This window comes from Pollachius pollachius, assembly GCF_949987615.1.
Source record: "Pollachius pollachius genome assembly, chromosome: 1".
Classification (NCBI taxonomy): domain Eukaryota; kingdom Metazoa; phylum Chordata; class Actinopteri; order Gadiformes; family Gadidae; genus Pollachius; species Pollachius pollachius.
In genome coordinates, this window is record NC_136934.1 from 29,095,534 (window position 1) to 29,239,712 (window position 144,179).

The 144,179-nt window shown below is 45.2% G+C and overlaps 5 protein-coding genes across 5 annotated transcripts; 1 reads left to right on the top strand and 4 right to left on the bottom strand.

The window, feature by feature from the left end:
- Positions 1-23,824: 23,824 nt before the first annotated feature.
- Positions 23,825-25,438, bottom strand: LOC307071038 (serum amyloid P-component-like). The gene is made up of 5 exons (XM_079729900.1): positions 25,377-25,438; positions 25,154-25,208; positions 24,814-24,916; positions 24,305-24,599; positions 23,825-24,186 (listed from the first exon to the last, which is right to left on the bottom strand). Exons 2-5 carry the CDS (start codon positions 25,206-25,208, stop codon positions 23,917-23,919), a joined length of 723 nt encoding a protein of 240 aa, XP_079586026.1. The 5' UTR covers positions 25,377-25,438; the 3' UTR covers positions 23,825-23,916.
- A 1,000-nt stretch (positions 25,439-26,438) lies between these two features.
- Positions 26,439-34,562, bottom strand: steap4 (STEAP family member 4; the record flags this gene model as incomplete). Its single annotated transcript, XM_079739146.1, is given in 13 exon segments — positions 26,439-27,368; positions 30,343-30,507; positions 30,596-30,638; positions 30,863-30,973; positions 31,672-31,766; positions 31,877-32,155; positions 32,995-33,082; positions 33,189-33,259; positions 33,348-33,455; positions 34,058-34,269; positions 34,272-34,278; positions 34,481-34,519; positions 34,521-34,562. Coding segments are annotated over 13 exon segments (1,518 nt in total). The 3' UTR covers positions 26,439-27,110.
- Positions 34,563-54,330: 19,768 nt separating this feature from the next.
- On the top strand, positions 54,331-63,323 carry glipr2l (GLI pathogenesis-related 2, like). Its single transcript, XM_079754725.1, has 5 exons — positions 54,331-54,765; positions 58,921-59,029; positions 60,542-60,645; positions 61,704-61,781; positions 62,746-63,323. Exons 1-5 carry the CDS (start codon positions 54,753-54,755, stop codon positions 62,919-62,921), a joined length of 480 nt encoding a protein of 159 aa, XP_079610851.1. The 5' UTR covers positions 54,331-54,752; the 3' UTR covers positions 62,922-63,323.
- Positions 63,324-63,910: 587 nt separating this feature from the next.
- Positions 63,911-75,952, bottom strand: nacad (NAC alpha domain containing; the record flags this gene model as incomplete). The annotated part of the gene is made up of 12 exons (XM_079748722.1): positions 63,911-63,925; positions 64,306-64,428; positions 64,524-64,661; positions 65,158-65,304; positions 65,412-65,480; positions 65,596-65,684; positions 66,490-66,732; positions 68,841-69,765; positions 70,609-71,156; positions 71,559-72,534; positions 72,712-73,082; positions 75,868-75,952. 12 exons carry the CDS (start codon positions 75,950-75,952, stop codon positions 63,911-63,913), a joined length of 3,729 nt encoding a protein of 1,242 aa, XP_079604848.1.
- A 2,207-nt stretch (positions 75,953-78,159) lies between these two features.
- On the bottom strand, positions 78,160-88,249 carry tbrg4 (transforming growth factor beta regulator 4). The gene is made up of 11 exons (XM_079749432.1): positions 88,145-88,249; positions 87,094-87,601; positions 86,656-86,976; positions 86,167-86,341; positions 85,827-85,984; positions 85,598-85,708; positions 85,334-85,478; positions 84,005-84,253; positions 83,734-83,845; positions 83,506-83,620; positions 78,160-78,706 (listed from the first exon to the last, which is right to left on the bottom strand). The coding sequence occupies exons 2-11, from the start codon at positions 87,517-87,519 to the stop codon at positions 78,605-78,607; spliced, it is 1,914 nt and encodes a 637-aa protein (XP_079605558.1). The 5' UTR covers positions 87,520-87,601; positions 88,145-88,249; the 3' UTR covers positions 78,160-78,604.
- Between the last annotated feature and the right edge of the window lie 55,930 nt (positions 88,250-144,179).

Sequence of the window (144,179 nt, forward strand, 5' to 3'; positions counted from 1 at the left end):
GTTTGCTTCAAACGACAGGTGTATTAGCCTTTAGTTGGTTTCACAGTCAAACTGAAAATTACTTACCTCTATGTGTTTCCTTAGATTCGATGGTGAATTCTTGAATGAGGAAATTGTATGCTTCTGAGGCAGACACAGAAGGCACTTAAAAATGAAAGAGTCATTCTTCTTTTCCACGATTTCAAATAATTTGCTTAAATATGGGTGCTCAATTTCATCCGGCGCTTCCATTATTGTGTGTTACATGGCAAATTCGAAGCCTAAACAGAGACGAGGAAGATGGGAGGAACCTGCCCAAACTCGCGCAGAGAGACACACGTGAAAGGATTTTCCCCTACGAAATGTAGTTGAGTAAAAGTATAAAGTCTCACAAAATAATGATACTCAAGTAAATGTAGCCCATGCTATTTCACAGTATCTGGTAATATATGAATGTATATATATTATGTGTATATATGAATATATAGATTATAATAATATATATAATAGTGTGTATGGTGTATATCTATAGTGTATATATATCTTTCCCAGTATATATTCCCGACGGCCCCTAATTGAAACGGTTCACTGGAGATCGTGTTTTGTTGACGCTCCCTAAAAGAGGCAAAAACATGCGACAGGTGGTCGCGTCATCGCAGCGCAACAGAATCGGCGAACGCGGGAGAAGTGGTTCTCTGCTGGACGTGTAAGAGAGAGACCGAGAGATAAGAGAGGAGAAAATAGACTTGGAAGATTGAACATAGACTTGAAAGATTGAACATAGACTTGAAGAGCGAACATAGACTTGAAGATTGAACATAGACTGGAAAAGTGAACATAGAGACTTGAAAGATTTGACGATACTTAGAACAAGAGGACTTCGCATTGGAGGTAAACACTGGAAAGAGGACCACTCACTACGTGCATGAGAGAGGAAGAGTCCTTACTGTTTTTTGTACACCCCGTGTTCTGAGAGAGCCCGGATCCACGCTGAAGCAGCCTGTCATCGACTGGCCCTGCTCAAGAACGTTTGGCCATAGCGGTAGGAACAGTACGCCCCCTTTCATTGAATTGAGTGCACTCAAAGACTTGCTGGGTACCCATTTTATTTAGTTTGTTATTTTTCTTGTGGACCTCTTTTCGATTCAGCGTTTTGAGTTCAGTGTTTTAGGTTCAGTGTTGTTATTATTATTGTGTGAATAATCTTTGATTGATTCTGATTGATCGTTAGATAAAAGGTCAAACGTACCTCACTGTGTCTATGTGTTATTCCTTTTATCAGAGTTCTTTAAAGCATACAAGCCAGTCTCCTTACAACCTGGAATTGATGCACCACTGCATTGTGTTATATTACCTTTAACAATACAGTTGGTTGCATAAAGTGGCGAGCTAGCCAGGAGACTGGTTATATACTCTGATCAGAGGAATTCATATTATTCTTATATATTCACCGCTACAATATTTTGCATGATAGAGAACCTAAGATCAAAATTGAATATTGTAGGTACATGGTGACATAGTGAAATGCATAAGAGTCCCTGATGAAGTAGGTAAACCTAATGGGAGGGTTCTGGTACAGTACAGAGATGAAAGATCAGTAGCTTGTATGGATCCAGACTTCGTAGGCACAACGTTTAGTCCTGATGATTCTAATGCATCATGGCACGTCACCGCCATACAAGAAGAGATGGCTCAGAAACCTGAGGAACAAAGTAACCTAGACAAACTAAAGTTTGCTGCGGCGGTTGCAGGCCTAAGCAAGACCCGTCTGATCCAGGGTGGTGATACAGCAAGTGATGAGGACACAAATAACAATGTGCCTGAGATGCCTCAGAGGCCGTCATCTCTTGATGAGAGCCTCATCAATCCCCCCAGTGTCCAGAGAGTAGTTGTCGAGCATGTAATAAAAACGGAATCTGGGTCCTCGTATGTCAGCAAAATCCGTACCTTCTCGGGAAGAACGCCAAAGCCCAATGGAGAAGTTGATTATGAGACATGGCACACTCAAGTAGAACTGTTATTAAGTGACCCTTCCAGCCCAGATACCCAGAAGGTCAGAAAGATTTTAGAGAGCTTATTGAGCCCAGCTAGTGACCTAGTCAAAAGCCTTGGCATCGACTCCCCGCCTGCACTGTACCTCACCCAGCTTGACGCAGCTTTTGGGGTAGTAGCAGATGGAGAAGAGCTGTATGCAGCATTCCTGGGCGCAAATCAGAACGCTGGGGAGAAATCCTCTGACTATTTAAATCGCCTACACCTGATGCTTGACAAAGCTATTACCGGGGGAGGACTGTCCATTGAAAGTTCACACAAGCAACTCATCAGACAATTCTGTAGGGGTTGCTGGGATCAGACAATGCTCATCGAGCTCCAGCTTGAGCACAAGAAGACTAACCCCCCATCCTTCCCTGAGCTGTTGCTACTCCTCAGAAAGCAGGAAGACAGACGGTTGACAAAACTGAACAGAATGAAGAAGCACCAAAGCTATGTCTATGCCAGCATCGAAGCCCAACGAACCACAACATGTAGAGAACCTCGATGAAAATGCTGTTAGGGGGAACTGTATGGTCTCAAATGTGACAAACCGCAGGATTGGCATGAACACTTCCAACATGCCCCGAGCCTGGTTCTGTTTTAAATGTGGAGAAGATGGCCACATTGCCGTCCTATGTTTAAACGAGCCATACCCTGCTGCTATACACCAGAAGAACCTTGAGCTCAGGGAAAGACGCGACCAATGGAGGATGCAGCATCAGGGCCAGCCCGAGTTCTCGTTAAACCTGTAAGGGCTTCTGCTGTGGGACGTTCGGAAGCCGTGTACCCCCCTTTATCTAGTCCCATTTCAACCAACCTGTAAGCAAATGTAGTGAGGGCTGAACAATATGCCCAGAATGGCTCACCCCTCGACTATAGACCCTTACCCCATGGACTTGTAGGGCCACGTTGCAGCACGACAGCCCTTGTTGAAGGCAACCAGTGTAAATGAATTTTTGACACCGGGTCGCAGGTTACTACGATCTCAGAGACCCTTTATTCAGACCATCTCTCATCCTTCCCTGTTGAACCTATTAACGCACTGCTTGAGATTTTGGGTGCTGGGGGCCAGCGTGTCTCTTACATAGGTTACACCCAAGTCCTTATATCACTCCCAAAGAGTGTTACTGGCATAGAAGATGCCAGTAACACTCTGGTCCCTGGTTCTCATTGTACCTGACTGTGACTTTAACGGTGAGATTCCCTTACTGGTTGGGACCAATGTACTTGACAGATTGTACCAGAACGGAGTTAAACGAGAAGGGCTGAAATTCCTACAGGGGCGTGAACTCAGTGACGAATGTCTCATGCTATTCCAGTACATTGCTCAGACTCACAGTGAAGAGGAGGAAGCAAGGCCAGTGAAGTTGCTTGGACGTTACCCAGTCGTCATTCCAGCTGGACAAAGAGTGTGTGTACTAGGAGGTGTCAAGATAAGGACATCCCCACCTCTCATGTCATATGCAATGGTGCCTCCTGCAAACCCTCCTCTGCCAGGTGGCATCTTCCTGGTACTAACACTACTGGACGTTCCCTATCAGTCCTTCAGCAAAGTCCCTGTCCTTATTCGCAATATGAATTCACACAACATCACATTGCATCCAAACCGTGTCATAGCAGAGATGATGATGGCTCAGTGTGTGATGCCCGTGAAACCCCATGACACTCCTATATCCTGTGGCCTCCAGACAGTGGATACAGAAGCCCCCCCAAGTAACAAAATGTGCAGCCTGGAAGATTCTCCCATTCCAGCAGAGTGGAAGAAATGCATCACAGACAAGTTGAATACCATACCTGAGGTATTCGCAGTTGATGACTTAACCCATGGTCGCACCTCTGCAGTCAAACACAGGATAAGACTTCAGGATGAAACCCCCTTCAAGGAGAGGCCCCGGCCGATTCACCCATGTGATAGTTAGCCAGCATCTTTGAGAGCTATTGGAGGCAGGGATCATAAGGGAATCAGAGAGCCCGTTTGCTTCCCCTATAGTAGTGGTGAAGAAGAAAAACGGGAAGATCAGACTGTGTGTGGACTATCGGACACTGAACATGCGTACCATCAAGGACGCGTACGCTCTTCCCAATATCGAAGAAACCTTCCCGGCCCTTAGTGGAGCTAAATGGTTCTCCGTTATGGATCTCAAGTCAGGTTATTATCAAGTTGAACTTGCTGAAGAAGACAAACACAAGACCGCATTCACATGCCCGCTGGGTTTTTGGGAATTTAACCGCATGCCACAGGGCGTTACCAATGCACCCTCCACATTCCAGCGGTTAATGGAGAGATGTGTGGGAGACCTGCACCTGAACGAAGTCTTGGTCTTCCTAGACGATCTGATTGTCTTCTCAGACACCTTGGAGGAGCAAGAAAACAGGTTGATGAAGGTGCTGAACAGACACAAGGACAACGGGCTGAAGTTGTCCCCAGACAAATGTCGTTTCTTCCAGTCCTCCGTGAGGTATCTGGGCCACATTGTAGATGCTTGTGACGTCCACACTGACCCTCAGAAGATATCAGCCTTAAAAGACTGGCCCAGGCCCACCAATCGTAAAGAGCTCAAGTGCTTCTTAGGCTTTGCAAGGTACTACAGGCGCTTCGTACAAGGCTATTCGGAAATAGCATAGCAGTTGAATGGCCTCACTGCCGGCTATGTGGCTACAAGGAAAAGGGGAAAGGACTATAAGACGCAAAAACCTCACACTTCGGTGAGCCCTAGCCAGCCTTTCGGAAGTGAATGGACACAGGACTGTGAAATCGCTTTCAGAACACTCATAGACAGGTTGACCTCAGCACCTGTACTGGCTTTCGCCAACCCTAACCTCCATTACGTTCTCCACACAGACGCCTGTGGAGAAGGCCTTGGTGCAGCCATTTACCAAGAGCATGAAGGGACACTTAGGGCCATAGCCTATGCTAGCCGAGGGCTATCGAAAAGTGAATGCAACTACCCGACGCACAAGCTTGAATACTTAGCACTGAAGTGGGCTGTGTGTGAGAAGTTCCATGATTATCTGTATGGTACAGAATTCACAGTCCTTACTGACAACAATCCTCTCACCTATATGTTGACCTCTGCAAAACTCGATGCAGCAGGTAACCGCTGGTTAGCAGCTCTGTCAACGCACCGTTGTATCGGCAAGTACAGATACGCTAAAAAGTTACTTAAGTACAATAACAAATTACTTGTACTTCGTTACTGTCCACCACTGCACAATGCAGCTTGTTGTCAATCTGTTCACAACATATTTCTTTACAGCTGAATGAGATCAGAAATCAAAAGACAGCACAGACATGAGCTGGAGACCAACGGGGACTGGAACCACCTCGACCAAGACCACAGACCCATCCACCGGAAGCGAGAGAGGAATGGCGATTTTTTAACTGTGGCCAGACAGGACACCTCGCTCGCCAGTGCCCGGAGAACAGGGACGTGTCTATGCCCTTGGCCTTCAAAGGTGAAGGACGACCAGGACCATGCCTCCTCACCACCTGTTGTGCGCATCAGGAGGCTGGAGCCCCGAACCTCCCGGCTCGGGTTGGCGACCAGGACACTCAGGCCCTCATTTACACGGGGAGTGTCGTCACCCTCCTGCGGCCTGACCTAGCCTTCGGAAGGTCGGGGGAGCCCATGGAGGTCGACTGCATACATGGGGACACCCGCACTTATGCCACGTGCCATGTGGTCGTGCGGACCTCCCGAGGGGCCTTCACAGTAAGGGCCGGGATCGTACCAAATCTCCCAGTGCCTTCTACTGATTGGGAGAGACTGCCCCATCTTCCACTGGCTGTGGAACACAGAACCAGGACCCAGACCGCCCCGACCGCAGCCGAGGTGATGCAGACAACCGGTCCAACACGCCTTCAGAGCCCGGGTGCCCCACTTCTCCCCAGCAGTGACATCTGGAGAGGGAGATTTCACCGGGAGAGACGGCCCCATACCACCAGGCACACCAGCCCGCCCGACCGGCAAGACTCCCCGCCTGGACCCATCATGGACCCCCGACACCATGACAGCGTCGGAACAGTCTGCCATTCTAGGGGAGGCGGAGAGTTCCCCCCTCACGGAGCTCTCAGACTTTCCCCCAACCGGGAGGGGGTCAGACCAGCCCGGACAGTTCGCCACTGCCCAACTGCAGGACGACACCCTGAAAAATGCCTGGAGCCACGTCCTCTCCCATGACAGTCAGGCCAGGGACTCCGTCAGTACCCTACCTCACCCACATTTCTGCACCAGGACAGGCCTTCTTTATAGGGTAGCAGAGAGGGGGGGGGAGTTATAACAGAACAGTTGGTGGTGCCTCGGCCGTATATCAGTAAGGTCCTCTTCATGGCCCGCACGCACGTCCTAGGGGCCCACCTAGGCATAGACAAAACTAGGGATCGGATCCTGACAGATTCTACTGGCCCGGGATAAAAAAGGATGTTACTGCCAGGCGTGTCCGGAGTGTCAGCGCACTGCCCCTCGACCCTCGACCCGAAGTCCGTTGATCCCATTCTAGAGGTACCCTTTGACCGGCTGGCACTAGACATTGTTGGGCCTCTCCCCAAGACCAGCCGGGGCCATCGATATATATTAGTCATGGTGGACTATGCCACCCGCTACCAGGAAGCCCTGCCCCTCCGCGCCGCAACCACTAAGGCAGTAGCCCGGGAGCCCTTTTAGTCGGGTTGGGATAGCACAGGAGATTTTAACAGACCAGGGGTCATGTTTTATGTCACGAGTGTTAAAGGAACTTCTTAGTCTCCTACAGGTGAAGCAGCTGAGGACTTCGGTATATCAACCCCAGATGGACGGGCTTGTTGAAAGGTTCAACAAAACCCTTAAAGGGGACATATCATACCACCAGGTGTGAGTGTGATTAGCCATTACAAGCAGGTTTGAAAATGTGCAGCATTGTGACATCACAGGTGGGCGTGTCCATCTAGATGTGTGCTGGATAGATCAGTCTACCAGCCTACCCAGTAGACTAGCAAACACTGCTCATCTATCCGTCACACATCTAGGCAGGCACAATGCACGTGCACTGATTGCACATGACCGGAGCCTTCTACAAAGCCAACCTACTGCTAAAGCTACCGATCTAGGTCAAGCATTTTGGGGGAGTGGCTTCAGAGGGAGGCCTTGATGGTTTGAATGCAGCTTTCTCCAAATGGCCTCTCCAAGATTCTACCAACCAGAAAAGGTGGCCGGATCAGCCATGTATTTCATTAAAAGTAAACATTCATTTGAAGAAAAAAGTTTACATTTTATACTCACATTTTATAAAAGGACTAGTCAAGCTGTGTAAATACAGAAAATATATAGGGGGCCTCTTTTTTTGGGGGCCCCTACCTCTCTAAATGGTTTGCACAGTAGAGGCATCAAGGAACCGAATAGCTTTGATGATGATATTTTTCCGTAGAGCAGGATATATTTTTGATGGTCCCCCGGCCGACCGTTTTTGATGCTTCCCGGCCAAACGATGCGGTGGCCCATCAGAACTTGCCCTGGTATGGCCGATGGCCAGTAAACCCCTGCAGTGCAGCATCAAGCAGGATCGTGAGGTTGTCCAAGGATCACCAGAGAGGAGCCTTCCTCTGGGATGGATGGCAGATGAGTTCCTTGCACAAAAATTGTGTGTGAGAAGAAAATTACGTTTACAGGCTGTATGCAACAGCTCTCGCTCATGCTGGCCTCTCCTTCCTACTGCAACACAAAGCAGACACATGAATACACACTCCATGGACAGGGCTGATTGCAAGCAGGTGCCTGAAATCAGACCCAATCAACCCAGCAGATCCATAGTGCTCCAAACATGACAGTAAACCGTACGTCCCCCCACATACCCCCATCGCCCGACACAGGTCGGGGACACATCCGGCCACCAGCATACTCCCTTAGACGGGAGAGGAAGTCCGCCACGGTCATATGCGCCCCCGGTCTGTGCACGACCCAAAAGTTGAAGGGCTGCAACGCGCCGCACCACAGTCCATGAAGGAAGTCAATGTGAGGTGTGGCGTTGCATTGACATCTTTCATGCGGTGGAGCCACTGGAGGGTGGAGTGGTCGGAGTAGAGGGTGAACAAGTGAACAAGTAGGTAGTAGCGGAGGGCGCCGACCACCCGCCTGATGGCGAGACACTGCTTCTCAACCATGCTGTACCGGCACTCAGGATCTGACAAATTGCAGCTCAGGTATATTACTGGCCGGTTGGCCCCCTACAAACTGCTGGGTCAGGACCACGCCCAACACCCTGTCTGACAGGTATGTCTGCGGGGAGAAAGGGAGATCAAATTTAGGAGCACACAGGAACGCTTCCCCGCAGAGGACTGTTTTAATATCCTCAAATTTCACATGGCCCCAACCACTGGACTGGATCTCGGGAACTGTTACGGGTGAGGTCGGTCGAGGGGCTGGCTAGCTCCGAGAAGCGCGGCACAAATGCCGGTAGTACCCCGCCAGCCCCAGGAACCGCCTCACCTCCTTCTTGGTCCTGGCAAAAGCACAAGGACCTTGTCCCCTGGAGAGAGATCGCGTAATCTAGTTCCTCTGTCAAACCCCGAATCTCATGGGCTCGGTGCAAATGCTCACGTGACAATACCCCTAGTGAGTGTATCTTTGCATGCAAGCCCATGATGTACTGTATATCATTTTTGCTGTCGCTGGACCCCTCCTCCTAGTTTTCTTTAATGAGGTCCAGGACGCCTCTGGGCTTGCGCCAATATAGCAACTAAAATAGGGAAAAACCCAGTGGAAGTCTGGGGCACTTCCTGCACTGCAAACAGCAGATGGTCTAGCCATTGATGCCAATTTCGAGCATCCTCGTGTATGAATTTACGGATCATTGACTTCAAGGTCCGGTTGAAACGCTCACACAAGCCGTCTGTGGCTGGTTGATAGACGCTCGTGCGGATGGCCTTGATGTTCAACAACCCATGAAGTTCCCTAAGCGTGCGCGACATGAAATTGGTGCCCTGGTCAGTGAGAATCTCTTTTGGGATTCCCAACTCCGATATGACATGAAACAATGCCTGCGCAACACCCTCTGGGAGATGTTGCGTGAATGAATTGCTTCCGGCTATCGGGTTGCGTAGTCAATCAGGGCTAACACAAATCAATATGCCTGTGTGGAACGTTCGAATGGCCCGATAATGTCCATGCCAATGCGGTCAAAGAGTGCTTCTACCAGGGGGAGGGGCCCCAAGGGAGCCCTGGGGACGGCCTGGGGATTTACCAACTGACATTCAGGACAGGAGGCGCACCACCTACGCATCTCCGCCCAAATCCCCGGCCAATAGAGCTGAGCCATTATCCGGTCAAGTGTTTTATCGTACTCCAAATGCACAAGGTTATAATGCGCCGCCTGGAAAATCATTTCCCGGCGGCTCCTGGGCACCAGCAATTGGGTGACATCCTCCTCACTCTGAGTGTCACAACACACACGATAAAGCCTATCCCTAACCATCACAAGGTGTGGGTAAGCGAGCACTGCGTCTGGCTGCACCTGGGTACCATCAATCGCCATCCCTTGGTTGTAGGCTGAACGTAGGGTAGCGTCCCGAGACTGCTCGGTGGGAAATCCCCCACCGATGGGAACCTCGGCGCTGGGACCTCGGGTTTAGGATCCATCGCCACCCCCGGCCCTCGAGCAGCGTCAGACACCCCCGCATCGGCACAGAACACAGCACACGACTTACATGTCCCTATCTGTCGTGTACGTACCCTCGTAGTCACAACCCTGTTGAACCCCAGTCTGCCCATTCTTACTCTAAAATCAGGGGATGCATAAGGCTCGGACTAACAGCCGCCTTGACTCTGTGTTTTACCCCCATAACCAGGGGCGTCGCTAGCCATTGAAAAAATTTGGAGACACATTTCCCCCGAGAAAATTACAAAATCGGGCTAATGAACATTCAATTGTAAAGTAGTTTGAGAAGTAAAGGAAATACTAATCGTGATGTCTGACTCACGTCAGGGCATTCCTACTGAGTAGGTACATTTTTACGATAAGGATAGGAAAGTGCACCACATACACCAGCAGCCAAAATGAGACATGAGAAGAATAGCCTAATACCGTAATACTTAAATTTAAAGCAGAGTCCCAATTATAAGCTGAGGGTGTAGCTACACGTTCAGAAGAATCTCAATTCGTTCAGCCGGTCTCAATTAGACGCCGGATCTGTTTTTTCTAGAAGTTGGCTATAACGCATCAATAAATTATAAACTATTAAGAAGTGCGAGTGAACGTTCAAATGACATGGCACCACTGAGAAAAAAGTACAACCTGAAATTAAAGCTGTCAGTTTTCAAATTTGCACAGATCCTGTTAGACCAGGTTGGATGTAGGCCTAATCGGGAAACCGGGCAGGTCTATCCTGCTGTCGGCTCCCAGACCGTAGTCGAGGAGCACTGGACGTTCCCTCCAGGGCCGATGTTCTCTCGGGGGTAAAACCCTTCACTTTGACTGGCAGTGGCTCTGCTGTTTATAGGTCGGAATATGGTCGGAATGAAGCGGCCACCGATTCTTGACACTAGACACGCTACTTGCTCACTCTCCTCGCTCATACACTCACTCGCTGACGTCACTCACACACGCTCTGCCATTCTCGCGCACACACCTACGCTACTCTCGTAACACTGCTATCCTACATGTCTATCTTTTTATTTTGTGCTTGTGTGTTTCCAGCAACTATTTTCTTCATGAATGACTTAAACCCATTGGTGAAACACAACACTGCCAATGTGGCAGTTCCATGTGCAACGTGGATTTCTAAAGGTTACAGTGGCGGCGACTAACGTCAGGAGCTGAACCATCACTATGGTAGAGCTAAGAAGGTTCTACGAGTGCTTAAGACCAATCTTGTCAATGAACGACGTGCGTAAGAGATTCGTAGCAAAGAATGTTTCAGGAAACACGCGAGATGTTAAGGTAGAACTTAAAGTAAAGGTTACGAATGATGTAGCATTAAGAAGGCTCTAAGAAGGTTTCGGGAAACCAGGCCCTGCAGGTTTGCAAACCTGCAGCCACATCTTTACTGACGGCGCGGCTGCGATGAGACGCGTGAAGGGACTGTTTGGACACGTAAAAGGTAAATTCCGACATTAAATGGATGCATTGTATTATTCATCATGGAGCACTGGCTAGCAAGAGAATGAGCCCTGATTTAAGTGATGTTATGGATGATGCTGTGAAGATGATCAATTTCATCCAATCCCGGCCATTGCATCACAGACTGTTCTAAACTCTTTGTCATGAGAATGGCGCAGAGCACGAACTAGTGATGGATGGTTTATAGCGGTGAATTATGGAATGCCGGTTCTCAGCTCCTCGTTCTCAAGTGATCGTGCAAACGGTCCACACAACACAGTAGTTATGTGTACTTTTAGACAACACAACAGTGGCTAATGTGGATATTCACCTTGAGCAGAGCCATAATCACTCTGAGCAACAGACAACAAGCCAAGAAAGAGTGACTGACCGAGAAGTGAACGAGAAGTCAGCTGCGACCCTTACAACTTTCTATGCATTCCTGTCTCTCATTGGCTAAAATTCGTCTCTGTCCCTCTTCACCACTCACCATGAACGAACGAGAGACGAACGAGAGAGAAGTGAAACGTGGAATCAAGTAAGTTTGTCCTTGTTAAAGAGTCGTTCCTTCGAACTGATTCGGTCGCAAACTACCCATCACTAGTACGAAGTTTTTGTGTTTTTGAAGGAGCATCTGCATCCTCTTGCTGTGGAGTTTAAGGATGCCAAGTGGGTGGCGCGCCTGGCATATCTACCTGATGTGTTTACCAAACTTAATGAGTTCAACCTATCACTTCAGGGGAAGGAGTCACATAACCTGAAAATGTATGACAAAGTTAAGGATTCACAAAAAAGCTCAAACTATGGAAGAGGGAGGGAGACGTGAGCTGTTTCCCACTACTCGATGCCCATCTTACCACCACTGATGTTGCCAGGAGTCCAGTGGTCAAACTGGACTTCTGAGTTTGGACAATATGTCCAAACTCTGCACTGATTTCAGCCATTATTTTCAGGACATTGAACAAAAGTCAGACTGGATTGGGTGAGGAACCCATTCATTGTGAGAGAGAGCAGCAGCAACCTTCCTGCAAGGCTGCAGGAGGCCGATGTTTTTTTTGGAAGGAAAACAAACAAACAAATGAATACGCACACAGCTGATACAACAGATAGGGATACACGAAACAAAACACAATCATTTGGGTTATATTCTTACTTCATGAATTCTTTAATACTAAAAGTATGCAATTTAATAATTTTAAAACATGTGGAACTCAACGGAAATGGGGACCACAGATCTGTTTGATAAAGAAACAAATAAATGTTACCTAATTGAATCATATTAATACATTTTGTACAAAATCAGTAAATCAGAGTAAAGTCAATGTTTGAAGGGAGCCTGATTTATTTATCTGTGTTAGTTTCAGGGTACTCACTCAGGGTTTGTCAATCAAACCTGTTTGAAGAAAAAAACTTCTGTAGAGTAGAGTTGTTCTCTGGCTCTGGACCAGTGTCCTGCACTGCTGTGTTTTTCGGACATGCATTACTTGGACATTGCTATTATCTGAAAAAAAAAATTCTGTACGATCTCTCAGACCATATTAATACAACTCAGCAGTAAATCTATAACAATAATTGCATCCAAATACATTTTGAATTTCTGGATGACGTAAACTGCTTCTCCAGCGCTGTGGAGAGAAGAAGGGTCTACAAGAGGATGTAGACAACATGAAAGCAATGCATGGAAAGCAAGTTTAAGATAGAAACGCAGCGCGGAAAATACAAAACATAACAACTGGGATGAGACACAACGATGTTAGGAAGTTAGTCGTGCTAGTGTTAGTGGTTCTAGTTATTAGTTTATCACCCTTTCTTTATAATTGTTTTTTCCACAAATGAGGGGGGCCTATTTCCTCAGGTATTTCAGTGCCATACTTACCTGCTGGCACTGTTTGCATCCGTAAAGTTCTCTGGAGGGATTATTACCCTCAATGAGAGTCGTATTTTAGAGAGTAGAGTCAAAACAAAGGAATCTCCGATGGTACAGGACATCTACTCATAGGAAACTCAAAGCGTTGCAGTCCAAGGTTGTGATAACCCTGCCAACACCCGTGCATAGGTCACATTAAGAAGAGAGCTGAGTATTTGTTTTAGTGCTAACTACGGTCAAAGGTGCGGGTCAGAATTGCTTATCTTTCCAAGGGACATACACTACCCGTATTTGGGGTCCAAAACTGGTTGCCTGTATGTGGGGTCCCAAACTGGTTTATTACTACTAAGTGAATAGATTTTACTTGAGAGCCAATTGCCCAACCCCCCTCTTTTCAATGTACCCAGTTCTCTGGAGGGATTATTACCCTTAATGAGAGTTGTACTTTAGCGAGTAGAGGCAATACAAAGGAGTCTCTGATGGTACAGGACATCTACTCATAGGAAACTCAAAACGTCGCCGTCCAAGGTCGTGATAAAACTCTGCCAACACCTGTGGATACGTCACATAAAGGAGAGAGCTGAGTCTGCCAGTGCATAATCCTGCTAATGATCCACAAGGCACAAGCTTTCCATTCACAGTAATAAGCAGTCTACTACCGGCCAATCATTGATGCATACGTAGTACAGATCATTGATTCGTAGAGATGATTCTTGGATATTTCAGCATAAAATATCAGACGGAGCCTCTGCCTAAATAAGAATTTAAATGAAACCTCATGCTTTTAGATCGCTCTTCCCGAGGGCGCCATCATCACCCTTATATTAAATAAACCACTTGTTTACATTCATCATACCTAGTGACTAGTGCAATTATGACACTACCCCCCTCCTTTTAATGTACAAAGTTCTCTGGAGGGATTATGACCCTTAATGAGAGTCCTATTTTAGCGAGTAGAGTCAATACAAAAGAATCTCCAATGGTACAGGACATCTACTCATAGGAAACTCAAAACGTTGCAGTCCAAGGGTGTCATTAACCTCTGCCAACACCCGTGCATACGTCACATTAAGAAGAGAGCTGAGTATTTGTTTTTGTACTAACTACGTTCAAAGGTACGGGTCAGTTACTATTCGCATGTGTTCATCTATATTCCAAATTCCGGATCCCGTCAGAGGGTCAGAATGGCAAGATAGAAATTTTGAAAAAAACATAACTTACCAATCTGATGATCTCATATTGGGATCCTGCCGTCAACGCCATTTGATGAAGGGAAACTTATTTATATTTTAGAACACGTTTGCCAGCAAAATATTTGATTTAATATAAGAGCATGATCATGGGAAAGTACAAGCAGAAAAGTTAGCAAGGATACATTCAGTGAGGCAATGGGCCCTATCTTGCATCCGGCGCAATTGACTTAATCACTGGCACATGTGTCGTTGCTAGTTTGCAACTGGCGCAGAGCGTTCTTTTCCCTCCTGCGCCACGCGTCGGTAAATTAGGGAATGATCTTGCGCCCCAAGGGGCAGTTCGGCGAAAGGAGGAGGTGTGTTCTGGCGCAATTGTTTCCTGGTGCTATTTTGCAGTTTCAGAAACCACAGAAGCCACAAACCAGGAAATACCTGGTTTAAAGTCAGTGGCGTGTTGATCAGGTGCTATTTTAAGGGCGCATGCATAATGTTGCTTGTGCACCTCGCGCATACACTTTGCTTCTCTAATCTACCTAGCCACACATTCTCTGTAAATTATTTGGGAAAGAACAGCTGATACAGCGGTAATAAGTTGTACTTTTAAATCAATGCATCTGCAAACACCGTACAGCAAACATATTTTCTTGACACAGACATTGTGTACATGCCCATAACTTTTAGGATTGATGAGTATTTGATCGTGAGAAAACATTGTTTTACCGCGAGTGAATGTTAAAAAGAATGAATGAATGCGGGCGCACGTGTGTGTATGTATAAAATAATTAATGAATGTGGGCGCGTGTGTGCGTCCATCTGTTTGAACACACGCAAACTAAACACGTAACGCATAATACAGTCCATGGCAATGTATATTAACGGGGGGACACATATATTATGTGCATACGCATATTAGGAACAAATATCAACTTGACTCAAAATATCAACTCGTCAGATTCAAATGCGCTCTTAAAGGGGATGGGAGCTGGCAGTCTCATTGGTTTGTTGCACGTTACGCCCGAACCACACCTATGGGTAATTAGGCTACTTCAGATCAACCCTTTTTAGATTTGCGCCGGGCGCAAGAGTCATTTTTTGCACCGGTAAACTAGCGACATCGCCATAGAACCACCCACAAAGCTACTTGCGCTTGTCTTTTGCGCTTGGCACTTGCGTTTCAGACTGTTAAAATAGGGCCCAATGGGTGATTAAGATTCTTATAGAGAAACGTTTGCATTCTGGGTAGGGAATACACAGGTAAGTGGGAGTGACCATAGTGGAGAGTTTAGCATTGGCGGGAAATGCCAAGTTAACTGCAATACACTATGGGAGAAGTGGACATGTCTGCAAGTCTGCAAGCATGGTTAAAGGAATCTACATAACAAAAAGTCAGTTGATTGGCCTGGCCTTGGTGTCAGACATAGTGGCTCCAGTGGGAATGCAAATGTGAACTTTCTTAACCTTTCTCAGTTAGAGAGAGGAAGGGATGTATCTTAAAATACAGGGAGAATGTATACAGTTCCTTTTATGGGAAAAGTAATTATATTCTTAGTAGTTAGTTTAGTAATTATATTCTGAGTTCAGGAGAAGCAGTGGAGAAAGGTCAGACCTAAATCCTTCAAAACCAAATGAAGGATGAAGATAACAAAGCCCTGGGCATGGGATACCAGTGGGAGGAAGACAAGCTGTATATGTTGGCCTCAATCAACTTTTCAAAAAGGAAAAGTATGATAAGGGTAGGCAAGGATCTTCTCAAAGGCAAGGCAAGGCAACTTTATTTATATAGCACTTTTCATACACAAGGCAGACTCAAAGTGCTTCACATATAAACATTGTCATACAATAAAATGAATTCAAAATGAATTAATGGAAAAGAAAACATATGCAAAAAATATATAATAGAAAATAAAGGCAAAGTTAGAAAATAAAGGTACATTTTTTTATTTATTTTTTTATAAAACCAATGTATTTAAGATTAAGCAGAAAGCTAAAGCAAACAAAAGTCTTCAGTCTTGTTTTAAAAGTGGTCAGAGTTGGGGCAAGTCTCTCAGGGAGTTCATTCCAGCAATTTGTTGCACAGTAACTAAATCCTGCTTTCCCTTGTTTCGTGTTTACTCTGGGGATAATTAAGAGATTGGTCTTAGAAGATCTTAGTTGTCTAGAAGGCTTATGTAGTGGAATCATATCAGTTAAATATTTTGGCCCTAAACCATGTAGGGGTTTATAGGTTAGCAACATGATTTTAAAATCAATTCTCTGACCTACAGGAAGCCAATGTAACAATTTAAGAATTGGTGTAATATGTTCAAACTTGTTGGTCTTTGTTAGAACTCTAGCAGCAGCATTCTTAACAAGCTGAAGTTTCCTTTGAGGTTTTTTTGGGAGACCTGTAAGGAGACCATTGCAGTAATCAAGCTTACTAGTGATAAAGGCATGTACAAGTTTTTGTAAGAGGAAGTGAGACCTGAGACGCCTAACCCGCTGACTAGAGCCAAGTAGCTGGATTTTACTACCAAGTTGGCTTAGTAACATCTGCCAAACAGAAAGGAGGCATCATTGTCAGGAAAGCATTCCAGGAGATGGGGTGGGAAACTGACCCGAGAAACCTGGGATAAACCACTCTCGGAGGGCCTCAGAGAAGAAGCCATTCAGCTGTTGCGATGGTTTCATCTAGGTGACAGTCAAACAGTCCTGGGGGCCATTCAAAGAGAAAGCTATGGGTATCAGAGCTTCTTCGCAAATAGAGTCGGCGAGATCCAGAAGGCTGGGCAAGTGGAAGACTGGTGGTCGATACCTGGAGATCTAAACATTGCTGATATCATCCAAAAAGGGGGCACTCCTGAAAATCTGAGGGAGGATTCCACATGGCAGAATGGACGGGGGTTCTTGAAGTTGCCAGTGGGGGAAGGGCCAAAGAGGTTGCAGCACTTGCCAGGCAGAGTGTAAACAACCTTGAGAGAAAAGCATTCTCCACACCATTGACCAGAGCTCAAGCAAGGAGAAGCCGTGGAGAAACCTTACAGACATCACAGCGCAGCCTGAAGGCTGAATGGAAAAGAGAGAAAGAAGGTGAAGAAACCATAGCTAACCCAACTCTCGTCGAAAGGAGGAGACCCGCTAACTGGGTAATAAATAATCTTTTGGATGTGAGAAAGTTCAGTAGCCTGTCCAGACTGGTCAGGATAATTGCCTGGGTGGGGCAAGCTGCCAACAAATGAGGAGCCAGGCCAGAAGACAAGCAAAGTGGGAGGCGAGGTTACTCAAGGAGAAGGCCAAGGAAGTTGTGCTGACAGTGAGAGAGCGTGAAGATGCGCTCAGGGGTCTTTCTCGCCGCTTAGGAAGGTGTCCCTTTCCCAGTCACTACTCTAAGCAGATTAGCAGTATACAGAGATGTGGACTCTGGACTCTTAAGTTTGTGGCGGCAGGATTCAGATGTTCAATGAATACAAGACTGCAGTGCCAGTTTTGCCATATGATGCATGGGTGTCTGCATTGCTGGCACAAGAGGCCCACAATGTAAACCACGAGGGGGTAGGACGAACCCTTCTCAAGGTGATGAGAAAGGCCTGGATGATAAAAGACAGAAGGCCTGACAGGAAAGTAGTAGACAGCTGTGTGGGCTGCAGAAAAAAGCAGAGCATGAAAGTGTCAAGAGATCATGAGTGAGCTTCCACCTGAGTGAACAGGCCCAGCTGCGCCATTTGAGTTTACAACCGTGGACCTGTTCGGCCCTTGCGAGGTGAGAGATGAAGTAAAGAAGAGTCAACAGTCAAACTCATAGTACTGGGGATTGTCTTCTGCTGCATGGCTTCAAGAGCCATACACACGTCCGAAGGATTCCTACTGGCCTATCAGAGATTCACTTTACTGAGGGGCCACCCCAGGAAACTGTGATCAGATCCGGGCACAAACTTTTTGCGGGGGTCAAACCTGCTCTCGAGAAGCTTTACAGATTTTTGAAAGAACTGAACAAGCCTGATCTTGAAAAGGAAGCAGCCAAGCATGGAACAGAATGTTCTTGGAAGATCCACCCTGCAGACTCTACCACCAGGAATGGAGCAGCAGAGGCAGCTGTCTGAATAGTGAAGCAGGCCCACCACAACCTTGATGGAGAGTTTCACATCGGGGGAATTCCAGACATTTGTTGGAAGACTGTGTTGAGTACATCAGTCCAAACTCTCTCTTACTTGGGCGGGCCAGTGCAAGAGGGGAGCCGGGGGATTACCACTTTGAAGGCTACCCTTACAAGAAACTCAAAAGTATTCAAACAAAGGTCAGCAGATTCTGGAAGAAGTGGTGCCAGTTGGTTGGTCCTAATCTGTTTTTGAGAAGCAAGTGCCACACCAGGGAGCGAAATGTTGCAGTAGAGAGAGTTGGTCTGGCTGGCTGACCAAAATGCCCTGAGAGGTCATCACAAGTTGGCCAGAGTAGTCAGTGTCAATGCTGACGGGAAAGGCATTGTGAGAGATGTAAATGTAAGAACCTTTCCCAGCTACCCTTTCCCAGTCATGATGCTCATTCAAAGAAGGGGCCAGACAGTAAATGTACCCAGAAACTCTCCAGTAAGATCCCTGCCACAATTGTTCATAGGGATATCAGACATCTAGTCATCCTACTTCCTGTTGAAGAACAGCCAGGAAGTTGAAGACTGATTTGACCTTCTTGGGTTCAGTAACCAGGAGCTCAAGTGGGAGGTGTAAGAACAGACGTCAAAAGCTAGGAATCAAAACTAATTTAATACATTCAAGTAATTTTGAAATATTCCACCAGAGGGCAGCACTGAGCAGTGGAGGTCACGTGAAGTGACGGCTTTTTAATTGATTCACGCTTCCGGGTGCGCAGAATTTGTTTGAGGTATGTTGAATGGGAGAGAAAAAGGACCAAACAAACTAAACAGGATGCGCATCAATGTAAAGATGACCACATGTGACGGTATTGGGTTGTACATGATTACATCTTATTTTGGTATGTTCGATTATTTTGAATTGTTGGGAGATAAAAGGTGTCAAATGTGATGGAATAATAGTTGCTCATTATTTTGACTATGTTAATACTGTATATTTACTTTATTTTTTCTTCCTATTTGTTTTATTGAAAGGTTTACAACCTTGCAACCTGACGACAACCTTCTGAACTCTCAAGCATTTTTGAAAAACTTGGAAAATTAACAAAATAAGTTGTCAAAGGAAACAAGTTGTGCAATGCGTCCTATGTTATCCTCTATGCCATTTTCGGGTTCAGGCAGACATATTTATTTATTTGTTTATATTACTTGAGCAGGAGGCAGGAGCCAATCCCAGGCAACAATCCCTTTCTCCTCCATGTCGCGGTTCAATCTGGACTTCAGGGAGTAAAAGCCAAAGTTCCTTTCCCCCAATTCCTTCTGAACCATGGCCAAGATAACCCCCACTACGAGTCTCATTGTGGAAGTACCTGAAGTCCGCAAACGGCAACAATCCCTTTCTCCTCCATGTCGCCACTCACAGTCTGCACTTCAGATTGACGTGGAAGTGGAAGAACCAGAGACATCGGAGAACCCGACGCAGTCATTTGAGATTCCTAATATCATCCGGAGGCTGATATTAGCTGTGTGTGCGCCTCCGGATATTATGAATCCGAGCCATTGCATACATCCACTATAAACACTAGCACATGATACCATGGCCCTGAGCTGCTCAGGGCCACCCCCCTATGGAGCCAGTATCCTGCCATAATTCAAACCCAAAAACCCCGGTTTTGAAACACTGAAAAAAGAGATTATAGCCTGAAAAAAAAATTAAAACATCTGCAAACATGATTTTGTGTTCTATTTTATCTTCATCATTAGCACCAACACAACACAAGTTTCAAAAATGTCACACACTGCCAGTGATATGCGCACGATAGTTCCCCGTGCTCATGAGATACTTTCTCGTGCTCACTAGTTACTTTCTCGTGCTCACGAGAAACATTCATTTTTTATTTATTTTCCCCGGTGTCCCTTTACGGTTTCCGTACCCAACCATGGTTCCAGAAAATGGAAAACAAAATCAACCGCGCAGGTCGCTTGTTATTCTTGTCATCGGCAGAGCACTGTCAATCACGCACAGCCCGGTCAACGGCACACGTGATTGGAATGTACGTCAGCAGAGAGCAACCAATAGGTTTAGAGCCAAATGGTCCCGCCCCCAGGAACGCGTTTCTTTTCCTTTTTGCAGATCAACGATTTCAGACCTTTGACTGTCAGGGAGTTTCAAAACGAATGCGCGACAGAACACTGACAATAATCACGTGACTCAAAGCTTGCGCCTGTGTGAAATACAAATGCCATAGTACCAGATTTCAGTAAATAATACATAGAAATAATGTTCACATTTTAAACTTAAACAAATACATTTTTAGTAAACTTATGCAATGAATTTTACATGAAACTACCGTTTTTAAACCGCTATGAGTTGCAGCTCTTATTCAAGTAAAATAATGACAGTTTCTCTCAGTTTTAAATAAATGAACCACTCTTTATACAATGAACACACCATTAGTCTCCTACTACCTCCTTCTGCTTCCAAGGGCGCTAAGTTTGAGCTCAGCCTAATAGCAGCGCGTCTTCCTCACACACACACCTCGCGGTAACAGTCCTTACACGAGAAATACAATGACACACAAACACGGAGCAAACCACAATTAAATAACCTTTGACAAGTTTTAACACAGGATACGACATGTAAATAGTTTGTTTGCATGTTTTACCAACTCTGTAGCATCGTGAGCATGTGGTTTTTGCCGAGATGGGAGCAGGAAGTCTAGCGTCTTCGATAACAGGAAGTAACAAAATAAGTGAGGTGAGAGTGGTGCTCGTCAAATAAAAGTACAAAAAGTAAAGTCGCATAACTTTAACTGAACAACGAAATTAACTGCCATTTACAGGCAACCCTACTTCAGGTGATCAACACTGCGTTAAGGAAATAAACAACAAAAAGTTAAGTCTTGCAGTGTAAGGAAGAGATTGCCAGAAGCATTGCGAGACCAGGTGGATTTTACCGAGCTTGGATTATGGCTGGGTTTGTACAAACGTACGTTTTGGTATTGAATGTCACTTTTGCTTCTTGCGAAAAAGTGTAAAATCTGTTACAAATTCTGACCAATTCTAATTGAATCTCGTTACGCGCTGTTTAACCATTTTGGTCCCTGCTGCTTTTGCCCAATACTGATATAAATTATGGTCAGATCTGGTGGACACAATGTCAGTTTAATAGCCCTCAAGGGTCGTTCTGAACAGCTAGTTTAACGCTGCGATAGATGAAAATGTGGTTTGACTGAATGTAGTTTAACCCTGCAAAATGTAGCACATCTAAATATAATGTTTTAATATTAACAATTCCTTCTAGGGTAAACCTGATGGGATACCTGAAGGAGTCCTCTAACTCTGGCGGTCATGTAACATGCCACATGAGTGCAGTGGCTCCCTGTGGAGCTACAGAAAAATCGTTTTTGGGCATTTCCTAAGATGTTTTTAAAGTTATATATGTTTGGACTTGGACAGTTTGAACATTTAATGGACTGGAATGAATACATGTTTTTATTTTGGGACTGGTGAATGAATAGGTGTATTTTGACACTTTTTTAAGCTGAATTCTTTAATGCAGGGACTGATCTGAATTATTTATTTTAACTTAGTTTTAGAATGAAGCAGATTATTACAGTAGTACAATTAATCAATTCAATATATATAGGGTAAAATATAAAAACTAGAAGAGGGGATTGAATGCAAGGACATACATGATGTGTACATCTTGCTGAGACCATTTGATTGAGAGGCTAAGGGAAGGGAGTTCAGATCCTACACTTTATGTAAATGAAAATTTAGAAAAACAGGTGATGGCCAATTTCATACCACTAGGGGGCACAATAATTGTCATGGACAAACAATTTACAATAGATAACATTGGAACTATGAAAATGAACGAATAACCAAATTCACAGCAAGTTGAAGAGCTGTCTCTCGCTTGACAGTTTCACAGGGAAAGACTGGAACCAGGCGTAAGGCAGCCACTGCTACACCTGGAGATGGGCTTTCACAAACCACTATGATGTTTAATGTAACACTATCGGAAATATCTGCGCTCAGCCAGGACACATGGCCTGCTTCTGTGCATACAGTTGGCCCCGTAGGTCTGCATCTTTGAACTAGTACACCACTGTGGCAGCACAGACACTGGGTATAGTCCAAATAATGTTGGGCCTCAATCACAGAATGTGGACTTAATTTGTCAAGAAAACATTGTGCTTGGAACTGTTTCTCTTCAGTGTATTATGGACGGAGGGTCAAATCTATATTAAAAAAAAGTTCAAATATTTTAGCTAAGTGTGCTGTTGGAAGTCGCCAGTAGCTTTCTGGCTGGGCTTTTAAAGCAGAAAGAGATAACCAGCATATTGTTTGCATCACATGATAAGGACTATGGCAACACCAATGCTTGGGAGCACGTGTAATTGCATGTGTGAAAGCTACCTACAAGGCATTTTTACACTGCCAAGCTGGATTGGCACGCCCGGTATTTACACTGCCTTGCCTGTGTAAAACCGAGGGGGTTAAATCCCCCGTCGTCATGGAGCCGTCTTTCTTGGTTCACTGGAGAAGGCGGGGCTACGCACGGAGAGTAGACCTCTTTTTATTAGAACTACGATTTTTTTTATTTTGCATGCAAGAATGAGTACATCTGAGTGTAGGCTACAAACGCGACTAACTATTTACAAGTGCAAAAACCTCAAAATATTCTTTATTTTGCTGAACACTTGTTTTTTATCCCGACAAAAGTCTTGTAAGGAAATTTCCTGCGTCTTTCTCGTAGATGGCACCATCTTTCCCCGTCTTCCTTAAATGCGACTGCATCATCTTCTCTCCCATGATGATCAGCATCTCACCGATTTCACTGTCTCTCCAGTTAGAACTACTTATGTTGATATTGCTGCGTTGTCTCTGTTGTAGAGGCAACCCACCAACACCTCTAATCGCATTTACATAAAAAAAGAAACCGCCAATATGTGAGGGGTCCAGGAGGGTAAATTGGTGTGCCAACTCAAGCCGGTAATCTACCTTAGTCAGTGTAAACGCGCGGACCATGCCAGGACAAAGGCTTGCATAAGACGGGAATATTTGGCGGTGTAAAAACTTTTACAGAAACAAGATGTGGCAAGGAAAAGCCCTAAGGTATGTTGGCTGTTCACATTATTACGCCTTGCTCAGATCCTGAAATACTGTGTTTTATAAAAGATCACAAAGTCCTTGACAAGTCTTCAAAATGCAGAATATAACACTTTTATCACACCCATGGGTGTACACACCTTTTAAATCCATCAGCCTTTTGGCTTGTCCAGCTTACCTGCTTTTCTGACAGTCCTTGCCTAGATATCTAATATATTTTTACTGGATAAAAAAAACACTGTTTTGGGAAAATCACCCTCAGAACATGGCCTAAAAGCAAGTAAATGCTGTTTTCTAAAAAGGCATTGTTTTAATTCCACCATAACAGTCTCAAAACCAATCAATTGTATAGTTTATGAGGTCTGTATTTTTAGTTTTTCCTAATCAGTGTCAGTTTGTTAACATTTCGTATTTCCATTCCGAACTCTGCAGCCTTGGTGGCTGAACAGTTTAATGTCATGTTTAACAAATGAGGAAGCAGCAAGAAACAGCCAACAGAGCACATTTAGCAGAGGCATTCACACCTTTATTTATATCAATATCATGTCATGAACAATCATTTTACATTGATTGCCGACACGTTTGGTTAATATCCCTCAAGCCTGACAGGACTGACCAAACATATTAGACACCTTCTTTTTAATTAGACATGAACACGCGCCCTGTTTGTTTTCCACAATTATTTTCCCTACAATCTGGTACTCAAGGGCTCTCCAGTTAATCACATTGCCTGGGGAGAAGTTAAGGTCATCCACAAACCGCTGGATCTCACAGGGAGAGAGGACAAAGTCCCACATATGGACATCCGTTGTCATGCCGACAAAGGTCTGTTGAGGGTCAAATCCGCCGCCGTGGGAATCCTGCTCCTGTAGGGAAAGATGAATACAGAAAAAGAAAGTCAATATCAACATGGATTCACTCTCTAATGTATGTAACATCTAAAACATAAAAAAAATGTTTGGACAGGTAATTGATTGCAATTACCTGTCCTAACATGATCAAAGCGTGTCCCGTTATGGTTCCGTCAGAACAGTATCTTCTGGCACTAGGCTTTCCATCGATCCAAATCTGTACCAGGCCATTAGCTCCATCCCAGGACGCACAGACAGACTGCCAGGTGTTCAGCTTGTATTCCTGTCCGAACAAGCTTATGCCTTTATTCCTGATGTTTATCTCTATCTGATCTGAGGCACTCTTCTTAAAGATCAGGAAGGCATTGGCGAAGGTGGGAGTTGCCAGAGAGAACAGGCCGTGGTTTCTGCTGAGGTCTGTGAAGGACCTTAAGAGGAGCACGACAATGGCATCAAATATGATGGATATAATAATGGAAATAAAATGAAACATAAAAAATATATATTCCATAAAATTCTTATCATTATCTCATCATTCTTCTTCTCATTCTTCTTCTTATTATTATTATTATTAGGGGGCCAAGCAAAGTGCAAGGCACCCAATTGTAATTGCTATTATTATAATTATTATTATTATTCTACCTGAGACAGACAGTAATGGCTTTGAATTCTTCTCTTGGTGTGATCAGCTTTACATGGTCCGTTTTAGTCTCCTGTGGAAAGGTGAACATTTTGCCGGTGAGATCTGAAAAGAAAAGCATAAAATCTCGTTCCATACTCAAATTTATTTTTGATACACTTCTTGAGCAACAGAGTAGCAAGTTAGTTTGGAGTTAATGCACAAGATTTAACCCTCACTTCAATTAGCATTTTGTTATTGTACACCGCAAATTCACACACCCGAGGGCCATCCGATGACTAAGTGTTGAAGAATGTCTGCATGTTGGAATAAGGAAGCAGTAAGGTAAAACGATGAGCCTACCTTCAGGTGCTGCAGCACACACGGTCAGCAGCACCACTGTGAGTAGACGCTTCATCTGGTACAAATTAAACACACTAATTAAACTTTTTGGAAATTGAAAATGGTATATTTAATACTATTATGTCCAAGTCAACACTTTGCAAGTAGTTAAAACATTAATCTCAGGAGCCTAACAGGCGTTCAAGTCCCTTGGTTGAATGTGTTGGATATTGTTTGAACGTACCTTGTGTTCTCTGCCAGGGTTTCGGACGTTGTGTAAGACGGCAGAGGAAAAGTTGAAGCTTTTATTTTCACTTCCTGCAACTGCTGATTTTTTTTGTTCAATCACATTTGTCAGCACTTTTGCAGGAATTCTTTCTATTGGGATTTTTTTTACAATTATAGTTTTAAATCTCCAAAAAACGTTATTTGTATTTAATGACTGATCGATTTTTGCTTTATCCCTTCTTTTTAGTAAAAAAAATAAATAAACACAGAAACAAAAGTTGATCACTGCTGCCCATAACCATTGATGTTAGGGCAACATCAAAACATCAACCAAACTAGAATAGTTAGTTAGCAGCAGTCTTCCGCCCTGGATCAGGGCCTGGGTGTCGAAACAGCCTTGGCTCATTCAGTGCTGACTCAGTTCCCTTTCAACCTCATTTATTGAGGAACTTCTTTATGAAAAAAATATGTTTGATCTTTCCAATACTCTTAACTCTTTTGTCCTTTCCTTATCACTTATAATGCTTTTGTGTTACCGTATTAAATTTTTTGCCATAATTTGGTGTCAAGCATTTAGGAAGCATTTTTATCAAGAAAAGTTTTAATATTTTAAAAACAATACTAGTTTTCTTGACAGTAGCCTTAACAGCACAGCATTATCAATTCTGCAGACATGAGCTGTGCTTAGCCAGTGTGCTGGAGTCTCCTGACTGATGTGTTGAGAGCAAGCTGTGATGAAGGAGAAGCCCAGAAGCCCAGTAACTCAGAGGGAACATCTCCACAAGACTGGCCCCACCTCAGCCAGGAGTATGTGCTCTGGAGGCTGGATCACAGCAGAGTGCGGAGCTCCCTCTGCATAGCAAGGAACGCTCCACGGATTGAGCTGAGCTCTAGACAGGCTGAGGGCTAGTTATAGTTCTCCAGCAGGACAGAGAGATCACGAGGGATAAAGAAAGAGATAGATACCACAAGAGAGATAGAGAGAGAGACACAGACAATGAATGACAGAGACAGCAAAAAGTAGAGTGCCTTAAAGTAAGAAAATAAAGATTGTTGAATAGTACTATAAGACACAAACATACAATATTGTTAAATGCAATAATGTTTACTGAAAGGGCAGTACACAGCAGCGAGGAATGGAAACAAAAACAATTATTTGGGATAATGTAGAGTAAGGTTTATTAAAACAGCAGTAAAAAAAATAAGAATACAATAATACATTATGTGGACAACCAAAGGAAGGAAATTAATGTCATAGAAGCATGTATTCACAGTAGGAAGTTAAGTATAACCATGCACATGATGTCCACATTATTTGGACCTCATTGATGGATATTTTACATATGTAGAAGGCAAAACAATCGCTCAATCTCCAATCACTGTAGAGTTCAGACCATTTTCAGAAATTAAAAGTGAAATTACATGGCACTGACAATAAGGTGCTCAAGCAAATGTCTGCCAGTGCCAACATAAAGAGTTAACAATCTGATGATAGAGTTGTGAGTATGTAGGCAGGAAGTAGTACAATGTGGTTGCAGTTAACTGAAGTTAAGAACAACCACAATGCACAGAGAGGGATGGCCAGTTGTTGACTATGACCTCCTCTGATCGTGATCTGTGGGTTACGCAACTGGCACTGATGCTGGAGGAATTGCACACAACCCTGTGTGCGTGTTTCAGAATGTGTGGCAATCCATGTGTGTGCGCTGGCGTGTGTCGCGTTGTAGGGAGGGCTGTATCTGTGCTCCTCCTATGCCATTAGTGGCTTTGCGCCCTCGCCCTCCGGCCCCGTCCTCTCCCAGCCCTGCCGTATGCGGCCCAGGCTCCGGTCCACGCAGGGCAGCATCATCAGCAGCTTGAGGACCAGGACCACGGAGGGCACCACCAGACACAGCATGTAGCCTGGTGGGGTCCACCACTTGTAGGTGGAGGGCTTCAGGAACTTGTTCCAGCCATACAGGTAGGTGTGGAGGGTGCAGAGCAACAACGTGAGGTGGCCCAGCTTGGACTAGGAGACAAGAAAGGAGAAGTGTGATGGGAGACATGCGGCATCACGGACACACACTCCTGTCCCTACAGATAGCACAGAGCTAATGTCTCTGTAGTGGGGCTAAGGTGTGGATGTGTTAGAGTCTGACCTTTAAAGGGAGAGGAGCCAGCAACCTCCTTGCAGGCACGTCAGTCTTACACACACTCGATAATAACCGTAACCGTAAGCATATGTGCAAATATGTGAATGCACACACGCACACACATGCACGCACGCCGTTGCTCCCCCCCCCCCCCCCCCCCCCCCCCCCCCCCACACACACACACACACACACACACACACAACATTTTATGGCCAAGGATAATGTATGCCCTCTGTATTAAATGTGATGAATAACTTAACATTTAAAGTACTGCTCTAATTTGGGCTGGAGTAAAGGGGAGGAGGGCTGATGGAATTAGAGAACGAGCTTGACATGACCCAGTTACATTTATGAATGAGTGCGTCCTCTCAGGAGAAGCTGATTTCATATTCAATTGGCCCAAACAGAAACATTTTTATAAAACAAATCTAGAAAACGACCTTTATAGTTGGAGGGCACTGTGAAATGGAAATTGCCTTTTCATTAATTGAGGTCACCTATTCAGCAAGATATGGCAATATTAATTACTTAATTACTGTTTGTTAGCAATCTATTTTTGTCCAAAACTAGGCTAATGCATGTATCTTCGTCCTAATATTTTGTTTTTTGTTTTTTGGTTTCTAACAACATGTGCACAGTGGCAACCTTTACAAATTGAAACCCTGTAGTTATATTCATATTTCAACATGACTTCATTCTCAAGGATGATAGAGAACTGGCTAACCCTTCACTCAATGGGCTGCATTCAGGACTAAACTTAGGCACACATAATATCATGTGAATTTAAGTGAGTACTTGTTTGAAGTTAAAGGCAATTCATGGGTTTTGGCCCTTGTTTAAATGAGACTAGAGTTTTTGTCTCAACCTCTAGTTGTAATTAACAGGAGTAATTGTTCAATGGAAAGTGTAGTATACTATGCATGCAAATTAATTATCAATTAGCTTTTACTGTTATTGAGGGCTGATAAGTGCATTGACATTTTAAAATGCAAGGCAACAAATAATAATCATCATTGAGATTAAACATCTCTTCCAGTGTCCTGGCCAAGACAGGCAGTAGTAGCCTACAGTCACACATAGCACACACACAAAATATAAGAAAAATAAAACAACCAAAACAGTCCGCAGGGGGGAAGGGGGACATCAACATCACAAGACATTTCGGGAGGCTCAAGGAGAAGAGTAATATTAAGATTGAGCAACAAAGTGTAAAGACATTTTGGGAGGCTCAAGGAGGAAAGTAAAGTATAGTCTTGTGGTGGACTCTATAGACATAATTCCCCATAGCCTACTGTGTTATTGACATGTTTTCATTGTCCTATAGGGACACTGTCTCTGTAAGATCACGTCACTTGTGTGTTGATATGCCGGTCGGTGCGATGTTTGAATTGAATGGTTTTTATATGACAAAATGAACGACCTGCCGTTGCTTGTCGAGGTGAGAAATTGTCTCTTTCCTTATTTTATCGCAATTTATATAGTCTATAGACAGAACGTCTTACCTGGGAGAGTTTGTCGACGGCGGAGCTGTTATGTTTTTAAACATAACGGCTCCGCCGTCGACAAACTACTCCGCCGTTGACAAACTTCTTTGGCGAGTGTCGCTGCGGTTTGTGTGTGTGTTCTTACCTACGCTTGTGCCGATGGCGGAGCCGTTAAACGTCTTACCTGTGTGTGTGTGTGTGTGTGCGCGCATGTGTGTGCTTCCGTGCATGTGTCGCTGCCTTTGTGTTGACGTGTGGTGTGTGCGTGTGCTTGTGTGTGTGTGCGTGCGTGTAGTGTGTGCGCATGTGTGTGCGTTCCGTGTATGTTCGTGCGCATGTGCGTGCTTGCATGTGTGTTCTTACCTGCGTGTGTGCCGATGGCGGAGCCGTTAAACGTCTTACCTGTGTGTGTGTGTGTGTGTGTGTGTGTGTGTGTGTGTGTGTGTGTGTGTGTGTGTGTGCGCGCGCGTGTGTGTGCGCTTCCGTGTATGTGCGCTTCCGTGTATGTGTCGCTGCCTTTGTGTTGACGTGCGGTGTGCGCGCGTGCGCGCGCGCACGTGTGTGTGTAGTGTGTGCGCATGTGTGTGCGTTTCCGTGTATGTTCGTGCGCATGTGCGTGCTTGCGTGTGTGTTCTCACCTACGCGTGTGCCGATGGCGGAGCCGTTAAACGTCTTACCTGTGTGTGTGTGTGTGTGTGTGTATGCGCGCTTCCGTGAATATGTCGCTGCCTTTGTGTTGACCTGCAGTGTGTGCCCGTGCTTGTGTGTGTGTGTGTGTGTGTGCCCATGTGTGTGCGTTTCCGTGTATGTTCGTGCGCATGTGCGTGCTTGTGTGTTTTCTTAACTGCGCTTGTGCCGATGGCGGAGCCATTAAACATCTTACCTGTGTGTGTGTGTGTGTGTGTGCGTTTCCGTGTATGTTTGTGCGCATGTGCATGCTTGCTGTGTATATATGCGTTCGTGCTTGGCACATGCGCACTTGAGTAATTGGTGCGACAGGCCTTCTATTATAGTAGTAAGATAATATCTTTACCGAAATCGTGGGCTTGAAGCAGATGCTGTACGATAATATAGAGAAAAATAAAGACTTTAAAGACACATGACATTTTCTAGGATACCAACTTTCTATTAAAAGTCAACCTATTCCACACGACATTTTCTCTCCAAAAGTTTTCCCCTGGATTACACACGGGCCTACACAGAAACACACAAGAAAATGAGGGAGAAGTTGTCCCCCAGAAGCCTGAGGTTCACCTCAAGAAAAAAAAAAAACACAAACGCACAGGCACACAAACATGCACGCTCACATGTACACACACACACACGCACACCAATATCCATACACAAAAAAAAAAAAAAGCTTTACCTGTACGAAGCTGAACTCCCTCCAGCTGAGTGCATTGCTGACAGAGGGAAGGGAGGTAATTCCCAGCAGAATGTACAGTGCGAATCCCAGAATCCCAATGGAAAAGTAGGAATCAGTATACCAGGCGGAGGTCGTATTGAACACCTCTGTCCTGTTCTCCCGGATCTGACAGAGAAAAAGAGGTGGTAAAAATATATATCAGGTGGCTTATCGGCACCTGTTTAGAAATGCTTCATTGATGCTCTTGCCTCACCTGCAGCACTGTGTGTTCTGTAATTTTGTATCTCACGTAGTATCTGGAGGCCATATGTAAACAAGAATATCATATATTATTTACCATGATATTCCTAAACATTCATAGCTTTATAATGGCCTCACCTAAACTAAAGGTAAACATTGGTCTTACCCAGGGATAGGTATATGTGAAGTTTACGTTTGCTTGATATGTCAACAGTGAACATGGTTATGCATTTTCTCTGGCAGGTGTTTGGAGGCTATAGAGGGAAGCTGTACAGCATACCTTATGGGGATGACCAGAGTATAGAGCACATGCAGGAAGGCAAAGCCCAGCGCCAACAGGCCCAGCTGCTTCCTGCACAGCATCCAGTGGTCCAGCCAATCAGGGAAGCGCCTGCCAGTCAATAGTTGATCATGATCAATTATTAATAAGAAATGTGCATTGCCCGAAACACAATAGCTTCGTTGAAAAATTTAGCATTTAGATTCTGTAATCAAATTGCAAATTGAGAATGGATGTGAAATGGTCAATGAGAGAGGTTTCTTCCCCCTCAACAGAAGGTTGTTATGAGGGTTATAAAGGCAGCCGTTTCCCAAACCAACTCTGGAGGTGTAAACACTTTATAACTGTGGGGGGGGGGGGGGGGGGGGATTATCAACACAAACCCGGTGTCCTCATTGAACCTGTTACAATCACGTCTAGATTTATGAGAGGTATTTTGATCTCTCACAGAGGCGTTAAGCGTTATAACGTGGTGAGCTCAGACGTCCATGGTCATCAACAAGAATAAAGCTATTGGGACTCGGGCTGTATCACATTTTCTAACAAATCTGTAAGTCGTAGAAGATGCAGTAGCCAGCATTAGCCAAAGCAAAGTAAACTTGTACACCTTGATGGCTGCGTTCAAACACGTTTTCTGTGACTTTGTGAGTGTGAGCCCATTGTGCCTTTGTTTAAACAGATTAGTTTTAAAGTGGTTGTAGGGTCTAGATATTTATCTCCTGAACACCAGGAGAATGTGAATGACAGGTCTAAACTAAGCTCACTGTGGCTCAGCTATTGAAGGTTATCTTCAGTTTGTGCTCTCTGACCTGTACTTGGTTCCTCTATACAGCTGAAGGATGGCAGCCATTATGCCTGGCAGGTAGCACAGAGACAACATTATCAGAGATACGATGGGGAACACCTGCATGAACACACAGGTTATAGAATTATAACACATGGAGCTGGAGTAGAAGCAACACATTCGCTACTATGGAGGACCTTCTGGTCCAGATGGCAATGGGATGTTTCTACCTTGTTGGCCAGGGACACCATGATCCTAAAGGAGATATCCTTGTCCTGCTCTACATAGGCATAGATAACGTCTCTGATGAGCACGTAGAAGAAGAAGAAGGCGGTGAGGCCGGTGGCGATGCAGAGAGGTAGCCTCCACTCAGGGAACAGCTGCAGGGGGAATTCCTCCACCTCTCTGGCGGCTGACAGACTGCCTCTGTCCAGGACGCTGAGGCCCAGCCTGGTAGCCAGCTCTCTGACAGCCTGCTTGGCCTCATCACTGTCCCCACACAGGAACACCTGGAGATGGGAGGACACCTACAGACTGCACTTTCAGCCTGCAAGACTCAAGGTGTGACTTATATATGGCTTCCTCACATATGCATACATACTCATTATTATAATTACACGGATGAAGACTAAAGGACGAATTTGACTCCAGAGGATATAGCACACGTTACCACCTGCAGTGCCATGGCTTTCTACAGAAATTACACCTAATTTTAGACTTTGGAGAAAGAGGTAATAGCAGATGAAAAATCTTGTATATTCACATGCATCCTCCGTCACACAGAAACACACACATTCCATGTCACACCCAGACACACAATATTTGGTACATGTACACATACACACTTATACACACACACAGACACGAACATACAGATTGTGTGGTTAAGGTGGTCTTCCCTACCAGGTCAAACTCAAACAGAAAATTCCACACAGGCAGATCTGGTTAGCGGGAGAGGAAAGCTTGGGTTGGAGCTCATAGGGACTGAGGGCTAATCAGTCAAAGACCCATGGCTGATACACTTGAGTAGTGATCGTTGTACAAATCAGCGGGCCTTAATGTGATGGTGTCTACAGTTTAAGACTAAACTAAAGTCTTGTGAGCAGTTGCATTTCAAATCCAGTTTCTTGTCCTGATTATTTTGGTGACATAAAGTCGAAAAAAGATACATTAATAAAATTGTTCTGCTACTGATAATGATACAAGAAACATTGATTCATTCACTTGTCGCATTTTTACTTATTTATCACATATAAACACATATATTTTTACAACTACACCCCACCACACAAACTTCAAAATACAAAAAAAAACACAGACAAGACATACAGACAGACAAACACAGTACCTGTCTGTGAGCATCTGAAGGTCCGTTCTGTAAAGACCAGGCTGAGACTGTATTGAAGGCTTTAACAACAGACGCTGCAGGGATCAGGCTGAAAATAAAGCAACACACACACTCACGCACAAAGCAATCACCATTTTTATTTGCATTCTTTGCATCCGAGAAGTGTGAAGCAGTTGAGTTAATTAGTTTCCCACCTCTGCAGAAACTCAGCGTTGGATTCTGGGTAGAGGCCCTTCTTGCTGTTGTTACTGACGTCCACCAATACCTAATGATCAATGGGAATGGGTGTGCAGGTGATGCATAAATCAGTCAATAGTCATTAGTGAGGTGTAGTAGATTGTGAATGGAAGTACCTTTCCCTGCAGTTGAGGCGCTACTTCTTCCATGAAATCGTAGTGTTCTCTATGAACGCAGACGATAACTACAGCGGCTAGCTGGGCGGCTTCTGTGTGGCTCATAACCTGAAGAAAGACCAGCAGACAAACAGACAGGCATGAGCACCCTCCATCCACACACACACACACACACACACACACACACACACACACACACACAGGCACACACACACACACTAACACACGCATACACACATACACACATAAATATACATACACACACACATAAACAAACACACACAGTGATTGCATAAGAAATTTTATGTATGACAACTTAACTCAATGATTTGTCAAGGACGCTACTCTTCAAACACAGTTCTGTATCACTATTTACTCCAAGGAATATATTTGCACAAATATATATTCATACAGCTCTATCATTAGGACTTTGTACGGAGTTGTTACACATACTGTGACATATTTTCAGCAAAAAGGCAGGTTTTTTTCTCTACTGGCAAAAGTGAACTTTGCTATTTGACCATGTTTTTAATTAACTTCATGTTGAGTACGTGCCAGACTTTTCCTAGAATCCGTAGAGCTGTGAGTCAAAACAAAGCCCAACAGAGAGAGAGAGAGAGAGAGAGAGAGAGAGAGAGAGAGAGAGAGAGAGAGAGAGGACGTTTCTCAAGGACCACCAAAGCGTTGTGTTGCTCTGACCCACTGCGTACCTGAGCCCCCGGGGGCAGGGGGCCACAGCTGTAGGGGCTGCGGCTGCCGTACACCACCCTGTAGCCCGTCTGGAGCAGCCGCTGGCCCAGAGAGCGACCCAGGTCCCCCGTCCCAAAGATACACAACACCTCTCGATCCGAGGGCGGCTCCATGCCCAGAGGACGCAGAGACACGCCTGGTTTCACCTCAGTTGACATGGCGCTATGACATGTGTGTGCGGCTGCATGCCCAGACACAAACACAAACCCACATCACACACAGTGTCACATGCTGGAGAGATATCTTGTGGTGCAAAAAGCAAATACAATAAAAAAAAAACAGCAATCTGTCACTGCGTCACAATAGCTTTGGATCCAACAGTTCAGAGCAAATAGTTCATGTAATCATAAGGTCTTCAGCAGACAAGCAGCAGTCATCCTTACCTCTCCGTTGCCCTGACTGACTGACTGACTGACTGAAGTTTGTTTTATAGCCGACGTTCTGCCCCCACACCATGTAGGACATGGGGCGGTCTTCCGAGGCAAAACCTCCCTGGGAAACTCCAAGGCAAATGGAAGAAGGAAACGGGGGGGGGGGGGGGGGGGGGGGGGGGGGGGGGGGGGCCGGCAGGGAGGGGGGAGGACGATAAAAACATGTGTGTTTTGTTTGTTTTTGTTCTGGAAAGTCCAGCATGAGTTTAGTATTATGTAATAAGGGAATATCTGCCATGCACTGCCAGGACACTGTGTCCTTCTCTCCTTTTCTTTCTCTCTCCCTCGCTCACCCCCTATTCCCATCTTTACACATCAACACACACACACACAGCAACACATACCAAATTTACATAAACAGAGTGCACATGTTAAGATAGTTAAACAGACTTTCCCTACTTTCCATCAGACCCTACTTTGTGGGGAGAGACTTCCAAGAGCCCTTCCTTCCCAATCCTCTGATACCATGCACCCTCTCAGACGTTCTCCTGAGTGGTAGGTGGAGCCCCGCACAGTGGGGCTGCAAATATGTGCGTTCCCTTCGGTCACCGGCAACTCTCTGTTGACCTCGTTGAGGTTGTTACGGTCCAAGGGGTGAGGGGAGGAGGTTCTTTACACACAGGCAGATATCCCCCTGCCTGGGTAGATGCTGGAGGTTGACCATGGAGTGCATGTGGTTCTGGGTCGCTGGGTTTGAGGTTAGAACCAGCACAACAAGATTTCTTGCCACAAATTCAGTGAACTCTGGTGGCCGTTATAGGATGAAGATGACGTGTCATATAATCAAATATATTTGAATAATTTCCAAACTGCTTCATGTTGTTTTTCAGTGTTGACAGAATTATGAACCAGTAAACCGTAAAAGATAGAAGGAAACATAGGGGGCCTATCAAAGCCACAGGACCACCCCTAGCCCAGAAGTGTCCTTTCCATTTTTGATGGGGTGCCACAGTGGGCGACACAGGGGAAGCAGAGGGACCCCAAGCATAAATTACACTGCCTGCATCTGTGAATAAAAGTGTTCTATTGACTGCAGTGTGTCACCGACATAGGGGCCCGCCAGGTGCATTCATGGAGTGTGCAGACAAACCCAGCAATTACAGACTAATCTGAGGTCTGGGTAGCTGGCTCTGACCCCTGGCTCAGCCCTTTCTGTTTTCCCAGAGATCCAGAATAGCTCCTGTGTGAGGAGTTGAGGTCAACCACACACCTTCTATCTGTCCAACACTATAATTGCTTGTGGTGGGGGGGTGTTTGTGTGTGTGTGTGTGTGTGTGTGTGTGTGTGTGTGTGTGTGTGTGTGTGTGTGTGTGTGTGACACATAGATAGTCTGTTGTGTGATAAACAATAGGGTAATAATGCACTCACCACTTCCAAAAGGTTTTCTAATGCCTGTGAAAATGAAAACATCCATCATGGATTCTACAAAGCACAGCTGCATTGCTCAAGATGACCACAGCATTTCATGGCTAGTCAAGTCACTGACCTATGTATTTCTCAGCATCGTCAGACAATCTCGTGAGTTCACATTATGTTTCTCTCTGCTGGTCAGTCTGGCCGCCCATTGAAACCCTTTTCCAAAAGTCACAAAAAGACAGGTCCAAGCAGCCCTTAGGGGAGGAACGCCGCAGTGATCGATGTAAGGCCATAGTCTGCCCAATTAAAGCATTGCCTAAGGAAAGTCGGAGCAATCTACAGCGCAATCAAAACAGTTTTCTCTGAAAAAGAAAATGTTAAAGGAATCAAAGAAATATGCATGGAAGGATGCATTTTCTCAGAAGACAATATGTTTTTGACTTTCTACCAACCGGATTCAGAAAGAGCGAAGAGAGTGTGTCATGGTCTGTCTGTTTCCTTGTCTTGCTTTGGTGTGTTTCCCTGTGTTTACTGTTTTACTTTGGTATCTCTGTCTTGATTCTCCCCCTTTCCTGTCAAGTCCCTCCTGTGTGATTACTGCTCCCTCCCTTAATGTGTTTCAGCTGTTCCTCGTTGCGTGCCCTGTGTTTGGTATTTAAGCCCTTGTCTTTCCTTTTGTTCCTCGTCGGATCATTGTGGTTTGCGGTGAGCTGTGTCCTGTGTGTTACCTGCGTCATCTGTGTTCTAGGTGTTCCTTGCCTTTTTGCATTAATAAATTACCTTTTACCTGAACTGTCTGCAATTGGGTCCTACCTGCCTGTCTGCCACCCGCCATCCGTGACAGCAAGAGCATCACTTGGTTATTTAATCTCATTTGCTGCAGTTTTTTTTGACAACAGAAGGGCCGCCCAGATGGCTTATTCAGCTGGATTGACAGCCAACTTGACTTTCACACAAGGCTGATGCTGGCCTCAAATCATTGACGAATGGCTACGTACGTTTACAATTCAGTAATATAACAAGGATGTGTGATACCTTGTATGATTGAATGTTGAATTGATAGCATGTGCTGCTTAGGTAAAGTAACCTATGCTATTGGACAGTATAACTTTTAAGTTTACCAAATGGATACATAATCTTAGACTAAAACCAACCTTACATAAAATAATAATTTTCGCTTTATTGGTGGTGTCCCTTGTTATAAATTGTTAATCTTTGGAAATAACACTGTGATAATGTGTTTTTGCAGATGGAGAAATGCAATTCATCGATTTCAGATGATCTCATGTTGGCAAGTGAGTCCAAGCTTCTGTCAACGGTCCATGGAATAACACACTGCCTCCAGCAATGGATGCCACAGCCCTTTACCTATTTGCTGCAGGCTCAGTACCAAAGGGCTGGCCCTTGCCCATGATGCTCTCCAAGGACCTCCTTGTGGATGTTCTCTGGATGGGTGGTTGTCTGGTTGACAGAGGCATTGTCATGCAAGAACAGAGATCCTTAGCCCTTTTCCTCTTGACTGCAGGTTTGAAACCAAAGTGCTCATCATCATCATAATGATTTCCTCTAGGGACCTCTTAGTGGATGGTTTCTGGGCGGTTGCCTGGGGGACGGCGGCATCGTAACATTTGACTGTGAAGACCAAAGATCCAGGGTTGGCCTTGGAGCAGCCAGATGGGTGGAAGCCTGGAGGACCTGAAGCCTTGCTGTTGTAGCTCCCATTCATGTCCATCCCATGACCCCGTATCACCTCTTTGTTTCTCCAAACACCAATGGGTTAAAGCCTGTGGTGACTCCAGTTTTGGAGAGCAGGCTGCCCGGGCTCCTAGCAGGCCTGGCAGGCAGCTTATCCTGCGCTGTCCTTTTATATTCCTGAGCAGGCTTTATTTAGTACTGTGATCCTGTGTCAGGTCCCTGACGGATGTTGAAGTGGCATGACCAAGGCCATTGCGTTGCAGGTTCAACTGAGTTGCACTGTCAATTTTCAGGGAGGACTTATACACGATTTGATGTGCCGTCAGGGCGCTGGTTGGTGGCTGAGGAGGCTAACCAGGGCTCATTGCAGCCAGGTTCAAGGGCATGAAATACCCTGAGCCCTGGGCTCGATGGGCTGCAAGGAAAACACAGAACTTGATAGAGTTTGATAGAATAGCCTGAGTGACATTAACACCAATTTGGTACAATCCTTAACATTTTATGTGAGTCATTGAATGTATTGGATGGGATAATAAATGGAAAATTACTAACAGTAAATATTTTAAGATCTCAACAACACCTATATTGACACATAAATAGTCAGTGTTAGTTAGTTAGGAGACTTCTGTCTCTACTTTCGACCTCTGTGTCTTTGACTGATTGTCTTGGTGTCACAGTGTGGCACTCTGCAGCCTCTAGAATGTTACATTGTTTTAGTTGCAATTCACACATTGTGAGTGCTTAGCCTACTGAGTCAAATTAGTACCTATATAAGTACATCTACCAGTAATGGTAACCCTTCCTTTTACAGTCCCCTAACTACTAGGTATTTACCCGGTAAAATACCTAGTAATTAGGGGACTTCACCTTCATTGGTCTCCACCTTGAAAAAAACATGACATCCATTTATTAATGAAGAATATACAGTGTTATCATACTGTGGCATCTTGCTAAACTTTTGAGTCCAAGACAATTACATTTTTTATCATTTCCTATGAACACAAAACATACAGAAATAGTGTTGGCCGACACTCTATCTATTTCCCAAGCAATGTGTTCTAGTGTCCTGCTATGAGTCCTGCTATACCATGAGACAACACTGTCAGAGCTGAGGCCACTGTGTGTGTGTGTGTGTGTGTGTGTGTGTGTGTGTGTGTGTGTGTGTATTGATATCTCAAACACACAATGTTCCTTATGCACTCTTTTCTCCTGTTAACACACCTACAGACACAGACAAACACACACATATACACATTGGCTGGAGTCCTTGACAGAAACCAACCACTGCTCCATTTTGTTCATGACAAAATGAGACTAAAAGAAAAAACAAGCACAACAAATTAAACACCCTATTAATCGCAGAGGAAGAGTGGAAGCAGACGAAAGCATGACGGATGGACACAAGAGAAACGCTGTGAAACATTATTTTTGTGGAGAAAGGGCAACAGCAATCCTTTATTTTCTTGTAAAGTACATACAGTAAATACATTAATGCATCCATACATAAATATATTGTATGGATCTATGCATGTCCATCCATCCATCCATCCATCCATCCATAAATACATGCATACATACATATAATGTACGTATTGTGGTAGCCCGTCTCCCCGAGTGTCAGGTACCCGGTAGGAATCACACGGTAAGCAAGGGTTAAAGCCGCAGTCGGCGTTTATTTCACAAGAATCAATAGTCTGTATCCTCGTGCTAGGGCCTCCGTGAGCCTCTAGATCGCCGACGTGGTGCGGAATCCCTCCGTGTCGCTTCCCCCCGTGTCACTCGCACCCCGAGGTTCAGCGGTCGGGATGCCACACTCCTCCACCGCTTGCTCAGGCCTCTGGTCGTCGGTGAACCCACTCAGGCAGGCATCCCGGCGTGACAGGGCGTCGGCGTTGGCGTTCTTGGCTCCGGCCATCCACTTCAGGGGGGCGTGGTCGGTGACCCGGATGAACTCCCTCCCTAGGAGATAGTACCTGAAGTTTCGGAGGGCCGGGAACCACCGCGTCACTCGTGCGTTGGTGTCCTTGGCTCCGGCCATCCACTTCAGGGGGGCGTGGTCGGTGACCAGGATGAACTCCCTCCCCCCTCCACCGGCTCTGGGCTTGATAGGCACACTCGTGGTCCAATATGATTCGCTGAAGCGGCTTGGCGGTCGACGCCTTCTTAGAGCCGGGGTCCTTGGTCACCTCCTCCATCAGGTCGTCGTCGTCGTCGTCATCATCGACGTCCAGCGTGATGGCGTCTTCGTTGGGGATCGACACGGACAGGTGATCGTCCTCAGCTTCTTTAGAGGAGTCCATTGCTTCGGCCGACGTCTCTGCCGCTTCCGTCTCTACCTTTGCCTCCGGCTCGGTGTCGACGTCGGCCTCTGGATCGGCCTCGAGCTCTGGCTCCGAGTCGGCCTCGAGCAGCACCACAGCCTCTGGCTCCGGTGAAGCCGCGGGCTCAGCCTCCGCCTCAGGCTCCGTCTCTGCCTCGGGCTCCGTCTCCACCACAGGCTGGGGCTCGACCGACGTCTCATCGGCCTGGATTGAGCCCTCTGTCGTGGGCTCGGTGTCAACGCCATCCTTGGTCGGGGGCCGGGCCTCGCCGGAGGCCTCCTGCCCGGCCTCAGGCGCGGCCTCAGGCGCGGCCGGGCTGGCCTCGCACGGCGCTGGCTTAGATTTTTCGGGAGCACCTTCCTCTGTTCGCCCTCCGGGGGACGACGGAGGCCTGGTGGGCCTGGTGGCCCCGTAGGCCTGTCGAGCTCTCCTCACCCCTCTGCGGGGTGGTTCTCTCCGGCTCCGGAGTTCACGCGCCGGGTCCCATAGCCGGTGGAAGATCGGGCAGTCCCTCCCAATTAGCAGCGGCACTGGGAGGTGGGGTACGATCCCTGTCCGCGTTGTGAATACCCCGTGCGGGGTCCGGATGACGACGTGGCAGGTCTCGAACGTCCGGGTATCCCCGTGTACGCAGGCCACCGCCATGGGTACCCCCTCCACCCCGCCCGCCAAGTCGGGGCGGAGGAGAGTGACCACGCTGCCGGTATCCACGTGGGCCTGCGTGTCCCGGTTCATTACCCGCGCCGGTATGGTCGGGCTTCCTGATTTCCCCTGTGCCCAGCAGGTCGCTAGCATGCATGGCTGCGTCTGCTGCCGGCGTGGCCCGTTTTGCGGCCCTGTCTCCCGCGGCCTCGTCTCGGCCCGCGTCGTCTCTGGCGGCGTCGTCTCTGGCTGCGTCGTCTCTGGCTGCGTCGTCTCCGGCTGCAACATGGTCTGGTTTGGGGTTCCCCAAGGGATCGCGTTGCCTCGTGTCGCCGCTGCTGGTTGGCGTTCACTCGCAAAAAAATAGCCGTAGTAGGCCAGGATCGCCTGTTTGAGGGCCGGGTCCTGCCGGGCGGTCCCCGCCGGTAGGTCCCGGCTCGCCTGCTGGGCGGGCCCGGTGAGGAACGGGGCCACAATATGGGCCCACTGCTCCTCTGGCCAGCTTTCCCTCTGGGCGGTCCGCTCGAATGCCTCGAGGTACGCCTCCACGTCGTCGTCAGGCCCCAGCTTGGTGAGCCGGCTGGTCGGGGCGGCGGTCGGGGCGGCGTGGACAGCGAGCTGAGTGAGCCGTAGTACGGCCACGCGGAGCAGGGCCAGACTCTCCGCGGTCTCCCGCTGCTGTCGCTGGGCGTACCTCCGCGGTCCCATCCGGGTTCTGCATGCCGGCAAAAGGCATGGGGGGAGAGACGTGGTGCTCTCTGTCGCCGGCTGGAGGGTGGCGACGGTATACCCCGTCTTCTACGTATCCCCGGACCCACCCGGTCCGAGGTTCAGAAGACGGGATGCCACAGTATGTATACATACATACATACATACATACATACATACATACATACATACATACATACATACATACATACATACATACATACATATTTAATGTCTAGTATCATTGTTTTATCGCAAACATTTATTTTCCAAATATTAAGTTTGTATCATTACAATAATTTCTCATTCTTCTCAAACCAGTTAAGTATTCCCAATCCCCATGTTGCCACTTATTACCCAAAACGACCAAACTTAAAAACAACATAATGCATTTTAATATACTAAAAGACCTCCGGTGGCTCCTCAGAGACCACTAATAGAAACACAAAGTACCAGATGGTTTCCTCAAGGCTCACACGCCAAAACACAGCCGCTGGTTTGATTTTCAAATTTTTCGAAAAAAAATGTAAGACAATGAATAAACAACAAGTGAGTGGGTGAAGCAGTTTAGGGCATCGGTAATCCAGTAACACATGTCAACACTGAACTGTTCCTAGAGGAGGACCTGATGACTGATGCCTCCGTTATTCCCAGGCCCCAGCTAGTATTGCGATTGGCGTTATACACAAGGCAAATATCCAATGGTCTCAGCAAAAAGACATGGCTGTATTAGACGGCAGCACGCTAGTGGATGGTAATGAGGGGCGCCAAATGAGGTGCACTGCATCGGAAAGACCTTCCTATTTTTCTCCACAGGGTAAGCGTGATCATCCTCCATTAATAAGCATCATGGGGCATTCTCACCAGATAATCACATGATTTTACTATAATTGGAACATCCCAGGGCTCAACCTGGTATCTTTAATAACATACTTGTGTATATGTGCTGTTATGACAGAAAAACTAAAATATATTTTAAAGATAGAAATGTGGGAGGAAAAAGAACTAGGAGGACATTTTTGTGTGTGGTAATGGGTTCATCAGAGCAGCAGCTCCAGAGCAAGGTAAGAGATGAATTATTAATGCTACCGTTGAAGAATATGGTCCCATGCGCTGTTTTATGTCACAAAGAAGAGAGGAATGGAGGCCAGGGATAATGATTTGACCAAGGATGTGGTTAATAGTTGTATTTTTGTGTGAGGGGAGTCAGATGTGTGTGTGTCGGGGGCATAGTAATAGTATTCTGCTGTTGCTCTTATGGAAGAAATTAATGATTATAATCTATGGTAAGCCATGATTATTATAAGGCCTACATATCTAATGGTAAAAAACATCTAAATACGCCTCTGGATTCTTATCTAAGACTTGGCACGCCGCCAGGGAGTCTGGGGTCAGAGCGTGAGTTAGAAGCAAACGCGACACCAGAGGCTATGGGGTCAATGCGTGCTGACCTCAGCCTGGTGTTTAGATTAGTGTTGCCAGCCACTCGCTTAAAGGAATTTATGACTGATCGGCCATGGGTGGCCGTGGGCGGACACCTCAAACAAGAAACAGATTTGTACATGAGGATAAAAAAGAGGCCGGGACCTGTTAACCGGCAGTGTTTTGCAAACTAGTCGGCTTTGTTGTTGCCTTTTTAATGATAAAGTATTTTTGCCATACTTGCTCCGGACCCCTCGATTTCTTTTGCTCTCTTAGTTAGTTGAAGTGATAGAACTCGGTTATTTTCTACCACACTCTCAATTAGGTTAGCTTAGCAGATAGCTAACATGAAGTTGGTCCCTTGAAATAAAAGCCCAGGAAACGTGGAGCGGTTTAGGCCTTTGATAAAGTTCCTTGTTTACTTCCAAACTTGTAAAACTCTAAAAACATACAAAACATGAATTTACAATCTGCTCATGTAAATGAATATACAATATACAAAGCTACGATAAACTAAGCAATAGCATTAAACAAAAGAGTATCCATTAACATCTGACTTTGTAATCCCGCTAGCTTCAATGATAATTTTACACTGTAATTCAATGGGAAATGCTACCGCGATTAGCATTGGCGATTTATAAGTAAACCTAATCATTCCGAAATTAAACAAACATAATTGTTAAGCCACATAAATGATTCGAATGCTTAAGACATCAATACTCACGGACTAAGACTTTCTCAGGACAACCAAAAAGAAAAAGGAACTGACAGGCTGTGCTCTCTAGTCTTGCATTAAACTAGGTAACACGGTAACTATGGTAACACAGGAGGGCCAAAACACATCTCACTCATGCAATGCCATTATCAACCACTAGCTAAGCAAAAACAAATAGTGGGGGCAGAACAAATAGAGTCAGAGTTTCTGAGGGTACATGTGAAAGCGACCTCTTGCTGCACCCACTCCACACTGTTTACAGAGCAGGGAGAATCCCTACCGCCCCCCCCCCCCCCCCCCCCCCCGGCAGAGCCTCTTCCTACCCCTCCCCCCCACACCAACACACCCCCTGAACCCCCCTCCTCCCCCAACCCCTGCCAGAGCCCTTTTCTCGCCCAGGTTCTCTTTCTCCTACGCTGAGCCTTCAGGACCAGAGCGTGAGGATGGTTCTCTTCTAAAGGTATAAATGTAGAAACTATGAGAGGGGCGGGTCACCATCAGCAGGGAGGGCTTTAGCGTGGACATAAGAGAACACCACCAGTGCTTAGAGAACAGCCAGGCTGTCAAGCCCCCCTCTATGGTTGAGTTGTTAAATTAGTTGCGCAGGATTGTAAAGTCCAGCTGGACGGCTGGCAGCCATAGCTATTGCGCTACGGAAACTTGTCCAGGCGTCTCTCTGACTCAAACACAAGACTGCAAGTTGTGCACTTCCCTGTGATTTGGGCAGTCTCTCTCTCTCTCTCTCTCTCTCCCTGTCTCTCTCTCTATGTCAATCTTGCCCGCTCTCTCACTTTCCCTCTCTCTCTCTCTCTCTCTCTCTCTCTCTCTCTCTCTCTCTCTCTCTCTCTCTCTCTCTCTCTCTCTCTGTCTCTCTCTGTCGCTGTCTCTCTCTCTATGTCAATCTTGCCCACTCTCTCACTTTCCCTCCTCCCTCTCTCTCTCTATCTCTCTAGCTCCCCCCTTCTCCATCATGTGCTGGTCTTTTTTTAGATTTACAGTGGCGTCTCCGTCATGACCCTTGCTCTGCTGGTGCCAATGAAGGGCCTGTAAAGTTAATGGGTCTGATCCAATCTTTTCTTGTAACAAACATTACTTGCTCACACACACACACACACACACACACACACACACACACACACACACACACACACACACACACACACACACACACTTTCTCATTCCCTTCTATCTTATTTCTCTGCCCCTGTCAGGCTGTCTTCCTCTCCCAAATATACACCCCTATAAGCAGCCACACAGCACACACATCTATACAGAGCAGAGCACAGTAGAACATTAAGCTTATTAGAGATCCTAATTAGAATAAGTAGAGCAATAATCTTTGGTAAGAACCCTTAAAAGGATGTTGCAGTCTGGAGCATGTAACTGCAGTCTGCAATGCATTGAATGAATTTACACTTTAAAGATATAATCACAGTACTCACATTGGTAATAAGTATTCATGCATTTACATTTACATTCAGTACTTGAGTGGACCACTTTATCCAAGCGACTAACTAAGTGAGAACAATCAAAGAATTCAATCAATATTGGAGTAACAGCACAAGTGCTGCGCAGGCAAGTATCTCTAAAGTACCTTGACTGATTACAGGACAGCTATCGGGATCCCAGAACAAGTGGAGTTCTTTTTTCATTACTTTATTATTGATGGTTGTCAAGTGCTTAACAGCAATGCATGGCATCAACATTACCATGTGGTGTGTTCTACATTGAGCAGCCTAGTTCTACATTGTAGTCTGCCTCAGCATCTAAAGTACATTTTTTTTCGTATCCAAGTGTATGAAATGTAGATGGAAAAAACAGGACTTCACAAATCCTGTCAAATGGCTTCTCTTTCTTCCAGAAATTTCCATTCTCAGATTTTTCATCTTCCTCTCCACGCCAATCTCCCCCTATCTATCTCTCTCACGGTGTCTCTCTATCGGATGGCACTCTCTCTAATCCCCGCTGACATCAAATCACACTGTTGTACAGAAGTCCTGGCGGTGGTGAATCCATAATTCATCCATGTGTTACCACACGCTGCTGAATCTTTCCCTCTGACATGTTTAATAAGAGCTATCTCCCTCCCCTCTCCTCTCTCCCCTCCTTTCTCTCCCTCCCCTCCCCTCCCTTCCCTCCCCTTCCTCCCCTCCCTGTCCTCCCCTCCCTGCCCTCCTCCCGCCCCACGGAGGTGCCTCGGGGGGGATCAGTCTGACCCCTGAGCCCTTCTTTGGATCGGATCAATCGATGTTGACTCGGATCGAAGTTGTGTCAGCTGAGTCTGGGGTCTTGTAGCAGCTGCTACAGAAGTGCTGCGGTGGCTGGCGTTGTGGGGACACACACATTGGTTGTTTTGAGAGTGAGGGGGCGGAGGGTTTGGGGCTTGACAGACGGCAGCTAAATGCTCAGTCAGTTTAGGAAGTGTGATCCGGCAGCCGCGATAACGAGCTATGGGATGGTAATAATAAGATGTAATGGGTGTTAATGGGGTGGCAGGGACGGGAAGACGTAAGGACACCGTGGGTTAATGTACGATCGGACAGGACAGAGATGGACACACACACTGACACACACATACACACACACACACACACACACACACACACACACACACACACACCCCACACACACACACATACACGCACCTGCAAGAGTGGGTTTGGCTTGTGTGTGTGAGTATATGTGTATGTGTGTGTGTGTGTGTGTGTGTGTGTGTGTGTGTGTGTGTGTGTGTGTGTGTGTGTGACTGCACACTTCCAGAAGTAGAGCTTAGAAGCCCTTAATGAGATCTGAGTTGGTGTTACCTGGGAGGAGGTCTTTGATGAAATATGTGCAGAAAGAGAAAAGATCCTGTTGCGTTTGTGCGTGTGTGTGTGTGTGTGTGTGTGTGTGTCTGTGTGTGTGTGTGTGTGTGTGTGTGTGTGTGTGTGTGTGTGTGTGTGTGTGTGTGTGCAGGGAGGAGTTGTGTAAGCATGAGGATAGAAGTTAAGGTTATTCAGGGGTGGGTGAAGAGGTCTCAAGTTGATGTATAGAGATTGCCTGGAAAAAATAAAATTGAGGAAACGGTGACAGAAGAAGAGAGAGAGAAGGAAAGCAAGAGAGAGAAAGGGAGAGAAAGCGAGAGAGTGAAAGAGGGCAAGGGAGAAAGAGAGAAGGAGAGTGAGAAAGAAAGGGAAAGAAACAGGTGGAAAGAAGGAGTGGGAAAGAGAGAGAAAGAGAGTGAGAGACAGCAAGGGAGAGAGAGAGGGAAAGTAACTGGAGAAGAGAGAGAGAGAGAAAGAGAGAGAGAGAGAGAGAAAGAGAGAGAGAGAGGGAAAAGCTAGATAGGAAAGCTAGAGTAGTGAGCAGTGACAGGGAGCATAAGGGAGGACATACATTTTTAATCGAGAGGAAAAGTCCTGTTCACTGCAAAGAGGAGAGCAGATACTGGAGATAAGATGGTTACACAGATCTACCATGAACTCTGTACCCAATACACACACACATACACACACACACAGACACACACACACACACACACATACACACACACAAACATAAACACACACACACACACACTAACACACACAACCACCACTTCTGCCAACCCCAACACAAACAAAGAGAGAAATATATATAGAGAGAGACAGACAGAGAGACAGACAGATACCGATAGAGAGAGAGAGAGAGAGAGAGAGAGAGAGAGAGAGAGAGAGAGAGAGAAAAGAGACAACATGCATACACACACAAAACCACACACAAACACAAAGTGTGTGCATGCAGACATTCTCAACACTTAAACTAATTGCTATGAACAGTCTCATCAGTGGAAGGCATGTGGTCTGTTCCACAGTGTGTTTGGAAAATAATGGATTGCAGTGGAATTATAGAAAACCCCATGGGGGTGTGTGTTGGATTACAGTTTTCCTTCCTCATAATCAGCCTCAAATCCTCCTTTTTAAATCTAATACACTAATTCTAATTACTAAACACAAGCTTCAGTGAGCTGACGACTGGTCTCTACTCCCTGGGATGGCTAGAGAGAAGAAAGAGAGGAGATAGGAAATAAGAGGGAAAGAGAAGGATGGCAAGTTGAAAAAAATTGCTTAAGAAAAAAGTTTAAAAAGGGGACTTCAAGTAAAAAGGGATGAGGGGTTAAAGAGAAAGAGAGAAGCAGATATCCTTATCGATGTGTCATTTCATCAAGACAAATTAATTTGTGGCTTGGTATTAATGTTTGCGGAGCTTAATTATTAGAATTACATCCACACAAATACAGCACATTGGAAACAGAGCCCCTGCATTCAGCTATCTATGTTGCAACGCAAAAAATACAAATAGTGCATACTCGAGCCTTTTGTCATTCTGGGGACCATCAAAGAAAATAACCAAATCCATCATGACGACGTCCTGGTGTTTCCATTGTTCACGTTTAAAGGAAAGCATATCTGTCACTGTAATGATGTGTGTTTTGTTCCACTAAATTGGTCTGAATGAGGGTGTTTGGGTTATAAGTACAGGCCGTTACTTCTGCCTACAGAACACATTGTTATCGAGAGGCTCCTCGGATGTATTCTCCATCAACGGGAACAACAACCAGGGGAACAACTAATGCTCATACTTGGTTTGGCAACAAAAAGCCGTTCATTAATCACATTGTTTCCACCACACTTAAGCAGGGACCCCCCCAAGGTGTGTGGCAACTCACAGAGGAATCAGAGCAGCCCCAGAAGGGTTGCATAAGGTTGTACTGGCAGTGACGTGATGGAATTCCAGTTGTGAACATAAAAGGCGATAGGAGTTTCATGATCCCCGCAGGGCGGCCTCCTCTCTGCCCCGCTGTTATCTCTCTCCCCAAATCGGAGCTCCCAATTGGACGCCTACGCCTCAACACCCAGGATTCAGGGTTTGAGGGGTACACTACACCACAAACAAGCACACACACAAATTATAGTGCGATGCAAATACAATGTAGAATTTAGCAGCACATTATCACACACACACACACACACACACACACACACACACACACACACGCACACACACACACACACACACAAACACACACACACACACACACACACACACTCATATGAAAATATGCATGCAAATGACCTTACACGTACACACACATACATACATGCTTTTATGAAAACACATACACACACACACACATACAATGAGAGGGATGCAAAAGTAGTAGAAATACACAAGAAACACACACACACAGACATCACACCTACAAACACAGAAACAAATACACAGGCACAGACACACACACACATAAGGCTGTGCGTCCTATTTCAGGATGCTGTCAGCAGAGGAAAAGAGGCGAAGGGAAACACAGGATGAATTCTCCTCCTCCTCATTCCATCACGCTGCCTTGACACCCCTATTTACCTGGCCCATCTATCTCTCCTCTGACTGTCTCCTATCTCTCCCGTCTTCACTCACACACCCCCACAACCACACCCACACACACACACACACACACACACACACACACACACACACAGAAAAGTGTGGCTGTGGTTGTTGGGGTGTGTGAGGGTATTTGTGAGACTGGGTGTGTTAATCACCATGCAGGCCATCAGCATTCCCCCCTCTCTCCCTGTGTTGTTAAGACACAGTGAGACAACACGGCCTGGTCAGACCAAGCGTGGCCCATCAGGGGAACCACTATGAACCACACTAGACGGCGCTTCATGAGGCCTTCCAGTGACGTCGGCCTTTCTCGCAATCCCATGCTTGATCTGAATGCCCCCTCCAACACCCTTACACCTTTTTCTTTATTCTATTCTATTTTATATCTATTTCAGGCCCACAAATAATTTGTATCCTGTCTCGCTCTCGTCGCCCCCACCCCCACCCATACCCTAGCCGGTGCGCTACGTGTGTCTGATGGCTTCTCACCACACACCTCTACACAGCCCCACAACAGCTATATCCGCTTCCAAAGAGGAGGGCGACACTTTCATTTGGGGAAACAAACAGCGCACCATCCAATTCTCCAAACTCATTTCTTCTCCGAGAGAAGTGGCTGCTATCTTTTCTTTTTTTTCTAGGGAGGGGAATCCGCACGCACACACACACACACACACACACACACACACACACACACACACACACACACACACACACACACACACACACATCGGTTGGAGAGAAAATGCAGGTTTACAACGACACAAATGGTCTTTGTCTCTTGTCTTTCGCTTTACCACCCAGGGCCATGTGGTCATGCATTTTCTCTATATTAGATTTGGAAAGTTCAGTCTCCCAGGTTTTCTATGATCCGTAACGGAGGAAAATAAAGCAGGCAGGTACAGAGACAGAAGAGAAAGTGACGATTTTGGAGCCCAGGCGTCCAGCGGGGAGCTGTTGACACACACTCCAATAACCTCACATTGAACACAAACATGTTGCATATTGACATATCGTTGTCGGCAGGGGTGTAGGAATGAGTTTAACATTGGGGGGGACACATATCGGAAACCTGACAGATCCGTTGATGGTTTGAACAGAAATATGTCATAAATTAACTACACTGAAAAAATTCGCAAATATATTTTATTCTACTAAAAAGATACATTTGTAAATGTAAAGGAAAACACATTTTGAATGGCAGTAATGAACTGATAAATATCAAATCAATTATTTAATTGCACGCTCAATCATTCAGTTTTTTAGAATAAGAAGCGGTGACAAGACGCTGTGTTGCGCTTTCAAAATAAAAGAAAATATTTTTCTCCCCCCGGTATAATTTTTAGGTGGGACAAATGCGCCTGTCTCCAATATTGGAGGGGACATGTCCCCTCCGTCCCCCCCGGTTCCTACGCCCTTGGTTGTCGGCAAAAGCAGGTTTGCAATCGATTTCTTTCTTTCTCTCTAAGGAAGTCTCTGGAATCTCTCCCATTAACAGCATTCTCTCCTTTCAGATTCTTCGTCTACTGGATTACATTTGAGTGGTATTCTCAAAAAAATATTGTACCATGCAGTCAAATAGAACACGGTTAAGTTTATGTTTCTACTGTGTGCTTCAGGCAAAGTCAACAGTATAAATCAGTCAGCAGAGGTCAAAGGCCAGGAGCTGTTAACAGGGGCCAGCAAGTAGAAATGGCAAAAAAAGATCAACTCTGATCAAGCTGATTCTGTATTGCAGAAACAAGACGCTTGCAAACCATGACAAAGAAATAACGTTAGCACAATGAAATTCAGATTTTTTATATTTTATTTTAATTTTTTCATAACCTGGTTATTCATATTTATTTCAATTTTGTGTACAGCTGTCATGAAGGTTTGAGTTTAAACAAGCAGATGGATAAATGTTTTTGCATTCTGTAGTATGCAAGGGTGCATGCTTAGGAGTTTTACCTAAATGCAGGCAACACTAACTCAAAAATCCCATGCCACATCTGTAAAGATGTGGCATGTGATTTTGACAGCGTGTGTGTGTGTGTGTTTTTGTGTGTGTGGGGGGAGGGTTGCGTGTGTGTCTTTTGGAAAGGCTTGACAGGCTACTGATGGGCTAACATCTTTTTCCCAGACAGTCCATCTTCTACCCCTTTCTGAAAAATGACCGTACACGAAAGCTCACACCATGAGACACAAGCACACACACAAACACACACCCAAACACATACACACACCCACAAGCATGCACATACCCACAGGCACACACACACAGGCACGGTTAGTATAATTAGATATGTTGAAGAAGACTCATTGGGGTTTCAGACCATTAATTAATTAACTGTTACATCTCAACATTTGTCTCAGTTTTACTGATCAAACCAGAAGACAGATTGAGAACAGTGTGTTTGATGGAGAGAGCATTGATGGCCTCCATTGATTTGAAACGAAGAGGGCGGGCGGGTTGTTGGGAGGGGCTGAGGCTGTGTTCTGAGCACCCATCAGAACGCAGGACATCAATCCACTCGATACAGCAGTGAGGTCAGATCGAGGCGCCACTGTTACTCCACTTTAGATCTCATGCCACCATCAGTCTGTCACCTTCTTACCACCTCCTGCTGTTTTTCAATCTCCTTCTCTCTCCAACACACATATATATATAATATATGTCCAACTGACAGACACATCCCACTTCGGCTCGGCCACTGTTTTACCGGGCTCGTGGCTGCACTGCATCCATTTTACGAGAGTGCGTGTGTGTGTGCGTGTGTGTGTGTGTGTGTGTGTGTGTGTGTGTGTGTGTGTGTGTGTGCGTGTGTGTGTGTGTGAGAGCGAGTGTGTCTCTGCGTGTGCATACATAATGCACTCAAACCATGACTTCTCTGCATGCAAACCTAATTAATACTAATTGACGTGACAGTGGCCTGTGTACGTGTATGTGTGTGCGTGTGTGTGTGTGTGTGTGTGTGTGTTTATGTGTGTGTGTGTGTGTGTGTGTGTGTGTGTGTGTGTGTGTGTGTGTGTGTGTGTGTGTGTGTGTGTGTGTGTGTGTGTGTGTGTGTGTATCTGTGCCTGCATAAAAATGGGCATGGGAGGATGATTTAATTAAGGCAGCAGATAGAGCAGGTGACTTGGGTTAATATCCTATATGCACTCTGCTCTCCTCTGGACATCGTAATTGCTTGGAGCACATTAAGACCTCTATTGACTGTGATGGCCTTTTAAGACATTACATTTCAGCTGCTTAGTGTCAGACAGGAGCCAGACAGCTTTGCATACTGTCCTTCTCTATCCTTAATGTATTTTCTCATTGTCTTAAACCATCTTAGCTATTGGTTTATTATTCACTTCCTCCTCCTCCTTCTTATTCTTCCTCTTCTCCCCCTTATTCTTCTTTTTTCCTCATCTCCTCCTCCTCTTCCTCCCCTCCACCCTCCCCTTCAGCTGGGCTACTCCTTGCCTTTATCTGCATAATTGGATGCCCTGTAAAAAAAAAGAAAGGAGGTACTTCCACCTCAACGGTGTGGGCTTGCTTGATGAGGCTTGATTGACAGGTGATTAACTCCTCGTAACCCATGGAATAACTACTTCCTTTCGAATGGCAGGTACAATCAAATTGAGGCCTGGAGATCTCTCTCTAAACTACTTCATGAATGAAATAAGTCGTCAGGTCCAGATATGTATGTGAATATTAATATATATTCTGATATGTTTATAAATAGAGATAGAATCATCTATATCAGTCCTCTCTCAACACCTCCGTCAGCAGGCTTTTCCGCTGTAGGTCTTAATGAGGATGGAGGTGAAGAGAAGGGAGTTATTAAAAAGTCCTCACTTCTTCTCCTGGGAGCACTAAAGAGGAATTATATGCAACAAAGTGCACTTACATTCTCGACTGGAGTTATTTCACATTTCACTTGCCATAAATCCACAGGGCAGCAGTGAGAATGTGGGGAGCCAGGGGAATCCGTTTTTCTCTGGGAACAATCACGCTGAGGAGGAATTTCTTTATATTTATATTCTGTACATGTAACATGTGTAGATTGGGTGGGGTGGAGTAATGTGTCACAGGAGATGGAAGCAGTGGCGAGTGTAGGGGCGTGAAGGGGGGTGTTGGTTGGGGTTTGGGCAGGGCAGGGCGGGGCAGGGGAGGACGGCGGTGGGTGATAGAGCGAGCGGAAAAAAATTAGAGAGGGGCTGCTGTCCCCGATTACATGGGAGAGGAGAGAAGGAGCGGAGCCTAAAGGTGCAGCAGACACATCCTATGTACAGAGATAAATGATGCCGTAACTGAATGTATCAATGGCTGCGTGCTGTCCCTCTGAAACATGTACATCTTGACAACACTCTCTCACACACACAAAAACACACACACAAAAACACAAACACACAAAAGCAAACACACGCACAAATTCAAACATACATGTTCATCCACATGCATGCATACACACACAAATCCCCAAGTATGAATATTCACACACACATACACACACACATTCATGCATGATCCTATGTGCATATAATCTCTCGATCTCCCCCTAAATTTTCCCACCAGTTGGCTGGTTTTCTAGAACTGTCAATCAGCTCATGTCTGTCCATTATTATGAATTAAGATGTACAGCTACAGAGCCCATGTCCTAGGGCGGTTGAGAAAATGTCTTCTTCCAGTTGTCATGCTTCATCATGATGCAGATGATGACAAGAGTGGGCTGCAATTCATCTGTTATAATAACACTATCCAGCTAATGAGAAATCAAGTGGCTCCACTTTTCACGTGGATCCCATCTTGTCCACTCATGTTAATAAGGCAGGATGTCACAGCGTTGATTTAGTTGGATTTATAACCGCTTCCCCCATTGAACATGATCGTATGAGGCTGCACTGCCACCTGATGGTACATGGAGGTATTACAGAGGGCTGGATGACTACTTCCTTTTTAACGTCCTTCTATGCTCTGACAGACATATTTGTCTCGTGTCTTATATTCTACTGTAGTCATTATAATGACCACGCAACCAATAGTTCCTCCTTCTTTAAGAGACAACTGGTGTTGACTCAGAACTGGGAACCTAGGGCAGCTTGACCTCATCTGTAAAAGCAGCTCAGGTGTGCAGGTCACCAGGCGATTTAAGTCAAAAGTAACAAGGTAGAGCAGAAGTAATCTCATCAGTTGTCAATCGTCTCATAATACATACAAAGTGTATAGGTTCAACATTGAGTAACTTTTCATGCCTGCACACTTGGTGTCTGATTTGCTTTTCTAGAAAAGTCAACAGGAAGAAGAACTTTTCAGATGTCTTGACTGGTTGACTGGTGGATTGTATGGAAAGGCAAGTCTTATTTGTTTCATATTTCCCAGCTTCAGTGGTTAAAAGTGGTTTACTAATTGGGAAGTAACTGTTTTCCATGGTTACTAGATTATTGGGAAGTGACTGTTTTCCATGGTTACCAAGATTATTAGGACCATATAAGGGCACGTGTCACATAGTCATGATGTCATCAGGCCGACTGACTGCAGTGCAGGTTTCATTAGTAGGAATGTAGGGGTTGAAGACGGTTTGTGATTCTGTTAGTGTGTGTGACTGTGACAGAGAAGCAAGAAGATTGTTTTGTAATGCTGGGGTTGGCTGCAGGCAATGTGAGGGGTAGAGAGGGAGAGCCTTGAGAAAGGGTGGCATCTCATTGACAAATGTTATGCCTGGAGTAGAATTAGAGCTCTACAGGAAGTTAGCAGAGCTGTAGTAAAGTTTGTGCTTGAGGGGATAGGAAGGCAACAGAGAAAACAGCTTACACAAGACGATAGCCACTGGCAGCTTCTGAGGAAAAGGTGCCAGCTGGCAGAAACCTCGACTTAAAGATAGAGAGCAAAGCAAAGGAAACGAAAGAGACGAGTAAATAACCAGGCGGAGGGGGATTGCTTGATCCAATACTAAACTCATTACTGTACCACCAGGAGCCTTTCTGTGTCAGCACTATGGGAAAGTCAGGTAAGTGTCAATTGCAACTTTTAATCAACTTCATAAACTTTGCCTTTAGACAGAACTTTGCCCTGTCACCAAACAGTTTGTTTATTTGCTATTTCTGTCTCTCTAGATTCTCAGACAACGAAAGTAAAAGTTATGGTGGACTTTTTAAATATTTTTATGTTTAATAGTTTGGCCAAGTAATCCGTGAATACACTTTGGTTTCAGTGATTCCTAGTCCTCAACGTCACATTTGTATACAGTTTAAAACACAAACACCAGCTCAACTGTGTTGCCAATGGCTTGACTGTGTGTCTCAGTGAATGGTCCCATTATGCCCAGTGCTCATGGCTACAGATGACCAACAGCCCAGTGAGTGATAGGCACTGGGGGAACTGGTTGTACATGACATGCTTTGTCATCAAGTTGTATCAATATCAACACAGTGTGTGTGTGTGTGCGTGTTTGTGTGTGCGTGTGTGTGTGTGTGTGTGTGTGTGTGTGTGTGTGTGTGTGTGTGTGTGTGTGTGTGTGTGTGTGTGTGTTTGTTTGTGTGTGTGTGTGTTGCGGATGCTTATCCAGGGTGACCAGATCTCAACAAACCAAATGTGTGGTAAAGTGTATGATTGTTTTGGACACATTAGCGATACTGAGATGTTAGTATTGCTGAAATTGTTATCTGCCTTTCTAATTAAAAAAAAAACATAAGGTCGCTTCATGTCCTACCCCCCCATGTGACACTGAAAGACCCCGCTAATAATCACCTTGCACCGCCTCCACCCAGGTATAAGTTGTTTGTCTTTTTTGAGCTGCATTTTCTTTTCTTTGGGGTAGTTTCCGCCTAAATCTGCATCGCTGAGACTCTGTGGTGACTTGCGCTCTTTTCGTGTTTGGTGTAGCATCGCAGGTCACAAAGAATGGGACTTGACCCACATGTGCACAGTTTTATTCAAACACAGCCCGAAGATAACAGCATGTTCTGGCTTCTTCACAGCACAGATAAAAGCCTTGTTTTAGAAAGGCGTCGGTCTTGAGGTGGTTAGACTTTTGAAACCTAGAGATCAAAATGTGGGACATTGTCTCGACATGTGATAAAGGGATAAAGCTGCTGTGTAGTCCAGCATAAAGCGGGACACCAGGCAGATGATTAAAGGGGACATATTATGAAAATAACACTTTTCCTGGGATTTGGGGTGTTGTTTTGGGTCTCTGGTGCTCCCACACGCATACAAACTTTGAAAAAAGTCTGTACATGATTTTTGAGTGAGATATGTATTTCTGAATGTACCCCGCCTACAGTTACCAAATGAGCGAGTCAGTTTCGGCGCCCCTCCTACGTAGGAAGGGGAAACATTTGAATATTACCTCCCACTTCCCCACCCCTCTCCAATCAGAGCATTGCTAAGATTTTGTGGACCAGCGGACGAGCACTGGGCAGAGATGTTCGCGCATTTCAGAAGCAGGGATATGCCGCTGGCGGGGGGAGCTCGGTGGCAGTACGGCAGCTCCGGTGGGCGGAGCTTGGCGGCAGCCAGGCAGCTCAGCTCCGGGAGTACAATCCCTTTCTCCGCCGTAGCTGCCGGAGGAGACACGTGCTGTGTTCCAATATCCATACTTTCATGAGTACACTTAAACGTAGTACACTATCCGCACTCACTAAGTGCGCTGATTTTCAGATGTCAGTGTTCCAAATCGAATACTCTGTGGTGCACTAACCGAGTGTGAATAGCCTTACAAGCCGTTTAAAAATCTGCTCCGTATGACATCACTAGTGGGCGTATCCACCTAGATCTGGGCTGGATAGATGAGCAACGTTTACTTCAGTCCACTGGGTAGGCTGGTAGTCTGATCTATCCAGCACAGATCTAGTTGGACACGCCCACTAGTGATGTCATATGGGGCAGATTTTTTAAACGGCTTGTAAGGCTATTCACACTCACACCTGGTGGTATAATATGTCCCCTTTAAACAAAGACCTTGAAAGATGGTGCTATCTACAAGAGAGACGCAGAGGAACTTTCCTTACAAGGCTTTGGTCGGGATAAAAAACAGGTGGTCAGCAAAATAAAGAATACGTTGGCGTTTTGCACTTAAATAGTAAATCGCTTTTATAGCCCACTCAGACGGGAACTCATTCTTGCATGCGGGTGTCTTCATTCATAAAAAAATTAAAACATTCGGGAGTAGCCTATGCAAATGATTCTAAAGAGGTCTACACTCCGTGCGCAGCCCCGCCTTCTCCAGTGAACCAAGAAAGCCTGCGCGGTGACGAACAGGGGATTTGACCCCCTCGGTTTTACACAAGAAACTTGAGATAAGACAGTGAAATCGCCGGACGTGCCAAGCTGCAACCAATCCGGCTTGGCAGTGTAAAAAGGCCTATACATCATCCTGCCCAACAAGATGGGCAGAATCTAGACCAAGCTCTCCTAATCGGGTCAGCAATAGCCGTGTGTCAACGCCCAGCCTCTGCGTTTGAATGATAATGAATTTATGGAATGTTGCATTTTTAATGGTTACACCAAAGATTCTAGACTAGAGAGTGCGCGCAAATCAATGAAACCTTATGCAGAATCAGATAAAGCCGGCTCTCTTTGCTGCGCAAAGCATGTTTCAGAAATCAGCACATTAAGATAAATGTAGTTGTCACACAAGCTATTTTTGATTTTTGTTATATGGAATTATTTCAGGGGGGAATGCTGTGAAAAAATGTACGCACAGTGCGTTCAGGATTAGGACAGATATAGCATATGTCGGCCTAGGCCTAATCAATTGTGTTTTAATATATTTAGCATTCATATTATTGCAGTCTATTCTTTTCATAGGCTACTCTGCTCTTGGCCTTGATGGGGAGATATTTTAACCCTTTTTAACCCCATTTTCCTGCGACATTCCTGCGTCTCCCCCTCCTACAGGGCCCATTTCAACACCGTGTCAGTGGACAGTTACAATCCTACGTACGTCGTTAGTGCAGTGCACGCACATTCATGTTAAGAGGAGTTTCGGGAAATGCTCAGAGAAATTTACGATGGTTCGCAATAACCATCGTGAGAATGATTGTACGAGCGTGGATCAATCGTTATCGGGAAACGAGGCCCAGGAGTCCACAAACGGCAACAATCACTTCTCCTCCATGCTGTGGTTCACTCTGACAGCTCATTGGTCAATGGGCAGTAGCTCATTTGCATTAAAGCTACAGACACCAGAAACAGCGCATTCTGAAGGGACTGAAACAGAGGGGAATAGCGGTAGGCAAGATTTTTTTTCCTAAAAGCTATTTCGTGCAAACAGCTTCAAAAACATGTTTTCTGGAACTCAAATACTATGTTTACTTGTTGGGAAAACACCATAATATGTTTCCTTTAACCATTGTTGAGAGAGGGCCTGTCCAGCTGGTTGCAACTCGACACTCAAGTTTATGGTTTTGGATTTGTCATTGATTAACGTGCTCGTTCTCTTACTGTAATGTTAATACAGCTCTCTCAAACTATATCTCTCTCTGTCTCTCTATCCATATTTCCCTCTCTCTGTCTCGCTATCCATAACTCTATATAAATATATCTGTGTCTCTATCCATGTCTCCCTTTCTCTATCTCTCTGTGTCTCTCTATCCATATATCCTCTCTCTCTATCTCTCTGTGTCTCTCTATCCATATCTCCCTCTCTCTTTGTCTCTTTATCGATATCTCCCTTTCTCTCTATCTCTGTGTCTCTATCCATGTCTCCCTCTCTCTTTATCTCTCTCTGTCTCTCTATCCATGTCTCCCTCTCTCTGTCTTTCTATCCATAACTCTATATCTATATCTCTCTGTGTCTATCCATATCTCCCTCTCTCTATCTCTCTGTGTCTCTCTATCCATATCTCCCTCTCTCTGTGTCTCTCTATTCATAACTCCCTCCCTCTGTGTCTCTATATCCATCTCTCTCTCCCTCCCTCTCTCTCTCTCTCTCTCTCTCTCTGTCTCTCTATTCATGTCTCCCTTTCTTTATCTCCCTGTGTCTCTCTATCCATATCTCCCTCTCTCTGTGTCTCTATCCATATCTCCCTCCCTCTATCTCTCTGTGTCTCTCTATCCATATCTCCCTCTCTCTGTGTCTCTTTATCCATGTCTCCCTCTCTCTATCTCTCTGTGTCTCTCTATCCATCTCTCTGTGTCTCTCTATCCATATCTCTCTCAGTCTCAAAGCAGTTTGCGGAGGAGGTGTTGAGGAGCCATAATGAGTACAGGAGGAGCCACCAGGCCCCCCCACTGAAGCTGAGCAGCAAGCTGAGCAGAGAGGCTGCCCGGTAGGGACAACCTCTGCACGCACGCACGCACGCACACACATGCACTGACGCACACACCAACACGCACAAACACGCGCACTGACACCCACGCACATGCACTGACACATACACCAACACACACACACACATGTCGGACGCACTGATACACACGCACGCACACACATGCACTGACACACACACCAACAAGCACACACACGCACACTGACACCCACACACATGCACTGATGCATACACCAACACACACACACACGCTCGCACACACTGACACACACGCACATGCACACGCACTGAAACACACACCAACACACACACAAACGCCCACGCAATGACACACAAACAAACACACAAAAATTAATGCGCACGCACTGACACACACCAACACACACACACACACACACACTCACACCAAATACGCTGCACCTTTAGCAGCCAGTCGTCTCCTCCTTCGCCTGTCAAAGGGATGAGGGATGAGAGTGGGAGTGACAGACAGAGCCCAAAGGCCTCCAGTCCTGTGGGATGACTCAGAGGAGGGGATGTATAACCAGATGATATGATGACAGCCTACGCTCACTATTTGTTTGTTGTCACTAATTATCAAAGTGATGAGTGTGTGGGGGTTGTCAATATCTCCAACACCATAGAATACGTAATCAAGGAAAAGGGAAGAGAGAGGTGTTGCTGGGGTACCTGATGGACTGTAATGCGGCCAAGTGGGCTGATTAACATGCTATGCTGAGCAGCTTTAATTAGCATGTGGGAGCCGCAGAGCGCCGCTATGAACAGACGAGCAGCGTTACCATCCCTGAAATGAGATGTTTGATCAGGATGTGCACAAGGTGACAAGCGCATTGCAAGGTTTTATTTGATAATTATTGTATTCCCCTCGCCCCCCATGTCTCTTGCTATTTCCAAAGTAAAGAACAGGAAAAGCAAGGTTGTCAGGCAAATTAAACACACTGTTGCCTCATATATAATCACAATAAATGGTAAACCGTGTGGGGTCACCAGAGTATAGAGAACAGCACCGCACAAATCTGTGCTGAGGAGCTGGTTAAGGCTGATCCTTGAGGACAATCCTGTGTGTGTGTGTGTGTGTGTGTGTGTGTGTGTGTTGGTTTTTGTTTCTGCGTGTGTGTCTGTATGTCTGTAGGTTTTTGTGTCTGTCAGTGTGTCTATCTGTGTGTCTGCAGGGGCGGGAGTCACAGTCATGGTGGTTGTTAGTGGGGGTCATGAGGTCATAGCATTCGGTCATGAGTTCCATTGTTTGGCTTGAGAATGTTAAGGTTGGGGCTTAAGCAGAAGAAGGTGAAGTGAGCAGCACAGTGCCATTGTTGGTGTGGGTGTTAGTGGCAACACACGTTCAAGAAGAAAAACAAACCAACACATGGTCAAGAACACAAACACAACACATGGTCAAGAACACAAACAAACCCAACACATGATCAATAATACAAACAAACACAACACATGGACAAGGACACAAACAAACAATGCCTTCTTCTCTTCCTCCAGCTATGCTGAAAGTCTGGCCAGCACGCGCATACTGAAGCACAGCGTGGAGTCCAGCAGGGGGAGCTGTGGAGAAAATCTAGCCTGGGCCTCCTATGATCAGCCTGGTAAACACACACACACACACACACACACACACACACACACACACACACACACACACACACACACACACACTTGCGATATACACACACACTTGCGATATACACACACACACACATACATTTGTGATATACACACACATTTGAGATATATACACACCCACACACACACATTTGCAATATACACACACACACACACACACATTTGCGATATAAACACACACACACACACACACACACACACATTTGCTGTACACACACAAACAAACACTATATTTCTTAGTCTTAGGTATGAAATTACTGGCAGCTAAGTTAAAATAGGTGATATAAAAACATAATCATCTCAGCCTTCCTCCCTTCCTCACTGGGAGTGAGAGGAACATCTGTTACCCGTTTCCCCTTCTCTGATGACTCACTGCAGAGATATGGACATGTGATACCACTTCACACACCAAAATGCTCCCCTCCCCCATTTTCTCTGGCATTTAGAAGGCTTTTCGCACATATATGATATGCAGCCAAACCAACCAGGGAAGTGATTACCTGATAGGAAAGACATTTACTGGGAGGGGACTAACATCTACATAGCTACCAGAATATTTCTAAGAAAATTCCCTTCACTAATAGTTAACAGATGGCAATGGCATTCCTCACTAATTTCACTCAATAATGTGGTCTTACATCTTACCTACAGCCTCTTTAAACAAACATGACATTGCACCAGAAATTCTATCCAGATCTATAGTTCTATCCAACGCAATTGGATAGAGCTACAACCAATCAAAGCAACAAAAGTGTAATCAGTGACAGTCATCTTAGTTGTTTATGAAAAAGCCTCAACGGCACTCCCATAGGGCATCATGCTATTAAAGCTACCTATTAAAGCCCGTATTAAATAAACCGTTGTGATTGGCCCCACCCGGGACGGGTCTACTGGAAATGTTTCATGGGAAGGCAGATTGGTCTGATTCCCCAGCTACCTTAAAATAGCATTGACAGTGTGTTATCTGCTGTACATTACACATCATGACTCTGATTCTGGCTATCTGTGCTGTGGGCTGCAGGGAAGGATGTGGCGGATCGCTGGTATGATGAAGTGAAACAGTACAGCTTCAACAACCCTGGTTTCTCTTCCGGTACTGGTAAGTCTCTCTTGCATGGCTCTCTCTCCCTCACTCGGCTCTCTCTCTCTGTCGCTGTCTCTGTCTCCCTCTAGTCGTTTTGGGGTTCCATTTTCATCTTGCATGCGAGTGGGTTTAAAAAAATAAATAACAATTCGGAGTATGCTAATTATTCTAAAGAGGTCTACTCCCCATGCGTAGTCCCGCCTACTCCAATGAAGCAAGAATGCCGGCTCCGTGACAAAGGCGGAATATACCCCCTCGGTTTTATACAGGCAAGACATTGCCTGTATAATATAGGGTGTGCCAAGCCGCGACCGAACTGGCTTGGCAGTGTAAAAATTCTCTCTCTCTCTCTCTCTCTCTCTCTCTCTCTCTCTCTCTCTCTCTCTCTCTCTCTCTCTCTCTCTCTCTCTCTCATTACTCTCTCCTATCTTCCATGTATCTGTCAATCAGCCACTCCAAGCTGCATGTTTGAGACTAAACACAGTCTGTTTAGTCTCAGGGTTCTGCAGAAAGCAGCAGTACCAAAGGGAAATGGCATGGAATCTTTCTATCCCAAACATGACCAAACACACCATCCAGAGTTGTGCATCTTCTAATTGTTTATGTTAAGTATAAATAGTCCTATGTGAACATAAATAAAAGTATTAAGTTTGTGTGTGTGTGTGTGTGTGTGTGTGTGTGTGTGTGTGTGTGTGTGTGTGTGTGTGTGTACAGTAAATATATCAAAAAAGTGTGTGAGCAAGGAGGAAGGAAATTTAAGTAAGTAGGAAGGAGTTAAATGTTTGGATTGAGATTTGTTCTCTGTAAATATTTTAAGGAAGTAAGTGGATCCCATGGTGCACTTAGTCAGTTATATTTCATCAGCCCTCTGTCTCTCTGTCTGTATCAACACGTCCACCGTCTATGCATTAACACGTCCAATACCCGCCTGCGATTTCCTTCAACCTCTTCCTCTTTTTATTCTCTTCGCTCCATTAAGGCCACTTCACAGCCATGGTTTGGAAGAGCACCACCAAGCTGGGCGTTGGCAAGGCCACCGCCTCAGACGGCTCTTCTTTTGTGGTGGCCCGCTACTTCCCAGCAGGGAATGTCACCAACAAGGGACACTTTGACAGCAATGTCTTGCCAGCCAAAACTACCACAGCTACACCTTAAAGACATATATTTCACCTTAACGGGCTGATTACCCGGGTCTACAGAGAGGGCAGCATCAGGGAGGTTTGCCTGCCCTTAACCTTACCTTAGTGGGAACAAAAGCCACCTAGGATGTGATAACGAGCTGCACTTCAAACAGTGGATAATGTGTTGATGTGTAAATAAAATGTAGAAAGATAAATGCACTAATGTTTGACTTTAATGATGCAAAGCTTTTTGTCTGTTGTATAGCTTACCATTAAGTGAACTGTGTATTTCTAACATTCAGATGCATATATGCTAGAAATATAAGAAAAGTATAAAGAGGATTTCATCCAGTGGAGGAAAAATGTGGCCATTGAGGAATAAGGACTATTTGTCTCCATCAAAGCCATGCTGAAAGCCACTGCTCTGAAGCAGAGCCTGTCCAATAAGCACCTTACTAGGTGCGTGTTTAAATATTCTAACTTACAATAAAGAAGTTGTTTTGACAAATGTTTCTCCTTGTGTCACGTGTTTCTGCTACATTTCATTCCAACATAGCTTATTGGATGTTAACAGTCATGATTGTAGACGCTGATGTCTTCGGGATTCTGTGCATGAGGGAAAAGCTTCAAATATTATTTTACTGGGTTTGTGGGCGAGCCAGTATATTTAGTACAAGGTCCGTGGAGGCAAAACCAGGTACCTCAAGTCTTGAAAAAATGCAGACTTTGGAACAAATGCACTGATGCACATAGAAAGGATGGTTCCTAGACTAACATGACTCTAAACCTGTTGAAGAAAAGGCACACGGTGCTAATATGAGAGGATAAATAACACATAGTTCATTGTGGTTAGAGGATGGGTTTGTGCAGTTGTATTAATAACAGCCCAACGGCGATGTACAGGTTCTCACAGACTTTATTGAGCAGGTACTAAGGATGCAACATAGCAGCGATACAGGGGGAGTGGCGTTAGGCTTAAGTAGGGGGAGAGGGGGGCTTCAGGACCCCCACTATCCTACCCACTCACATGGTCAATTCCTGCAGAAAGAAGAAACAAAGAGACATAAATGAGGGTAAATTGATATACATCAAAAACAATAAAGGTAGTATACAAAATACTTAAAGTGGGGTGAGCAAATGTAGTTCATCAGAAGAATGCTGCTTCAGAATGACTGGCATCCTGATGCCCGATCATGGCCCGATGTATCATGGGCCAAGCATGAGGGCACAAATAGAAATCCCATGAGTCACTGCTGCCCCCTGGTGGACCTTGCTCAGTACTACAGACTGAATATGCATCATTTGTCAGATGTCCTTTATCAATGCCCTCCTCTGAGTCTCCTCTGAATCATTGTTGTTTTTCGGTGTCTAACATCATCTCTTCCTCCTCTCCTCCCCCTCTGCTCCTCCCTCCTCACCATGATAGCGTTGACAATGTCGTTGTTGTTGTGTTTCAGGGCGCGCACGGCCTTGGCCCGCGACACGTTGGCCTGAGCCATGACTAGCTCGATGTCCCGCTGCTCCAGGCCTCCAGCGTCCACCTGAACACAGAAGAGCACCGGTCAGACCCTCAAAAGAATAGGAGCAAACGGGATGCAAGGCTGAGACCCTGTGGGGCCAATGAGGGGCTCCCTACTTCCTCCTCCTCTTCCTCCTCACTCTCCTCCTTGATGGTCACGCTGGGTGGGGCGGGGGGGGCTAGCGGGGAGGAGGACACAGGTACCTTGAACTTCTCAGCAGCAGCTTTGTGGACCTGCTGGGACAGGTCCTCAATCTGGACCAGAGGACAGACAGACCACCGGGATTATTCACGTATGGACAGACAGACAGAGAGAAAGAGCAGAAAGACTGACAGACAGGCCGACGAAGCGCTAGACAGACAGACAGACAGACAGACAGACAGACAGAGAGAGCGACAGAGACAGACAGACAGACAGAGAGAAGGAAAGAGAGAGAGACAGAAAGACAGAGAGAAAGAGACTGAAAGACAGACAGGGAGAAAGAGCAGAAAGACAGACTGAAAGACAGGCAGAGAGAGAGAGATATTGAGATAAACAGACAGACATACAGGAAGATGAACAGATAGAAAGCCAGAGAGAGTGAGAGAAAGAGAGAGAGAGAGAGAGAGAGAGAGAGGGAAAGAGAGACAGACAGACAGACAGACAGACAGACAGACAGACAGACAGAAAGGCAGAGAGAGAGAGATATTGAGGTAAACAGACAGACATACAGGAAGATGAACCGACAGACATGCAGACAGACAGCCAAACCTTGGCTTCTCCAAATACGATGTAGATGTCAGAGGCCGGGCTTTTGAACACGTCTGGTCTGCTGATGACAAACAGGATGCTCTTTGACTTCCTGATGGTGATCCTGGTCACACCGTGAACTGGCTTCAAACCCAGCTTGGACATGGCCTGACAGCCAGGAAAAGGAGAAGTACAGAGACAGTGAGCGGGTCCTATTGTCAGCATCAGAGCAGGAATATGCACTTTGTTCGTGGGTCTTCCTCTAGTGGACAAACCTTGCGGGCCTTCTTCTCACTGCGACTCTGTTTGGGTCTGTTTAGCCCTTCGTCGATGGGGGACATGGACTGAAACACACAGATAAGAACACACTTCAGGCCAACACAGTGCTCCCAGAGCCCGGAGCTGAGCCTAGGATGGTGATGGGGGACATAGTAGAGCAGGCTGGTGGGTCAGACTGACCTGGGGCTGTGAGGGTCTGCATGGTGTCGTCTCTGGACCCTCCAGCTCTGGCACCGAGCCTTCAGTCTCTGAGTCATTACAGGAGCCCACTATAGTGCACGGCACGCACAGATACAAAGACACACACATACACACACACACACACACACACACACACACACACACACACACACACAGGCACACACACATACACACATGTGCACACACACACACACACGAATACGGGCACACACACATACATAAACATGCGCACGCATACACACACACACACAGACACGCAGACACACACACCAAGGCACACCCACATATACACACATGCGCAGGCACATACACCCACACACACACACACAGGCACACACACAGACACATGCACACAAATATACAAACACGCACACATGCAGGCTCACACGTGTACACACACACACACGCACACACCAGGTTCACGCGTGTACACATAAACACATAGACATACATACACAGACACATGTGCACATGAAAACAGACACACACATCCAGACACACAATGTAAGAACATCAACATCTACTATGTCCAGGTCTACGTTTATGCCAGTCCACACAGCGCAGATAGAATACATGTATTTCCATGTCCATGTTCAATCTTCAAGGACCCACAAGGAATTTGTAGGCTAAGATGATGAGAGTTATTGTCTTGTGGACCATTTGAGCAACATGACGCATAGCTTCCAAGCAGTTTACTAGCACTGTCTAGTTAACATGTGAAACAAGTCATGAAGGTTTAATAAGGCAGTGACATGCACACTTTGTCCATGGTAAGAGTTATTTAAAGGGGGGGGGGGGGGGGGGGGGGGGGAGAAAGATGAAACTAGGACACTATTCTGTCCCAGAGGAGGTCACCTTAATATAACTACTCACAATTATTTTTGAAGGACTGGAGGATTTCTTCTGAAAACTTGTGTCGGCTGCTGATTGGACAGCAAGGCTGTCTGTCTGTAATCAACTGTTGAGAAAAGGGCTGAATTTCCATGTGGTTGGATGATTCACACTCTTTATGCATTGAACTATGCCGGCTTCCGGCAGTCCCTCTGGCCTGGATTCTGTGATCTTGAGGAAGAGCTACGTCCTCTTCACTGTCTGTGTCCATAACAAGACGGGAACCTAGCAGAATGGTTGAAGAAAGCTCAGTATAACATCAAAGAATTACTTGGCCTATCATGGGCATATAGAAATCTTCTACAAACATACACTGCTGATATTTCCAAATCGAGGATGAGATAACTCCTGGTACATCTTCATACCCCCCTACAATAAATCAGATTATGTTAATCTGAAGAGATGTATTCTCCATTTAAATGAACAAGCACTACTAAAAATACAATCTAAACTACTCCAGGCCTTCACAGCAAAAATACAAGCACTTGGCAGTGTTGAGCAGTGTTAATAATAATAATAATAATAATAATAATAATAATAATAATAATAATAATAATAATAAAAAAGAAAATCATACTGAATTGATGAAAAGTCACATCACTGCATTGTGTAATACAATTCTGTTATTGAATCCGATATTGAACCCATTGAAAAAAACACAGCAACAATAATTAGACAACCTTTCTCTTAGCGTTGTACGTGGAATGTACCTCTGTATGTGTCTCTTTCATTCCAAGGCACAGCACGCCTGGCCAGGTGACCGGGCAGAGCAGCCCCCTCAGAATGGGGTGGAGGGCCGGTTTGAGAAGGCAGAAAGAACTCCTTCTGATCCTGATATCCACACGGAGACTGTTGGGTTGGCTTGGACAGACTGGGAGGCGAAAGAGCAACAGAAGAAGGGGCAGCAGAGACACTGGGACTGCTAGATGTTGTTGGTGTGGAATGGCTGTGCTTTTGAAGGTTGTTGTTCTTGTTATTTTTGTTGTAAATAATTGGAGGAGGGCAAGAAGAGGGTGGGTTAACCCCGGTGTTACTGACAGGAATTTGATCTCTGTTCTGAGTGAATAAGGGGAGGCCGTGATGGGACTCCTGGGTGCTGAGTTCATCTTCTGGATGCAAGGAGCTGCATGGCCGATGGGAGGAAGAGAGAGGTGATGGTGAAGAAGAGAGACGGCTGGAAGAGGATGTGAGCGCACGAGTGGGAGAGCCGCTAGTGTTATTTTCATTAATATCCTTGGGGCTTCCTCTCGGTAATGGCCTGTTATCAAGCACTTCCTGTTTCTGCATTGAGTGGTTCCTTGATGCTAAATCATAGAGTTGGTCTTGGGCACACATGGGAGATATGCTCTTTCCAAGGCTAAAAATGCACTCATCAGGACTAGAGCTGGAAGGGTCTGTTCTGTTCTGATTCCCTTCAGCTTCAACTTTTCCAGGTACTGTCTGCTTTTTGTCCGATGCCATGGACATCTTGTTTTGCTTACGTCCTTTCTTAGATTCAGAATGAGCAAGCCCCCCTGTTTGGCCCCCAGCTGCTGAGGTTGCTGAAACACCACACTCCGGTGGAACAAGACTGGCCTGGGAGCATGTGTCTGCATGTGTGGCTGGCTGGGATGCTTTGTGTTTGCCCTGCCTCCCTTTTTGACCTTTCTTGGTGTTGACAGGTGGATCAGCACAGGGCTCGTGATGGGTGTTACATGGAGAGGCCTCGAAATCTTCTGGGGAAACATTCCCATTGTCCTTCTCTTTATTCACTGCCCTCTGTTGGCTTTTTCTTTTCTGTTTCTCCATTTCATTCTTTGTCTTGTTTTTCTCCATTTTCTCCACATCTTTGCTTGTATTTTCACACTCCCTTTTCTCCTCAATCGCCTCTTTCTCCCCCTCTAGCTCATTCTTCCTTTCTTTCTCTCCATTTTTGGCTTCCACCTTATCTCTCTCTCCTGATGTACAGACACAAGTCTCCCCATCTTCAAAGGCATTTTGAGTCTTTGGTTGGCTGATATCACTGGAAGTCAAACAACTGACATCTACTTCTCTTTGGCCTTCCAACTGTAGTTTCATTATCACTGGATTCAACAGAGGCCTTATATTTTCCTCCTCATTCTTTCCCAAAACTGAAGCAGTTTCTTGACAACTCTTAGCAGGTTTTGATTGATTTAATTTTGGTTTGGAAGTGAAGGAACCAAAGGATCCTCCAATAAGAGAAAGGGCGATATCAATCTCCTTAGAGGCTGAGGGGGCCACTGTATTATTTTGGCGTCTAGAGTTGATCAGTTCTGGTGAACTGGGCAGTTGGCCCCCAATAGACACGTCAGAACCCAGTGCAGAAATGTTACAGGGACTATCACAACCATCCTCCGTTTCAGATAGGTTTAAAAAGCTGTCAATTGGCTTTCTGTTCATGTGCGTTTCATTTGGTGTTGGCATTTCATTGAGTGGAATATTTGAAGTGGACTCAGTCACACTGACACTCGTGTTCAGAGGCCTTAATTCCTCTGACAAGGCATTCAAAGTCCCACTAACTGGCATATCTAAGGAATTGAAAGCCGATGTGTTGCCCTGATCTTGTGCATCTTTGTTTTTTCCTCCATCGACTGGGTTTAGATTACTGACATTATCATCCAGGAATCTGGAGCTGCCATCCTCTCCACCCCCTGCCTCTGATATCTCTTCGATGGATCTCCAGTGTGACAAATTTGATTCAGGGGCTCCCTCACCTATGAGCTCCACATCTGCCATCCCCTCTCTCTTCCACAAAGCACTGTTGTTTTCTTTATCTCCTTCACCATCATTCTCATTTTCTCCAGAGTCAATGTCGGGTAGGTCGGGTGCCGTGGCCATCTGTGTACTCTGTCCTTCTATGTTGCACATGAGCAGGCTCTCTGCCTCTTCTAGCTCATAGCTCTTCCCCAGAGAAAGAGAGAGTGACCCCACAACTCCAAAGGCCCCGAGTGTCGCCCCGGGTCCTAGTCCCAGACCTAACCTCAGCCCCATGCAGTCGGAACCCCATGCCACAGCTGCAGAGTCCATCACCCTTGCTGAGGTGGTCTCTGAGTTCTCTCTCTTGGGCGAGATGGCAAGCGGTGTGTGTGGAGAACCATGAGCTCCTGTGCCACCCTCCTCAGCACTCAGCGTGTTCTCCCTCAGGTTCTCCTGGGCCGAGTCACAGGGGCAGGGGTTCAGGACCAGGTTGTCCAGTGGATCTGAAACAACCTCTGAGCAGGCAGATATGGGGATGTTACTGGGGTTAGGAATTGGGTCCTTGGGATAGGAGAGAAGAGGGACACCCTTATTCAAGTCATTGGTGGCGGCGGTCGGCGACCCTGTTTTCACAGAAAGGCTAGTTCCCTCCAAGCTTTCTGAGGGTGTGAGCTTCAGACTCACACCCTCAGCTAAAGCATTTCCATTTTGTTGGTCAAGCTCAAGCTCCCCATGCTCCGTCTGCACGATGGGTACACTTATGGCTATTACTGCCCTAACAGACGTAGGACTTTTCTGAGTCTCTGATTTGGATGACAAAGGTCTTGCTATCCCGGCAGATTGTTTGCTTTTACACTGAGAATGTCGAGGCTTGATAAGCAATTTAAACGAGTCTCCCTCGAGTTCATCTGTGGGCTCCTCCTCGGACATACCACTTCTCTTCTGGTCCCTCTCTTCCCTAATGTGTTCATGCAGTGATTGCTCTTTTATCTCTGTAACAGTTGCTTCTGGTCTGATTTCCAGAGCCAGAATTCGATAGGGTTGCTCTGCTGTATTCTTTTGAACTGTGACCGAAGGGCAGGAAATAGTTTGAAAACAAACATTAGCAGAATTAGAAGCAGCTTCATGACGTAAAGCGCAATCGACAGGAGGGTTGGCAACAGGGGTGGAACCACAGACATCTTTAGGCTGGCTAAGGGAGTCTGACAGCCCAGACGAGATCTCCATGTCACTCTCACTTCCAATTGGGCTGTGAGAAGATGGTGGATGATCAGGGACAGGTTCAGAGCTATGGGGTGGTTCCATGTGATGAGATAGTTTGGGGCAAATTTGTCCCTCCAAGGGCTCAGCTTGAACATTGACAGACTGTTGCCCAGCTTCTGGTTGCAAGTTAATGCAGTTTACTGCATCTAAACATCTGGGCTCGGGTGACTGTGCATGCCTCTCTGTACTGTACAGGCGCTCATCCTCCTCGCCGTTGTATGAAGCAGAATCTAATGAGTCATCTGTGTCATCTGGATAACAAAATGACTCATCCAGGCCCTCGTTGATGGATGTCTCCGATAACGAATGAAGGAAAGAAGCAGATGTGTCTTCCTCTGTTGGATCCTCCACTGCTTTACCATCACACTCCTCTTCAGCCACATCCACGTCATCTTCCTCCTCTGCCAACTTCTCCTCTACCTTAGCCTCAGCAGCCTCTTCCTCTTCATAATAATCGTCATCGTCGTCCACATCTTCAACATCAGCTTCATCCTCGCCAGCAGCATAAGCATCCACATCCTTTTCTTCATCGTCTTTTTTCACTTCATCTACTTCAGTCTCCTCTACTGTTGGGAAGAGGGTGATTTCCATGGAGTCAGCCTGGAAGATAAGGCTTGTGTGAAGAGGGAAAGACAGCAGTGAGGCCGGAATCATCCTGTCCTCATCGGACTCATCATTAGTGTAGGCTCCTGGGAAGAGCATAGAAGAATTGGATTCAATGTCACCAAAGGCCTCGAGAAGGGGAGCGCTGTGGCTGATACTAGCAGAGGAAGGGGTTGCGGTATCTGTGTCAGTGCCCAAGACATCGGAGGCTTGCTCTAGTTGCCTGACCCTCTCCATGGTTAACTGCTCTATGTATGAATAATGTTCGTCTGACCCACAGGCCTCTAGTTGCAGCTCAAGGCCTTCCTGGGGTAGGGTAGCTGGGTACTCCGCACATCTCACATGAGCATCTTCCAGCAGACAGAGCAATCCTTCCGAGCTGACTACATCCTCTTGGGAGTCGCTGCTCCGCCCACTACTGCTCCTGCGAGGAGAAATGTCCTCCCCCATCCAATGGCTGTGAGAAACCACTGAATGGACCTCCTCACCTCTCCCCACATCCTCCTCCTCCAGAATAACCGTGTCTGATAACCGAGAACTCCTACCAAAAATCTCAGATGTGTACAAGCAGAAGGCTTCTCCTCTCTCGTGCTCCTGCTCCCGCTCGGCGCGTCCTCGTGAGCGCTCCTCCCCGGCCTCATCGCCGATCTCTGACAGGGAGCTCACAAAGCAGGCGGGGGCCTCCGAGGCCTCCTCGGTGAACAGGAGGTTGGGAGAAGGGGACGTGGAGGAGGTGTAGGAGGAGGTCCAGCTACCTCCTTCTGCTGTGACGTAGGAGCCAGAGGGAGAGGTGAGAGGTGAGCACAACTCCTCACTGTCTGAGGGGGAGCCAGGGGAGAGGGGGTAGACAGGAGAGCCGGGGTAAGAGTGGTGCTTCAAGTTGGAGTGGCGGGCGGTTGCCTTGATGGGAGTGGAGGGGGCAGTGTAGTAAGGGTCAGGGTCAAGGAACGTGGGCACACCAACTCTTAGTGGGTCAACAATATAAGCTGGCTCAGAAAAGGACAACACCACTGGATAGGCAAGCTCAGGAAAAGAGGCGGAAGGCACTTCATTCTGAGAGGGGGTGCATCCCTCCCCTGGGTTGTCTATCAAAATGTCACCGGCTGTGACGAATTCTGCGGATGAGGAGGGAGCAGGTATGAGGGTTTTGAGGAGAGGGGAAGGGAATGAGTTTGGAGGTTGCTCTGGCCCTTTTCGCTGAGCCTCCCCTCTCGTTGGGCTCTGGCGTTGACTCTCTTTCTTTGCAGTCTCCATTTGGGTGTCTTGCAGTGTCATTGGGGTGATCTGAGGGGCTGCAGCATCTGGGACTCCAGGCAGGGGTATAGCTTGTGAACTAGACGGCCCCTTAATTTTCCCTTTCTGAATCTCAGACGTCTTGAGCAAGGTCTCCTGGCCCATTACCACCCTTGTGACCATGGTATCTGGCTCCTTGTAGTCACTTTCCACCTCAGAGCCAGTCAGAACCTGGGAGCAGGTCAAAAACAAGATGTTGAAGTAAAATATCCTTCTGACATATAAACAGAATAAATCTCACAAAGCCTATTGATAAGATATGATAAGAGAGACAAGTCCAAACACACAAACACACAAGAGAATGCATGTATCTACCTCTTTCTCCTCCTCTCACACTCACACACACACCTTGATTCTTTCCATCTTCCCAGGTATGTGGCGGCCGCAGGGCCCATGACCCCCCAGCCTCCCGGAGAGTCTGGCTTTGTTGCTGTGGCGATAGTCAGAGCCCTCCGGCTGGGGTCGTAGGGTCACAGAGTGACTGGGAGTGGCACGAAGTAGACGTGGCCCAAAAGGGGAGTCGCACACTGGGAGTGGCTTCTGAGGAGTGCTTGGAAACGGGCTTGAACCACTGTCGCTAGGGGTGGAGACACTATCGCTAGGAGTGGAGCCACTGTCGCTAGGGGTGGAGCCACTGTCGCTAGGGGTGGAGCCACTGTCGCTAGGGGTGGAGCCACTGTCGCTAGGCATGGAGTCAGTGGAGGGATGTCTCGTCATGTCTGAAAAACAACACATGTTGCACAATCACATGTTAACACATACTGTACTAACCCATGTGCCAACGTTAGATGGTTTTCAACCATTACCCTAAACCTACTTCAGAGTGCCCTAGTGTTTCTTTTCTTTTATATATAAAACCTGGTAAGAAAAGTCCCCAAAGTATAACTGATCAACAGATCCATTAAATACTAGTGTTGCGGGCTGTTTGACACACAAATAATAAATTATTAACAGAAAGGGTAAAAAGTGTATTTTTGAATTATATGGGTATTGTTTTCTAATCATTGGCTATAAACAATTTAGTGACCTCCATTGTTACTGTATAGTCAGATTGCCTTAAAGTGATCTCAATAAACCGAGCTGGAAAGCTAGCTTAACCACACACACACACACACACACACACACACACACACACACACACACACACACACACACACACACACACACACACACACACACACACACACACACACACACACACACAGAGAAGCAGCCGGGTCAGCCGATAGTAATTGTTTGGTACTAGCTGATGCTTGCATCTACAGGCCAGGATGGAGTCAGAAAGAGGAAAGCAGAAAGAAAGGAGGGAGGAAAGGGAGGAAAGGGACGTTGAGGCTAATTATCTTTAATGGAACCAAGACATAAGACCAGAAGAGATCCGGTGAGGGCTCTCTGGAAGAGATCAAGGCGGGTTACAGTACATTAGTCCATTAGTAAGTGATAACTTGATTCCTGGCAGAGCCATATTTGTGTGTGTGTGCGCGTGCTTGTGTGTTTGTTTCTGTATGTGTGCGTGGGTGTGTGTGTTTGTGTGCAAAGTCATACCTTAAATAATATTAAGGAAACACATACACACACAAAATAATCTATCAGTTATTGCATTGACCTCCATCTCCAGAAGATAATGAAACAGTAAATTAAAGTGCATATTGTATATAGATACATAGATAAAACCTAAGACTCTAGTGGGACTGACAATGAAAACAGCCTCTTAACAGCAAATCAATAACAAAATTACATAATATATACAACGTACATATCTTGGGAAGGACTGTGCCATTTTTCAAACACAATATCAAAACAACCCAATGCCCTCATCCCTGCTACCGCGTTGCACTGCAAGCAAGCTACCACGCACATCTCATCTCGAGTGACACTATTACTACGTTGTGGAATAACTGCATAATTCATATTGCAGGTCTCCTCTCCCTCTCTCTTTAGTTTAGTATATCTCCTCTGGGAGAACATGGGACGTGACATTAAGCGTCAGGGCAGCCATAGCAGAGAGAGCGAGAAAGAGAGAGAGAGCTAGATAGAGCGAAACAGGCCGCAGTGAGCTGCTAGGTGCAGGCTCGGACTGCGTCACAGAGGCTGCTGCTCTGGCCTGTCCTGCCCCAACAGAGAGCCTCTATCTCAGCCTCGTTCCCACAGAGGACAGCCGGGTGAACGTACTCTGTATTCTCTTTGTCTCTTTCCACCTCTCATGTTCTTTCCTTTCATCACATACTACACCATGCTGGTGCCAGAAGCAGGCAGCGGACACACAAATCCAACCCATAATAGTCTTTCCACAGAAACCCATCAACACAGTGCCAGAATTACAATACAACTTGGTACGAAACAGTCTACCATGGGGAAAATGAGGAAGAATATTAATGTGCCTAATAGATTGTTCCAAGTTATCCCGGTTTTGTAGGAAGACAAATGTTAGATACACTCCTTAATTCAGCATATATTATTGTTATTAATTATTATTTTATTATTAGTAGTAGTAGTATTAACAGGCAACCTGCCTGATCTTCTCATTCCCATCAACCCTCATCGCATTTCACAGAAACCACAACTAGAAGCACAGCAATCCTTCAACAAGCAGCAGTCACGACGGTGGTTCAGTGTATGGAACAAGTGTGTGTGTGTGTGTGTGTGTGTGTGTGCGTTTGTTTATCTGTGTTTCAGCTCTGTGCTGTGTCATGTTCCTGATGAGGTGGATGGAAGAGGGAGGATCCAGCCCGGATGGGGAGGGGGGAGGAGCAGGAGGAGTGGGGGTGGGGGCCGTGGCGGAGGATAAGGATGGAACCGGTCAGGGGGTTGGTGTGTCGGGGAAGGGGAAAGAGTGTGGAGGAGGGGGGAAGGGGAATTGTAGAGCTTGGACTGGGTGAGAGAGAGAGAGAGAGAGAGAGAGAGAGAGAGAGAGAGAGAGAGAGAGAATCTGAGTCGTTTGGAGTTCTGGCTTGTCGTAAGAGAAGAGGAGCACTTCTTTAGTGATAATTTGGTTTGACAGCCATGAACAGAAAAGCTTTCCAGCTAGCGGCTGAGTGCTGAGGCTTAAAAGGGCTACTTGGAACTGTGTGAGAGAAGGAAAGACAGAGAGAGAGAGAGAGAGTGTGTGTACGGGGGGGGGGGGGGGGTGGTCACAGCATGCAGTTTAGTGAGGACAACATACAGCTGAATCATGGTTCCCCTCCCATGTCAGCGCAGTGGGCGACATGACCTACTTCGACAGCATGTCCCCTGTTCTGGCGCAGTCTCCCACATGGATTAAACATTTTAATAACCTTGCCTTCTCCCCTCTGCCCGAACCATCCCCATCCTCCTATCCCACAGTGCTAGCGCTCAGTGGAACTCTATCTCTCTCCCCGCTAATCTGCTCCTACATCAACACTGCATCTCTAACCTTCGCTCCTCCTCTCTCGCTCTCCCTACATCGTATCATGAACCTCTGCCTCTCCTGCCCTCTCTTCCACCACACACACACACACACACACACACACACACACGTCCTACCTGGTCCAGGGAGTCGTGTGGCCTCGTCCCCCTGCTCCTGGTGCCTCGCTGCGGGAAGAGATCGCTCAGTGCTCTCCCCCGGCATGCTCCCTCTCCGGCTCTGATGCAATAATAAACCACACAGGCAGAACAGCCAAGGTGAACAGGGAGGGAGGGAGGGAGTGATGGAGGAAATGAGAGAGAGAGAGTGATAGAGAGAGAAAGCGAGCAGGGACCTGAATGCTCAGCCACTTCACTCTTTCCGGCAGCACGTGTCTGACTTCATGGCTGTGTGAACAGAAAACGATGGCGAGAGAGAGAGACGAAGAGAAGAGAGAGAGAGGGGGAAGACAAAGATAGAGAGAGAAAGAGAGACAGAGAGAGAGAGAGGGAGGGAGGGGGTGACTGTGTTGCTGCCTTGGTTGTATTTATTCTGTGAGCGGTTGATGATGAGGGGGGGTGTTTAACATTGGCACAATACTCTTCTCTTTATGTTTGTGTATAGAATCTGAGAAAACAGCAGCATTTCCTCTCATCACAAATTACTGCTTCTACACCCTCCCCTCCTGCATTCACATCTCTATCTCTCCCTCCTCCCAACCCTTTCTCAGAGTGCTAGGCTATGACTGGATCCTGAGGGATGATGTCAGCAGATTTGCGCTGTGCTCAGTGCTGCTCCCCCGGCCCCTAACAGAGGGCAGCGGTACTACGACGGAGAAAGATGATCTGAGATGGTAAAATGGAGCCGAGAGCAAAAACAAAGCATGAGTGTTTAACCTCAAGCAAGTAAAACACAATTATTTAAAAATAGAAGCAGAGCCATAAGGTAAAGAGCTAGAGAGGGTTCTATATAGCTAGGTGCTAATGATGACCCTGCCTTCTGCTCAGTGGTGTATCCCAAAGGATTCTGGGAAGGTGAATGGCCCTAGATAACAACAGCATCTTTGTCTCCATCTTGTCAAGCTTGTATTGCTTCTCATCTCACCTTTACAGACAACGGGTGGACATGAGATATAGAAATAGAAGGAGGAGAGACAGCGCTGCCCGAGCCTCATTCAGCAGTTGTAGTTTCCATGGCAACGCAAAACTTCCCTCGATACGTTGCTAGCTCAGCAGAAATTGGATAGTTTGCTACTTAAATACAGTCACGTGGCATAGAGCAACAAACGACTCTGACATCAGTGGCACACAGTTCAGGGTGTGAAAACCCTCTTAAACGTTATCAGGTTTAGGGTGAGTATGCCATTTGTTTATGATTAACCTCGAGAGGATGTGCTTCACCTGCTTTCTTCCACTAGTAGTCCCTCTGATACAAGTTTGTAGGAATTTAGGTATCAGATCCGGCAGGGATTGTTGGTCATTAGTATTAATGGGTCAAATTGCCTTGCTTGCGTCTCCCTTTCTTAAGCTGGTGCACACACAACCTAATGAAACGCTTTGTTCCAATACAAGTGTTCAGCGCTCAGCAGCACTTATTGCACCACCAACATTTGGTTACTTGCTGAAACTTTAGCAGTTGCAATATGAACAGTGTGTTATGAGTCAGAAAAGCAAGGCCGACGTCATGTAATCTGATCTGATTTCCAAGCGTCCAAGGAGACCCAAGTGGTCTCAAATAACGGAGCATCCATTTACAAAACTCAAACCGCATGGTGCATGCAACTTGTTTGCCTGCAAAGGTCTTCTTGGATCTCAGCCAGCCAAACAATGTACTTATTTTGAAGAATGCTGACCGCTTTAAAGTGGGATACCCCGTTTCAGCCCAAATGCGAACACTATGAAATTAAAAAGTGTTGAGTTCTAGGAAGGAGGGTTTTTTCCCCAAGGTCATGACCCACAGCAACTCAGTGATACTATTTATTTATAGATATTATATTAAGTGTGCGTTCGAGTGAGTGGCGTTTGCTCCATACATACTTAATCAGCATCCCCGCTCGGCTTCGCCATCACCAAGAGAACCGAACTGAGTTTGGAGCACAGTGGGGCGTTCACGTACTGGTTGGCAGGGACTGGTTTCTTCTAAATGAAGGTATTATTTGAGTTGCAGTGACAAAATGGCAAAGACTACTATATTCAGGAGTAGAGAAGACATACTAAGAAGTTCAAAACAAATGAAATGCATGTGAAGCACGCTTAATAACATTACTTTTTACAAGCTAAACCACAGCCATTACCCACTAAAGAGTCTAATGAAAGAATGGCCATACTTATAAACATACTTAACGACTGGCCAGCAGCCTTAGCATTGAAACGATTTACATAGAAAGAATGAAAAGGATTGTATGACAACAAAATAATTTATTTCCGCACAAAGTGGTTTCCTATATTTTGCGATTATACATTAATCCAATCCGTACATGTTTAACACAAAACATCTTACAAGCTGGTCCTTGTTGTTGGGGCCCGACCTTATTGTCAGTAGGGGACATCTCTACCAACAAAAGGTCTTTGAAATCATTTGAAGGGCGCTCTTCGATTGCTTGTTTCATCTATATATATATATATATATGTCTCGCTTTCGCTCTCTTGTCCACAGACCTCTCGATCTGCATCTCTATGGAAACAGGGAAAGCCCCATGTGTTGTCAAGGTAACCAGAAGGTAAAATGTTTATTATTTTTTTGTATGAGGAACAGAATGCTCCATCATATCAACAAGCGGCTCCGTAATCAATAGTGCAGATCATATTGTGTGTGTGTGATCTGGCTTGAGGCGGTTGGCTATCTGGCTCCGTCTGTGGAGCACCTTGAAGACCCGGTTCACTTGGCCATATCTTCAGCCACTGCCTTGCCCATCTTGTCCTTCAGGTACGCCACTCTCTGCCGTTCCGTCTTCAGCTCTAACCACTCATAGTAGGGAACCTGCGAGGGGAGGGGACACAGGAACATTTTGAGAAACTTTTGCACATCGTTTCATCATCATGGATGAGACAACAAACAAATAGGATACACCTATGATTTATACAGCCATTAACAATGCCTTTAGTCTAAAATTGCACATAGTTTAGATAAATGTATTTATGCAACTTGGCTTCAGATCATCTTCCCTCCCTTGAAAATAACATAAGGTATACAACAGGAAGTGATGCGTGTCTTTGCCCCCCGTGGGACCACACGTGGAGGCGGGACACAGGAAAAGTGCATGCAGCGCCTCTGTGGGTGTGTTCTCCCATGGAGACAGCACAGCGAGAAGGTGAGCAGAGGGGGTTGTTTTTACTCCTTCAGGAGTTTCTTTTTGTAAAGTAGTAGTGCTGTAGTGCCCACTAGAGTGATTTTACAGCATTAGCTAGAAGGGTCAGGGCTACAGACTAACATTTTTCACTAGGAGCACTGTGGCCCCCAACTGAAAATATTAGGGACACAACCAGAAATTCTTGGGGCACACACCGTAAATCAATATGCCAAACAAATATTCACATTTCTCCCAATTTTCACGGCATTACTAATAAATATTTAGATAATAGATGCAGAAATTACAATGTGCTGTTTCAAATTCTGTTTCACATTTTATCCAAACGGTTTCCACATGTGCGTGCATGCGTTCGACGAGCACAGAACGAGTGCGTCCGCTTGTTGTCGTGCCGCTTGACAGGACGCTGCGCCTCCTCTCTGCGCGCGCGCCTCTCCATTGAGAATGCATCAGCAGGCACGACAAACGCCTCCCGTGTGAAAAGCCCTTTATGGCACCTGAAGCAGAGTCCTGCAAGGGTTCGGGTACCCGCATAATATGGAAGAAACGGGTGAAAAATAATGTACTTTGTCAGACAAGGGTGCAGGTCTGGTCGGACGCCTGAACAGCGCAGGTCGGTCGCAGTGTTTTGCGATTGCGAGCGAGACTTATTTGGTGCTGGATATGTTATTCAGTAGCGGAGGCAGTGGAGGTGGGGCAATAGAGGGCGCTAGGGCGGCGCCCCTCCGTGAAATATTCACTTGAATATACTGTATCTGCCAACTATCAATCAACTTTTATAGATACAAAATAAATCAACGAAACTACATAACATTTATCCTTGTTTAATTGTGTGATAGAGCGTACTTGCCGCTGCCAGCAACCATTTAATGCGTCTGGACCTCAATGATTTGGGCTAGGCTAGTTATTGGTCATTTGAAATAAAGCCCTCCTCCAAGTCAGGGGCGCCGGCCACGTTGAAGTCAATAAAAGCTTGCAAGCTTTTTGCTGTCTATCAAGCAGAGACAGCTTTTCAGTGGCGCAAGAATATGCGCTTCAGGCCAGTGGTATCACTTTTCTTTTTTTGTTCAACATCAGATTAACAACAATGGGTCAAATAGCAATGGCTGTTGAAATAGCCATAAAGTAGGTCTGTTTATGCAGTGTAAGCTTCTCCAGGCCCTGCAAGTCAGGATGTAGGCTATGAATCTGAATGAATAGAAAGTTATAGGTAGTGGAAATCCCCAAAATGCACCAGAATACAGAAATCAAATAGACCAAATTCAAATTTTTCTGGGGGGGGGGTGGACTACCAGACCCCCCATCTATTACTGCGCCCCACCAATACTTTTGATCACCAGCCGTCACTGAGTGGAGGAGTCAACTAAAACTGTCAACAGTGGATGATGTTTTTTTTGCACAGCAATCTAAAGCACCGCGCCAAACACCAGATAGTGTAATTCCCCGGCTTTTCATCTAATGCGTCTAATTTTCCTTCGGGTGCGGGTCGGGCGTCAATATCAATTCATGAGGGTCTGGGGTCTGGGGGTCGGCTTAGCTCAGGAGGTACAGCAGTTGTCTTGTAACCGAAAGGTTGCTAGTTCGATCCCCAGCTCCTCCTCGCTGAGTGTTGATGTGTCCCTGAGCGAGACACTTAACCCAAACTGCTCCTGACGAGCTGGCTGTCACCTTGCATGGTTGAAAGTCGCTTTGGATAAAAGCGTCTGCTTAAATGCCCTAATTGTAAATGTCTGGTCGGGTGCACAATGTAATTCGCGCTACTGTCGGAACTAGGGTTGGGCATCGAGCATCGATTGGAACCGGGACTAACATTCCAGTTCTCCCGAAATCGTTAAAATTTCGATTCCTAGTTTCGATGCCCAGTCCGCCGAACGGAAGAAGAAGCCGCGAAACTGTTTATGCTTGCATAAACATGGAAACTGTGCGGCGGCGCTCGAAAGTGTGGCTTAACTTTAATAAAATAAATGACAAGTCGGCTCGGTGCAACACTTGCAAAACGATTATATCGTGCAAAGGAGGGTGTACCAACCAACATGATTAAACATCTCCGGGGTCATGGTGTAAAGATAACAGCGTGCCCCGTCTTTGCCTCGCTGCGCCGGCCTTCCTCCGTTGCTTCATCCTCCGGATCCGACTCTCACCCTAGCACCGCACTATCGGGTAAGTAACGAATCTGTTTTATGCCAACATTTAGGCAGCTAACAAGTTATACTCGACCTAAACGGTTGGTCAACTCAAATGCAAATACTCAGCTAACATTAGCCCATGTATTTTTTCATAGCCAAACGACCTGAAATTGCTACCGTTAGCCAGGCAGCTAGCTCATTTAAAACATGTAAACTTTTTTGACCCTGCCTCTTAAGAGAATCGGAATCGAGAATCGTTAGGAACCGGAATCGAAACGAGGAATCGAAATCGGAACCGGAATCATTCAAATTCAAACGATGCCCAACCCTAGTCGGAACACGGGTCGGATGCGGTTTTAAGTATTGCGGGTATGGGAAGGTGCGGGTTTGCAAAGAAAGACCCGTGCATGACTCTGAATAGCACTGGCCCACTAGCCGTGGGTCGGAAGTACGAGTAAATAGTTTGCTTGCTTATTGTTCAAATGCATGTAGCAGGTTGTCAAATCTTTCTCCTTCTAACAGACGTTTACGCACGCTCGATAATCTCTAGGACCCTTCACCTCCACACACAGATCTGCAAACTCCTCAGAATAAAAAAAAAGGGGGAGGGGGGGCGGGGAAATCATTGGTGGACTGATTGGTGTTTCGAGATATACGGCTACTCGAATTCTGAGCTACCCTTGGCGGGATTTAGCGTGAATATTCATTACGGAGGTTGTATCACACAATACAATGGAAAGATTTCAAATGACAGACTTGGATGCAAAATGTAGCCCTTTATTATACAGAAATTTGCTGTTGGTGGATTAGCCTAGGACAACACCCTTGCCAAATTATTTACCTAAATAGCCCTATGTTGTTAGTATTTACTAACTTTATGCAAAGTCTACGTTCGGTCAGTACTCAGCGTTGACTTGGTCCTAAAAATACAATATTATTGTAAATTATATCACATCAAAAAAGCGGTAGCTAACGTTAGTTGAATCAAGCAAACAAATAGCTGTTGTTTTTGCTCCAAAAAGCTTGACTTACCTCAAATTTAACATAAGTTAGTTCCTTCAAATTAGGGCTCTACGGTCTGGACTAAAATGTATATCGGTATGTTCTGAGGCATAGACAGTAACGGTATTATATCACGGTATGTTCATTTTATCTTCTATTTTCGATAGAAATGCTTCTGAAGGGGTAAAATACTGGTAAGACAGCAAAACTGCATACATTTTTTTTTTAAATCTTTTCTCAAGGTACTTCCATCTCTGAAAAACACTAATGTTTAATAGTATGGATTTGTTTCTCCACTTGCTTGCGGACCTTGCCGTATAGTTTTAGCATTTCAATTTGGCTGAAGTATGTGCGGGCAGGTAACGCGTACCTGGGATCGAGTGTTTTGACCATCTCTTTAAGGCCCTTTCTATCGACATTTTGAAAGGGAAACATGTCCTTACAAAGGTAAACAGTGACGGCATTTGAAATCTCATTCCACCACACACCGGTCTCACAGTAACGTCAAAATCCATACCGTAGCGCAAATTCACATGCGCGACCAGATGTAAAATTCAGTCGCACACTCTCAAATTTTGGTCACAAAATGCGACCATTTGGTCACAGTCTGGAGCCCTGAGGGTGCCTTCACTCTTTGAAAACAGCCCTTCCTTGCGCCTATTCCAACATTGACTTGACACTACAGTTGAAGCGGCAAGACTCGTTAGCCCAGTTTCCATGTCAGTAACACTGCAGAAGCCCTGCCATTGGCTAGGGAGACTGTCCTAGATGAGAGGGAGAGCAGAAATTGGCCCAGAGGAGACTGAGCTGCTGGGAGCTGGCAAGACTATTAATAAATATGAGAGACTGCAAGTGCTGGGGCCCCACATGGCACTGTGCTCTCGTCTGTACCATTAGAACCACAGCCAGCCAGCCTTGCTGGAGCTGTGCACTCCCAAGTAGAGGGTTTTGAAAACGCAGTTGTCCCTTTGAGGAAAGTTAACGTGGAGAGGTAACACACAAAAATGTCAATCATTGATGAACTTTATCTTCACTTGGTTGTGATGACATTATATTCAGAATTGCTCAGTCATTGCAAAACATTAATAAATATGTTGAGAGTCATTGGGGATAGTGGCCTGAACATTGATTCCCAATGTTTTGCCATTTCATTTTAGGAAAACCATATGTGGAATATAGCTTTTTCAGATGTAATGTGGACATACCCATAAGACGATCCTGCACTGTATTGTGCTCATTAGTCTTGCTTATTAGTGGCTTTTAAGAACATCTCATATCAATCAATATTAGCATAGCACAATGTTGCTAATAGATAACATGAAACTACCATGTTTACATCTCACCTCCACCAGGAGCAGGTCGGCCAGCTGGAGGTGTCGCTTCATCATCGCAAACCTTCCAAGCAGTTCTTTACTGCGCAAGCCAAAGTTGGGGAAGTCCCAGGCTAGGAATGATAGTCTGTAAAACAAATGAAAACGACTGTTTGCGTTTCATCACAAAGTTCTTGGGAGCAGATATATAGAGCCATTTTCTGTTTGTCTAGTGCTTCACTAATTCCCTCCTGGTTGTACCGGCGCATGCCTGCTGGCAGGGCCTGCTCCCCTCCTCCCCCAGGTAGGTGCAGGCCACTGAGCATCAGCAGGTCCACCAGTTGGTTCTCACTGTCAAGCACCACCTCGCCATCTGATGGGGGAAAAAACACTTCAATTAACTTCATGGCCCTTCCTGAATAGAACAGTGTATGTGATGTGAAACCATTACAGCTTTAATCAGTGTTTCAAGTCCACTTCCCACAATAAAGCAAAAGTAGGATTGTTGCAACTGATGCAGAGAGTCATGTACCGAGGGTCCACCCGTACACGGTGTCGACGGCGGTCCGCAGGGCCGTGGTCCTCCCCAGGACCAGGCCTTGTAGAGACTCCCTCAGGCTTCTCTGCAGTGGGGAGACGGTGGGGGAGGCCGGGGTGAAGTTCACTAGGCCAGAGAGAGCAGCGTCTGCCTCTGTGGAGCCCGGGTGTTCCAGCTGGAGGGTGGCTGCGATGTGGAGGAGCTTTAAACGACAGTTCTCCACGCGAGTCGGGCTGGCGCTGGCTGACATGGTGAGTACAAAGAGACAAGAGGGTACAATGTAGAATCGCTCAAACATTCTGCAATAGCAGCACCACATTTACGAGTGTCAGGGATTGACTAGAAAGCAGGATGGACAGTGCCACAAGAGTTCCTGGAGAGCTGATCTGATTGGTTAGCCCTCAGGTTCATTGAGCAATAATCCCCCCCAAGTCCTGTCCATGATGTTAACCACACCAGAGCCAGTCTCCAAACATTAACATTAACACATCCAAAACCTGAACCTAGCCAGCACACTTAGGATCTTAACTCACCAATATGATCTCTTAACCTAACTATTTGTGTGAGACATCTCAGAGATAATAACTTTTAGAACCAACATCTATTTCAGGCCACATAATCTCACCTGGTCTCTATGCAAACCAAAATAAAGTGGTCATGCACTATAAAAGAGGCATGGAACAAATAACTTTGGCTTCATGTGAACAGGTAAAAGGCTTTAGGGCAGTTAATGATCATGAAAATATTTTCGAATAAACACACCAGTCATTGGATGGTGAAAGAGGGCTTAACCTTTGGCCCTCTTACTGTGGAGTCAAATGATGACGTATTGATGAGAGGATTTAAAAACGAGAAAACTGAAAGAAAACTTGGACAACAGGATCATAAAATGTATATTAACCAAAACATATATCAGAGGGATGTATCCACTACACACCTTCCAAATATCTGGTCAAGAAAAGGTCAAAAAGTCAGCTGAAACACTGGTTGTGGTCTCAATCCCTGCACCCTACAGTGTTGTGTAGTTTGTAGTTCCTCCAAGCACAAAAGGCTCCAGGTTCATTCAGCTACACCATTGCTGTAATGTGTGTGTGTACGTTATCACCTGCTTGGCTACGTGAGTGTACAGTAATTGGTCATCCCCTTGGCTAAGTAGCCTGAAGGGTAAAAATCGGTAGACTGAAATCACTTGACATTGCAATGGATTTTGATGGAACATAATTTTCTGATGTTAAATGCACAACTTGATAACCCTTAATAACATAAGAAGTAAATTATTGAATTCCGTCACTTTCAACTACAGAGCTGTTTGGTGTTACAAACCTGAGAGACTGGCTCTGTGCTCAGGCCGGGCGAGGGATAGACAGTAGTGAGGCTTGACCTGCTGTAGTACACACAGAGACCAGACCACATCCACCAGCAGGAAGGGCTCCAGGCCACACAGAGAGCCCTCCAGGGCAGAGTGAACCTGCACACAGAACACACCACTCACTGAAGGGGGTAGGTTGGGCTGTGGCTGGGGTCACAATTTCAATAAAGTAAGGAAATGACATGCAATAATAAAACAATAACCTCAAGTTTGTTTACCTTGCTGTAAAACTGCTCTCCATTGCTGGGTTGGAAGCCCAACCTGGCCAATGTCATGAGCAGATTACAGACCTGTGGTGTGACGTACTTCTCGCTGTTGGCTGTGTAGTGCTGGAGACAAATGGATTAGAGATTAAGTGGCAATGAGGAGAAGCCTACTTTAGAGAGTAGAGAGCTGCAAAACAATGTATATCAGTTGAATTTGAATGAGGGACACTGTGAGACTGACCTCTGCAAAGGCCTCAAAGAGGGGGAGGTGGAGCCACTTGAGGAATCCTAGGGACTTGGCGCAGCGAGTGATGTCGATTGGGCTGAGCTCCGGCACTCTGGGCAGCAGCTCGGCTGCCATCCGCTGGAACACCTGGGAATGGTTGAAATTCAACTTTCCTACAAGGAAAGTGGGATAAACACAAACATATTCTAGGTTATTTTGGAGGCTGCTTTTGTCAAGCAAAAATGAAAGCATCCCAGTCCCCCAGATTTGAACTTTGATTATTAATCTTAAATTGGATTTTTCCGATACCATTGGCATAGAATCAGGCATGAGATCTGACTGGCTGTTTTCATACCATAAACATAGGCCATGTCCAGCAGCAGTGGAGTGGTCAGGTCGGAGGAGGGCTTCTGGAGCAGGTGGTATGATAGCGCTCTGAGCAAGGGAACACACCTGCGGCCCCGAGATGCCATGGATAAACAGACTCTGCGGATCTCCTGTGACGAAAAGCCCTCCGCCAGCTCCAACGCCTGAAAAAATAAGTAAATAAAAAAATATATATATATACATACACACACACACACACCTTTATAAATATCTAGAGATATATATCTATAGATATATTATATCTTTATCTCTATAACTTATAATAAATTGGATGTCATTGGCGGTTATAATGCATCACAGAATTCAGGTTGTAATCTATAGTGGCCTATTCAAGAATTACCTCTTATTTCTGAATGTTTTCTGCCTGGTTTAAAGCCATATGATTTCAACCAATAGAAAATAGTAACAGCATTAAGCGAGGGGTTTGTGAAGTGCATTCATACTCCCTTGCGACTACCTTGTCTTCTAGTCGGTCCATCAAGCTGGACGACATGCGTTCGCCTTTGGATATCAGTGCACTGACAGTCCTTGCGTCTGAGATCTCAGTCCAGCGCAGTTCCAGCTGTTTCAAGGCAGCGTTCACGATGGCCACCTCAGATGATCTTGGCCTCTCCCAGCCCCAGTCCACCAGCAAGGCCAGCTGCCGGTAGCTTAGCCTGCGAACTCGCCATAGAACCTCGGTCTGGACGGAGTTCAACACTGAAGTGCTGGGAGGCAAATTCATGGCCCAGAAAGACCGCAGAACGGACACCAGTGTGCTATTCCACACTGCAGATACCTGGAATAAAAAATGAACACAAAAAACATGTTATTGTTTGCTCTGCAAGGACGAAACCAAACATCCACAAAGGTGCATGCATTGTTTATCTCACTCCAATAGTCCTGACCTTCTCACCTGTCCGTTTATTGTATCCATGATGTCCTGCAGCCTCGGATCCATCAGAATATCTGCATCTATGGTAGGAATACATCCTTGTGTTCCTTGAACCATCCGCGACAGTTTCACCATAGCGATAGCAGCCTGGTTACCATTTCCTCTGTGTTCTTTCCAGGCCCGCAAGATGTCCTCTGGTGTTTCTGCCTTCTCCACCAGTTTATCAAGCTGAGTGCGTCTGGGCATGGCAGGCACGTTCTCATCTCTGGCTACAATTCTAACATCACATAGTGGCCTCTGAGGAACCCATACCCGTGCTGGAGCCCATTGCAGCTCAGACAGAGTAGTTGCAGAGATGGGGTTAGTCCGATTGGAAGCTGCAATGGTTGCCAGCGGTGAGGGCCTGGAGAGGAAACGCGTACATCTGACCAGGAGACGGCTGGCCATCGGATCCGTCGGAGTTGGAGCGGGTAGGGCGAGCTACGGAGGAGCGGCTCACAGCGCAGGGGTGGAGGTTACCATCATGGAGCTATGTGAAGGATACAAGGAGGAAACCAGATTCATGAATTAAGTAGTTGTGGGTGCCATAAATGTATGGACTGTTTAGCCCTTTGAGGCTATACTGGTGATTAAGGGCTATACAAATACAATTGAATTAACAATTTTTCAGCTAGTTAACGAGAAAATATGTTTATGTCATTACTGCAGATAGCTTTGAACGCATTATAACATTTAATTATAGTCCATTTGAACTGGATTATAACAGTATTATTGTATAACGTGTTTATCATTGAAGCCCATAATCGACTGATTCACATCCCAAGCAAAGTAGACCGTTTCGGTTCAGGGACGCTTCATGTTAGAACAGATTCATACAGCCTTATTATCAAACAATCCTACCGACGACTTGTCAACTTTACGATCATAATGCCATCACCTGACCTTGTGGATCACATTTTAAGACAGCCACCCTCTTCCCTTTAAAGCTAAACCTCCTCTCAACAACACCAGCACAGAAACCGTGCAGAACACACGTTATCCTCATGTCGTATTTAGGCTTATTCAGACTTACAGCTTCAACGATCGGATAAATAACCCCATGAATGGATGAATTGAGCGATAATCCGACATTCACATGGACCATGGATCTGTCAGTAGGGGTCGCAGGAGGATGACGTCACAGATGCGATATTACATGTGCCGCGAGCCGAGCAGGGATTGGCTACAGGGCGGACCCGTTGCGCAACCACAGCAGTCTCTTGCCGCCTTCAAAACGCTCGGAGTTACCGGGAGCTCCGGCCCTAATGGCGTGTTCTAGGCAACCCGTAACTTGTGTTTTCAAAATAATCTACCCATGAAAGTGCCCTGGAACGGCAGTCAAACCCGTAACTCACTACCCGTGAACTCGTACCGGATCGATATACTCCCAGTTACAGTTGTTGACGTCAAACAAACGTAAACAACTATGGCGGCCTCTATCTATAAAATCAAATAAATCGGTTGGATATGTTTATGGTTTGAACGTCCCAATTGGTGGCATTTTTGCCTGCGCAACAGTGTTAAATACACCTGCGAGATCCAAAATGTTTGGATAGGCGGAGCTCCCCCTGTAACCCCTGTCCCCCTGTCTAGTCAGATGGCGTCAGCTGGAGAACAAGCGAAGTGCATGACTAGTGTTAAAAGTAGCTTGCCTGTACATGCAGTCCAAGTTCAAGGAAAAGGGATGAGTAGACAGCCATACAGGAATGCACGTTCGGGCTCATCTGCAAACCATTCTACTGCCAGTTACACTCCAGCTACAAGCTCATGTTTTCGTTGTGGATCCGACGAGCATTTGGCTAATGCACCGGAATGCCCCGCGATTAAAGTCATGTGTAAAACCTGCAACAAGATGGGACATTCTGTGCGTGTGTGTAGGTCTGCTGCACAGACTCATAGCGTGTGTCAAGTGGAAATACCGGAATATACTCTGCTATTGCTGCAACAGTCAGAGTCACCAGCAAAGCTACATTGCACTTTGGACATTCGTCCTGGGACATTGCAGAAGACAGTTAAACTTACAGTGGATACGGGAGCCTCAGTGGAGGAATACTTTGAGGGAGTGCCTCTACAGCCGCCTGCAACTCGGCTTGTGACATACTCCCAAAGTCCAATCAAAGTGCTGGGATGCATGCCTGCTACAGTGGTGAGGAACAGTGAGTACTGTAAAGTGAACTTTTATGTAACAGAGACTGGGACTCCACTAATGGGCATGGATTTAATAACTGCACTTAAGCTGCATATTGAAGGTGACAAGGTGCTTTCTGCCTCACCTGCCTGCAACCCTCCTGCCTCCAGCCCAGTCATGCAGCTCTCCAAAGCCGAAGCGCAAGCTCCAACAGTGGGTTGTGTTAAAGGTTTCATGCATAAAGTTAAGGTCTCTGAGTCTGCCATACCTGTTCGACAAAAGCTACGACGTCTGCCCTTTGCTGTCAGATCTGATGTGTCTGATTAATTGAACAGATTGCTCTCTGCTGGGGTGATTTAACGGATTGACGCATCACCCTGGGTTTCACCCATTGTCGTGACACCGAAGAAAACAGGTGGCATAAGAATGTGTGTTGACCTCAGAGAACCAAATAAAGCCATAGTGGCGGACAGTCATCATCTACCACATATGGATGAACTGCTTTCTACTCTTGCCGGGTCAATCATGTTTTCCACAATTGACCTTGAGAGTGCCTATCATCAACTTCCTCTGCATCCCGATAGTAGGGATTTGACTGCATTTATAACTCATGAAGGCCTTTTCCGATTCTGCAGGGTACCTTATGGTTTAGCGTCAGCTCCATCTGCTTTTCAGAAGATGATGTCAGGTGTTGCAAGGTGCAAGGTGTTCCAAATGTCAACAACTACCTTGATGACATCATATGCTTTGGACGCACCCAAGCGCTGCACGACAATACACTTCAAGAAGTGTTACAGCGGATCACAAATGCAGGTCTGCGTCTCAATGATAAAAAGTGCAGAGACAGAGTCGGACAGTCCAGTCTGCGCTTTCTGGGTCACTTAGTGTCCGCGCAAGGCATTGAGCCGGATACAGAACTTGTTAAAGCAATTGCGCAAGCACCTCCACCACATGATGCAGGCACCTTGCGTTCATTTCTGGGCATGCTTTCATGGTACAACAAATTCATACCCAACTATGCAACTGTGATTGAGCCACTGCATGCCGTCCTTCGCAGTGACTCAGACTTCAAATGGACTGTTGTGGCGTAGTGTTGTGTTTCAGGGAGTTGAAACAGCTGTTGGTGGACAGCTCAGCATTGGCCTTGTATGACCCTGCCCTGCCAAGCATCGTTTCTACAGACGCCTCTGACTATGGCGTAGGCGCCATCTTCACGCAGATACACCCTAACAACATTGAACGCACAGTCGCATTTGCTTCAAGAATGTTTACACGGGCCGAAAGAAAATATGCAACAGTTGAAAAAGAGGCCTGTGTTTGGGCTGTCGAGAAGTGGAGAACGTACCTGTGGGGACACAGGTTCACTCTATGTACCGATCACCAGGCCCTCACTACTCTTCTATCTACTAAAGGTGCTGACAGAGCTGGAATGTGCATCGCAAGATGGTCAGCCCGACTGCTGTGCTGCTGTGTTCAACTATGACGTAGTGTACCGTGCTGCCACACAGAACCAAACCGGACTGCTAGTCTCGACTACCATTGCCTACTGATCCTGCATACAAACCAGAGACTGAGCCTGAGTTGGTTGCATTGCTTTCCACAGCACAAGTTGCCATTACACCGTCTGAGTTCAAATCTGCCTCTGCCTCGTGCACAGATATCTCTGCTCTGCGCGCACAGATTCAAAAAAGATGGCCTGCTTCTCAAAAATCAGTGAGTACTGAACTGCAACCATACTTCAAAATGCGGAATGAACTGAGTGCACACGAGGACTTAGTGTTCCGCGGGTCTCGCTTAGTGGTGCCTATTTCTTTACGGAAAACATTAGTTGTGCTGGCACATGAGAACCACCAGGGCATAGTACGAACCAAACAACGCCTGCGCGAGTTGTATTGGTTCCCTGGAATGGATGCCCTTGCTCAGTCTTACATCTCAGCTTGCACGCCATGCCAAATGTTGACAACGTGACATGACATGGCTAAGCTAACAACATAAACAAGAGGAGCTAGGAAAAGAAATTAACTGCTTGTTTAAGTTCAGAAGGGCAAAACGTGTGGCTACACACAGCACTGCAAAAGTCGTCAAGATTGAAAAACAAAAAAATATTTGTTGCACAGCTGAACGCTGTATCACATCATGAGCTGGCTGTTCTCAATTCACAACACGCATTCCATCAAAACTAGCCTACATCAGGCATTCTGACCAAAACTCATGCACTCCCCCCCCCCACACACACACAATTATTCCAGAATTCAAGCAAAGCAAGAATGACCAAAAGTAATTTTATGTCAACAAGAGACTGACTCCACCGACTATCAATTGCAAGTTAAAACAGCCGACCACTTGAGTGCAAAAAACACAAAAGACCTCGCCACAGCACCAGCAAATCTTAAGCAATAAATATTGCGTTTTACCTTTATTTATGTGGCAGTGGTCTGCAGATGCATCCCGAAATGTAGCCTACCAAATCCATTTAGTTCAACAGGTTATCGTTCTGACACTGTCCATGGTACTAGTGTAACCCAGTTGAAATTCGGGTTCTGGTTATTTAAAATAATAAACAATATAATATAAGAGTTTATTATTTTTCATAATGTTTTGTTGACGTTTGTGTACTGGTTGCAAACTCTGTATTGTAAATGTTGTAGATATCCTTTGCTTAATTGAACTGTTATATGGCCATCCAACCAGAAGGGGGCGCAATGAGGTGTTTGCGGGTGAATGTGGAGAAGGCGGGAAAGGGGAGGAAAGGTAGATTGACGAACACAGAGATTGTGACATCCGTCAGCAACACGCAAGCTCTGTGTTCGCCAATCTACTTATCGAGTCTTAAAAACAAAATGGCGTTGACGGGTAACTAACGGTATTGTGTGTATAAAATGTCATTTTTAATAAACAATCTGTACACTTACAAAGTTCTCAATGCCTCGTTTTATATGTTAAGACCCTTATTGTACTACCAAAGAAGTGTCGGGCTACTTTTAGCCTTTTAAGTGGTTTAAAATAGCGATTAAGTTTTTACCATAACAAATGCCCCCATCGTTCCAATTTTATAGCGTTTTGATAGAATCGGCTAAAAACAGCCAACTGAAGAAAGCGTCTATATAGAGTTTTTGTGCTTCAAAACGAACGTTTCAACTCATTATCATACAAAACATATCCAAAATCCATTTTACACCGGAATTACCCTTTAACTTCGTACTTTGAATTCTTGGTGGGCTTTTATTTTGAAACTACGCATCAGAATGTCCTGAAACTTCGTGGGTGACCCTATGGGGTCGTGACCTATAACATTGAAGTGAAATGAGCCTGGAATAACATGGCATTTTCTTTTAAATTGAATCCAAAATCAAACGTAATATGTGTAATGTTTCAATATCTAGTGGGCTTTTCATTTGAAACTACACATCAGAATGTCCTGAAACTTCTTGGGTGACCCTATGGGATTGTGAACTATAATCATGCTATGAATTGAGCCTGGAATAACAGGGCATTTTCTTTTAAATTTAATCCAAAATCAGATGTAATATGTGTCATATTTGAATAATTGGTGGGCTTTTATTTTGAAACTACACATCCGAATATCGTGAAACTTCTTGGGTGACCCTATGGGGTCTTGAAATATAACCCTGAAGTGAAATGACCCTGGAATAACAGGGCATTTCCTTTTAAATTGGATCCAAAACCATACGTAATATGTGTAATATTTCAATATCTAGTGGGCTTTTAATTTGAAACTACACATCAGAATGTCCTGAAACTTCTTGGGTGACCCTATGGGATCATGAACTATAAACCTGAAGTGAAATGAGCCTGGAATAACAGGGCTTTTTTTTTTTAAATTGAATCCAAATCTTATGTGACATGTCTCATATTTGAATCTTAGGTGGGCTTTTATTTTGAAAGTAAATATCACAACTGCCGTACACTTCCTTTGATAGTATTTGCTTTTATTGACTGATTATTATTTTATTGTCTTTTGGTATGTACCCGACGGATGCTTTTAATTTGAATCTAGTTCTGAGACGCTTTTACCGTAATGGCTAGGATAAACAGGTACAGCAAAAAACTGGGTCGGCTGGCTTGACCGCAGTCGACAAGCAGTGAGGAGCGCCTGTTTCCTTTCCACGGACTTCCACGGACTTCCACAGACTTTCCCAGTACTCTCACGGACTTCCACAGACCTTCAAGGACGCCCATCGCGTTTTACCTGGACGTGTGAGTAGCCGACCGAGTTCTCTTGGCTCGGAGGTGCGAAGAGGACTTCATCAACAGGCCTGCAACGGGGTTTTCTTTTGTAAAGGATTGTTTTATTTTGTTTATTTTATGTGCCGGCTTAGTTAGTAATGCTAATAACTTGTAGCCTGTGTGGTAATAAGATGTCCGATATGGGATCTGTGACATGCACTTATATTGTTCTCAAATAAGTAAACGTTTTAACTACTTACCCTTTTGTTGGTTGGCTTACTAAATAAGTGTAGTGTGGATATTGTGCGTGTTTAGTGGTTAATATTTAATAAGGGTGCTGGTGTTATATGGTTAGCATAATATAGGAAATCAAAACTAATAATTTAAGATTGATTGAAGAACCTAGGGCCCTGCCCTCTTTATTATAGGGGTAAAAGGGCTACATAAAATGGAGGCCCCGCTGGGATTAGTTTGGGTTTCAAGATGACCAGTACCAGTTAATTAGTGAAAATAAAGCTGCAGTATAAACTTTTTTTTTTGTTCTGTTTTTGACAAATATTTGAGAATGGAAAGTCAAGCTGAGCTTGTGTCAGAGCTAAAGGGCTGGTGCCGTGGAGAAATATTGGATGAGGCTCATGCTCTTATGGTTCTCATTCGAGATTATGTGGAAGTGACTGAAATTGAAGAGACCCTGCACACATTTAAATGTCTGGGCCGTGTTCGTGTCCGAGGTAGGAATTGGGTCATTCCTAGTATTCGGTGCCATTTGAGTCCCCATAGCCTAATATGGTATATTTTTTGTAAAAATTGGCCAATACTTATTTTTAAAAGCTCATCTTATATAGTTAACCCCCCTCTACCGTAGAACACAACAGTATGTCCCCAGGATTAATTGCATTTAAAATAATTCCTCCAACTTTAGCACAAACAACTAAACTGCCATGTCCCCAATCGTGTTTGCTCAACTTCAGTTACAAATATAAGTAATAAAAATCAAAGAAATTCTACATTTGTCATTATTGTTGTATAGCTTTGGTTATAATATTCCTTACCAAATGTTATTTTTTGTGATTAAAACATTTTTAAGACTTTAAGTATTTAAAATATGTTGTGTCCCTGAATCGACTGTCCCCCCTGTTACTCTGATGCAAGTCCCCCTGAACACCCCCCTCCGACTATCCCTCTAGTCACATGACTCAACAAGTAACATTACTTTTTGGAGAGAAATCATCTACAAGAAGCAGAGTAAGTATCACTCTTTAATCAACCTTTTTTTCAATGTTTTAGAAAGCTTGACTGATGCGGTAAAGCATAACATGTCCACCCTGTTATGCTTATAAATAGTGGAAACTGATCCTTTTTTGTAATTTTGAAAATATGGTTAAAAAACATGTTAAAAATCCTCCTCAGTGGTCAACATTAGCTAGCTTCTTCTGCATCACATGAGTAGTAATAGCTAAATTTAGCATAAAATGTCCCCCCTGTTACTGTCCCCCCTGTTACTGTTTTACACAGTAACAGGGGGGACACATAGTAACAGGCTGGATGTAAGAGGGCTAGATGAATAAGTGTTTCCAGTTTGTATTGGATTTTTTATACATTATTATGCCTTTTTTGTTCCATACTTCCATAAGATTCCATAAGATTTTTTAAAAATGGTTTGCATGTAATTATCAGGGAATGGCGCCGTTGTCTGCCGCAGAAAAGCAACGGCGCTACAGGGCTCGTCGGGATGTAGACCATGAAAGACGGCAGCAATACCTCAATAAAGAGAAGGAGAGGTGGAGAAAGGACATTGATGAAGGGAGAAAAAAGAAAGTGTCAGACATAAGCGAAAGAGAGAAGAGAGCAGTAAGAAAGAAATGGCGAGAAAGAAAGAGAAAGCTGAGGAAAAATGACAGAGCCAGGACGACCTTTCAGTCAATGAACACTCCTCCTACAAGTCCAGAAAAGGTCAACAATCACTGTGAAGAAAAATGTGATGACAACAGAGGATGAACTTGTAAGTGAATTTCATGACAGGCTGTTTAGATTTAGGCGACACATCTTTAATATCAGGTGGCAGTACGGGGCCTACAGACAGCTCAGAGAAAACTTGAGGAACAACGAATGACTACTACATGTAGATTTCAGTGAGAACTACTCCTGTAAGTATTCTCAAGAAATTCAATCGGTCCATTTTGGAGGGTCACATCAGCAAGCAACCCTACATACAGGAGTGCTGTACACTGCAGCTGAGCAGTCCCCAGTGACGTTCTGCTCCATCTCGCCTTCTAGGCGGCACGATCCCCCAGCTATCTGGGCCCACCTCGACCCTGTGTTAGACATGGTGAGGGAGAGATACCCTCTGATTAATCGCCTTCATGTCTTCAGTGACGGCCCAGCTACACAATACAAACAGAAGGGAAACTTTTACCTAATCTCAAAAGAGCCTTTCAAGAAAGGCTTTAAAGATATCAGCTGGAACTTTTTTGAGGCCAGCCATGGAAAGGGAGCTCCAGATGGTGTCGGGGGTACCCTTAAAAGATCAGCTGACCAAATCGTCCGCCATGGAGGAGATATCCCCAACGCAGAGGCTATGCTCCACCAGTTGAGGAGCGTGGGTACTTCGGTGGAACTTTTTTTTGTGGGAGAAGGAGATGTTGAGAGGAAAGTGCAGGAAATGATGGAAGCGCCCCCACTTGTTCCTGTCAAAGGAACAATGAAAATCCACCAAGTCATCAGTTTCTCTCCAGGGACAATTAAATACCGGGACATAACTTGCCTTTGTCAGGCAGACAAAGGTGTACTGGATTGTGCCTGCTATGGGATAAAGGAGGTGAGCCTGGGAGAAGAGGCAAGCCTGCAGTGCACTGAAGAGCCTTCACGGCCTGAGGCCATCATGAAAGAAAACATTGGGCAGTGGTGCATTGTCAAATATGATGGTGAACCCTACCCAGGAATCATCCTGGAAGTTGAAGAAGACGTAAGAGTAAAATGCATGCATAAGAATGGGATCAACAAGTTCTACTGGCCAGGTCCACGAGAGGACATTAGCTGGTACAGAGATGACCAGATTGTGTGCCTGATGAAAGAGCCACAACCTTTGAATAAGAGGTCTGTCCAGCTAGAGAAGGAAGTGGAAGTTCCTAGAAAACCTGGGTTGCTGGTCTGATAAATAGTTTGCTGTTGCCAAAACAACTGTGAGGTCAAAGACTGAAAAATGTTCCTGATGTTTCTTTTGGGTGTGCAGTACATTTGATGGTTGAAGTGTGTGTGTGTGTGTGCGTGTTATTTTGCTGTTGCTGATTTGCTATACAGGTTTGGGGCAGTTATCCTCATTAATGGGTTGTTAGTGAAGATCATTTTTACATTATCAATGTTTATGTGAATGTTCTAAGGTAAATTAACTGCCTTTCTTTCATGAAATATATATTGTGATGTCCACCCTGTTACGTCCTGTACACCCTGTTACTCTTCTGTCCACCCTGTTACCTGTGTGTTTATTGATAATAATTAAATGAAATCATCAAAAAATATGTATATCTTTGTGGTTGCTTAAAGGGAGTAAATTGACTAAATTAAATTACTAAAAAAATGGGCCAAATCCCATTAAAATTCCTTTTTATACTAAAAGAAATGTGTTGAAATTACATTGTGTCCTAAAATAACATGTCTTTTCTCAAGATAATGCTTGTTTATGAGTTTTTGTTAAAATACATTTGCAGGGTTAAATAAGGGACATTATGTCTCTAAGAAAATGTAAATTTTATAACAGCTGCGAATTCAAATCATTTTTTAATAGAAATTAGAATGTCCCGTAACAGGGTGGACATTTGGCTTATGTTAGGTGTGAAGAATTTGGTCAAAATTATTAAAATATAATATCCTGAGCTGGACCAATATATTTTTCTTATAATTTAACATGCCCTCCTTCAGATGATAAGATAAAATCATGGAACATTTTAAAGTTTTTCATAGAAAGTTACCAGACTAAAATGGCACCGAATAGTAGGAATGACCCAATTACAACATGAGGCGCAACAGGTATATGATCCTGTGTGAGTGTCGGGAAGAGTTAAAGAGGGAAAATGTTCCTGCTGAAGTGATGCCTACTGATGGTAATGAGGCGTGGCCTATTGTCATAGTAGGTGGAGCCCTACATGCACCGGTAGATAACTTCAGTGAGTTGTTAGCCGGAGCACAGCAGGCTGAGGAAAGGACAGGGGAGAAACCCCAGAGCATGTCCCCTACTCCAGTTTCCCCCAGTAGCCAAACTGAGTCCATTCTGCGTGCACTTGGTGATTTGCTCGATAAGACAAAGCCCGCTTTTGATAATGGAAGCTATCGCCGCTTACGTGTTTTCTCTGGAACCCTGCCCACTCCAGCAGGTGAAGAGCAGGTTGAACACTGGCTAGAGCAAGCACAGCTTATGGTCGAGGAGTGTGACTGTTCTGTTAAGGAGAAAAGGCGTAGACTAATGGAGAGTCTAAAAGGACTTGCGCTGGAAATATTCAAAGCAGCCAAAGTTGGCAATCCGGAGGTTAGCCCTGAACAGTGCCTTGAGGCAGTTGAGCATGTGTTTGGGACAGCAGAGTCTGGAGATGATCTGTACTTCGCGTTTCGCTTAATGCAGCAGCAATCAGGTGAAAAGCTCTCAGACTTCCTGAGGCGTCTTGAGCGGTCACTAGATAAAGTGATTAAGAAAGGTGGTGTCATGCTGGACAGAGTAGATCAAGTACGCTTAGAGCAGCTGATGAGAGGTGCTGTGGCATCCGACTTGATGTTGGTCAATCTCTGCCTAAGAGAGGAGAGACAGGCCGCCAACTTTTCTTCAGCTGTTGAAAGAGTTGAGGACAGAAGAGGAGTATGAGGCCTCAAGGAAAAGGCTCAACCCCGCTGTACAAAGTGTTTATGTGTAGCCAGAGATTGATACTAAACAGGCTGAAATCCAGGGCTTAAAGGCAGAACTAAAAGAGCTCAAGGCCCTTGTAGCTGCTGTGGTGACTAGGCCAGATCAGGCCATGCTAGAACATGTTGAGAAAACGCCTTTCAATGCATCTCTGCACAGTGAGCCTGGTCCTGACTCTGAGCTAGAGGCATTGAGAAAGGAAATGAAGCGGCTACAAACAAAGTTCACCCATAAGGCAACTAACCAAGAGACTGCGGCTGCAGTCTCAAAAGTAGAAGCTTCAAAATATGACTCCCGTTCTCCCCGTGGACCACCAACAGTTGCAGAGGAGAATTTCTGTTACCGTTGTGGGGAGAGTAGGCATTATGCAGGAAAGTGTCAAAACTCTGAAAACCAGGCTAAGGTTATCAAGAGACTGATTTAAGCCCTCAGAGTGTCAAAAGACAAGCAACAGACAAGAGATGTCGCAGCTGATGATTTAAACTGTGGGGTGAAGAAGAGTGCAGTGTCTGTGCAGAGTACAACTATCCCTGACGGTTTGGTTGGGCCACCTAGTCTCATCAAGTTGAAAGTTAGTGGTCAACCCTGCACCGCCCTGTTAGACAGTGGGTCTCAGGTGATGATTATATTTGAGCCCTACTACCAAAAGTACTTGACAGATATACCCCTTCAACCTGTCTCCGGTTTGGCCCTTTGGGGTTTAAGTGAATTCAGCGGCAGCTATCCCTACCGTGGCTACGTAGTGGTAGACCTGGAGTATCCTGCAGAAATTGTGGGTATCCCTCAAACTGTGACGGTTCTCGCCCTCATATGTCCGAGCCCCAAGACGGCAGATCAGACCTCTGTCATTGTTGGAACAAATGCCAGTCATGTTAGACGCTTAGTGAAGCAATGCAGGGACAGTGGAATTGATGTAACTCAGACCCTGGGCATCAAAGCATATGAAACAGGCGACCAGGCTCCTCCAGAAGTGCTGGAAGAGGGAGGAGATGAGGTTGGCTGTGTGAGGTGGCAAGGACCCGGTCCTTTGACTATACCCCACTGGTGGTGATATGCAGGCTGTTTGCAAAATCGAGCTCACGCTTGCTGTTGACCAGGAAATCTTGATGGTAGATTCCTCCCCGATAACCCCACTTCCAGCTGGTGTGACATTTCAGCCCATGGTTGTGTGTAGTCAGGCAATGGACATCAATAGTTTCAGAGTATGGATAAATAATGACGCTTTGAGAGAGACAGCCATACCAATAGGAACAGTGATTGGGCAAATGCACCTGGTTGATTCAAACGCTACCATCCCTCCCAAAGAAACAACTTCATCAGAGTTTGATGCAAGTATGATCAACTTCGGAGACTCACCAATCTCGACAGAATGGAAGACCCGACTTTGTGAGAAGCTGTCACAAAGATCCCATGTCTTCTCAACGGAAGAGTGGGATGTCGGCCTAGCCAAAGGGGTAGACCACCATATCCGACTATCCGACGCACGACCGTTCCGTGAGCGTTCACGTCGGTTGGCACCGGAAGACATTGAAGATGTGCGCAAGCACCTTCAAGAACTTCTGCAGGCCGGTATCATATCAGAGTCCCGAAGTCCCTATGCTTCCCCTATAGTTGTCGTTAGGAAGAAAAATGGAACCATTAGGATGTGCATTGATTACAGGCTTCTGAACAGTCGTACCATCCCAGATCAATACACAACACCTTGTATTGACGATGCGCTGAACGCCTTGACAGGAAGCCAATGGTTCTCTGTCCTGGACCTCAGAAGCGGCTATTACCAGATAGCAATGACTGAAGAGGACAAGGAGAAAACGGCATTCCTCTGTCCGTTAGGTTTCTACCAGTTCGAGCGAATGCCGCAGGGCATAATCGGAACTCCAGCGACCTTTCAGAGGTTAATGGAGAAGGCAGTAGGCGACATGAACTTGCTGCAGGTGTTGGTCTACCTCGACGACTTGATAGTTTTCGGAAGGACTCTGGAGGAGCACGAGGAAAGACTACTTAAGGTGCTGGATCGTCTTGGAGAGGTTGGACTGAAACTGTCTGTTGACAAATGCCAAGTCTGTTTGCCGAGTGTGAAATACCTTGGGTACATAGTGTCCGCTGACGGTGTTGCTCCTGATCCCGACAAAATCGAAGCGGTCACAACCTGGCCTCAACCAACAAACTTGAAGACCTTACAGTCCTTTTTAGGATTCTGCGGCTATTATCGAAGATTCATAGCCAATTATGCAGCCATTGTTCGACCCCTGACAGAGCTCACAAAAGGTTACGCTCCAACCCAAAAGAGCAAGAAAACTGCTCATGACAGGAGTAAGATCTATCTGAAAGAGTCAGAGCCATTCGAGGACAGATGGGATCAGTCTTGTACAAATTCATTCCAACAGATCATTCACTGCCTGACGCACGCACCTGTCTTGGCATTTGCAAATCCCCAAAAGCCTTACATCCTGCACGTGGATGCAAGCTTGAAGGGACTTGGTGCAGTACTCTACCAAGAGTACACAGAGGGTTTGCGACCAGTGGCCTTTGCAAGTAGAAAACTGAAACCGTCAGAGAAAAACTACCCTGTCCACCAGTTGGAGTTTTTAGCTTTAAAATGGGCTGTAGTTGACAAACTTCATGATTATCTGTATGGGGCCAAATTAACAGTACGTACAGATAACAACCCTCTTATGTACGTGCTCTCCACTGCAAAGCTCAACGCAGTAGGGCACAGATGGCTAGCGGCCTTGTCGACGTACGAGTTTGATTTACAGTATCGTCCTGGCCCTCACAACATAGATGCTGATCTATTATCAAGATTGGCACCAGACGATGAGCGCTCAGAAGAATGGGTGACTTTATCACAGACTGGTGTGAGGGCCATATGCCAGCGTGTCTCCACCCCTGAGACTCCTACCCATCCCCTGCGGTGTGTTGATCAGTTGGGAGCATCTCCTCGGTGCATTCCAGGGGCTCGATTCACAAAGGATCTTAGGGCTAAAAGTAGGTCCTAACTGGCGAATTTAGGAGTAACTCCTAAAAATAATGGGCGTGTCACTCTTAAATTTAGGACTCCTAACTTTTTTCACTAAGAGCAATTCACAAAGTATTTTAGGCCTAAAAGTAGCACCTAAGTCTAGGAGAGCTTAAAAGTCTTCAAGAGGACTCCTAACTCACTAAGACCTATTCACAAAGAATCGTAAAATGGCTGCGAGACGAAATGTTTTGGAGACAATGGAAGACTGTGAGTTAATGAAGAGATATAGGCTAAATCGTGAGGGTATAAACTTGTTGTAGAGTTAGTGCGGGATGCAATAACATCCCCAACTAACAGGAATGATCCGATTAGTCCCGAAATAAAGTGTTTGGCAACACTACGTTATTTTGCAATAGGGAAAATGCAACTTTGCAATGCCGACGACTTCGGAACATCGCAACCATCAGTCAGCCGTGCCATAAACCATCTATCAACGCGCTCTCTAGACCACATATCATCCAACAGTTTATCCGGTTTCCTTTGGACATTCAACAATTACACAGGATCAAAGCCAACTTCATGGCAATTGCAGGTAGTAATGCGTGATATAAACAATATACGATGTAAACGATAAAAAATGGCCTACGATAGAGATTTTAATTCTATCGCTCTATCGCGATAATGCATGTTGATGACGCAAAATACAATGTTTAATTTTTGGTTTGGTGCAATTCCTTTTCACATTGCAATTTTCGCAACAGTGCCAGAATTCGTCAACAAACCTGCATGTGTGCAAAGAACGTTAAATTATTGGACAAAAAGGTCTGGGGCGTTGTAAAGTGTTAAAGAAAAAGGGGAGGGGGGGGCGGGGAAGCACCGGTGAAAGTAAACAATCATGGATATCCAGCGTGATATACATTGATCTGCGGACTGGTCCAAATCCTTCTCCCTCATCCTGACTCGGAATGTGTTAAATGCATCGGCATTTTTAAATTATGTTTTCCAGCATACTTTTTACTTGCTTTTGTCGGACCGTCGGGTGGTGGCTCAACATGGAGCAAAGAGGAGACGGAATGTCTTTTGGATATCGGACCCAAATATCCAAAAGATGTTCCCTCTCCTCTTTGCTCCATGTTGAGCAACGTCTCCGAGACAACCTCTCCGGCTGGGTCAACCTCCTTTTGATGGTTAAAAATATCACGTAATCGACAAAAATCTTAAAAATCAATGATCGATCATCAATTAAACATGCCCATCCCTAATTGTCAGTACAGTGTCTGTTCCTTATCTAGAAAGACACCCGTTGTTCCTGTTTTCTGCATCTTGGGTGGCATTTAAGAACCAAGGACTTAAACTTAGTGTAGTGCCTTTTAGAATGGTTTGCACTAAAGGAAAGAAACCCAATACTAATTTTATTTATCTGCAACATTATGTTGTATGATTACAGTGTTTCACAATAAATGTTCTCGAAATGACTACTATATTTCTCTTTTTTTAAAATACATTTAGCAGTTTGGCTTTCCTTAGGGTCTATGTAACCTGTTCTGAAACGGTTATTTTATGATTTTATATCGTGATATATATCGTTATCGCAAGAGGCTGCAATGTATATCGCAATATGGATTTTAGGTCATATCGCCCATCTCTAATTGCAGGTGTGCCCGGTGTGGTCGGTGCTATTGACGGGACGCATATAAAAATAATTGCGCCATCAAAAGATGAGGACGTGTTCGTCAATAGGAAGAAAGTGCATTCCATCAACACACAGGTTGTTTTTGATGCAAATTTTAACATACTGGATGTTGTTGCAAAGTGGCCTGGGGCTACCCATGATTTGCGCATTTTAATGGAGAGCGGTCTGAGGCAGCTTTTTGAGAGGCACCATGTACCAGTTGGGTGTCACTTGCTGGGTGACAGTGGCTATCCCTGCAAGACGTGGCTCTTGACACCCTACCTCAATCCACAACCGGGAGCACAGTTTAAGTATAACATGTAAGGGATTACGCAGATTACGCTTAGTCCTATGCGTAAAACACATCATATTGGCTCTTTGACGCCTTTTATTTGTTGAATCCATATTTATTATTGTTAACTGTTTTCCTCCATACAGTGGGGCAAAAAAGTATTTAGTCAGCCACCAATTGTGCAAGTTCTCCCACTTAAAAAGACGAGAGAGGCCTGTAATTTTCATGATATGTAAACCTCAGCTATGAGAGACAAAATGGAAAAAAAAATCCAGAAAATCACATTGTCTGATTTTTTAAGAATTTATTTGCAAATTATGGTTAAAAATAAGTATTTGGTCACCTACAAACCAGCAAGATTTCTGGCTGTCACAGACCAGTAACTTCTTCTTTAAGAGGCTCCTCTGTCCTCCACTCGTTACCTGTATTAATGGCACCTGTTTGAACTCCACCTGTCCACAACCTCAAACAGTCACACTCCAAACTCCACTATGGCCAAGACCAAAGAGCTGTCAAAGGACACCAGAAACACAATTGTAGACCTGCACCAGGCTGGGAAGTCTGAATCTGCAATAGGTAAGCAGCTTGGTGTGAAGAAATCAACTGTGGGAGCAATTAGGAAATGGAATACATACAAGACCACTGATAATCTCCCTCGATCTGGGGCTCCACGCAAGATCTCACCCTGTGGGGTCAAAATGATCACAAGAACGGTGAACAAAAATCCCAGAACCACACGGGGGGACCTAGTGAATGACCTCCAGAGAGCTGGGACCAAAGTAACAAAGGCTACCATCACTAACACACTACGCCGCCAGGGACTCAAATCCTGCAGTGCCAGACGTGTCCCCCTGCTAATGCCAGTGCATGTCCGGGCCCGATTGAAGTTTGCTAGAGAGCATTTGGATGATCCAGAACAGGATTGGAAGAATGTCATATGGTCAGATGAAACCAAAATAGAACTTTTTGGTAAAAACTCAACTCGTCGTGTTTGGAGGAGAAAGAATGCTGAGTTGCATCCAAAGAACACCATACCTACAGTGAAGCATGGGGGTGGAAACATCATGCTTTGGGGCTGTTTTTCTGCCAAGGGACCAGGACGTCTGATCCGTGTGACGGAAAGAATGAATGGGGCCATGTATCATGAGATTTTGAGTGAAAACCTCCTTCCATCAGCAAGGGCACTGAAGATGAAACGTGGCTGGGTCTTTCAGCATGACAATGACCCCAAACACACCGCCCGGGCAACGAAGGAGTGGCTTCGTAAGAAGCATTTCAAGGTCCTGGAGTGGCCTAGCCAGTCTCCAGATCTCAACCCCATAGAAAATCTTTGGAGGGAGTTGAAAGTCTGTGTTGCCCAGCGAAGGCCCAAAAACATCACTGCTCTAGAGGAGATCTGCATGGAGGAATGGGCCAAAATACCAGCAGTAGTGTGTGAAAACCTTGTAAAGACTTACAGAAAACGTTTGACCTCTGTCATTGCCAACAAAGGGCATGTAACAAAGTATTGAGATAACCTTTTGTTATTGACCAAATACTTATTTCCACCATCATTTGCAAATAAATTCTTTAAAAATCAGACAATGTAATTTTCTAGATTTTTTTTTTTCATTTTGTCTCTCATAGCTGAGGTATACCTATGATGAAAATTACAGGCCTCTCTCATCTTTTTAAGTGGGAGAACTTGCACAATTGGTGGCTGACTAAATACTTTTTTGCCCCACTGTATATGTTAGAACACACAAACATACACGAAATGTTGTGGAGAGAGGAATTGAGCAGATGAAACGTCGGTTTCATGTCCTCCACGGCAAAATACGCCTCACCCCAGAGAGGGCAAGCACAGTCATCACTGTATGTGCCATTCTACACAACCTCTGCAAGCGGACGAACATTCCACAGCCAGACGACGATGATGATGATGACGACGATGACCACGATGATGATGATGATGATGGCGATCAACATGACAATGAATTTGGCCGTGTGGAACCGAGTGGACTGGCATTTAGGGATCACTTTGTGAATACACATTTTAGGTAAACACCTTGGCACAAATCAGTCAACACACATTTGTGTAGTTCATAACATTTATTTTCTTTTAATTTTTCTACCTTAAGACTAATATTCTGTCTTCATTTTTATTTGCCACTCTTTCGCTTTGAGGACCTTTCTTTGCCTTTTTAAAACCCTCATTTCCATCCTTAATTTCTTCTCCAACAGTGAACTGGCACCAGCAGCAGGAGGGAGAGGAGAGGCAGTGGGTGCACCAAGAGGGACAGTTGGAAGAGGAAGAGCAGGGAGAGGAAGAGCTGTGAGAGGAGGTGCAGCTGGAAGAGGAAGAGCTGGCAGAGGAAGGAATAGGAGGGGGAGAAGAGGAAGAGCTGTGTGATGTGATGCTGCAGCTGCAGCTGGACTTTGATCTTCATTTCTCCTGTGGGGAATATATATATATATATATATATATATATATATAATTTGTAACACAATTTTGGGAAGTGGGTTGACCAGTTGCACATTGTAAATCTTCTGTAAATATTAAACAGAAAGGTTTTTCATGTAGCCTATTACAATCATTGCATGCATACCCCTCAATCTTCTTTAGCAACTCGACTGCAGGATCAGCTGCACCCTCAAGGCCAGTTATGCTTGTGTCCGAGCCTAGGATGGCGTACACCACTGATGCGACCAGGGACAACGGCTTTGGTGCAGATCCTCCTCCAACAAATTAAATTTCAGTTTCATTCATGTTTCATATCACTGTAGCCTTTGTTAATTGTAAATTTAAGACATGCAAATGCGTTTCCCAAATGAATGCAAGCAATGTTAATAATGGACTTACCTGTAGCTGCGACAGCTCTTTTATAGTCGGCAATCTCCAACCTACACTGTGACTGCAGGGCATACCAACGTTTTTCGCAATCGTCGGTAGAGTGACAAACAGCAGGGAAGGAAGCATTTAGGTTCACGCATATTTCTTCCCATGCCTCCCGCTTCTTCTTACTGGTCACTCCAGCCCCGAATCTACCCTTTATTACCCCCCTCCGCTCCAGCACAAACTGGGCAAGTAGTAACAATTGATCCTGGGACCAATTGGCCTTTCGCTTGCGTTTCATGATTTCATCATCCTTGATGATAAGGGGACTTGAACGGCGGTATGGGCAGTTGTTTAAAGTGTTTGAAATGAAATATGCTGAAATATGCTCATTGGATAATAGTTTGCAGGGTGCTTTTAATTGCCTCCTTGATTTAATGCAATTTACGTATTTTTATTGTTTGCTTTCTCTCTCTCTCTTGAACGTGCAGGCTATAACGTCATTATCGTGGTCTGCACAAACTTGTCATCATGCGTGTATCATGCTAACTGCACTGTCCATAACTACTTAATAGGAATTCATTTCTAGCCTAGGCTATTTCCTTGTTTATCTGTGATTTAGTGGGCTCGTCTGAACAACCAATCACCGCACTGACCCCTTCTAAACTCGTACACGAGAATCGACGTTATCCATAGCAACGGCGCGTCACTCTTAGTGGTTCATCCTTAGTAAGAGTAGGTCTCAGCGGCTTTGTGAATAACTTTTAAGAAAAAACTCCTAAGTAAAATATTTTAGCGCGAGTTAGGAGCACGCCTAGCGGTAAGATAAAATGCTTTGTGAATACGGCCCCAGATGTTTATGCTCATTCAACCTTCTTGGCCTCATACCTTGAAACAGATGTCAAGGCAGGAACTTAAGGGGGCACAGGAAGGGGACTCCGCTATAGGACCCTCCATACAGGCTATCAAAGATGGAAAATGGCCTGTAGAGAAACATGCCAGTCCAGAACTCTCACAGTTAAAGCGAGAGGTGGGGAAGTTGAGCATGAAGGATGGAATGCTGCATCGTTTGAGCTAACGATCTTCTGGGGAAAATGTCAGTCAGTTAGTCCTGCCTAAAGAATATCGAGAGATGGTTCTGAGGTCAATGCACGATGACCTAGGACACCTGGGGGTTGAGAGAACCGTTGACCAACTGAGGAGCAGATTCTTTTGGCCAAAGATGTCTCTAGAGGTTGAGCAGTACATTAAGAATTGTGGAGAGTGTGTCACCCACAAATCTCTTCCTCAGCGAGCTTCCCCCTTGCACCAGATCGTGAGCGAAAGTCGATGGTGTGCATCGACTTTCTCTCGATGGAACCCGATTCGAAAGGCATCAGCAATGTGTTGGTGGTCACCAACCATTTCACACGCTATGCTCAGGCTTTCCCAACAAGAAACCAGAAAGCTCAAGTTGTAGCAAAGGTCCTAGTTGAAAAGTATTTCCTACATTATGGACTACCAGCGAAGATCCATTCGGATCAAGGAAGAGATTTCGACAGCCGACTGATAAAAGAGCTCCTGACCTTGATGGGGATTCGCAAATCACGGACGACTCCCTACCATCCTCAGGGAGACCCTCAGCCAGAGAGGTTCAACCAAACCCTATTGTTCATGCTAGGGACTCTGGGCCGGGAGAAAAAACGCAGCTGAAGCCAGCATGTTGGTCATCTGGTCCACGCATACAATAGCACAAAGTCTGACGCCACCGGATATTTGCCACATCGGCTGATGTTCGGCAGAGAGGCCAGACTCCCTGCTGACGTGTGTTTTGGAACCTCTCCAGATGGCATTGAGGATGGTTGTCATTCCCGCCATGTAGAAAAGCTAAAAGAAGACCTGAAAGAAGCCTTCAAGCTAGCATCTGCGGCTGCAGATAAAAGGCACCAGAGAAACAAGAAGGCTTACGACCAAAGAGTCGGAATACAGTCTTTGGAGATTGGCGACAGAGTGCTGCTCAAGAACTGGGGCTTGAGAGGGAAACACAAGTTAGAAAGCCGATGGAGCCCTGATCCTTATGTGTTGGTGGGGAAGATGCCTAATCTTCCGGTGTTCAAGATAAAACGTGAGAATGGAGGAACTGGCACAAAGACCATTCACAGAAAAAATCTCCTTCCCATCGGGCAGTTTGTGAGAATCCCAAACACAGACCCGGTGGTTGATTTACCTGTCAGACCAAAAACCAGAGCTGTGACTCGCCGGAGGAGTGAAATATCCTCACCTGAAACGCAAAAAGTACAAAGGGAGTTGCAGGAAATGTCTGATTCGTCATCTGACCCTGAGTTGTATGCACCTTGCAAAACTTACCCGAGAGAGTTGTTTCACAGAGCTCTAGACAATGTTAGACACACAGTTGCTGCTCAAGAAGAGAACCATCAGGCAGATGGAAGTGGTGCTGATGCTATATCCTCATCTGATGATGACGCAGAGCCAGAGGGCCATAGCTTGAGAGACCAAGAGTCTGATCGAGAGTTAGCTCCTGGTGACACCAATGATACTGATTCAGAGTCTGGCCCTGAGTAAGAGACTTTCAATGTGTCCAAAGATAATGGGAGGCTAAGATCGGAGCCTAGGCCAAAGAGAGCAATAAAGCCACCAGTCAGGCTTACATATGATGAGCCGGGTAGATCCAGAGATCAGCCTTTGACCATTGTACACAGAGGTATTGTCATTAAAATTGGACATACTTAAAGCAACATTTGTAACTCTCCATTTCCCTTAGTTTGAGTCTTTTAGTGTTGTATGAGGACATACAGAGCTTTTAGAAGGGGGAGGGTGTAACCCAGTTGAAATTCGGGTTCTGGTTATTTAAAATAATAAACAATATTATATAAGAGTTTATTGTTTTTGATAATGTTTTATTGACGTTTGTGTAATGGTTGCAAACTTTTTTAATGTTATTTGATGTATTGTAAATGTTGCAGATATCCTTTGCTTAATTGAACTGTTATATGGCCATCCAACCAGAAGGGGGCGCAATGAGGTGTTTGCAGGTGAATGTGGAGAAGGCGGGAAAGGGGAGGAAAGGGAAGACGTGCTGGAGGTAGGAGAAAATGGACGTTGGTGGACGGAGCACCTGCTTGTGATGGGGTACAGTCTTGTTGAAGGCTGATGACATATCAGCAACTTATAAGATTCAAGATTGTGTCTAGTAAATGAAAGTAAAGTTCAACACGAACTTGAAAACTGGAAAGCTCCAGCGGACCGGTTCACATATGACCCGGTCAGTTAATTGAGAGAAGTAGCTGAACAGTGGCCTGCTAACTAACGCAGCTAGCGACGCTACTGCCGCGGGGTTTCCGAGGGACCGCCGCACGAGATAGCGGGTGTGACCACGCGGGTTGGCTGACAGGGCTCGGACATAGGAAATCACGCGACAAGCAGTGAGGAGCGCCTGTGTCCTTTCCACGGACTTCCTCAGGACTTCCACGGACTTTCACGGACTTCCACGGACGTCCTCAGGACTTTCACGGACTTCCACGGACTTTCCCAGTACTCTCACGGACTTCCACTGACCTTCAAGGATGCCCATCGCGTTTTACCTGGACGTGTGAGTAGTAGAGGTGGTTCGGTCGCGAACTGATTCGTTCGAACGAACGAATCGTTAGAACGAACGATCCGAACTGGTTCTTCTCTCTCGTTCGCGTCGTTCGTGTCGGTCGCGTCGATCGCGTCGGTCGTCTCGTTCGCGTCGGTCGTCTCGTTTGCGTCGTTCGTGACTCAGAATTGACTCCTCCCAGACCCACAACTCGCAGACAGTTCGTTCAGGAAGACGAGGGACCGAGGCGACTCACGGCACACACTGTTGCTTGCACTGCACCAGGAGCAGGTTATAGTTATAACTAGGCTTTACTTAGTTAGCTTCAACGATACATGAAGTAAACATACTTGGAACGTCCATGTAGGCCTATGCAGCAGCACTATGCGCAGGTGATGCTGCATGATATGCCGCAAGGCATATCATTATTAACTAACGCATTATCTCTGAGGTGAAGTAAAGCCTCAGGTGGTCCGTTACATTTTCTTGTCAAGTAGCCTGGTGTTTACATTTTAGGGTTAGGGTTTCACATTGTTCCTTTATCTCGGGTATTTTTTTAATATATAAAATTAACGATATTGACTCAACTTTCAGGATAAAGTGATTCGATTCGCCATTCGATTCACCGGAAACTCGACTGAACCAGTTCAGTCGAGTTTCCGGTAGCACTGAGTCTGACTGACTCAGCTGAGAACCATGCAATGGGTGCATTGCATGATGCGATTCACCGCTACCGGAAACGGAAACTGGACTGAACCGGAAACTGGGCTGAACGAACGAACAAACGATTCGCGAACGACTCATCTTGGCGAACTGACTGACGCGAACTGGTTCACGTAAACGAATCATTGAATCCACCTCTAGTGAGTAGCCGACCAAGTTCTCTTGGCTTGAAGGAGCGAAGAGGACTTCATCAACAGGCCTGCAAGGGGGTTTTCTTTTGTAAAGGATTGTTTTATTTTGTTTATTTTATGTGCAGGCTTAGTTAGTAATGTTAATTACTTGTCGCCTGTATGGTAATAAGATGTCCGAAATGGGATCTGTGACATGCACTTATATTGTTCTCAATTAAGTAAACGTTTTAACTACTTACCCTTTTGTTGGTTGGCTTACTAAATACGTGTAGTGTGGATATTGTGTGTGTTTAGTGGTTAATATTTAATAAGGGTTCTGGTGTTATATGGTTAGCATAATATAGGAAATCAAAACTAATAATTTAAGATTGATTGAAGAACCTAGGGCCCTGCCCTCTTTATTATAGGGGTAAAAGTGCTACACTAGCAACCTGCTCTGGTGCTTTTTTTTATGTATTCAGGCTAAAATGACTTGATTGTCTGATGCCTCATCATCCCAGCCAAAAGAGTATTGGTATTATTAGTAATGGCTACTTGCCAAATCGAAAAAAAAACTTCACACAGTGTGTCTTTTCCCAATGTATTTGTTATCATTTGTAGCGTTGATCAGCAGAGAAATAGTTCGCCAAAGTCGTAGACGTCGCTTAGCAACCGAATACGCTGGGGTTAATAAGTTACCAGACTGCGGAGTGATACAGATGACGGATGTGAATCAGAGGCAAAAAAAAACTCTTTCCTTGACAGCAGTCATATATAGTCAATATGCTGGACGTGAGCATTCTATTGCATTGAGAAGAGCTGTGTAATAAACAAAAATAATTGACAGCTGAACGTTAGGAAGGCCCATGCAAGTGAATTGAGCAGTCTACAGCATTGAGAAGAGCCGTGTAATAAGTAAGGGATAATGTATAGAACCAGGGGCGTAGGAATGAGTTTAACATTGGGGGGGACACATATCGGAAACCTGACAGATCCGGTATAATTTTTAGGTGGGACAAATGCGCCTGTCTCCGATATTGGAGGGGACACGTCCCCTCCGTCCCCCCCGGTTCCTACGCCCTTGTATAGAACGCCGGTCATTATCGGGAAAATAAGCCCCGACAGGGCGAACAGGACACCGACGCGCAGCGAAGGTGTCTTGCTTCGCCCTGAAGGGGCTTATTTTCGATAATGACCGCCGACATTCTATACATTATCCCGCTTATTACACGGCTACTTGCCAAAACGAAAAAATAACTTCACATGGTGTGTCTTTTACAATTTATTTGTTACCAGCATTCGTAGTGTTGATCAGCAGAGAAATAGCCCGCCAAAGATGTTGACGTCGCTTAGCAACCGAAGACGCTGGGGTTGAAAAGTTACCGGACTACTTGAGGAGTGCTACCAAAGACGTCATAGTCAAAACCGAATATTCAGGGAATATCAAACCTGCTGCTAACTTTTACCCGCTACAAAACTAGATAAATGTTAGTTTTTTCAACATTAGCTAAATGGTTTTGGAAACAGACTGTCTGTAGTGATGTTACCCTGCTTTTCACCGTCTAATAAAACAAAAACAATACGATGCGCTTCTTGCAGGCAGGCAAATGTGAAAGGCCGTGTTGATAGCCTATGTCGTCACCTACCGGCAGCGCAGATAGACGAGGCTACCAACTTTACTTATTATTTGTTGTAGACATTTTTTATTCTTGAATAAATGACTCACACGTTCATTTTTAAATGTTCATGTGTAATTTTACGAAGCATTGCTCATTTAAATGGCCACTCAAAAGGGCACTTTAGACATTCAGAGGCAAAGGGGCAGGTGCTCAGGCACCCATAGCCCCCCCTCTGCACGTGCCTGGTTGTTATGATGCTGCCTTCGAAATGGCTCGGAGGTTCGGAAACTCTTACGTGTCTTTACGTAAACCGTCCCTTTTTCCAAAAAAAGAGCGTTCAGGAAACGCCCCTCAGAAGTACGGTTTGAACATAAAACCGGAAAAAATGATTGTTCTCGAGACTAGACTTCATAACAACCACAAGTATGGATGCCCGCAGGGACCCTTTTGCGCTTCTTTGCTGAATCTGATTAATCAGTTATTAGAACTGCTTGCAATGGTTGAACATGAGCGAGAATTTATCAGGTGTTGTTTATAATTGTAAACTATAATTTATCGTGAGGCAAATGTCAGAATGGGTGTTAAGTTCGCCTTTAGTGCTTGCTGCAAGTTCACTTTAGTCTATCAATGAAATGGGCAGCCATTGTTGTGATGTGATCTCGGAGTACTCGGGTTGCTTTACTTCCGCACGAAACTCTGAGCGAAATCTCCGACCTAACAGAGTGTTCAAAGAACTTTCCTCCGAGCTTAAGGTCCGAACCTCCGAACCTCCCGGAAACTCAGACCGTTTTGAAGGCGGCATGAATTCTAGTATCACAAACAATAATTTTTTCCAGTTTTATGTCATAGCCTACAAAATCTGAGGAGCATTTCCTAAACACTCGGATATTTCGGAAGAAGGGAAGGTTTACGTAAAGACACGTAAGAGCTTCCTAATCTCCGAGCTGTTTTGAAGGCGGCATTTCACTGGGCATTTTAACACTGTTAAGCTGGTGTCTTGCCAATGTAGTTACCCACGATAGGAATTTTATCCCCTGCAGCGGGAGTGCGCATGCATCCAGTGCAGGAGGTAGTACACACTACGCTTCGATTTCCCCCCGTTCACCCAAGGCTGAGTTTAAAGTTATCAGCTGATTGTATCTTATTCCTTTAGGCTAATTGACGTTTCAGTTGAAAAATCTGCGGATTTCGTTGCAAATTATTCTGAATAAATAATAATGATAACATTGATCATGGTAGGCCTAATAATGTAGCCCTATCACATTTATAGTGCCTTTCATTACCCTAACCAAATAAATACGAAAAATAGCCAAAATAATGCAAACTGAATGAAGAATATACATTTTTCTAAATGTTATATAATGTTACAAAGTTATAGGGTGGGGGGACACATATTTTTTCAGACTGTAGGCCAACTTTTGTCCTGCCAAATAACTACAGAGAATATTACCATGTTTCTTCTTTCCTAGCAAAAGTTATAGGGGGAGACATATTCTGACAGAAGGCCCATTTGGCCTGCCAAAATATGTATCCCCCAGTGGTGGTTCTATGTTGAATTTCACCTCACTCGAGACCCCCTCCTAACCCAATATAAGTGAAAGAGAAACCTATATTTCTCAATTGCAAGAAAGTCGAAGTGTGACTGATTTTAGCCCACTTATTCCATTAGAGTATTGCACTATACAGTTCATCCCCCGTTCCCCCCCTTGTCCGTTCCATTTGGGAGACCGAGAGGTGAACTCCCCTTTCCCATTCTCACACATCTTCTGTGTGTAACAGGGTGTAATATCCCTTTAATTATAATTACCCAAAATTGCCTTTTACAGTTTTATTGCCTTAAGTTTAGCTTTCCAGGCGCCTTATGTTTCCCTTTCTATTTGATTTTATTCTTTGATTTAGCTCCACCTCCTTCTGTACTACCGCCCACATTTCTGAGAACCCCATAAGTTTCCTGCCCCCCCTGCCCTCTTCCCTTTTGTTCTGATTCTCTTGGGAAGAGGTGTGTGCCTTTATTTTCCCCCATTTTGTGATCAAATCTTTAACAATCTTATAGTTTACTATTCTTTATATTAATTATTTTGACTATACATTGTTTAATGGAAGTGTCATGTAAATATCAATGCATAGATTGCAGTGTTTTGGAGAACGTTATATGTTATTACGATATGCTAGCATGCACCTGACCTCTGTGTAATCATGCTAGTACCCCTCCCCCTCTGTGTGCTTTGTATAGGAGTTGGAGGATTATTTAAGAGCACTTTCTGAAAGGAAGCTGTTGTTTTATATTTATCTTCAGGTATGTCTTTTATTTATTTTATTTATTTTTGTGATAAAGTTGTATGTACGTAGTGTGACAACCCGCTCCCCACCAGGAGGGTCCGGGGGCTAGTGGTGGAGGGCGTGTACCGCCGCCATCCACTAGCCGGCGGCAGAGAGCAACACACCCCTCACCCTCATCAGCCAGATGGAGGACACCTGGCCGGAGGGAGGACACGTGCGGGCAGACCTCTCAAAATGCAGCGGAGGACTCACTCCGGGGAAGAGGGAGTAAGATCGACAAGAAGGCGACCACGGAGGCCCCAGAGACTACGAGGCTCACGGAGACCCTAGCTCAGCATTATTGTTCTTGCCTTGATCTATCTTCTGTGAATAAACGCCGACTACGGCTTAAACCTGAATCCAGAGCGTGGTACTTGCCGTGAGACCAGACATTTAGGAACCGGGTTGCCACAGTAGGCCCTTTTGTTTTGATTCTCTTGGGAAGAGGAGTTGGAGGATTGTTTAAGGGCACTTTCTGAAAGGAAGCAGTTGTTTTATATTTATCTTCAGCGGCAAACAATAAATGGACGTCGGATTTCCTGGGTCACGTCTCTACTTAAGAATTATGCACAACGCAGATTCAGCCGGTCACACTTGGTGCCGTTTGACCCGTCGGATCACCGACCATCATCGCTCCCCTGGTCACCGGGGTGCGCCTGACGCTGCCTACCCTGCTCTAGTCCGCTGCATGGCTTCATCTCCATCGTCTCCTCTCCATATGCGCTGCTGTCTGTCCTGCGCCCTGGTCTTATAAGCGCTGAATGCGCGTGAGGTACACAGTAGTCATTAATTGTGCTCGAATAGGAAGTAAATACTGTGCTACATGGCGATAAAAAATAAAATGTGCCTTCTATTTTACATTGAGGTTATTCTTTGGGAGTGTATTGTCATGTTTAGTCTTTCTCTTACTGTGAGTATTGGGGTAAGATCTTTGTACTTGTAGAGGTGGTTTTTATGTAATTTTGTGATTTGTGCAGGTATTTTAGTCCTCAGGAATATTATTTTCTCAGTTAGAAGGTCACATTTCTCATTCCGTAAAATGTTAAGTGGGGATTCTTTCAGGCCAAATATTTGGGCTGGTCAAAGCCCTGTTGAACATGTCACTTTTGGGTTGGGGAGGGGCCAGAGGGACACTCCATTTGGTTATGGGAGGGGTAGGCAAGTAGCCCCAGAGTTTAGTTTACCAGTAGGTCCCGCCGCCAGCTCTACACCCATGGCACGCACAGCCCCTCAGCCCGCTCAGGTTGTCACCATAGAGTCATTGGGTGGCCTAATATGTGATTTGGCCAAACAGATAGGCGATAGCATTGCAGCCAGCATCAACACCATGCACCAGCCCAGTAGTACTCTGCCCCAGTCTCTGAGCCACCAGTCCCTTGGCCATACTGATCCATCCCAGCTGAAGGTGATTGTGCAGTCAGACCCTAAAGCTCCACCATTCTTCAGGGGTGACCACACGGCTACATTCTCCATTCATGAATGGGAGGACATGAAGAAGTGTTATCTGGGTAGGATGAAGTGCAAGACACACAATAAGATGGTTGATCTAATTATGGCAAGACTGACTGGTAAAGCAAGAGATGTGGTGAAGGTGTCTCTATGCAGCCACCCTGAGTTAGGCTCTAGTGAATTCCCAACAGCTGTATTTGACATACTAAAGCGCAACTTCAGTGAGCTTACGTTCTCCAGCCTCCCTATGAAAGACTTTTACAGTACTGCCCCGAGGGCTGGTGAGGACATGATGGATTACTGGATCCGCCTTAACAAGGCTGTTGATGTCGCCGATGAGTGCCTCCGTAGACATGGTAAGGTTGTTGAGGACCCCAGTGCTGAGTTGGTCATGATGTTCATTACCCACTGCTCCGACCCCAGTCTCGCCATGTAGTTTAAGTTAAAGGCCCCTGAACTGTGGACCGCAGCAGAGGTTCAGCAGAGGCTGGATAGTCAGATGACGAATCTGAGAAGAAATGCAGCTCATGCCCTGCATGTAGTGAATGTGTCAGTGTGCAGCCAGAGCCCTGTGGCTGTGTCCTCTCCTCATCCCCAGCATAGTGAACCACATCAGGCCCCTTCAGCGATATACCAATCACTGTCTCGTCCTGTCTGTACTATAACTCCTGTCTCTGCCCATTGCCAGCCTCAGTCATCCCACATGATAATGAACCCGCCCCAGTCCCCTCCTATGGCCCCCCTCTATCCTGCCCCGGCTACTGTCCCTGCTCCCTTCACTGCCAGTCCCTCTGTTGTTGAGCTTGGTCCTCAGCAGGTGGTCACTATGAGTCCTCTCTATGTGTGCTGCGTCTCTTGCCACTGGTCAGAGGGGGCCTCGTCAGAACGCCCGCTCGCAGTATCAGCAGTGTTCTCTGTGTAGAGAAGGTAGCTCTGGGGATCACACAACCAATGCACACTGCAGGTTTCATAGGCTGTGTCTCAACTGCTTCAGGCCTGGCCACTTCAGGCATGAATGTCCCAATACTTCCCAATCCCGAGCTGTGTCAACAAGCCGTCCTTCCAGCACACCTTTAAACTAGCCAGCCCACGTAGAGAGGGGTAGTGTGGGCAATGATGGAGTCACCCTCATTGGAGAATGAGATTTGCAATCTATCTATGTAAATAGCTGCAGCCAGCATCCTGAAGAGAAGACAGTCATAATGGTAGGGTCAAGAGAGTAAACGGGGCTAGTGAGTTGTTTTATGCTCTAGTTTCAGTCAGTGGCCAGTCTATATTGAAAGGGATGTTAGATTCAGGCAGCATGTCATGCACGCTTAATGAAGAGGCAGAATCCAAACTGAAAGCTGCTGGTTCTCCCTTGTTCTCAGCCTGTGCCTGGTAATGTGGTGCTGATCGGTTGTGGTGGCCTCACTACACAGCCAAAGTGTATCTACGATCTAGTTGTGGACGTCTATGGATTTAAGTTCATTGTGCCGACATTTATTGTTCCTGGACAGAAAGATGAGCTCATCACTGGGAGCAATGTAATCAGACTTGGGAGCTCAGCTCCTCCAGTAGCAGTGACCCAGTAGAGTGTGAGCAGTTCCTCCAGCTCCTGAGCTGCATTTCACGGTGGTCGGGCCCTGAGCTGCCAAGTAAGATAGGCACTGTGAGACTGAGGCAGGCTGTCACTCTCCTTCCTCAGCAGGAATATGTTGTCTGGGCAAAGTTGCCGAGCAACACTCCTGTTTCGCAGGGAGCACTGTGATTGTGGAGCCCACCTCAGCGCGGTCAACCCCAAAGAATATCCTGGTGGGACGTCTCATGACATCCATGTGGGGGGATTGTTGGGTTGCTGTCAAGGTCCTGAACCCCATACACGGCCCTGTGATGCTCCGCCGCAATGCCAAGCTGGCTGATGTCTCTCCCTGTCTGGCTGTTGAGGATCTGCCCATCACTCAAGGTCTGTGCGAGACACAGTCTGACGTCTCTGGTTCTCCTACTACCCTCTGCAGCTGCTGAAGGACCATGGGTTAGCAGACATAGACATTGATGGCTGTGAAGTGTCTGCTAATTGGAAGAAGGAGCTGGCTGAGCTGTTATTAACGTTTTAGGATGTCTTTTCCGAGGACAAACTAGACTGTGGGGAGGCAAAGGACTTTGTCCACCGTATCCACCTTTCTGATGACCGCCCCTTCCGACTGCCCTACTGTAGAGTCCCTCCTGCTCATTACCACCACCTGAGAGAAGAACTGTCTGAGATGGAGATGAAAGGCATCATCAGCAAGTCTTTGAGTGAGTACGCCTCTCCACTAGTCATGGTGTTGAAGAAAAACGGAACCTGAGAATCTGCACTGACTTTCGCTGGCACAATGCCAAGACCGTCAAGGACGCCCACCCATTGCCCCATCAGGCTGACTGCCTTGGCGCCCTTGGGGGAAATGCCTTTTTCAGTACCATGGATCTGACATCAGGGTTCTACAACGTCCCTCTCCATGAGTCTGACAGGAGATTCACAGCCTTTACGACACCTCTGGGCCTGTATGAATTCAATAGGCTCCCCCAAGGCCTGTGCAACAGTCCAGCGTCTTTCATGCGGATGATGCTCAGCATCTTCGGGGACCTGAACTTCTCCAGCCTCCTTTGTTACCTGGATGACCTGCTGGTTGTTGCTCCCTCTAAAGACGAGGCCCTGAGACGTCTGGAAGTGGTCTTCTCCCGACTGAGGGCCAACAATCTGAAGCTGGCTCAAAAGAAGTGTCACTTTCTACTGAGGTCTGCGAAATTTCTTGGCAATATTGTGGACAGCAGTGGCGTCTCAGTTGACCAAGAGAAAGTCAAAGTCATCTCTGGCTTCAGTAGGGAGGATCTGATGAAAGCTGATGGCTGCACACCATCACAGAAGACGGTGAGATCTTTCCTCGGAATGGTCCTTTACTACCAACACTTCATCCCTGGGTGTTCATCCAACGCGAAGCCCCTCTTTGCCCTGACAGCGGGCCAGAAACGCAAGGAAAGTGGCACTGGTGTTATCAGGAGAGCTGGCACCTTCTGTGAGCTGACTCCACAGGACTGGACCCCTGTCTGTGAGAAAGTGTTTGATGATTTGAAGAGTGTGCTCCTCAATTGTGTGGTGTTGGCTCACCCAGACTTCAATAGGCCATTGATCCTCTCCAGCGATGCTTCATTGGATGGCCTAATTGCAGTCCTTTCCCAAGTTCCTGCTGTCGAAGAAAGGCCAGGCCCATAGCGTTTGCCAGCAAGTCCCTCAGTCGCAGCCAAGCAAATTATCCTGCCCATCGACTGGAAATATTGGCTTTGAAATGGTCTGTGTGTGACAAGTTCAGCCACTGCCTCAAAGGTCACAAGTTCACTGTCTGGACTGATAACAATCCTCTCACGTACATCATGACCAAGCCGAAGCTAGATGCCTGCGTGCAGCGCTGGGTCTCTAAGCTTGCACCATACTCCTTCGAGATCAAACATGTTCCAGGGAGACTGAATGTGGTGGCTGATGCCCTCAGCAGGGACCCCTTTGCGAAGCCTCTGAGCCAACGTCTTCTGTCTGAGCCATACTCCGGGCTGCTTGAACAGGTGTATGAAGTGGAGGAGGGATGTGTGCAGGACTCATTCCGCCTGACATGTCAGCCTCAGTCATTAGGAAGCATTGCTCCTTGTGCTACCATCGATGTGTCCATGTCAGAGGATGACGTCTCCTCTCTCCTCTCCTCTTGTGATGACTGGGACTCAGCACCGAGGCAGAGCGCTGCTTCTATGAATGACCGCTTGAGCTAATTGATCCCTCCTGGCCAGGATTTGTTCTCCTCACTCTCACTGGCAGACCTGCAAAACCATCAGCAACAGGATTCAGTCATTTTGAGAGTATCCTGCTATGTAGATAGGAAGCGCAGACCCTCCAGGCGTGAGCGCTGCAACGAGAGCCAGTGCACTCTGAGGATTCTCAAACAGTGGGAGAAGCTCACTATACTGCATGGAGTCCTCTACAGGGTCACCATGGATCCACTGACAAAACACAAGAGGTTCCAATATATCCTGCCTGAGTCACTGAAGTCACAGGTATTGTCTGGTGTTCATGACCTGGCTGGTCACCAGGGTCAGCCTCACTCTCTCTCTCTCACCCGCCAGAGGTTCTTCTGGTATGATATGGAGAAGGATGTACGCAATCATGTCTGTAACAGCCATAGATGTGTTCTTGGCAAAACCCCGGAGCCCACAGCAAGAGCCCCTCTGGAGAGCATTAAGACCACTGCCCCTCTGGAGCTTGTGTGCATTGACTTCTGGTCAGCCGAGGATAGTAAAACAACAAGTCTGTGGATGTGCTAGTGATCAGTGACCATTTCACCAAGTTAACATGCTCTCCCCTGCCAGGACCAGATGGCGAGGAAGGTGGCGAAGAAGCTCTGGGACAACTTCTTCTGTGTCTACGGCTTCCCTCAGTGTCTCTACTCTGACCAGGGTGCGAACTTTGAGAGCGAGCTCATCGCTGAACTTCTGGAGCTGGCTGGTGTCAATTAGACTCGGACCACCCCCTACCATCCCAATGGGGAATGGCAGCACAGAGAGGTTCAACCGCACTCTGGGCAACATGCTATGGTCTCTCCCTCCCAGATCCAAACAGAAGTGGTCCCAAATGATCCAGACAATGACATTTGTCTGTAATTGTATGGCACATGAGACAACTGGCTTTACGCCATTCTATTTGATGTTTGGGAGGGTCCCTCGGCTGCCGGTTGACCTCCTATTCAAGAATGTCATCCGTGACGAGATAGTCTGTGACTATGATGCCTATAAGTCTATAAGTCGCTCGCCAGAGACTATAAGTCTCTGGTGAGCGACCTCCACTCTGCTATGCTCCTGGCTCAGAAGAACTCTGCTATTGAGCAGAAACACCAGCCTAACCAGTACAACAAAAAGATCACGGGTCTGCCTCTCTCCGTCGGTGACCAGGTTCTTGTTGCAAACAAGGGTGGCAGAGGAAAGCGTAAGCTTGCTGACAAATGGGAGCCAGTTGTTCACACAGTTGTAGCCTCCAAGCCTTCTCTTTACATCTACAAGATCAGGGATCGAGTCGGACATGAGAGGGTGGTGCACCGGAATCTCCTACTCCAGGTCAGCTTCCTCCCCTTGGATGAGAGTCTGGATACCCTGGGCGTCGGCAGTGTGAATGATGGCTGCCCCATGTCTAACTTACCTGAGTCTGAGGCGTCAGCAATTGAGACAGACTGTGGTGCAGTTGATCCCACTATGGCTGATTCGCTCTCCTGAGTCAGTGAGGGTAACGATGACCGTACAGCCTCGTGGGTCCAAGAACAGGCCCCAGTCAGGGATGAGGATGCCACTGGCAGTCATGACTTACCTACTCTGGTGATCTCTCCTGCATTGGATAGGCTTGCTGGTGCTGGTACCCCCTTTGTCATCCCCCTCCTCTGAGCCCCATGTCTCTCCGGTAATTGATACTCAACCTCAGGGTTCTCAAACAAGTGATCTCCACACTTCGAGGTTTGGGAGCGTTATCAAGCCAGTCTTTAGGTTCATAGAGTCCATGGCACAAGTAGAAACAGTTCTGGGTGTTCGGCCAGTATCCACTGTAATCCATGTTTGAGCTTATATGGCAGGTGTCTCCTGGTATTACCCATGGCTAGTGAATTCTTTTTTTTTTTTTGAGTATGTGTGTTAAAACAGACTCCACTAATGCTACTAGACCTCAGTGCTGCATTCGACTCTGTAGATCATACAATACTTTTGTATTGTAAGACAGGTTAGAAAACTGGGTGGGGCTTTCAGGCACAATATTGGTTCAGTTCCTACCTACAAAATAGGAACTACTTTGTTTCCATTGGCAACTTTGTATCAAAATCTTTGATACAAAGATCTACTTGCTCCCACTAGGGCAAATCATGCAAAATAACATCATTGCTATGCTGATGATACACAAATCTATGTATCGCTATCACCAAATGACTATCGGCCCATAGATCTGCCGTGCCAGTGCATTGCAAGTGCAAGCAAGTGAAAGACTGGATGTGCCGAAATTTCCTTCAACTAAATGAGGACAAAACCAAGATAATTGTATTTGGTGCTAAAACAGAAAGGCTTAAAGTAACCTAACACCCTCACACTGTCCCTGAATACCTCAATCAAAGCCCGAAATCTAGGGGTTATCATGGATTCAGATTTACATTTCGATAGTCACATCAAATCAGCTACAAAATCTTCATACTATCACCTTAAAAATGTAAGACTTAGAGGGCTCATGTCCACCGAAGACTTACAAAAACTTGTACATGCCGTTATCACTAGTAAGCTTGATTACTACAATGGTCTCCTTACAGGTCTCCCAAAACAAATTCTAAGGAAGCTTCAGCTTGTTCAGAATGCTGCTGCTAGAGTTCTAACAAAGACAAAAAATTTTGAACATATGTCACCAATTCTTAAATTTTTACATTGGCTTCCTGTAGGTCAGAGAATTGATTTTAAAATCATGTTGCTAACCTAAAAATCCCTACATGGTTTAGGCCCAAAATATTTTACTGTTATGCTTCCACTACATAAGCCTTCTAGACCACTAAGATCTTCTGAGACCAATCTGTTAATTATCCCCAGAGTAAACACAAAACATGGAAAAGCAGGATTTAGTTACTATGCAACAAATAGCTGAAATAAACTCCCTGAGGATTTAAGACTTGCCCCAACTCTGACCACCTTTAAAACAAGAGTGAATACTTTTATGTTTGTTTTAGCTTTCTGCTAAATCCTAAATACATTGCACTTTCTAAAAAGCTTTTATAACTTTGCCTTCATTTTCTATTTTATTACTAAAATGCCTTTTTAACTTTCCCTTTATTTTCTATTTTTACCAGAAATATACATGATTTGATACCAGAGAGAAAAGATAAGGGTTTGAGACCCAAGTTCTGTCTGAGTTAGAGTCCTAGAATCTGGGTTGGGGTCCCAGAGAAAGGACCAAGTTCCTTTAGGTCGGGTTGGAGTCCCAGAGAAAGGACCAAGTTCCTTTAGGTCGGGTTGGAGTCCCAGAGAAAGGCCTGAGTTCTGTCTGGGTTAGAGTCCCAGAATAAGGCCTTTGGTTCGTGGTTAGAGTCCCAATGTGTGTCTGGGTGAGAGTCCTAGAATCTGGGTTAGAGTCCTAGAATAGAAATTGACTAGAATCCCGGTTGGAGTCCCAGAGCGTCACAAGACAAAAAAAACATTAAACAGACAACACGTATTTTACAACCCAATAGTTTAGCGCATTTCTTGCATCTTATAACCTTTGTTATGATTATATTGTTTATATTGTTAATACAAGTTGTGTCATATATTTTGTGTGTGTGCGTGTGTATTTATAGTGTTTCATATAGTGTATAGCATTGTCATTGTGATGTATTGTACATTAGTTGCAGTTCACCTCCTTACCACTGGGTGGCGTCCGTGTCAGTTGAAACCTAAGTCAAGTACAGTTGTACAAGTGAATCTGTGTGGTGTTGAAGACTACCAGTAAACAGACAGTCATGCTACATCGGTCTCTGATTTATTAATATTACATGGTGTCAGAAGTGAACTAGAAGAAATGGAGCAACTGAAACCTCCAAATAGTCTGAGCTTCGAGGGGAACGTCGCTGAAAACTGGAGAACATGGGTTCAGAAATTCGACCTCTATCTCATCGCATCTGGGTTAGCGGAGAAGAGTGAAGAAAGACAGTGTGCAACGTTTCTACATGTGGCGGGAGATGAAGCCTTGAAGGTATATAACACGAGGGAGAATTGGATATGACTGTATTGAAAGAAAGCTTTAGGAAATACTGTGAACCAAGGAAGAATGTAACTTACCTGAGACATATCTTCTTCACGAGAGCGCAAGGAAAAAATGAAACCATTGACGCATACGTGACAGATCTGAAAAATAAAGCTAAGGATTGTGGATTTGGAGCGTTGAATGATGAACTGATAAAAGGCCGCATAGTGTGTGGAGTTAACAATGACACAGTGAGGGCAAGACTCTTGCGAGAAGATGAGTTGGATTTGAAAAAAGCATTAGACATTTGTCGAGCTAATGAAATTACACAAAGTCACATGAAAAAGAAAATCAGAAATGGACACAAGCACTGAAAATAAATAACCATGCATTGACATTTAAGCTAGACACAGGAGCAGAGTGCAATGTATTGCCGTACAAAGAATATGAGAGAGTAGTTAACAAGAAAGCACTGCTGAAATCCAATTGTAGGCTTGTTACCTATTCTGGCCACACGATGGAGCCAAAAGGCAAGGCAAAGCTGAAGTGCTACCACAAAGACAAGGAATATGAGCTTGAATTCCAAGTTGTTGATGGCAATTCACCTGCAATTATTGGCAGAGATGCATGCACAGAGCTAGGCCTGATCAAAAGAGTGTTCAAAATAGGAAATGAAGAAAATGACGACATCTTAGCTGAATATGAAGATTTATTCAAAGGCTTAGGATGTGTTCCAGGATTACACCATATCCAACTGGACAAAGAGGTTCCACCAGTCATCCATGCACCGCGCAAAATACCTGTAGCATTGAAAAACAGAGTTAAAGAAGAATTAGACAGAATGGAAGACATTGGGGTCATTGAGAGACAAACAGAGCCCACTGACTGGGTAAATAGCATGGTGACTGTAGTCAAACCAAACAAACTCAGGATTTGTATTGACCCACAAGATCTCAACAAAGCGATATGCCGAGAGCATTATCCATTACGCACAGTTGAAGAGATAGTCGCAGAAATGCCAAATGCCAAAGTGTTCTCTGTACTGGATGCCAACCATGGCTTCTGGCAAGTGCAACTCGACGACGAAAGCTCCAAACTGTGTACCTTCAACACTCCGTATGGAAGGTATCGGTTCCTGAGATTACCTTTCGGCATCTCGTCCGCTCCAGAGGTGTTTCAAAAGTGCATCGCGCAGCGTCTAGAAGGCCTGGAGGGAGTCGTGAACATTGTTGATGACATTCTTGTTTGGGGAGAAAATAAGGAGCAGCATGACAAAAGACTGAGACAGCTGTTAGACAGAATCAGAAGCATCAAACTGAAGCTGAATCGAGCTAAGTGCAAGATCAGAATGACTGAAGTCAGCTATGTTTGACATGTCTTGTCAGCAGACGGATTGAAACCCGACCCAGAAAAGGTCAGAGCGATACAGGACATGCCTGAACCAGAGGATAAAGCAGCTCTGATGAGGTTCCTGGGAATGCTGCAGTATCTGGCGAAATTCATACCGAATCTGGCAGAGGTGAGTGCACCTGTGAGAAAACTGCTAGAAAGTGACATAGCATGGCATTGGGACTTTGAACAACAAGAGAGCTTCCGAAAGCTGAAGTCACTGGTGAGTAACACCCCAGTGTTGAGATACTTTGATGTCAGCAAAGACATTACGCTGTCAGTAGACGCAAGTTCTGAAGGATTAGGAGCAGTGATACTGCAAGAGGGACACCCCATAGCATTTGGATCGAGGTCGCTCACTGAGTGTCAGAAAAGATACGCTCAGATAGAGAAAGAGCTTTTCGCTATTGTCTTTGGCTGTGAGAAGTTCAACCAGTACCTTTATGGGAAATCTGTGCACGTTGAATCAGACCATAAGCCCTTAGAGACAGTGTTCAAAAAGTCACTACAGAAAGCCCCTCCTCGACTACAAAGAATGCTCATGAGACTGCAACCATATGACTTGCAAGTGAAATACAAACCTGGCAAAGAGTTGTATATAGCAGACACACTGAGCTGTGCCTTTCTCAAAGAGCACACAGAACCACTGTTGGAAGATGAATTACAAGTTCATGTTTTGTCATCTTACCTGCCAATCACACACGAAAAGCTGAATGCCTTCAAGACAGCAACAGCAGCAGATGAGGAGATGCAACTGGTGATGAAATGCGTTCAGACAGGATGGCCTGCAGAAATCAGACATGTTTCACCAGAGGCCAGGAAGTATTGGACTTTCAGAGAAGAGCTCACATGCTCTGATGGCCTACTCTTCAAACGCTCACGAATTGTCGTACCGCACAGCTTGAGGACAGACATGATGGAGAGAGTTCATGAGTCTCACCTAGGCATCGTGAAGTGCAAAGAAAGAGCCAGAGATGTCATGTACTGGCCAGGAATGGCAAAAGAGATTGAGGATGTTGTTATGAAGTGTACAGTCTGCGATAAGTTCAAACGCAATAACACCAAAGAACCACTCATCAGCCATGAAATACCAGACAGGGCATGGGCAAAAGTTGGCGTTGATCTGTTTCACTACAATCAAGGTGATTATCTGATGTGTGTGGATTACTTCTCCAAGTTCCCAGAGATCGCCAAGCTCACACAGACAACTAGTGGACATGTAGTGACAGCGCTCAAGTCAATCTTTGCAAGACATGGAATTCCGGATGAAGTCGTGTCGGACAATGGTCCACAATTCTCAAGTGCAGAATTCAGAACATTCACACAGAACTGGGAATTCATACACACTACGTCCAGTCCAGGATTTCCACAGTCTAATGGACAGAGTGAAAGAGCAATTCAGACAGTGAAAAATCTGTTAAAGAAAGCTGCAGAAAGCCAGAACGAACCATACATTGCTTTGATGGAGTACAGAAATGCACCACTAGATGGCGTTAAGCTGTCTCCTGCTCAGTTGTTAATGGGACGTAGACTGAAAACAAAATTGCCTACATAAAAACAGCTCCTGAAACCACAAATACACAAGAACATCAAAGACAGGCAGCTAAAACAGAAACACTACTTTGATCGTGGAGCAAAACATCTACCAACTCTTGAAGAAGGAGAAAAGATCAGAGTAAAAGTGAAAGACAACTGGCAACCAGCAACTGTGTTGAAAAGTCATGATACGCCAAGATCCTTCCTCATCAAAACACCTGATGGAAATACCTACAGGAGAAACCGTCGACACCTGCTGAAAACCAGAGAAAAGACTTTCACAACAAACAGTCCTCCACAACTGGAAGACTACGATCCAGGAGAAAGACAACCTGCAGAAAGTGATGCATCATTCCAGACACCAGCGTCATCACCTGTGAAAACATCTGCAACACCTACCGTGAATGAAGGAGTGGTGAAGAGCTCACGAGTCGGCAGAGAGATCAAACCACCGTCTCGTTACTCTCCATGAACTTGAGTATTGAAAGAAAGAAAAAAAAAAAGTTTTTGCTATTTTCTGTTTCTATATAAGGCATTGTTTAAGTTGTGAATTTTAAGTAATAGAAATTCTGCCAAGGAACATTTAGTTTGTAAGGTTAAACTATGAAGTAAGAGTTTTATTTAGTATAAGAAATGATATGTTTTAATTTGCAAAGACAACTCAGGAATTTAACAGAAGTTACTATAGGATAGAACTGTTGAGAGAATATCTATCTTAAGGAGAGAGATGTGATGTATTGTACATTAGTTGCAGTTCACCTCCTTACCACTGGGTGGCGTCCGTGTCAGTTGAAACCTAAGTCAAGTACAGTTGTACAAGTGAATCTGTGTGGTGTTGAAGACTACCAGTAAACAGACAGTCATGCTACATCGGTCTCCGTGATTTATTAATATTACAGTCATCGACATGGTAAGTTCCTTCATTGTGGACTACAATCACCGCGTAATAACGTTACTCGTTATTTAATACATGTGAATTCAATCTTGTATTCCAGTTATGTATTCATTCAACATTATGCATTCCTTTGCTTTTATACTACCTAAATTACTAAAAAAGCACTGCTAGTGCTCTACAGCTCTAACCTCTACAGCTCTAACCACAACTCAAACTTTCTATTAATATAAATCATGGTTGCTGTGGTAAGCGATCAAGTTCAGTAGCAGCAGCAGTCATTCACTTTCGTGGGTGCAGTAAACGTTTCCTGGTAACAGCGAGCTCCACCAATCAAAGACGTCTTGTCACACTTCAGGATTTATGGTAGTGGTTACAATGACATTGCGAATAAAAAGCGTGTTTCTAAAAAAAACTAGATGTTATCCCGTTTAACTTGTATCTTCTACAGGAGCACATACCATCAATTCACAAAATAATGGCGCGTGGTACGTATAATTTGGATGGTTACGACATTAAGGCTTTTAATCAAAATCTCTATGATGGAAATTAATGAGATTTTTACTTCCGGAACCACACTCTATGTCGATGTGGTGATGGATGTAATTCAAAATTTGAGTCTCGTCAGAAATGTGTTTTTATTTAAGTATTTAACGTTAGGGAGGATAACCATAATGGCGCGAACTGACTGTTTGCTTACATTAGTGCTAGCCAATGCAACACTAGCATGCTAGCTATGCTTGGATGAAATTCTGAAATTCTAAAGTGGTCTAAATTCTGTCGTGCAGTTGGCTCCAATTCATTTGCTTAACTATCTCGTGATTCTCGCTGTAGTTTGCAAAATATTAAGTAGTGAGTAAAGCTATCTGGTATATGAAAGAAGCACACGAATTGTAAAAGCACAACAAAATCAACAAAAGTGTATAACAGTTTAAATACCATGCTTAATCATTCCCCTTCTATCTGCATGGTAGCTAACAAACATTAGCCGTATGTTAGCAGTTAACAGTCACTTTGCAGAATACAGAGACTTGCTTATGTTACATGGTGATAGATAACCCTAATGAAATGTTTTCTGTGAGATATCGTTTTGGGTTCAAATAACAGCCAGGGCAGGAATTTCAATGATGGCCATGACGGCCATGGCCGTCGTTGCCCCTATGTCTGACTGTGATGCCCTTCTGAAAATCGTATTCCCATCGGCTACTGTGGCCTTGGTCAGGGCAGTCGGAATGCGGGTATAAGGTACACAGTTGTGGGGGGGCCCAAGGCAGAGGGGAGGCCATGGGAATATAAAATAAATATATATATGTCTTTAGAATTTTCTACCATCCCCTAGTAGTAGGAGCTGCACACTGCGCCCAGGCCACGTCCCCCCCCTGGCCTTGGTGCCCCTTGCTCTGCCTGGGTTTTTTTTCTTTTCCCCCTGCCTCTCTGCCCTTTCCTGTCAAGTCCCTCCCGGCAACGGAATGTTAGTAGATGTACTTGATTGGTTAACATTAGGGATGTCCTGATCGGATCCACGGCATCAGTGTCAGTCCGATATTGGCCTATTACGCTGAATCCGATATCGGAGGGGAGAAAGAAATATGATCCGATCGGCGCAGTGTCACATGATAACAACAGTTAGTCCTCAATTAGGCGCATGCGCATGACAGCTACCTGTTGAAAAAACATGTCAGCAGTGTGGCTGTATTTCAACCATAAAGAAGAAAAAAGTGGAACAGTTGCCAGGGAGAGGCGCCGTCACACGAAAATTGTACCGCCTACGTAATCTGCGTTCGAAAATTCCAAACCTGCCTTGCAACGGACGATCGTGTCGAACGTTGCCTAGCAACGGACAATAGCGTTGAACAATGATGTAGGAAGGTTCATTAACATTCGCGAACATTTGCGCTCATTCATTGAGCGTAACAAGACGAAATAACATTAAACAGACAACACTTATTTTACAAATGACATTTATTAGCGTTGCTAACTTTATATTTGTATTGTATTTAATTGTTTAATCGCATTTAGCTAGTAAACAGAGTGTATTAACACATGCTAGCTAGACTATGATACACTTTAAACACTCTGTTTACTAGCTAAATTCAATACAATACAAATATAAAGTAAAAACAAGAATTATCTGTATTATGTTATTGCGTCTTTGGCAACATGAGCGCAAATGTGTTCTGAAACCCGCCTGGTAACGAACAATCGATGTTAAAACATTACGTCATTACGATGACGTAATGTTTCGAACGCGAATTACGTAGGCGGTACAATTTTCGCCCCCGGTACAATTTTGGTGTGACAGCCGTCACGTCACACGTGACGGCTGTCATGCGCTGAATGGAGTATGGTGCCATTCAGCGCACTCTTTTGGTTGATGATGAGTCTTCTGAGTTTCACAAAAACCTGATCGTCGAGTTCTCCAGTGGCTCAGCCGTAGAAGAATTGCAGCCACTCTTACCATACAGACACACTGATAGGTCATGAAAACGTGTGGTAAAAGGCCTGTGCTCAAATTCACTGCCTTCCGCCTATTTGCAACTTCTAGATTCTGCTTTTGGCGCAGTCAAGGATGGAGAAGAGCTGTTTGCTCAATATAAGATTACTCTCCAGGATTCAGGCGAGAAGCCATCAGCTTACCTGCAATGGTTGCAGCTCGCGCTTAACCAGGCCGTTAAGAGAGGGGGGGGTTGCACCAAGGGAAGTAGGTAAACACCTCGTCAAACAGTTTTGTCGAGGGCGCTGGGATGCTGCTCTACTCTCTAGTTTACAACTCAAGCAAAAGAAATGTTTCCCACCTAGGTTCTCAGAGCTTCTGCAAACCTTACATACTGAGGAGGACAGACAGGCAGCCAAAGCTAGTCGCATGAGGAAGCATGCAGGTTCCACAAATCAGAGAGTTCAGCTCCAGTCACAAAGAAGCTTTATTTTTGAGCCAACAGAGAACCCAGAGACCCAGCCTAGTGCTATTGATGATATTAGGAAGCAGGTAGCTAGCCTCCAGAGTCAGCTAACCACCTTCATGGCTCAGAATAAGTCTAAGGGGTTTAGTGATAGAGGAGCTTCAGGGAAAACACAGAACAGATTGTTAGCATCGCACAGTACAAAACCAGACATGTCAAAGCAACCAAGAAAGAACTACACAAACAGACCCAGACCTTGGTATTGCTTTAATTGCGGGAAGGAGGGACACACATCAACAATTTGCACCAATGACTCGAACCCGACTTTAGTAACTGAAAAGAGAAGACAGTAAGAGGAAAGACAGCATGTGTGGTAACAACATAACCACCCTAACTTACCTTTAAACTAGACTCGGTCCCTGTCATGGAGCAGTCAGGGGCTGAAGAGAAGCAACCACGCTCCTCAAAGAAACACAAGGTTCAGAAGTGTACCATTTCAGAACACTTTAACAGAAGCCTCTCCTTTAAGCTTCCTTCTGGGTTGGTTGGTACCAGAAGCACAGCTGAAGTGGCTATCAATGGTAAGCAAGTTAACTGTCTACTTGATACGGGTTCACAGGTCACCACTGTTCCTCATTCGTTTTATGAGCAGCACTTACCCAACAAGAAATCAAACCCTTGCACGATCTCCTAGAGGTAGAGGAGCAAACAGACAATCCGTGCCCTACCTAGGTTACATTGAAATGACTGTTGTCTTTCCACAGGCTTTGCTTGGTGTTTCGATCGAGTTACCTACCCTTGCTTTGGTTGTGCCTGATGTCAGGGCCACTGCACAGTCTCTTGTGCTTATAGGTGCCAACACCATGGATGTATTGTATGACACATTTTCTGAAAGTGAGTCAACCAACTATCAGCCTGCCCATTATGGCTATCAAGCTGTGATCAAGGTCCTTGAACTCAGACGCAGACAGGCTTGCAATAACCATGACATGGTGAAGCTACAAGGGAAAAACCCTGAGGTCGTTCTGGCTGCAAAGACCGTTGTCATAGAGGGTATTGCTGTAGCTAATGACTTCCAGAATGAGAAGACTGTTGTTGTTGAGCATTCATCTTCATCTTCCCTGCCCGGCGGGTTAATAGTGAAGTCTTGCTTGGTTGACCTTCCCAACCAGCGGTCCTTTAAGCTACCAGTCATTCCTAGTAATGTATCTGAACATGATGTTGTCATCTCTGCAGGGTGTAAACTTGCAGACATGAGTACTTACCAGAGTGTCTTGTCCCAACAACAAGTCAGTCAACCAGCCAATGCCGAGTCATCTCAGAAGTCAAACTTGCACTTCAACTTTGGGGATTCTCCAATCCCATCTGATTGGAAAGAGCGCATTGTCCAGAAACTTCATGGCATGCCAGAAGTGTCTGTGCAACACGACTTGGATTTTGGGCGAACAGATAAAGTGGCATCATATGAAGCTCTCTGATGAGACTCCTTTCAAGCAGCGGCCTCGACCAATACATCCGGCTGATGTTGAAGCTGTTCGCAAACATATCCAAGAGCTCTTGCATACTGGGGTAATCAGAGAGTCTGAGTCACCTTTTTCATCCCCAATTGTGGTTGTCAGAAAAAAGAATGGTACTGTCCGACGCTGCATGGACTACCGTAAGCTGAACCTGCAGACGATAAAGGATGCTTATGCGCTTCCCAAGCTTGAAGACACCTTCTCTTCACTTTCAGGTTCTCAGTGGTTTTCGGTTCTTGATCTAAAGTCTGGGTATTACCAGATTGAAGTCGAAGAGAAAGACAAATCCAAGACAGCATTTGTATGCCCTCTTGGGTTTTGGGAGTTCAACAGGATGCCGCAGGGGGTGACAAACGCACCAAGTACCTTTCAAAGGTTGATGGAAAAATGCATGGGTGACATGCATTTGAAGGAAGTCTTGGTTTTCCTTGACGATCTAATCGTCTTCTCAAAGACCTTGGAGGAGCATGAAGCCCAACTTATGAAGGTTCTTGGTCGTCTTAAGGAGTTTGGTCTAAAGCTCTCACCTGAGAAGTGTTCTTTCTTCCAGACATCAGTCCGGTATCTCGGGCATGTCGTCTCAAGAAATGGGGTTGAGACTGACCCTGAGAAAATTGCTTCTCTTAAAACTTGGCCAGTCCCCCAGAACCTGTGACAATTTAGGTCATTCTTGGGGTTTGCTGGGTACTGCTGGAGGTTTGTGAAGGGATACTCTAACATCGTCAAGCCCCTGCATGGCCTAACTTCCGGGTACCCACCTCCACGTAAGAAATCCAACTTTAGACTATCAACCAATCAGACTTACCATAACCCAAAGGAACCCTTTGGGGGTCGTTGGACACCGGCTTGCCAGCAGGCATTCGAGCAGGTCATTGAAGCACTTACCACCGCTCCTGTATTGGGCTTCGCCGATCCTCAAAAGCCTTATGTACTACACACTGATGCCAGCACCAGTGGCCTTGGTGCCATTCTTTATCAAGAACAGGAAGGTCAGCTCCGGGTCATAGCGTATGCTGGCAGGAGGCTATCGCGGATTGAGAGCCGGTACTCAGCCCATAAACTGGAATTTTTGGCACTTAAGTGGTTAGTCGCTGAAAAATTCTGTGACTATCTTTATGGAAATCACTTCACCGTGGTTACTGACAGTCACCCATTGACGTATATTTTGACCACTGCGAAACTCGATGCAACGAGTGATAGATGGCTCGCGATTTTATCTACCTTTTCATTCAAACTTATGTACAGACCTGGAAAACAAAACTCTAATGCTGATGCTGACGGACTGTCGCGCAGACCCCATGGCGAACTGTCGGACGATTCCAAGTCGCAGAAGGAGAGGGAGCGTATTTGTCAGTTTACTCGCGAACATCTTTCTGACCCAGACAACATCGACGCTGTTGACCAAGCTGTTGTTCAAGCTATTTGTGAGAGGCAGTTTGTCTACAGTGACAATCTTGATGTTCATGGTGGTGCTACTTTGGTTGAAACTCTCACCACCTCCACAAGAGCCGTACCTGACGGCTATGGGTAAGAGGATCAGTTTGGAGGATTGCCGTTCATCACTCACTTAACTGAGGTCGAGTTAGCGAGCAAACAAAGAGCAGATCAGTGTTTGAGGCATGTCATTCACCAACTTGAATGCGGGGAGAAGCCACCCCCCACACTACGGAGCGAACTTCCAGAACTACCACTCTTGTTGAGAGAGCTACAGCGTCTTGAGCTCCTCAATAATGTGCTTTAGCGAAGACGGCAAGTCGGCTCTCAGACTTCTTATCTTGGTCTTGCCAGCTGGGCTCCGTGAAATGGTCTTGATGAGCTTACATGATCAGATGGGACACATGGGTGCTGATCGCACCCTAGATCCTGCCAGAATGAGGTTATTTTGGCCCAAAATGGCTTTAGATGTTGAAAAGAAGGTGAAAACCTGTGGCAGATGTGTGCGCCGAAAGGCGATGCCAGAGAAAGCGGCACCGTTAGACAATATCAACACTACAAGGCCTCTTGAGTTACTTTGCATGGATTTCCTTTCTTTGGAACCCGACAGCAGTGGAATGAAGGACATCCTTGTCATCACAGATCACTTTACGATGTTTGCGGTTGCCATTCCAACGCCCAACCAAAAGGCCCGAACTGTGGCAAAGTATTTGTGGGACAATTTCATTGTACATTACGGGTTCCCAGAAAGACTTCATAGTGATCAGGGACCACCGTACCACCCTCGTGGTAACCCTGTCGAGCGATTCAATCGCACCTTATTGAACATGCTAGGTACCTTGGAGAAACAAGAAAAGTCTCGGTGGCGTGAATTTGTAAAACCCTTAGTCCACGCATACAATTGTACAAGGAGCGAGGTGACGGGGTTCACGCCATACAAACTCATGTTTGGCCGCCAGCCTCGCTTACCAATATACCTTGCTTTTGGTTTGCCTGTGCAGGGTGGTCAGCACACGTCACACTCTCAGTGTGTTCAGACTCTTAAGTCTCGTCTTCAGGAGAGCTATAAAATGGCAACAACAAATGCTGCAAAAACAGCAAGCCGAAACAAAAAAAGATATGACAGGCGTGTAACGGCTTCAGATTTGGATGTTGGAGACAGAGTTCTCATCAGACATGTGCGCTTACGCGGAAAGCACAAAATTTCTGATAAGTGGCAATCAACGGTCCATTGTTGTGGTACGTAGAGCTGGAACACTCCCAGTGTACACGGTCCAACCCGAGAACCTTGAGGGTCCTTTAAGAACACTACATAGAGACTTACTACTTCCATGTGGATACTTGCCAACTGAGGACGGACATCCTGTCCCACAGTCCAAAAAGCGGCCGTCCACTCGTGCAAACCCTTCTCCAGATGAAACATCCCCCTCGGACGAGGAGGAAGATGAGGTCATCCCGATCTACTGGTTCAAGGATCCTTCAAGTGTTCAGGTCCTAACTTTTCAAAGCACAGCTCAGTTTGGTCCAGGAGTGTCCCCTGAACAAGACAGACAGCATCAGATACTTCCACTTGATCATCTTGTTGAGAGCCCTCCAAGTGTTCAGCCTGTGGATCACTTACCTGAAGTTGACAAACAACCTTTTAGGCTTGACTGTACAACAGACGTCCCCCTGATGCTTGATCAGCCTGACAGTCAGCCAAGTGACATTGAACATTCAACTACTGACATAGCCGCAACGGCTGAACCGATGGGTTTGACTGAAAATGACAGTCCTGACACACAGTGTGACAAACTTCCAGATGTTCCAGATGACACTGGTGACCATGAGACAATAGGTACATGTGCATCTGAAACACATGAGCATGAACAGGTTAGTTCCGTCAGACGTTCAACTCGGACTAAGGACCAATCTAACCGACTCACATACACAGAACTGGGTAGTCCATTGTTAGCTATGATGCAGTCATTCCTATTATCCACAGTGGTTGACACTGCTTTAACGAGAATTCTGTAGGCTCCTCTTCTTCAATTTCCCAGATATTAACTACTCAACCTTTGCCATGTCCCGGGACGTGCATGAGCTCAGGGGGGTAGAGTGTAACCCAGGCTTCATAAGCTGTGGAAAGAGTTTAAATGAAAAAGGAGTAAGAGTCTGTTATTTAGTTTGAATGAGTGTGTGAGAGAGATAGCTGGCATTTATAGGGTTAACTGGGGCGCAGAGAGAGCATCGCGTCATGACGTCACGGGCCACCTGCGTTGCAGTTGCGCACATCACTCGGGGAGACAGAACGGGAGGAAAGACCCAACCATCGGCTGTATGAGGAACGCTCTGCCCGAAAATTAAAAAAAACCTATCCAGACGTGGTTTAAACAAAGTGTAAAAAGTTGGAATTCACGGCGAGTTTACTCTACAGAGTAATTGATGATACCCGCTCGGTGGTCAGGTTTTTGAGAGGATGAGATTGATGACACTTGATGTTGAGAGAGAGGACATCAGCGACACCAGAAATCGACACTAGAGAGAGAGGACACCGGCGCTGAATAGCCACCAGACGGCTTTCCAGACACCTGCTGGTGAGATGGATCCAGAGAATCAGATGGCGAGCTAGAGAAGAAGGACAAATTACCTTCCTTACCTGCGGTGTGGTAGGACAAGTGAGACTCACAAAGATTAAAGGGCCCCAATGAAATAGAAACACTGAGCTCATAACAAATGAATAAAAAAGGAAGACAATACAGATTAAACACAATTTACGGTACCATTTTCTTTTCTTTTATTTTGTGCGCACTTTATTATTTTTCATATAAAATTGTTACTGTTGTCATATTGTTCTTGTTAATGACCGAGAATATACTTTTGAACTAAATTTTGTGTGAGTGTGGTCAATGTTGATGTTCCATCCTGGGCTCCATGAGCGTTTCCCTAGAGTCCTGATAACTGGTCCAAACTGAAAGCTAAATCTTAGTACTTGTAACCTCATCAGGCAAAGAGGGGTTACACGTGCAAAGCAAAAATGAGCAGAAATCTGAAGTTCAACTCAGATTTTAATGAATATGTTGACATTGATGTGGACAGTCATGTTGAAAATATCGATAAATTCCAAATTATATTCAAGTCAATTCAGTCAGACATTTGTGATGTCAGTGTCACTGCTGTTAACATGCAGGAAACAGAAGTACAGCAGGTATGTCTGTTTACTATCCATTTATTAATTAAAGGATAGTCTGTCTGTTTGTGTGTCGGTGTTGCTGTGTGTACCTCACATATCTCTCGAACAACTCACCACTTGCCTAATATTTGGCGAGCAGCTCTTACAGGCTTACTGAACAGAGAGTTAGCCCTTATTTTGTAGCATAAGACCAAATGGTTAGATTAAGTTGTTATATTTCTAAATCAGTATGATGCTTTTAGCTTGAATACTGTATGTATTGAATGTCCTTTCAGATTTCAACATAACCCAATGATCTTGATCCTGAGAATGTGAAGAGTCACCTGCAACCAAAGATCACAGGATTTTGGCATTCTACGAGGAGAATGGGACCCTTACAAAAAAATGGAGGACACTGGTAACAGCTGCCATTAGTAACAGTTGCCATTAGCTTCCTTGTAGAGAAGAAAGGATTGTGAGTAGACATGTCTCTTTTTGTTTGGATTACAGGGGGTCTAATGTAATTATGCACAATGTTAATGTGTCCTTTTTCTGTTCATTGTGTTTTATCTCAGTTATCCAGTTAGTGCTGATAAAATCCTCCTCGCCAGAACTATTGTTGCACTCTTCCCATCACTTCAGATCAAGATAGAAGAAGAAAACGAAGGATGTGTAAGTCAATATTCTTAAGAGTAGTGTAACATTTTGATAGTAGCTCATAAGATCACTGATATATCTATGTTGTACTTGTATTTTGTGTTGTGAAGGAGCACTTATATGATCCATCAAGCCCCACAGGATTTCTGGAGGACAAACTGAGAAATATCCGCCAAAAAGTGAGACATGATCAGCGGCGTTATCACAAAAGGGGTAGTCAATCATCTCAAGTCACGATTACACTGGAAGAAGTTACAGAAAGTGATACATCTGTCCAAGAATGGATAACCATGATCAAGGGGATGAAGCCTATTCCTGAGAAACTTTCATCGATCAAGATGGGTATGGACAAAACCTACTCCCACCGATGATATTGGATATCTAGTCAATCACATACTCATGCTAGTCAATTCCATACCTGGTAAGTCAGTAAATGTAATCACTACCATTGAATGGACTTTCATATACCCTGACTGATGTGTGCATTTATCTAATCACCCTTGTATTGTCCTGTTGGTGAAACTTAGCAGATCGACAGAGAGTTTGAAAAGATGTTTCCAGAGAAGGCAGACATCTTTCTTCGCAAATGGGAATCGATCATGCTCCCAAAATTGCTCAAGCTGGCTGCTCTGGAGAGAAAAGAAGAACCAACCTAAGCTGAGAGTTTTGGTAAGATTTGTTGCCTATTGTGTCATTTTAGGAGTATAGAAAGCTCCTAAGTTGACACAAATTTAACCAAACAGTCTCACATGTCAGCTCTGCCAACTTGGGCAGAACCCATTGATAATTTCTCAACCTAAAAAATATCTGATATACACTTGTGAAGCAGTCGTCCCAAGAACGGAAGGGGTAAAGCAGTTGTTTAACTTGTAATCTTAAATCAACAGCTGGGATTCTAATAAGTACCAATTACTTTACCTTTGTTGTCTAAAGGGGTGACAGGATGGATACTGCTGATGTATCTTGTATACTCTGTATGTTTTCTACAGATTCAAAGTGCTTCAGAGCCCTGAAGATGTTGACCCATTTTCAGCCCGCTACTGTGTCAGGAAGAACAAAGGGATGGACAAAATGCAGTGTGGATTTTGGCTCTATCTTACATGTTGGACATACAACTAGTAAGACCATCTTAAATTGTGATTGTTATTTAAAACTAGTGAGATTGTTTAATGGGTGAATGATTCATAATTTGTAAGGTTATTGATTTGTTGCATACATTTTGTCAGGAGGAACAAGTTTCAACAACCTGCTACAAACCGCTGACCCTTCCCCTGCAGTGATGCAACCTCGCCCTGTGAGCCTAGGACATCCCAAAACAAAAGCACAGTATATCATTGTGGCATCTAATGATGGATTTGTCATTCCACTTCAGGACGAGGGCCTCAACTGAAGTCTTGACAAACTTCTTAAAGGCCCTATTCCATTAAAATCACGTTTTTCCTATTGTTTGTTAAATAACATAGGTCAGAATAAGTTTGTGACCTGTGGTAAGTTTGAAATCTATGCTGTTTGTCTGCTGTATGCAAAAGACAGAAGAAATGAGCCAATCTGGATAAGGTGACACTGTTAAGTAGCGTTGTCAAATTATTATTCATGGCCCTGCCCACTTTGTTGGTTCGTAACCGCCCACAGAAGTTCTGAAGGAGTCGCGATTGAGATAGTGCTAATACGTGTGCGTAGTAACAGGCTAGTTACAGAATTTTGAGTGCAATGGCAGAATGACGTCGAACCTGTGTGTTATGCCAAGGCAAAACGTCCACTTTGCATCTCCTGCCAAAGATAGAGGAATTAAGGGAGACATGGTTGCAATTTATTTTTGGAGAAATTCCGAAAAACTATGGAACCAGATTAGTGCTGTGTTCGGCGCATTTCAGAGACGATGACTTTGTCAACTTCGGGGAGTACAGCAGTGGGTTTGTATCAAAGTTGGTTTTGAAACCTGGAGTTGTGCCATCACGGAGGTTGCCTACTTCTCCAACAGCCGTAAGTAATTTTATCTACACAATGAAAATGAAATGAAATGAATGAAATCCTATTTAAAAAGTTAGATGTAACTACATGATCTATATGCCCATTTTGGACAACGCTAGCATGAACAGTCAAAGTAGCACGTGCAGCTAGCGCTAACTTCATTCGATGGTAGCCGCCTAGTTATACTGATATGGTTGACACAACGTTTCGACCGTATAGGTCTTGGTCAGACCTGACGAAGACCTAGCAGCTATACGGTCGAAACGTTGTGTATCTAATAGGGCTGCACAATATATCGAATTTTTATCGCGATGACGATATTGGCTTCCCACGGTGACATGTTGTGTTCTCGCGATATTTTCGCGATATTTTTTTACATATTTATTCCACAAAAAAAGGAAAACGAAAAAAGAAACGACCCATGCAGTATACGCTCTACCTCCTCTGCAAACCAAGCGCTCGCTGTACACCTGCGGTCTGCGACTGCTTGAGTACATCGGCGGCGGCGCGAAGCCTGGAAAAGACCGATTACTTTGAAAGACAAACACAATTAGGCCTACAATGTCTGAAGCAGTTGAGGTCGACGAGCTCGTCCCTCGTCGCGGATCTTCTTCCGTTATATGGGAATATTTCGGATTTAGGCCAAGTGATACAAACCAGCAAAAAACAATGTGCAAAGGGTGCCGGAGAGTTGTGGCTGCTTCGCATGGCAACACAACAAATTTATTCAGCCACCTGAAAGCACACCACAGAATCCAATATGAGGTTTGCATGAAGGCCAGAAGTGTTGCATCGGCTGCTAACGTCAGCTGTCCCGGTCCCTCGTCAGCTGCAGCTCAGACTTCAATCAAGGCTAGCATGTACAGCGCAACATCATATGCCTCCAAGTCACAACGACACACAGAAATCACCGATGCAATAACTTTCCATTTGGCAAAAGATATGTGTCCAATAAATACCGTCAGCAATGAAGGGTTTAAAAAAATGGTTAACACACTGGACAAAAAGTATGTAATACCCTCACGAAATTATTTTGCCACAGTTGCATTACCTGCACTGTATGCAAAACGCCGAGGAGAAATAGAGAGGGATCTCACAGCTGTCGAGTACTTTGCCACTACAACTGATCTATGGTCAAGTAGAACGATGGAACCGTACATGAGCTTGACAGTTCATTTCACCGATGATGATTTTGCGATGCAGAGTAGATGCCTGCAAACGGCATTTTTCCCGCAAGACCACACTGGAGAGTTAATTGCCCAGGGACTGAGGGAAGCGATGGCCTCTTGGGGCTTGCAGGAGGAGAGACTTGTCTGCATTACAACAGACAATGGGTCCAATGTTGTCAAGGCAGCTTCTCTCAATAACTGGACTAGGCTGCAGTGCTTTGGCCACAGGCTCCATCTAGCAATAGGTGAGTTGAATAATATATTTATAAAAAGATTTAAAAAGAAAATGCTGATTGTGTTAATGTGTTTGAATACTTTTTAAGTAACAATTATATTATACAGCGACTGTTCTTATCCCTGCTAAACTAACCAAATAAATGTACTTAGTAACAGAAATGTATTCGTATATTAGATAGGCCTACAACAATACTAATTTAATCTTGAATAATATGATTGGGGTTGTTGTTTATCAATTGTTTAAAAAGCACAAGAAGAGAAGGTTTAACTTGCTTTCATTTAACATATGTATATTTCATGTTTCTTTTTAGAGAACGCAATGAAAGACCCTCGAATTGACAGAGCAGTGGGTCTCTGCAAGAAGCTGGTAAGCAGCTTCTCTTACAGCTGGCGGCGTAAAAGGCAGTTAGCAGAGGCACAGAGGGAGTTGAAGCTGCCAGAGCATACGCTCAAGACCGAGTGTCCCACAAGGTGGGGATCAAGGCAGGCTATGATTTCTAGAGTCCTGGAGCAGCACAAGGCCATTGCTCAAGTCTTGTCCGATGACCGAAAGGCCAGACACCTCATCCCGAGCTGGCAGGACACAGACATCCTGGAGTCCATCAGTAAAGCCCTTCAACCTCTCACTGAGTTCACTGATGCACTTTCCAGCGAAAAGTACGTCAGTGTTTCCTTTGTGAAGCCTGTCCTCCACCTGTTCAGGTCCTCCATCCTTAAAGTGCAGGATGATGTAAATTCTAAGGCAGTGCCCTTTCTGCATAGTCCTGCATTTTATTGTTTTGATTTTTTTTTTCGCTTCTAGGTCACGTGAATAATAACCTATTTTACAAGTTCAACATAAATCGTTTACAATTTAAACATTGTAGAATCTTTGCCCTATTGTTTTAAGTTGGTGTTATGTTAATGTTATGTATTCAAGTTTATGTTATAGATTGTGTTATGTTATGTATTCAAGTTTCCGTGAATGTTTAATAAAAAAATGTATCACTAAAATCAATGAATAATCGTGGTAAATAATCGTGATATCAATATTGATCCAAATAATCGTGATAATCATTTTGGCAATAATCGTGCAGCCCTAGTATCTAATACAATCACTGAAGCAGAAGCGACAGTGTGCGGGTATACTTTTTCTTATTATCTGACAGACTCTTTACCCTGCACCTGTACAGAGTTGGATGTGCTTGCACTCTCTACTACTATCAGCGAGTTATAGCCATTAGGGATTTTCTGCCCATACACAGTATCAAAATTTGTATGTATGTGTATCATTTCTGCATAGTTTTCCTCATGTCAGCACAACCGTCTTGTAGTTATGGTTACCAAACTAATCTGGCAGCTATCAGGATAATTTGCCTGTAGATAAGGATAACTTGTAGGCTAGTCTACTACTCAGATAAGTGAGTTATTTTATTACAGTGTAAGTTAACATCTATGTACAATTTTCCAAGACTTTATTCATTTGGCTTCAGGACATGATTTAGCTTTATGTATTACTTGGTGTCTAATTGTCTCTTGTGTGTATCATGTCATTTAGAGCACACCAGGAACATCAAGAACGTCCAACATCCATACATCTAGCCAAACAGACCCACCTAGTCTGTCATCCAGGGGCACACAGCTTTCTGTTGGTACTTTAAGCAATCGTGTGAGAAGCAGAGGTTTGTGATTTCATTCATTTTTCAACTGCTCATGTGCCAAGTAACTTCTGTTCCGATCATGCAGTGTTGATAATGGTGGCTAAACCAAATAAACTCAGTTCATCCACATGTCATATTTATACAATAGGGTTTGCAAAAATCGAAAAAGTTCATCCACCTTCTAGTAGATTTTATGAACTAGTTAAAACTTCAAATGTTTGCTACGGTCTTTGTTATCAGCACAACTTGCCAGCCATAGTATATACACATAATTACTCCACTCATTTTTTAACTCTACACACCTGAGGTAATCTATAGCTTACTGGATGGCCTCTGTTGTTATTCTTTCGTAAATGGTGTAACAAAACAGTAATATGCAGTAATATTCCTTAGCCACACAAACTACAGCCTGCTCTGTAAGTGTGAGTACAACTACAGATGATGCACCTTGGGGACCCTCGACCTCTACGCTAATCAAGCCAACGCCAGCTAAAAGACCTCGGTTAGCTGTAGAGGAGGAAGACGACGGGGAAGACTCCACAGTGATCGCTGAACCACATGACTCCACATATGGAGTTATATAACTTCTTCTTCATCAGATTGATTTTGACAGATTTTTTTTGTTTTTGTTTGTTCATTAGGTCTGTCGAAGAAATTGGACAAGGTGTCGAAAGAGAAGGACTGTGACATTGTTAAGAGGTGGCGGCGTGGCATCAGCAACCATGTCTACTGGGCAGCAACATCATCATCCACCGGGGCTGAAAAAGTGGCTAAATGGACCTCATTAATTAACCACATTCAGGACATACACAGCCACGACAACCCAGCTTTCCCCAAATGCCTCCACCCTGTTCGCCGAACAAGAGATCATAAAAAGTGGTTTCAGCCAGGTGTGTAAACCTCCATTGTATGTAATGTTGTTTGACTATCTTGCTTGTGTTTCTCTAAAAATAATAATATATATATATATATATATATAGATATATAGATATATATCTCTCTCTCTTAAGGCACCAAAGCCCTCTATAAAGTGGAAAAAATCCTTACAAACAAGAGGGTCCTGACTGATGTGGAAAAGCTGAGCTCAAAGTACCAGACCTCAACACTGGAAGCTTTCCACAGTGTTATTTTGCGTTTTACCCCCAAAAATGTGGTTTTCCCTTTTATTGGGATGTTGTGCAGGTATGTTTACATATACTGACTAATAACATATACTTTCTTACACTGCAAAAATACAGACCTAAAGATATGTGTAAATATCTTTGCTATGGTTGTAGTTGTTGTTTGAAAAAGACCTGTTGCAACCAGTGTTCTGCTATGACAGTTTTATTACACCCTATTTTCTCCTTCAGACTGTACCTGGCAGCCATGCATTTTAATGAGAATGCTGGCCGTTCCCAAGCAAAGACAAGCTCAGGAAGACTGAGGTACAAACTCAATTTCCCAAAAGCAAAAAAAGGAGCGGCTACGGTGAAAGCAGTAAAAACACAACCAACATACTGTAAGTTGTAAGAAAATATTTATTGATGTATAAAACACTTTGTACATTGTTACATGTACAGTTTACCTACATTGTATTTCTTTTAGGCTATACCTTCAGCCTGATGCATCTCCTCTTTGAAGAGGTAGTCCCTAACCCCCTGCCCTACTTGGAGGAACGACAGAAGATTCCTGTGCCCAGTTCCCTATCGTCCCAATACGAACGTCCACCATTAGAAGATGCTATTGCGGCCTATGTACCTCGCTTTAGAGTGGAGGAGGTTTAAATCCAACACATTGGCCTTCAGCATCAGGGAACTCCCTGCGTATGTGTTGGACCATACAAGAGGGGATGACAACACGTGTCTTCCTGCCAAGATATCCCCAGCACCAGCTGACAAATGACCTGTAGGCCAAGTACCTGCAACGGCCGTCAAAAAGCAGAGGACATTGTTGTTTATGTACATATGGCCAAGGCTGAACTGTATATAGTGTGTGAGTTATATATGACATGTTTAGTCATGTGTAAATAGAATAAAAAATTATCCTTATTTGTATTGGTATTATTGGTAAGTACAGCTCCATCATTTTGACTTTCACTATACAAAATAGTGTA

Excerpts from the sequence above, each read along its gene's own strand:
- LOC307071038 (XM_079729900.1), bottom strand. The coding sequence starts at position 25,208 with ATGAAGCGTCTACTCACAGTGGTGCTGCTGACCGTGTGTGCTGCAGCA. Across the intron at positions 24,917-25,153 it reads GTGTGCTGCAGCACCTGAAG|ATCTCACCGGCAAAATGTTC; the intron begins GTAGGCTCATCG and ends TTTTCTTTTCAG. Across the intron at positions 24,187-24,304 it reads CTTTGATCATGTTAGGACAG|GAGCAGGATTCCCACGGCGG; the intron begins GTAATTGCAATC and ends CTTTCCCTACAG.
- glipr2l (XM_079754725.1), top strand. Across the intron at positions 60,646-61,703 it reads GGCCTCCTATGATCAGCCTG|GGAAGGATGTGGCGGATCGC; the intron begins GTAAACACACAC and ends TGTGGGCTGCAG. Across the intron at positions 61,782-62,745 it reads TGGTTTCTCTTCCGGTACTG|GCCACTTCACAGCCATGGTT; the intron begins GTAAGTCTCTCT and ends CGCTCCATTAAG.
- tbrg4 (XM_079749432.1), bottom strand. The coding sequence starts at position 87,519 with ATGGCCAGCCGTCTCCTGGTCAGATGTACGCGTTTCCTCTCCAGGCCC. Across the intron at positions 85,985-86,166 it reads GGACATGGCCTATGTTTATG|GAAAGTTGAATTTCAACCAT; the intron begins GTATGAAAACAG and ends CTTTCCTTGTAG. Across the intron at positions 85,479-85,597 it reads GAGAGCAGTTTTACAGCAAG|GTTCACTCTGCCCTGGAGGG; the intron begins GTAAACAAACTT and ends TTCTGTGTGCAG.